Genomic DNA, 115,929 nt, shown 5'->3' with positions numbered 1-115,929 from the left:
TCATCACAATGTAGTAGTAGTACGTTTATTGTGCGGCGTAATGTGTAATTGTCATCACAGTGTGCGGCGTAATGTGTAATTGGCATCACGGATAAAAAGTGTATATAGATTTAAGTAGCCTGTCATTGTTTGGCCTTGATCTGTGAGGCGTACTAGGTAACTGTGTGGGCCTTTATATTTTTATGTCACTGTGTGGCCTTCAGCCCGCCAACTTAAGTGCGGGAGGACAATGACAATTCCTGCGGTAACCAATGTCTGGACATGCAGGTTGCAAAAGTGAGTTGTAAGGTAATTGTTTTCCTGCTAGACCACGCCCCTTATATTAAGCCACCCCCCTTTTAAAATAAACCACACACCCTATTTCGCCGCGCGCACAATTTCTTCTGTTTCATGTTGTGTACTTTTTCTTTGGGGGGGGGGCGCATTTTTATTTATTTGCCCTGGGAGCTAAATTGTCTAGAAACGGCCCTGGGGACACGGATTACTTTACATGTATTCCACGTCCCCTCGAGGGGCTCGCTGCGCTCGCCAAGCTTTGGGCTCGTATTACACATACCCTTGCGGGGCTCGCTGAGCTCGCCACACTTCAGGCTCGGTGGCTCGCTGCGCTCGCCACACTATCTAAAGTCATCTCCACGCCGACGTGGATAGTGGGGGTATGAAAAGGTCGTAGGACACGTACCGCTCGCCACGCTTCGGGTTGCCATTGATAGTGGGGGTGGCATTGAGAATGGGGGTGCATTTAACATTGTAAGCACCCATCAGGGTGCCATTTGCTGCCATGCAATGCTATGCGATATTTCATTGTACAAGCACTCCTGTTAATTTAACGGGAATATCGCATCGCATCGCATCGCATCGCACACCACTAAGTAGGTATGCGATGGGCGCCTTGCTAGGAAACAATTACCGTAATATGTTTCAGCGGCTGCCCGGACCTGCGCAACCGCACCCCATCTCTGTCCCCGGCACCGGGGACTTCAATAGAAAACCCAGAGGGGAAGGAGGAGGAGGAGGGAGGACGGGGGAGGAGCGGCGGAAGGGAGGGAGCCGGGCAGCGCCAAAGCTGCCTGAGTTCATTGATTGAACTCAGCAGCGCTGCCCGGCTCTAAACCAGGTTGAACTAGATGGACGCAAGTCTTTTTTCAGCCTTACCTACTATGTAACTATGTAACTATGTAAACAGTGGTAATCCAGAGAATTTTCCGGGCTTGCCAGTCTGGACACTGAGGCACTGAGCGCGTCTCTCTCCTTCCCCCGGGATTGCACTGAAGGGGTTAAATTAATGAAAATTAACAGTAAATCATTTTGATTTGGATATTTTTTTTTTTTCAATTTAAATGTTTTAATTTTAATTTTAACAAATAAAATGATATCTTAGCAAAATCAGCATGGACATTGGGAATTAACATCAAATGTTCAATGTTACAAATATGAAGCAATAAAGAAGTGCAATGGAAAAATAAAAGATGTATCCGTTTTGTTTCTTATTATTCAGTATACAATCAACCAGTCAATCAATATGGCCCAGGGCTGCCACAGTATCCAGCTTGCCAGTGTGGATTTATGTATTGCCAGGTGGTTAATTTAGCCCACCGCAGATGAAATATCTGGTAATTAAGCACTTTTAAACATTTTTATGTAAAATAAAAACATCAAAGATACTGCACCATTGGGCGCCCTTTTCTTCTGTTGTTGTAGAGAAGTGTTGGTGATCTCCCCTTGGGAATTGGGAGCGAGGAAGAGGAGCGACGGTCCAGAATTTGAGGACACGTGCCTATAGACTGTGAACTGTGTAAAACAGCTCTGTTTGAGCAAAGGTGCCAGCGCACCTATTCCTGCTTTTTTCTGTGTGCAATATATATATATATATATATATATAAATATATAAATATGATGTATGGTGCACGTACAGCGCTATCACTCATTTAGTGTTAACCAGTAATTAATAGTGCACAATGTGTAATTGTGGTTACAATTATTTTTTTTTTTTTAAGTTTGAAAAAAACACTCCAGAAATTAGAACTGTGTCGTCAAAGGTCATCAAGTTGGCCTAATTTCCGTAGGACCGAAAAGTACATATAGAAAAGTGGTATGACCTCTGTGCCTTCAGTGTTTTAAACACTGATGTGACAATCCTTCTTAGATACTTTTATATGCGTACCAGCAAGTAAGTGAATGCTCTCATGTAGTGATGTCTTTCAATCAGACGATCTCCTTCCTTCACTTTCTCTCCTGTCGGCACGTCTTAATGGAGCATTCCAGACATGGGGAAAGTGGCAGGAGGAGTGTGTTATTACAGGTGATTATTCTTGTGACTTAATTACAAATTTTATAGGCACTTGTGCATAAGATATATAAGTTGGTGAACTACGCCACCTTGTGGTACATTAAAATTAATGCACGTGGTTATCACCTTGGGCCTTATTTTGGTTCATTCTTTCTGACAAAATCCTTCTTAGATGGACAAAACCATGGCCCTAATTCTGATCGGTGCGGCCGGAGCCGATTATGCGGCCAGGACCGTGCGTGCGAAACCCCGCCTTCCATACGGATCGCCAACTCCGTCCGTATGCGGTAAGAAGCTGTCCGAACGGACCGCACGTGTATTTTTCACGGAATACGCCTCCTCCATCTAAGGGAACCTCCCCCATCATTCGATGGTCGCAGACCATCGAATGCAGGACCGAGTGCTCCACCAGCACCCGCAACCTCAGACCACACGGACATTTTTCCGTGCAAAAGCAGAGATCTGGGCGGGCAGCTGACATCCGGCGATGTCATATGTCCGCCCCCTACACGTGCGTCACGGCCACATTACCATACGTACGCCCAGCGTTTTCATGGGAACTCCCATGAAACGCGGGGCGTATGCATATGGTAATGAGCCCAAATAGCCCTTCACGCCCCTCTCCACCCCCTGTTTGGAGTGTTCACATATCATGCGGAATTTGGCCGTACGCCCCGCTCGCACATGCGCAGAGACGCCTCTGCACATGCGCAGACACAAAACATCGGCGGGCCGAACGCACGCGGATATATCCGCACCGATCAGAATAAGGGCCCATGTGCACTGCAGGGGGGGCAAATGTAACATGTGCAGAGAGAATTAGATTTGGGTGAGTAATTTTGTTTCTGTGCAGGGAAAATACTGACTGCTTTATTTTTACACTGCAATATAGATCTCACTTTGAAGTAAAACCCCACCAAATCTAATTCTCTCTGCACAAGTAACACCTGCCCCACCTGCAGTGCACATGGTTTTGCCCATCTAAGAAGGATTTTGTCAGAAAGAATGAACCAAAATAAGGCCCCTTGTGAGAAAAGGGAGTTTTTAAAGGTAGAGGGCCGCATTTATCAAGCAATATTTGCGGTTAAATCTCCAAAAATGGATAACCACAAATATTTAGTATCCCCAAATGTATTAAAGGGGGACCGCAGCAGAAATCTCCGATCCCGGCTGCGATCCCCCCCTTCACCACTGCCGGCCGCATCCCCCATAGGTTTCTATGGGGGATGCGAAGCAGCCCGATGTATCAACATCGGGCAGCCCGGCATCGCACCCCTGGGCTATCGCCATTCTGATATGGTGATAGCCCATTGTAGCCTATGGCTACATATCGCACTGCCCGAGCAGGGCAGTGCGGTAAGAGGGGTCGGCGGGGGTCAGCGCATAACCGCGCATGCACTGACCCCCCGGCTTCCGGGGCCCTGTCCCTGCGCCCTGGTAATGATACATGCCAGCGGTATTTCACAATACCGCAATGCGATGATAAATGCGCCCCAAAATCCTTTAATAGACTCACACTTGGAACATATGTATCCCGGTGTTAATTCCAACGGATATCATCCAGGATCCTTAAAACCAAAAAAAGTCTCCCAAATAGGGAAGAACTCATAGCGTGATATTGTTTTATTTAAAAAAAAAACAATTATATACAGGAATTCATATTCTGGCTGGGCACACGATGCAGTGCATGTCTCCATATTGAAGTTTCAATGACCATAGGACCTTTCCCCTTGTGGGCCTGATTCAGGGGTATATTCAAAGTCGATGTTTGCACATTTGAGAGATCAAATAATACTGTATAAAAAATCCTAAAAACCCCTATGGTGCATGCGATCACATGAATATACACAGTGACATGCTATTGGGTATGAGGAAAAAGTAATCAAAAGGGTGCGCAATGGGAATGTTTTAGTCATGTCAGTGAACATGGAGGCTTTAAGATGCAGGGCTGCAGCCACAGAGGCCATGTTCTAAAGGAGACAATGCACCTGCCATAGGCTGGCAAGGTGCAATGGCACGCTAATGGTAGAGTGTACATAACCACCGGCAGGGTTGCACTGTCTACAGGCATTGAAAATTTTCCCCCAGAGCCAGATTGCACATAGGCAGCCACGGCTTAGGAACCGGCAGCTCTCTGGGTGCCTACTACAGAGCTGTGGGTGGTCTAATTTGGTGGTCCAGACAAATCCCAAACTTGCCCAGAGGCATGTTTTGGGTGTCCCCCTTCTTTTAAAAACGAGTAAACAAATGTTGTGAGTGTGACTGTGTGTATGCTTGTGTGTGTGTGTGTATATAAAACACACACATGACTTGTTCCCTATTGCATGCTTTATCAGTGCTCCTGGGGCAGAGGCGGATAACTCTGTAGCAGCCATGGGTGTGCCACAAAGCTCCACTGGAAAAGCAGCAGCCACACTTGGATCCCACTGTGAACCACACAGGTGCTGCAAAGGCATGTGGCCCTTCAGGGCTCGGATCCCAGAGACAGGCGACTCCATTCCCTCTGGGAGTTATGCCCCTAGCTTGACCTGAAGGACCTTTCTTATGGATACATGTCTTCTGTCACAAAATACCTTTTTGAGCATAAGTCACTGTATTTCAAAACTGGACCACAATTTACAAGTGCACACATAGAAAGGTACATATCAATGATGAAGCAGTCCATGGTCAGACAGACCTGGGTCTGGTCAGTGGCATAGCAAGGGCTGAGCCAGTGGAGCACAAGCTCCGGGCGCCAGAAAATCAGAGGGCGCCGGAGCTATACCTAAACCGCCAGTTCGCCCGCCAGCCCTGCACCGCCAGCCCTGCCCGCTCCCGTCTCCCCGCTCCCCCGCCCGCTCCCGGCTCCCCGCTCATGCTGTGCTTGGTGATGTGCAGGGGGGGGGAGTTCAGTTCACTGCGAGCTGGCAGCAGGGAGGGGTGGGGTGAGGAGGCGCAGCACTACTATTGCTGCTGGTACCCTCACCTCCACTGATTGAAGGCGTTTCAGCTGGCCTGGTTCTCCTCCCGTGCTGCTTCTGCTGGATCACCGGCTCCTCTGCTGCTGTCACCCACCCTCCTCATGGCCCACTGGCAGTATCCCCAGGGCACAGGGTAAGCAGCAGGGGGGGGGGGGCACAGAGAAAGGAGCAGCAGGGGGGGAGGCACAGAGAAAGGAGCAGGCATGCAGGGGAGGGGGGGGGCATGGGGAAAGGAGTAGGCACAGTGGGCACAGAGTAGACATCAGACACAGGGGGCACATGGTAAGGAGCAGGCACAGGGGACATGGGGTATGGAGCAGGCACAGGGGGAATGGGGTAAGCAGCAGGCACACACAGGGTAGGCATCAGGCACAGGGGTAAGGAGCAGTCACGGGGGGGGGGGGGGGGCGCGAAACATACCCTTACTCTGGGCACAGTGGCACCTAGCTACACCATTGGGTCTGGTAGCGATTTCCACTCTGCTCTCCCGGTACAGTAGGTAAATATGCTGGGTGCCCTCCCAGGTAAATGTAGCAAGGAGTAGACAGGCAGCACTCATGGTCTTATAATAATGAAGGAGTAACACTGGACTTCAATTTATCGGTTTTATTAGAAAACCTTCTAATATATAAGAAAAATATATCTGGGAAAGGAAGCAGATGGAAGCATAGTGCAATACCGTTTTCAATTAAAAGTTTAAAAAACAATTGCTCTTGTCTCGTAGCCCACTATTCATCAAGTGTGGTATGGCGGTCCGACAATCGGGATACCGACGGTCAGTATCCCGACATCGGAATCCCAACTGCCGGTGCTCCAACAGGGGGGCAAGCGAAAAGAAGCCCCTTGCGGGATCGCTGCGCTTGCCGTGCTGCAGCCTCAGTGGCTCGCTTCGCTCACCACAGGTTCTATTCTCCCTCTATGGGGGTCATGGTCCCCTAGAAGGGAGAGTAGCCCGTGTCAGTTGGGATCCCGACTGTCGGGCATTTAAACAGTCTGGATTCCGATGTCGGAGTACTGACCTTCGGAATCCCGATTGTCGGGCAATCATCCGGCACCCCTATTCATCAGTGTGTGCTTGAGTACCACATGATATAAAAGTGCGTGAAGACACTGATGGTGACTGGGTGATTCATGCTTTTATATCATGTGGTACTGAAGCCCACCCTGATGAATAGTGGAGTACGAGACGAGAGCAATTGTTTTTTATATTTTTATCAGAAAAAAAATTGTTTAAAAACAAAAACAGTATTGCACTATGAAGCGCTTCCCTCTGCTTCCTTTCCCAGATTTGCTTTAATCCTGCTAGGATCCCGGGATTTTATATATTTTGCAAAGATGGAGGGCTATTCCGCGATGTGAATATATTGCTATTCAAAGCTAATTGAATCAACCGTTTCTAGTATCGTCCCTGCATTGAAAATTTACTAAGACAGGAGTTTTATTTTAGATGGTATGTTGCTATGGGTAACCTATCAGATACTATTATCTTCTAGAAGGTGCTAAATGAATAAAAAGTACATTCTGATTGGTTGCCCATAACAACATCCCATGTGAAATGGAACTCCCATCTTAGTAGAGATAGTCTCCCATAAAGGGAGAATAGAATAGATGGCGAGTGGGACTTCATTGCAGGCCGTTTGCTCCGATCGCTTGCCCCGATATCGAACTACGGACTGTCGGAATCCTGTCGGTGCGCTATATCAAACCCCTAAAGACTGTATAGAAATGTGACATAAACAACTTTAATGCGGACAAATAGTACCCAGTATGACCACAACTTTGTGTAATGAACAACCTCCTTCTTTATTTGAGCTGTGCTATCAAGAGAAGAATTGCCCACTACAGTAGATTAGGTGTGAAAGAAATGTATTTTATTTTAAATGACACAGTATATAAAATACAAATATGTCTTGGAACTTATGTGTGAGATATAGACAAAGACATAGATTTTGAGGTACTTGTGTATTATCATGGCGCCCATCGCATCGCATACCATTAATTAAGGTATGCGATGGCATGCAATGGGACCGATTTGAGGCTTTTCCCGGGCAGAGTGTACAATTTTAATATCCCGTCGCATTGCATGCCATTATAATGGCACGCGATGCGACGCAACGCGATTTCAATGTTAAATGTCTAGCCAGACAGATTTTTAATTGTATCCCCACCCTGATGGGTAATAAGTATGTTAAATGCCCCCCCATTGTTAACGCCACCCCACTATCAACGCCAACCCGAAGCGTGGCGAACGCAGCGAGCTCGCGAGGGGCGGCGGTACGTGTCCTCCGACCTTTTCATACCCCCACTATCCACGTCAGCGTGGAGTTGATTTTATATAGTGTGGCGAGCGCAGCGAGCCACCGTTCCCAAAGCGTGGCGAGCGCAGCGAGCCCCACGAGGAGACGCGCATAACTTCACAAGTATTAAGCGTCCCCTCGCGTGGCTTGCTGCGCTCGCCACGATTCGGGCTCGGTGGCTCGCTGCGCTCGCCACACTATATAAAATCAACTCCACACCGACGTTGATAGTGGGGGTATTAAAAAGGTCAGAGGACGCGTAACGCCGTAGCTCGCCACGCCTTGGTTTGGCGTTATTAGTGGGGTGGCGTTAACAATGGGGTGGCATTTAACATAGTCATTACCCATGAGGGTGGGTGTACAATCTAAAATCGGGGGGCATTTAACATTGGAATTAGGCATCTGGGTGCATGTGCGACTTAAAATCGGTCGCATCGCATCGCATGCGATCATATCGCATGCGATGCAACGCCATTTTTGGTTGTACAATGACCTGCGATGGAAATCGGGGGCGCCGTGATAATACACAAGTACAGATTTTGATCATAGATAAGAACCGTTTTGGCCCACCTTGTCTGCCCATGTACATATACACACTTAAGTGCCATACACACACAGGGCGACTTTGAACTGAAAGCAGCTCAGTTTTGTCTTTTGAGCTGCTTTTAGTCCAAAAGCCACCCAGTGTGTACGCACTCCCACATTATCACTGGCCCGACTGCTCTGATGAGGGACAATGTGGGTGGCTTTCCATAGTGTCCTGCTATGGAGAGGTGTCCATCCCAGGGGAAAAATCGCTAAAATGAGCGAAAATCGCAGTATGTGTATGCAGTGATCGATTTTCATCCTGGCGACTTTCCCCATCATCGCTCACCATACACGCTGGGCAAAATTGGCCAGTGTGTATGGACCTTAACACACTAAAGTTCATTTATATTGGGAGACAATTTTTTACCAGTACATATTTGGATGATGGGAGCAATGACATTGGGCAGTATTCAATGAAAAAAATTTGCGGTGCATGGCGAGAGATTTTTTTTTCTCGCCATGCACTCGCCGTGTTCCGGAGGGCTCGCTGCCTCTCCTGCTCGCTCTATTCAATGTGGTTAAGACTTGCAGCGAGTTGCGACGATTCTTAACCCCTGCAGCGGACTCGCGTCCACGGCAGGGAGCTGACAGGGAGCCGTGGGACGGTGGCATCCAGGGAGATTAAAGTCTCCCTGGATGCCCCAGAACATATGTGGAGGGGAGGGGGCTCCCCGGGACCCAGGCAGCACAAGCTGCCCCCCCCTATAGCCAGCGGGGGACCCAGTATTCACTGCACCCGATCGTGCATATGTAATGATCAGATGCAGTGAATATATGAATATCTAATGAGCGGCTCGAGCGCTTCGGCCCCCTGCTGGCTGCTCGGAGTAAAAAAAAAAAATAAATTTTTAAATATGTATTCATGTGCTATAAGCACATGAATAAAAATAACATGCCCCTTCATAGAAAAAAAAAACCTGATTTTTTTACACCAAAATAAAAAAAAAACCTTTTAGTTTAAAAGTTAGCTTTCCAGCTCTCCATGAAAAGATGGAGAATTGCTACACGGCGAGAGACGGCGAAAATTACTTAAAAAGAACGGCAAATATTTCACATTGAATAGGCTTGCTCGCTTTTGGAGAGCAAAATTCTCCGTCCAAGGCGAAAAAAGCACAAATTCGCCATAAAACAGGGCGAATTTTTCTCATTGAATACTGCCCATTGTCATTGTCATGCCAGCAATGACAATGTATAAATTCCACACTGTTAGGGCCATAATGGGAATTATCCCCATGACTTCAGGACTAATTTAATAAAACAAAATAAACTACATTTAACTATTCTGTTGACACTAAAAAGTCAGGTAAAAATAAGCACTTAAAATGCATATCAATGAAAAGACAAATTAAAACAAAATAAGAACAGACTGCGCTTCACTATTAGAATCATTCCTCTCCATATACAAAGCACATGAAAAGGTGTCCGGTATGACACTATAGTATTATGGCATTATGAGTGAGCAACAAAGAAACAAATTGTTAATTAAGGTAAATAAAACAGCCAATAGTTGTGCATATTGGGGTTATTGTCTTATATTTGCAGCGAGATTTGATTTGTTAACTTTGTTTTGTAAAACCATGCATTGATTGTTTTGTAAACAAACAGCTTCTAGACTGTTAATGAGAACTAAAATAAGGGATGTATACAACAATATTTACTCACCACCTTGTCATTTGTTTCACTTTTGTCCACTCTCTCTGGCATCACAAAGCACAGTATGTACAGGATTGCATAGAATTGCTTTGACTTGCTCTCACTCAGCCATGCAGGTGAATCAAGTTATTCCGGCTGCTCTGCATAGATGGACCAAACTAAATTTCATCTGTTAAAATGCAGAATAATTAGCATTATAGCAGTACAATTCAAGGCTAGCATGAAGGAGGCTTTGCATGTTAAAACACATTCAATAGTGTGTTGAATCTGTTGATAAAAATAAGAAAAGAGACCTACAGTACTGGAAAATTCAATTCAGTCAATAGAGCAGGCCAATGGTTCTGAAACAAACTTCTGACATAGGGTGCTGTGAAAAAAATACTGATACTCAAATATCACTACATTTCCTGCATAAGAGCCTTTCATATTGCAATAAGAAATAAAGGTTCATTCAAATGTATGCAGTGGCGTAAGTTAGTTCATGTAGCCCGGAGGCAAGATAAAAGTTGCCCCCCCCCCCCCCCTCCCAGAGAGAGGGACAATATGAGAGAGAGAGAGTGAAAGAACGAAAGAAAGAGAAAGAGAGAGAGAGAAAGAAAGAAAAAGAGAATGAATTCAGAGTGTCAGAGAGAAAGAAAGAATGTCAGAGGGGGAGAGGCTTTCATAGACTTACCGTCTGCCGCTGCAGCATCTCCCACCCAGGTCCCGGCTCTTAGTTGCCAGCTGCCACCTGCCTGCTTCAGTGACAGTCACACTCGCACACTGGCTGTGTGGAGTGGACTGTCACCCGCCCGACTTCTGGCTCTTCGTCACTATTTGACAGTGACACTGTTGGCCGGCTGGCTGGCTTGCTCAGCCTCAGGCCTCCGACTTCCGCCCCAGTGGCCGGGTGACAGGGAGAAGCGTCCGCTACTCAGAAGACAACGGGGGGAGGGGAGCTGCCCGCAGAAAACCACGGGGGAGGGGGGCTGCCCGGCACCACGACGTTCCACATACGGCCGCCCGCACCAATGCACATAAGGCTACGGGGAGAGGGTCCGCACCATTTCATGCCGCACAAGACTATGGGGGTGGGGACCGCCCGCCGCACAAGGCTACGGAGGCAGCACCTGCCGGCACCACTGCGCCCAAGGCTACGCCCGTGCTGTGATTTATAACATAGCCGCTTGCCGCTGAATAAGTGAGGCAGGCGGCAGCGGCATTAATGAGAGGAACTTTGGAGGCAATGGAGACAGTGCCCCCCTTAAGCCTGGCGCCTGGCGGCAGGTGACTCCATTGCCTCCGGGAGTTCCGCCACTGAATGTATGTAAAAAAACATCTCGACTGCCGGTGCTCCGACAGAGGGGATCCAGACTGACAGGGGCTATTCTTCCTTGTGGGGGTCCACAACCCTCATAGTGGGAGAATAGAACCTGTGGCGAGCCACCGAGCCTGCAGCGTAGCGAGCTCGCAAGGAGCTTCTTCTTTGCACACGCCCCCCCTGTCAGAGCATACTGTTGGGATACTGACCGTCGGGATCCCCCATGTCGGACCGCCATACTACACCCCCGCTAATAATGCCAATGTTGATCACATTTGCTATGCAAATTAAAAAAAAATGTTGTGTAAAAAAAGATTATATTTCCTATGTAAGGTAAACATTACAGTTTATTATGATGAATGCAAATGTTTGCTTGGCAATTTTCACACCTATTTTGACAAATACACTTGGCACTCAAAGGGCCCCCATACATTAGTACATTAGGTCAACTTGTCCGAAGGAGAAGTCAGACCTAATCATACTGGCAGCTCCCCGGGGGGGCTGCAAGTAGAGAGCCGGGCAGGGGAGGCCGTGGGCACACTGGGCCAAGCAGTGAACTCCGCAAGGGGAACAGAGAATGGGGAACGTAGGGGAAGCCGAGAAGCAGCGGACACACATAGAAAAAAACACATAGAAATGAATGGACAGTCAGTGATTGGCTGCAAGCTCTCTGACTGAGAGAGCTCGCAGCCAATCACTGACTGTCCATTCACTGTCCATTCATTTCTATGTGTTTTTTTTCTATGTGCGCCCACTGATGCCCGGCCGGCTCCCCATTCTCTGCTCTCCTGGCGGCGTTCACTACCCGGCCCAGAGTGCCCACTGCCTCCCCTGCCCAGATCTCTACTTGCAGCCCCCCCCCCCCCCCCCCGCTCCACTCCAATCGGTGCCTGGCTTCCCATCGCCGCCTCCCCTGCCCAGCTCTCTGCTTGCAGCCCCTCCCCCCCACCCATTGGTCCTGACAGAGTTTTATGGGATCTCTGGTAGCTGTACGTTCCTCTTGATATAATTTTTCTGTGTGTGTTTTTCATACGCCAGTGTCCCATCTGTCTCTAATACAATGTCCCCCTGTCTCTCTTTTTTACTTTCAAATTTTCTGTTTGTTATTCTTTTTGTCTTGTGCATAATTTAACTTTACTTGTAAATATTGCTGCTCAACAGGTACTGGTGTAGGGCTGATTCAGACCTTATCGCTAGGCTACATATACTCCCAGCCTAGTGAACAGGTCAGCACCTTCAGCTTCCCCACCAAATGCTCTCCCCACCACCCACCGCCTGTATTCCCTCGCTAGCATGCGAGGGGATGTGTACAAGAACACTTGCATGCGGCAGAAGGGGAGAGAAAGCATTTGATAGTCGCCGTCACACAGTGGCATAGCTTGGTTTGGGGCGCCCCCCGCCGTTAATGGGGGGCGCCTCCCCCCCTCCCCGGCGGCCTGTCTAATATCTTCTAGCGGGTGTTAAATAAATAAGAAGTAGCTTCTGATTGGTTGCCCATAGCAACATCACCAGTGGCGCACGCAGGGGGGTGTAGTCTGAAAGCTGAGGGTACCCTTTTTCCATGGGTACAAGAATTCTAAAAATCAGCCCTTGGGAACCGGAGATATCTGACTTCAAATCAGTGGTCCCCATCCAAGCCTGTTAATTGCTCATCCCAGTCAGATATTTCAGGTTCTGTCTAACTTAGAGTTTTTCTGAGGGTATATTCCAAAAGCTGAGACTTTCCCCCTTTGAGGGACACTAGTAGCTTGTCTCTACGGCCTTCCAGCAGCTGGTTACTGCTCCAGCTCCACACACCTGGTATGTAGTTTTATATACTCATTGGCAGATTGCTCTGCCTCCTGAATTCTGATCCCCTAGTCCCCAATACCATTTGGTAAGTGGGATCCTCTAGTTTTTAAATCTATTAAAATCTAAGAAATATATTTCTGGGAACTGGAGATATCTGTAGCCAAGCAAGCTGTCCTCACACCAGAAAATTATGAATAATAAGCCGACTCCACTATACACCCCTCCTCTGCGTATTAAACATCCTCTACCACCCTGGAAGTTATGTATCAGGACCCCTTCATTCAGCCCAATGCCCCCTTCTCCCACCCCATCTCCCACCATCTGTGCAGTAAAGGGGAAATTAGTGGAAATTGCTGATCCAGGCCCTACATGCTGAGCGGTTGATATAATACCCCCTACCACCCACGGGACATCAAAGCTTCCCCCACCCCTACCACTGGAGGATCGGTAGGGGCCCCAATACATTGCTATGCACAGGGGTCTACACTCCCTGTATGTACATATATGTATGTATAGGTATGTGTGTATATATATATATATATATAATAATTCATATACATTTGGTCTATCTATAATACTTTAACTGACCCGGCATAAACTGGGTCACCTAAGTGTCCATCTCCGTGCTTTGCTCCGCCCCTCTGGAAACCCCCTTCTGAAAATCCTGCGTTTGCCCCTGATCACATGTGAAGTAGAATACACATCTTAGTAAATTTCCCCCCATGTGAGGTCAGTGGGCCGTCCCCGACCAGACATCGACCCTCCCCTGTAGCTCCCCTACCCATGCGAACACCTCGGTGAAAATTGGCAGCCCCGTTGCACGTTCACGAAAAAAGGGTGTAGAACCGAGAAAATGTAGCAAGGCTTCATGGGATTCCCATGCCACCATTTCCTTGCTGGGGGCATGGCCAGTGCTCTGTGAGCTGATGGCCACGACCCTGTCCCACTGTCTATGGGAATAGATGCTGCACACATGCGGAAACTGTAGGCCTAGGGTGGGACGCAGGACAGTCCCAAAATAATGGGAGGTATGCTATTCACTATCCAAAAGCATTTCTCGAACTATCAAATGATTTTCCCATTCTGTGCAAATGTGAGTAAGTCTGACCGGCCCTACTGGTCATTTGAAACAGAGACAGGCTGATCCAGGCTGGCAATGATGTCACAGACCCTCCCTCTATACAAACACTTTCCATATGTGTCTGTGATCACCATCAAATGGGGGGGGGGGATGACATTTGTCAAAAATAGCATTGCCAATGTGATTTGAGTGAAATGTTAGCACCCAAGATTGTATTGCTGGATGCAATTTAACCAGCACTGTGTATGATTTTACACCTGCAGGGGAAGGGGCTGCTGATGGGGGTAGCTACATGTGACATCTCAGGAGTGCTTTGCATTTTGGAGGTTGGCAAACCCCGCAACTAACAGAGAGTGAAACTACAGATCTTTCTTTTTCACAACACAACAGAAACATAGACACAATCACAAGGTATCAGACCAGCTTTTGAAGCTTTTGCTTTGAGCAGGCTTAGTGCCTTATTCAGATCTGATCGTAGTACAAATTTGTTCTCAAAACGGGCAAAACCATGTGCACTGCAGGTGGGGCAGATGTAACATGTGCAGAGAGAGTTACATTTGGGTGGGGTGTGTTGAAACTGAAGTCTAAATTGCAGTGTAAAAATAATGCAGCCACTATTTACCCTGCACAGAAACAAATTAACTCACACAAATCTAACTCTCTCTGTAAATGTTTCATCTGCCCCACCTGCAGTGCACATGGTTTTGTCCATTTTGAGAACAAATTTGTACTGCGATCAGATCTGAATAAGAGCCTTAGCTAGTTTATTGTACGGTTTGGAAGGGGTTACAGCCAGGGTTGCTAATCTCGTCTCCGGGAGAAGCCCGGGGGCGGGGCTTAAGCGTGCCGTCATTAAGGCCCATTCCCATGATGGAAACTGACCAGATTTGCCGATTTCCTCGGAGGATGCGGGGCTAAAATGACGCGATTATGCCACTTTAGCCCAGCCAGCTCCGTGGAGATCTGGTTATGTAAACGGCGAGGTGAGGGGGAGGAAGCCGCGATCGGGGGGGGGGGAGCGGGGTTCCCCCCGAAACCGGGAGGGTTGCCCACCTTTCCGGGGGGGCCGGGTGGGTGATGCAACCCTGGTTACAGCTCTCACCTCCTAAGTGCTCTTTTTGACTACCAGCTGCTGGTCTCCCAAGAGGGGGGCCACCCTCTAGAAATTTAGGATGCAGGAGAAGGTGGGGACCTGCGCTAAAAGTAGTCTATATGTAGTGGTATAAAGAACATGAGATTTACTTAATGCTTGGTTTACCCCGTTATCTCTATTCACATATGATCAATACAATAAGATTTGGCATTTATATCTGATCTGGGAAACCATCATTGTAATAATGCAGGAAGGCCAGGTTATAATAATGGTATGTGAAAATGGGGGAATGGAGAAAGGGCTGACACTGAGGGGAAGGGAGACAGAGCTGACACTGGGGGGAAGGGAGACACTACTGTGGGCATTGTGTGCACAAGCTGTGTTATACCTCTTTCACACCAGCCTAAATTTCCAGGTTGGGCACGGGAACAACCTGCGACTAGTGCTAGTTTGCAAAACTTGCCAGGATTTCAACCCTGCAAGAGCAGGGTTGTTCCTGGGTTCAAAAAGGGGTCCTGGCCTGTGTGTAAGGGGTAGGGGTACTCACCCGGTCCTCCGTGCATGCGGTCAGGCCAGCGATCCACACAGGCAGCATGCGCAGATGACCGGATAGGTGGCGGATGCAGCTCTCAGGTGCACTCACTGCAGCCGGAGAGCTGCGTCATCTGTGCTGGCCACCTGTGTGGACCCCTGTATTAGTTATGTTGGCATTATGTACACAAGCATGTTCGTCCTGTGGGCATGATGTGTGTAAGAGGTGCTACTCCTGTGGGCATTATTGGTACTATTATGTGATCACACCCATTCCCCGTGAAGCCATGCCCCTACATTTTTGTCATGCACCTGAGTTGCGCACTTTAACTATGGGTTGGGGGTCACCAATTCTCTTTTTGGCACACAGTGCCAAAATGTCTAGTTACAGCATTGCATGTCAGCATAAAGTGAGATTATAATAGTGCACCAAGCCCTAAGTGAAGAGACCCATGCAAGGGACCTGCTGCACTAAATGGAGGTCCATATCAACATATGTCGACATAGAAAAATCCGGTACCAACCATTTCCATGTCGACCTTTTGCTTGTGTTGACCTTTTGTTAATGTCGACCATTTTCTCTGTCAACCAAAAGTTGACTTATTGACTGCTGACCTAAACCATCTGGATGTACCTTGCATTTCTGTAAGAACGATTTACATGCATCGAAGCAATGGTTTATGAAAATGCGACACAAATGAAAAAAATAATATGTAGTGTGTGCATATCACCTGTGACCAGCGTTACCAGTGCCAGCAGCAACTATAAGCACCATCACAGTGTGATGCCAAATCAAATTGCAATTTATTTATTTTTTAAATATAGTAAACTTTCTAATTATTTCAATAATACACAATGTAATCTCTCCCAGTCCCTACACGTGGTGGGCCGGGGCAGCACCTACAACACGTGTATCGCATCCATTCACGTGTGATTACTGATTACAAACAGCAAGGCATAGCCCAATATCCAATCACATTTCAGTGTGTTCCGTCGCGCCTCTGTGGTTGGTCAGGTTCTCTTCCCGCCTTTCCTGAGCCCTTTAAATCTCCGCTGCGGGAATGCTGCTTCTACCTCTCCTCTCGCTCAGGATCGCTTATTGGAGTTCGCTCAGCTGCAGTCGCCGCCATGGGAAAGGAAAAGATTCACATTAACATCGTAGTCATCGGCCATGTAGACTCCGGGAAATCCACAACCACCGGGCACCTGATCTACAAGTGCGGGGGCATAGACAAGAGGACTATTGAGAAGTTCGAGAAAGAAGCAGCGGAGGTAAGTGTCGGGGACTCGGTCACGGAGCTAAGCCTTTCATTGTACGGGCGGCCGATGTATCGTGTAATGGTGCGCTTTCCCCAGTAAGCAGAACATGTATTGTGTTTTTTAGATGGGTAAAGGCTCCTTCAAGTATGCCTGGGTGCTGGACAAGCTGAAGGCAGAGAGGGAGCGCGGCATCACCATAGACATCTCCTTGTGGAAGTTCGAGACTGGCAAATACTACATTACTATTATCGATGCTCCCGGGCATCGTGACTTCATCAAGAACATGATCACTGGCACCTCCCAGGTAACTATTGCTTCTCCAGTACACACACGAGCGATTGTAGCAGACATTCTCGATAATAAGGGGGGACCTATAGATGCAGTCGCATTCTGGATAGTAACTGTCTATGAAAAGATGATCTACATGAGATCTCAGTATTATGTTATACTGGAGATATTCCGATCATGGCTCTGAGTCCGTTTATACTTTAGCTGTGTGGATTATTTGTATTGAGCCAAGCTGTATGCTTCTGTATTTAGGAGGCCAGTTCACAGGGAATACACCACAAATAGTAAACATGCGTTTTTGGGTGTTGGCTAAAAATAATCAATCTAGGATGGATTGCAGCATGTATCTGTAATACCTGCTGCAATGTTGCCTGATGTACAAATATTGTACAGCATTGGCTCCCACCATTCTGAGCAGTAGCCTATGGGATGCTTGCCTTACTGCTTGTGGGGCAATGCAGTCAGCCGGGGTTCAGTGCTAACTACCCATGTGTGTGCACACACACCTGGCTGAGCAGTTGATAGGGATGGGCTCCTTTTAGGGGCCCTTTATTTAAATTGACTTGATATTAGATGGTGATACTGGGCTAGTAGTTGGTGGCCAAATTGCATTGTGAATGGGATCAAAGCTTTCAGACTTGATGCATATTTTACACTGTTAAACATATGTGCTGTAACAGTGCAAAATGTGTTTGGATAATATTGATGCAACATCTCTAAAGATTCATACACACTGGGTGACTATGCAGAGCGATAGCGCTCATTGCTGTGGGGGAAAGCAGTGCATACACTGAGTGGCTTCCCCCTGCCCGGCACCATCAGTGGGGAGAGGACTCCTATGCAAAGCAGCTCATATGGCTTTCCTGGCGATTTTATGTGGGAGCGTGAATCAGTGCTCATCGTGGGGCATACACAATAGGTGGCTTTGAGCGACTTTCAGCACAGTCACTCAGTGTGTATGGGCTTTAATGGTCCTCCAAACTCTGCTTGGCACTAGCAATTGCTTTAACTGCTATCATTCAAGGCAATACTGCCATTGATGGCATTCACCCCCCCCCCACACACACACATAGGTGTATCAGTCTCCCAAGTGGCATTTAACAGATGAAAATATATGTGGGTTGGGTATTATATGCAATTGGCGTCAAAGGGGTATCTAGTGTACATCTTAAGACCAATACACACTGAACTTATGGTAGTTTGAGCTGCTTAAGTTTAAAACTGCCCATTGGCTGAGTGGGTTGCTTTCCATACATCCTGCTATGGAAAGCAGTCCCCTCCCCTGGAAAATCTTTTTTTGCACTGAACTTTTTTGTCACCACTACATCACTGGCCATACATAATGGGCAAAAATGTCCAGTGTGTATGGACCTTCCCCATTTGTGCTATTACTGATTACTGAATTGGGGTTGGTGGGTGGTTGAGCCATGGACTGACAGTTCTCTGAAATATATCATGTCCTTAAATGCTAGCATAAAAAGTGCTGTGGATTTCTAAGACCATGATGGTAACAGAAAAATGACATCTCATCACAATAATAAATAGCAGGTTAAATTATTCAGAACCACTTTCAGTGTAATTAACAAATATAAGCTTGCTAAACTGAGCCTATAGTGTAGACCTGTGTGTATAAAGGTTTTTCACTTCTAGCTGAGGTGAAAGGGGAGAATAACATGACTTTGGTGCAATTCATATGAACATTCTGCTATTTTGGAACAGGCTATGCTCTGGCTCTGCCTTAAGCATTAACTTAAAGTTATGGGTCTTGTGCCTTGCATGCTCTGAAGCCTTATCAAATAAGATAATATAAAATGTTTTTTTTTTTATCAAATAGGCGGATTGTGCTGTACTTATTGTAGCTGCTGGTGTTGGAGAGTTTGAGGCTGGAATCTCAAAAAATGGACAGACACGTGAACATGCTCTGCTGGCATTCACACTGGGAGTGAAACAGCTGATCATTGGTGTCAACAAGATGGACTCAACCGAGCCACCTTACAGCCAGAAGAGGTTTGAAGAAATTACAAAAGAAGTCAGCACTTACATCAAGAAAATAGGGTATAACCCAGCAACGGTGGGATTTGTGCCAATATCTGGCTGGCATGGGGACAACATGCTGGAGCCCAGCTCTAATGTAAGTGTCTTTGCTCAATTAAACATGTTTGGGTATTACAACCTTATTTCTGTCCTTTTAAGTTTAGAAATGTAATGTATTGAGACTTGGTTAAACCTATATAGTGGTGCTATCACCTGGGGCATGAATCGGAAGAAGAAACTAGTGTCACATGTAAACTAAGGCTAGTGTTTGCTTAACAGAAATCTGTGCTAAACTCAGCCTTTATCTGTTTAGATGCCCTGGTTCAAAGGATGGAAGATTGAAAGGAAGGAGGGAAATGCAAGTGGAGTGACTCTGCTTGAAGCTCTAGATTCCATCGTTCCACCTGCCCGCCCTACAAACAAACCACTACGTCTTCCTCTGCAAGATGTATACAAAATTGGTGGTAAGTTCTGAAAAGTGTAATCTGGTTAGACAATCTTTTGTTGCTTGGTATCTTAATGGTTTTTTTTTTTTCACTTTAGGTATTGGTACAGTCCCAGTAGGAAGAGTTGAGACTGGTATCTTGAAACCTGGAATGGTGGTGACCTTTGCTCCTGGATGCATATCCACAGAAGTGAAATCTGTAGAAATGCATCATGAGGCTTTACAGGAGGCATCACCCGGAGACAATGTTGGCTTCAATGTCAAGAACATTTCTGTGAAAGATATCAAGAGGGGCAATGTGGCTGGAGACAGCAAGAATGACCCACCAATGGAGGCTGGCAGCTTCACCGCACAGGTAAAAACCCTCTGCAGCTGGAAACTCTTTAAATGTGATACTGAACACATGTATATAACTTTGAAGATATACATTCTCAACATTAACTCTTAATTTAACCCTGCAGGTAATAATCCTAAACCATCCAGGACAGATAAATGCTGGCTATGCCCCAGTGCTGGACTGTCACACTGCTCACATTGCCTGTAAGTTTGCGGAATTGAAAGAGAAAATTGACCGTAGATCTGGCAAGAAGCTGGAAGACCATCCCAAGCACCTTAAATCTGGTGATGCTGCTATTGTGGAGATGATTCCTGGGAAACCAATGTGTGTGGAGACCTTCTCTAATTACCCACCCCTAGGTAAGTGAATGGATGAGGATCTAGTGTAACTGCAGGGCCCATAGAACACAAGAACAGTGGCACAGAGCCTGTAAACATGTTCCGATGCTTATCGGAATGCAAGCTTCCAATTATCTGACATGCATGAAGGATGACGTGCTATACTGGGTCTTAGTATAACTTTCAACAGTGATCACTTATGTAAGACCCTCCCTGACATGGTAAATATTGCTTATGTTTAGTTGGTAAACTGATGTAGGTCTAGTTACAGGAGTTCAGCATTGGCTTGCAAAGTTTATTTTTATACATTGAACACTGCATATTGGTCATGTAGACCACCTCCTTCCTGGTTAAAAGGCTATAAATATTTCCACATGTTAATGCTCCAGGCATGAGTCTCTGCATTAATTAACAGTGTAAAGGCTTCCTACTGACTGGTATATCCCATCTGCAGGTCGATTTGCTGTCCGTGACATGAGGCAAACGGTGGCTGTTGGAGTCATTAAAGCTGTAGACAAGAAGGCTGCATCTACTGGCAAAGTTACTAAATCTGCAGTTAAAGCAAGCAAGAAGTGATTTCAGTCATTCCATGAGATACATTGTATAACTTATTCTATGCTGTAAACTGACTATTTAATAAACGTGCAAAAGCTATATACAGTCTCCATGTGTACAGGTTAGTCTGCATCTATACATGTGACAACTACACCTCAAATTACATAGTAAGTAGTGGCTTTCCTGTATGGCAAAATAAAACCTACATGGCTGGTCAGATCTGACACCAGCATAACCCTGTAGTATCTATGCAAACTAGCTGTATGAGGTCAATCGGTGTAGTTCTAGAACACTACTCAAGAAGGTAGAACTTTGTTAAATGCTTCTACATATTAACTGGACATCTATGCACTTTAGCCTTAGCTTTACTACTTCTACAAATTGAACTACATAACATTGTTTCAATACACGAATTGTCGTTCTAGTCTCAGTGCTGACAGAGCATGGGTGATCCTCTTCCTAAATACAGGGTTTGTTTGGTGTCTTTGGCTTGGCACTTTAACTGGCAGAAGTGTTTGCTATCATCAATTACATTTAGCAAGATTTGTAAACACTTGGCTTGCTAAAACTAGTAATGGGTTAAAATGTTAAACCACCAGCCAATTGCAGGTAGGAGCTGATTGGCTGCATGCTTATCACTCTCCACTTTAGCACTTTGAAGCTTGATTCCTCTAGCCCTAGAACTGTATGAAACATCAGCAGTGGTTTGCAAAATCACTGCATATTGGGTGTTGAAGGTAAGGGCAGTGGTTCCCAACATTTTTGGGTCATGGCACCCTAGAGTATCAATTGTTTCATAGCATGTCTTTGTATGAACTGTTTCATTTAGGATACTTAAACTATGTTCTGTTAATCTGTATACAAAGCTACATATTTAGCGGTCCAATTTATCTGCTGGGAAATATATGGGAGCAAGGGACAATTCAAATAATTTCTGGTAAATGGACAATGGTCGGACAGACATGGCTTAAATCTGATGCAACAAATTCCCTAGCAATTGTTTTCGGTTTCAGAATTTGGGAGAAAATGTTTGGTTTGCATCTACAGTTCCAAATTTTGGTTCCCACCAGACAGATTTGACCTGTGTATATGCACCCAGCTTTAGTCCAGTTTATGATGGCAACAAGCAGACTGGCTATTACATTGAGGCACCTACTTAATTTCCCAAATGCTTCAAAGGTGCCATGGCCCAGTCTGGGAACCATTGGCTTCCACTTTCGGCATTTTGACCCTGGATAGGGAGTGCTGGGATTTTGTTAAGACCCATGGGAACATGCTGTGCATTCATATATTCCTACCACAGTATTCCAATTTTAGGACTTTAAAAGTATGAGTTAAAGCAGTGGTTCTCAACCTTGGTCCTAAAGTACCCCCAACAGTGCAGGTTTTCCATGTCTCCACATTAATCACGATAAATAATTAGTTCCACCTGTGGATCTGTCAGTGATTGCACCTGCCTTGGACTGTTGGGTGCTTGAGAACCACTGAGCTAAAGCACCATAAAGATCTAAATCTGTTAGGTTCCCTGTATACTGTTCAAATGTCAGAATTTGGTGGAAACCTCACATCCTGGTATGTTTCATGCTACTAGTAGTGGCTAAATGGGGTGTTGCTCTAATGTGAGTATAATGAATGTTGTTGCTGATGTGTAGACTTGGTCGTAAGAGTGCATGTGTAATGGTTACAGCAGCATGAGATCAGTGTAATTTTACTTTCAATAACCAAAACCTGAATCCAATAGTTCTAACCTGTGGGATGAGATGGAATTATGATACCAAGAAATACAGTAGATTTAAATTTCCAGTCCACCGGTATGGGATGCAATGAAAAGCTGTTCTGGCTATGAAATGGCTTACACTTTATAACATTCCCAATAAGTTCAGGTGAGAAGGGGCTTACCCAATGCTAGAAAATGTACCTCTTTAAGCTTTCTCCAGCTCACCAGGATGGCTGGGGGTATAATGCCATCTGTTTTGTTGACCTGTTCATTTTACAAACTTTATTTTATACTAGCACTAAGTTTATAATGTTCTGTCCAAACTTAGGTAACGACTTGTAATAACATCTGACAACCTCTCACCTGGATGATCTGTAAGCACTGTTTATAAAACAAAACACGGCATTCTTGTATTTTTCCTGGAGGGATAAGCAACCATAATGCTCTTGAAATGACCAAATGTATTCTTCCTGTCCTAGTTCTGCAGCCAATTGAGCAAAAGTGTGTTGGGTCATTAGATGTCTTGCTACAAGTGAATGTTTTTAAGGTACTTGTTTCCTAGCACGGCGCCCATCAGGTACCATCGCATACCTTTAACTTAAGGTATGCGTCGGGACCAGACCGACCTGATTTTGGGCTTGTTTTGAGGTTTACCGACAAATGTAAAATCAGGTCCATTGTATGCCATTATAATGGCATACGATGCGATGTTCCTGATTTTACATAGGAACCAATGGCAAATGCCCCCCCCCCCCATTGTTAACACCAACCCAAAGCGTGGCAAGCCGCGGTACGCGTCCTCTGACTTTTTCATACCCACCACTATCCACATCAACGGAGTTTATTTTATATAGTGTGGCGAGGGGACGTGTAATGCGTGTCCCCTTGCGGGGCTCAACATGCTTCGGGCTCACTGCGCTCGCCACACTATATAAAATCAACTCCACGCTGACGTGGATAGTGGGGGTATGAAAGGAGGATGCGTACCACCGCCCCTCACGGGCTCTCTGCGCTCGCCACGCTTCGGGTTCACGTTGATCGTGGCCTTAACAATGGGGGGGCATACAATGAAAAATGGGGTCTGGGGGGCATTAAACATTGGTTCCAATGTAAAAAAATCAGGTCGGTTGGGTCAATCGCATTGCATGTGATGGACCCGCTTTTTGCAACCCAATTTCATACAATTAAAATCGGTGGCGTCGTGCTAGGAAAAAAGAGTACTTGTTTCCTAGCACGGCGCCCATCGCATTCCTTAACTTAAGGTATGCGATGGGACCCGACGGACACGGTTTTGGGCTTTTTTTAGGTTTCCCGACAAATGTAAAATTGGGTCCATCGCATGCCATTATAATGGCAATGCGATGGACCCATTTTACATAGAAACGAATGTTAAATGGCACCCCATACCCAATTTTTGATTGTATACCCACCCTTATGGTAATTTCTATAAAAAACTGGGAATGGGGGCCATTTAACATTGGTTTATAATGGCATGCGATGGACCCAATTTTACATTTGTCGGGGAACCTCAAAAAAAAAAAGCCCATAGTCTGGTCCCATCGCATACCTTAAATTAAGGAGTGTGATGGATGCCGTGCTAGGAAACAAGTACTCTTGTTTCCTAGCACTGCACCACTGATTTTAATTGTATGCAATTGCGAAAAATCGGGTCAGTCGCAAATTGCATGCGATGCGATTGACCCGCCCGTGTGGTTTTTTTTTTTTTTTTACACATTGGAACCAATGTTAAATGCCCCCCAGACCCCATTTTTCATTGTATGCCCCCCTATTGTTAACGCCACGATAAACGCGAACCTGAAGCGTGGTGAGCCCGTGAGGGGCGGCGGTACGCATCCTCTGACCTTTTCATACCCCCACTATCCACGTCGGCGTGGAGTTGATTTTATATAGTGTGGCGAGAGCACCGAGCCCCGCGCATTACTTCAGATGTATTACGCGTTCGCTCGCCACGCTTCGGGCTCGGTGGCTCGCCACACTATATAAAATCAACTCCACGTCGACCGTAGGGGTATGAAAAGGTCGCAGGATGCGTAACACCGCTGTGCTGGCCACGCTTCGGGTTGGCGTTCATTGTGGGGTGGCGTTAACAATGGGGGGGGGGGGGCATTTGACACTGTATACCCACCCTGATGGGATGGGTAATTTCTATGTCAAATGCCCCGAAGTGTGGTCGGCTGTGTTGAAGGAATCTGATTTAACTGAGGCCATAAATGAGTTTCAGTGCAGTGAATAGTCAAACATGAAGCTGGTTAAGAGAAGCTGAAGTTGGTTTCTTCCCTCATGCTAAAACTGTTGCAGGGCATGCTGGGATGTATAGTTCAACAAGAGCGGGAGGGGTAAAGGTTCCCTATCTCTGCTCTAAGACAGTGGTTCCCAACCCTGGTCCTCAAGTACCCCCCAACAGTGCATGTTTTCCAGATCACCCAGCAGGTGCACTCATTATTCAGACACATTTTAAAAGATCCACAGGTGGAGCTAATTATGTCACTTGTGATCCTGTGTGGAGACCTGGAAAACATGTGGACTTGAGGACCAGGTCTCTGGCGCAATACTTGAATGAAGTGAGTCTGAAGGTCTGTTATCTTCAGGTATCTTCACACTTTTTCAAGGGTATTCTCAGTTATACATAAAACAAAAGAAGTAATCAATGATTACATTAACTGTATCCCAATTATGAGAGGAGGTAAGTAGATATAAATGTATGGGCGTACCCCCACTCACGGTAAGTAGCGAGGTGTACAGGCACGTAGCGATTTTCTTTTTTTTTTTTTTTTTCTTTCTCTTTCTGTTTTCTTTTCTCTATCAACTTTTTCTTTTTGGTGTTTCTCCGTAAAAATGGAAGTAAAGCTTGAAGGTTAATGAATCAATCTATAAAAATCTTTGAAGACACCCCGTGTACATCGGATATAAGGAACAGTGGTGATCGTACCTTACTCACCCAAGAATAGAGCAAGATACATATATAAAGCTATCTTTTTAGATATAGTTGTGTAGACCAAGGTAGGACAAAATTATGTGCGTACCGCACTTACGTGGGTGGATGATGGGTATATACCTGTAGCGTGTTCTTTTCTTGCGTGTAATTCTGTCTCACCGTGAGACCAGATTTTCCTCAAGTGCAAGTGTTAAATGGATAAAGATAATAAAGAAATTTCGGTACTTATGTATTATCTGGACTCCCATGTTAAATGCACCCCATTTTTTCCATACCCCTACTATCCAACTACGCATGGAGTTGATTTTATATAGTGTGGCGAGCGCAGCGAGCCACCGTGCCCGAAGCGTGGTGAGCGGACGCGGTCTCATAAGAAAAACGGGAGTCCAGATATTACATAAGTACCGAAATTTCTATATTAGTGGATGCGTATTCATTGAGTGTCTATACTCTTATACATGGAAGGTGAGTATAAGATGCAGGTGCCTTTAAATAGTTAAAGGTGAAGATAGAGGTACTATTGGCGTACCGTGACTCACACTCTGGTGTGTAGAGAAACACCCAAAAAGGTTTCTTTTATAGAGAATGACTGACTCCACCACGTGTTGTGCTCATAAATCTTGAATTATATATACCCAGATTTTAATCCAAAAGATATGCGTACCAAAACTTACAGTAATGTATGTTTTTTCACCACCTAGAACGGTTTCTTTAGCTTTAAGCGGTGGTCCGTTTGTAGGGTTATTTTTCCTCCCAGTTGTATTTGAGCCAGGAAATTTTTTTTTGCTTTAAAAATGTCTTTTATTATACCATAGAAAGAATCAGTAAAATGTCCTCCATCCCAACAATGGAAGGATCATAACAATTTCCAATTTGTCCACAAAATATCCACAGTAAAACCAATAATTCAAAAAATAAAAATTAAAAAATCCAAGAAAAATAAAGTTTTAAAATACATACAATTTTAAAACTTTTTATTTTTCTTGGATTTTTTATTTTTTGAATTTTTGGTTTTACTGTGGATATTTTGTGGACAAATTGGAAATTGTTATGATCCTTCCATTGTTGGGATGGAGGACATTTTACTTGGAAATCCCCACTGTTTGTATGTTTTGTATCTGGAGGGTTATTCGGGTGATAACCAGGGTCGAGTACAGCTCTCAGGCAGCAGTGCGCCATCTCAGGTCATATGATACCTTGTCTTTACTTGAGGACCAGGGTTGGGAACCAATGCTCTAAGAGCTTGAAAGCACCTCCCCCCAGTGTGCTCTCCTTATAGCCAGCACCACCCCCTCCCCCAGGTGTGCTCTCCTTATAGCCAGCACCACCCCCTCCCCCAGGTGTGCTCTCCTTATAGCCAGCCCCTCCCCCAGGTGTGCTCCCCTTATAGCCAGCCCCACCCCCTCCCCACAGTGTGCTCCCCTTATAGCCAGTCCCACCCCCTTCACCCACAGTGTTCTCCTCTTATAGCCATACTTCAGAGGTTCCCAAATGCGTTTTTCAAGGCACCCCGACGATCCAGGTATTAAGTATTTCTATTTCTGGCCAAAGGTGACTTAATTAGTAACTCAGTCAGTCTGATTTACCATTTGTGCTGAGCCATGGATATACCTAAAACCTGGACCGTTGGGGTGCCTTGAGGACCGTGTTTGGGAACCTCTGCCATAATTTCCTACCTGACCCTCTCCATGAGGGAGAAAATGCTCTGTTCATGGCCTTCCCTGGTAATGTATGATTGCCATCACCTGTGGGGAGCTAGGTAATTGATAAGAAAGGGGTTTCCCCACAGGTGATTGCAATCATATATTACCAGGGAAGTCCAGGAACATGGAGAGGGTCAGGTAGGCAAGTATGCTTATAGCCAGCCCCTTCTCCCAACAGTGTGCTCCACTTATAGCCAGTCCCATACACCCACCCCATAGTGTGCTCCCCTACAATCAGCCCCATACTCCCTCCCCATAGTGTGCTCCCCTAAAGCTAGCCCCATACCTCCCCCCATAGTGTGCTCCCCTATGGCCCATGAAAATATTTATAATTGAGATATTTATTATACCACAATATAAAATCACAATATACACATATACATAACAATTACTAAAGCATGTATGCATAAAAGATTCTTAAATGGATACAGCTAAAGGATTCAATACCTATGCTATGTATCTAATAATGTCACACTTACAAAAAATATCTCCATTTGGATACAATCACAATTTATATCAGTGGCTTTATTCAGCTGTATCTCTACAATTACATATGTGTACTCAAACCAAAGAAGCTGTGTAGTGGATTATAGGAATACTACACAGCACCTTTGGTTTGCGTACACGAATATATAATTGTGGGAACCCAATTGAATAAAGCAGCTGATATAAGTTGTGATTGTATCTAAACGGAGATACTTTTTGTGATTATGACATCGGGATCTCCATCAATGTCGGGGGGGGGGGGGGGGGGCGGCAAGATTCTGCTATGGGGCCCACAAAGTTCTAGTTACTCCCCTGGTTAAAGATAAATAAATTTTATATATATATATATATATATATATCACAATTACAAAATAATGTGCAGCAGCAGAGATTCCTATGTGTCTGTGTGGACACAGTATAAGATATTGGGAGTGTTTTTCGGTACACACACAAGTACGTTAGACTACAAGAAAAGACTGTTGAATATGGAGTCTGACTAATCAACTGAATTAATGTCACAACCACAAAGAAAATATATAATGTATTACTTAATAAAAAACAGAGAATTATACTCACCGATAATTCAAATTCTTCTTACAGAACCCATGCCAGTTAAGACCTAGGGATTTCATCCCTTTCCTAGTAGTTAGACAGGTTACTTATACCCCTTTTACACCGCCAAAAAATCCGGGTCAGCGGCGGGTCAGACACGGATCTTTGGCGGTGTAAAAGGGGTATATCCGTGTTACTTTACACGGGTCCTCTACCCAGGTCAGGACCTGGGTAGAACCCGCTGCGGGTTGGGACATCGGCACCCGTTAATCCAGGAAGTCGGCGGCAGCGGGGAGCGATTTTAGCCGCACACCCAGGAAGTCTGCAGCGGAAGTCAGCAGCAGCGGGGACAGAAAAGCGTGCCGGACAGAGCACTCCTCCATGCTTTCTGGGGCGGCAGCGCACACATCACTGGCGTGCTACAAGCGTCCCCGCCGCCCGACTCAACAGGAGGAGGCACACATCACTGGCGTGCTACAAGCGCGCACACTGCTGCTCAGTCTCATAATGGATGTGACGCTGGATGTTATCAGCGCCCTTCTTCTGCGCAAATATTGGTGTAGAGATCTGTTCCTCTCAGCCAAGAACTGGGATCTCCTCCTTGCACTACTGAGAAGGTGACACAGCATGAGGTGCTGTGTCAAGCTCTCCATAGCTGTATAAAACAGCAAAAAGTTTAAAACAAAAATGAAATCAGGATCACACACATGTGCTCTCTCTGCCATCATTGCTGCAATGCTGAGAGCTGTCCCCACCCCTCCCTTTTGTTAACTTTTGTGACCTCATCTTTATCAGACCTTAAATGGCCTTTTTTAATGACATCCACAAGGAAAGGCAGGGTTGACCCAGGTCCAGTGTAAATGGTGCAGACCCAGGTCCATTTGCTGTATAAATGGGGTATAAAGCAGGGTAACATCCTGGAAACTCCAGGATTCAAAGATCAGTGTCCGACCAGGGTTTTTGGTGTAAAAGGGGTATTATTTTCCCCAGGGACTTCCCCCTTCTAGCATAAATGGCTGCTCCTCCCTGGTTGTCTTTCGAGTGTCTCCTAGATTCCTGGGAAACAAGAAAACACAACAAGGGAGGGAATATTGTGGCTGCCATGGGATCTCTATGAAGAAATGGAATTATCGGTGAGTATAATTAGCTGTTTTCTACTACGATCCCCATGGCAGCTAAGACCTAGGGAAATACCATAGCATTAAAGAGGGAGGGACAACAATAGCCATAAAAAAAAGATATTATTATTTTAATCATTAAGGACACTTTGCAAGAGTTGACCTCCAAACTGAGGTTCAGATACATTCAATTCATAATGTTTTGTACAGGTGTGAACTGAAGACCACGTGGCAGCGTCACATATGTCCTTGATTGAAGCCTTTGCATTCCAAGCCCAGGATGTCACCACTGCCCTGGTAGAGAGTGCCTTCATAATAGAAGGAACATCTTTACCTTCCTTCTCATAAATGAACGTGATCAGTTCTCTTATCCATCTTGAAATTGTTTGCTTAGTAGGGGCTAAATCCTTTCTTGCTCCTTCGGGCACAACAAACATATTTTTAGACCTCCTGACCTCTTTTATTCACTCAAGATAAGTAGTAATAACTCTTACTACATCCAACTTGTGCCATAATGCTTCCTCTTCATTTCTCTTTCGTCCAGTCCGGTGACACAGCTTCACGCTGGGATGTAGGAGGGTCCGCAGGAGCCAGGCACCTATGCTTCTAATTCTTTGGGAGCAGGCTCCTCCCTACTGCATCCCATAATGCTTCAGTTAGTTTTAGGTGCCCACAGGAGTGGGTGCTGCGCTGCAGCTGCGTTTTTTCTTTGGATTTTTTTCAGATTAGTTAGGTTTTTTTATTATTTTATTAATGCACTAGCTAGAGCAGGTTTGCCAGTGTGTCGCTTCTCACAGAAGTGTATACACACTGAGAGCGCAGCAGAGGCTGACAGAAGCGCGTCCTGTCAGCTCTCTGTGTGCAGAGGGACACCTTTTTATTCCCTCTGCACAGCGCTTAGTCTCTTTAGGATAGAGACTTTCCTGGGCCCCCGGGGTGTCCTAACCGGCTCCTAGCAGAAGGGGACCGTGGGGGACGGACCCCCCGCGATGGCGCCCGCCATCTTGAAGGGTTTAGGGACGGAAATCCCGCCAGGGAAGTGAAGTCCCTTACAGGAGTCCGGCACTGCTGGACAACTCCATTGTGGTCCCACTGAGGGAGGTACAAGGAGGTGAGAGAGACAACTGCGGGAGCGGCCGAGGGGGGGAGAAATGCACCAGATGGGCTGGTCTCCCTGCTGAGGCAGAGACTTGGTCTCTTCCTGCTCTGTGTTTGGCGCCTTTTTCACCGTGCTGCGGAGCTGACAGGGTGATTTTACACAGACTCCAGTCTCTTCACAGAAGCGCTTCCCTCGCTGATCGCTGACAGGATTACCAGCTCAGATAAGTACTCTGATACATTTCTCTGTGCGGTGCCTGTTCATTTTGCATTGTGTTATATACATGGCTGAGGGTTTTACTTCTGCTGCTGTGGAGGAGGGAGCACTGGACATGTTTAGTTACTGTAAAAAGTGTGATGCTAAATTTACATGTAAACATGAGGATCAGGGGGATTTATGCCCGGCCTGTGAAGCTGTTCCTTGTGGGTCACGCACCCCCAGACCAGAGATAGCTGAACCTGCGTGGGCTTTGGCTCTGGGCAGATCTAAGAATGCTCTTACTGAGGCAGAAGGATTCTTTGATAGGGTCTCCTGGCCATTTTACATCGTCTCAGGTGTCTGGGGGATCACTTACCCCGGCTCAGGGGGACCCCATTTTGCTGCAAGCTATGCAGGATACTGCTCAGGGAGTTCATAAAATGACTGCCCTGATGGAGCAGTTTACAAAATCCTCTGATGAGAGTGTGCTTAGGCACCCTGTGTCTACACCACCTATTATTCAGGATTTGGATGATGATGGTGGGTGTGATGAGAACTGGAGTTGGGACATGAGTGATGAAGCTGAGGCTTTAACTTCAGGCATTGAGGATTTTATTGTGGCTGTTAAGCAGGAAAAGACTCCTGTCTCTTGTGTGTTTAAAAAGAGTCACAGAGACCCTGTGTGTTTCCCCTCTGATGAGGGAATGTCATCTCTTTTAAATGAAGCAGGAAAGACTCCTGATAAGAGATTGTTGATGGCAAAGAGGTATGCAAATATGTACCCTATGCCAGAGGAGCATACCAAATTATGGGAAAAAACCCCATTAGTGGATGCATCAGTTGCTAGACTGTCTAAAGCCACTGCCTTGCCGGTCCAGGGGGGTGCTGCCTTTAAGGACCCGGTGGATAAAAAAGTTGAAGGCTGTTTGAAGGCTATTTTTGAAGGTGTAGGTTATACCTTGAGACCCATTATTGCGTCTGCTTGGGTCACAAAAGCCATGATTAAGTGGGCGGAGGAGCTGTCTAGGCTACTCCACCAAAATTCAGAGGCTTTTATTCTGGCAGAAAAATTGAGATCTGGCGGAGAGTATGTGTGTGAGGCTGGGGAGGAAGGAGCTAAGATGGCGTCCAGAGTGTCTGTGACTTCAGTGTCTGCGAGAAGGGCTCAAGGCTTGGGAAGCTAATACTGAGTCTAAAAAGTCCCTTGACAACTTGCCTTTCAAGAGGGAGTTATTGTTTGGCTCGGAGCTGGAAGCCATTATCAAGCAGGCTACTGGGGGCAAGAATACATTTCTTCCCACCACTTCAAAAAGTTCAGGCTCCAAGTTTGGAGTTTTCAAGCCGTCCTTTCGGCCTCCATTTCGGGGCGGGGCGTCCAACAGAGGACAGGCCGGCAGAGGAAAGGTTTCCAGAGGCCGCTTTGGTGCCTTTACAAAAAAGCATGCAGCCAAAGGGGATGACAAGTTCTCTGCATGATGGGGCGGGGACTCCCCTTTCTGGGCTCAGAGAGGGGGGTCGCCTCCTACATTTCCGGGAGAGGTGGAGAGAATCCATAGTGGATCCTTGGGTCCTTTCCATCATTTCCGAAGGTTACTGGATAAATCTCAGGGGCACGCCACCCAAGAGATTTCTCCCTACACCCTTGCCGCGGTCAGCGTCACTGAGGTCCGCTCTGTTGGGAGCAGCTGTGGCTCTCAAAGAAAAGGGAGTGGTAATTCCGGTTCCCCAGGAAGAGGGAAAACAAGGGTTTTATTCAATTCTGTTCCTTGTCCCCAAGCCAGACGGGTCTTTCAGGCCCATACTAAATTTGAAATCTTTAAATCTTCACTTGTGGGTAGATCACTTCCAAATGGAGTCCCTTCGCTCTGTGCTCCTGAGCATAGAACCGGGAGAGTTCCTGGCATCGGTCGATATTCAGGATGCATATCTCCATGTGCCCATCTTCAAGGGTCACCAAGCTCTCCTAAGGTTTGCAATTGGAGAAGACCATTGGCAGTTTCAGGCACTGCCGTTTGGTTTGGCAACGGCTCCGAGAGTTTTCACGAAGGTGATGGCGATCATGGCTGCAGCTCTCCGTCTAAGGGGAATAGTAATTATTCCTTATTTGGACGACCTTTTATTCAAGGCGGAGTCGTCGGGAAAACTTCAGGAACACCTGAGTGTTGCGACACAGTTCTTGCAGGAACAGGGTTGGGTGCTAAACCTTCCCAAGTCACATCTAATACCCACACAGAGTCTGCAGTTCCTAGGGGTTATCTTGGACACACACCTTCACAGGGTGTTCTTGCCTCACCCCAAAGCGGTGGAGATTCGGCAGATGGTACTGACAATTCTCCGGGCCCCTGCACTGACGGTGTGGCAGGAAGTAAGGCTGCTGGGCAAAATGGTAGCGACTTTCGAGATGCTGCAGTTTGCCAGATTCCATTCAAGGTCCTTCCAATGGAACATACTAGCATGCTGGTCCGGCAATGCCAAGACAATGAAACAGGAGAGGCTGATCTTGTTTCAGGAAGCAAGAATATACCTGGAATGGTGGACGGATATAGAGACCCTGCAGATGGGGCGGTCCCTTTGCTCATGGGATTGGTTGGTCATCACGACGACGGGCTGGGGGGCAGTAGTGCTTCACCTGAGATTGCAGGGCCTTTGGTCACTGGAGGAATCCAGTCTTCCCATAAATATACTGGAACTGAGAGCAGTATGGAATGCCTTGTGCCAAGCAGAGGAATTTCTGAAGGGTTTACCAGTACGAGTACAATCAGACAATGCCACTACAGTGGCATACTTAAATCACCAGGGTGGTACTCGGAGCAAGATGGCGATGGCAGAGATTGTGAAGATCTTCACCTGGGCGGAGGTTCAGGTTCCAGCACTGTCAGCTGTTTTCATTCGGGGGTTCCGGAATGTGGAGGCGGACTACCTCAGCAGGGCGGACCTGCTGGAGGGGGAGTGGTCACTCCATCGGGACGAGTTTCAGAAGATGGTAGACAGATGGGGACTGCCAGACATAGATCTTATGGCGTCCAGGACCAATTGTCAAGTACCGAGATTTTGTTCTCGGTCGAGGGATCCGTTGGCTTGGGCAGTGGATGCCATGACAGTTCCTTGGTCTTTCTGTCTGGTCTACATTTTCCCCCCGTTCCCAATGATCTTGAGGGTGTTGAAGAGGATAAAGAACCAGAGGGTACCGGCCATTCTGGTTGCACCAGATTCGCCCAGGAGGTCATGGTACTCAGACATACTGAGATTATCGACGGAATCGTGGCGACTTCCTCTTCAGCCGGACTTGTTAAGCCAAGGGCCGTTTCTGCACCAGGACCTAGCTCGTCTAAATTTGACGGCGTGGCGTATGAATCCTCCTTATTAAGAAAGAAGGGGTGGTACTTGTGTATTTTGGCGGCGCCCATCGCATCGCATACCATAAGGCATACGATGGTATGCGATGCGACGCGATATCGCGCGATGCTGTACAATGTCATACAATTTTAAAATTGTATGACATTGTACATGGCATACAAGGTCATACAATGCGATGCGACGTGATTCAACATTGTATAAGCACCCTAATAGGTGCTTACAATGTGAAATGCACCCCCACGCCACCCCCCCACCCCCCACTATAAACGTGAACCCGAAGCGTGGCGAGCGCAGCGAGCCCGCGAGGGGCGGCGTTACGCGTCCTCCGACCTTTTCATACCCCCCCACTATCCACGTCGGCGTTAAGTTGAGAATAGAAAGTGTGGCGAGCCACCGAGCCCGAAGCGTGGCGAGCGGACCCGGATACCTGTGAAGCCCGCGAGGGGACTCCGATACCTGTGAAGGTATCCACTTCCCCTCGCGGGGCTCGCTGCGCTCGCCACACTTTCTATTCTCAACTCCACGCCGACGTGGATAAGTGGGGCTATGAAAAGGTCGGAGGACGCGTACCGCCGCCCCTCACGGGCTCGCTGCGCTCGCCACGCTTCGGGTTCACGTTTATAGTGGGGGGGGTTGGCGTGGGGGTGCATTTCACATTGTAAGCACCCAAAAGGGTGCTTAAAAACACCCTTTATGGTGCTTATACGATCTTTCATCGCATAGGGGGCAAAAATCGCATTGCATGCCTTGCGATGCGACGCGATGAAAACATTGCGCGATGCACATCGTGGGCGCCGCTATAATACACAAGTACCGGAGGGGTTTTCAGAAGAGGTCATACAGACCATGCTAAGGGCCAGAAAACCAGTGTCTGCGGCCAATTACCACAGGGTGTTGAGGATCTACATCAGGTGGTGCGAAAGGCAGAGTTCATACCTCCAGGTTTAAGGTAGCAAGGCTACTGGAGTTTTTACAGGATGGATTGTCGTCTGGGTTAAGTTTGCAGTCTCTGAAAGTGCAAATTTCGGCACTTTTCATTTTCTTTCAAAAGAGAGTGGCTCTGTTGCCGGAGGTACAAACCTTTTTACAGGGGGTGGCCAGGATTAAGCCTCCTTACAAGCAGCCAGTTGCACCATGGGACTTCTCTCTTGTTTTGTCCATGCTGCAGAAACCCCCTTTTGAGCCACTGAGATCGGCTAATCTCAAGTACCTTACCTGGAAGCTTACCTTTTTATTGGCCATTGCTTCGGCTAGACGTGTGTCAGAATTGGTCTTGCAAATCACCATTTCTGATTTTTCATGATGACAGGGCTGTACTTAGGACAGTACCAAAATTTTTACCTAAAGTGGGTTCCTCCTTTCATTTGAATCAGGACATTGTGCTCCCGGTTTTTTCCATGCCTGAGGGAACGAGGAATAGGGACAATTTGAAAAAGTTGGATGTGGTTTGCGCATTGCGAATTTATATCAGTAGAGCAAAGGATGTTCGCAAATCAGATTTGCTGTTGGTTTTGTACGATGTACATAAGATTGGGTGGCCTGCTTCAAAGCAGACTATAGCCCGCTGGTTGAGATCAACTATTGCATTTGCCTACTGTAAGGCAGGTAGACCTGTGCCATCTCGCATAAACGCCCATACTACGAGGTCAGTTGCTTCGTCGTGGGCGGTGAGGCATGGGGCCACAGCAGAGCAGTTGTGCAGGGAAGCCACCTGGTCCTCTGTTCACACCTTTACAAAATTCTACAGGTTTCATGAGTTCGCGTCGGAGGACGCTTCATTTGGACGGGCAGTGATGAGAACTGGCAGTCTGAGCGTACCCTTCCAAAGGACCAGCTCGTGAACGTCCCAGCGTGAAGCTGTGTCACCGGCCTGGACGAAAGAGAAAAGGGGATTTTTGTAAGAACTTACCGTTCGAACCCCTTTCTCTGAGTCCAGTCCGGTGACACAGCGATCCCTCCCTAACGCTCAGTAGGTTGTACCGTTCATGGTTGCCATGTTATGTGTTATAAGTTGCATATATGATGTTCAGGCATTGTACTGAGTTATGTATCCTAGTGTGCTGTTGAAGTTTAACTGAAGCATTATGGGATGCAGTAGGGAGGAGCCTGCTCCCAAAGAATTAGAAGCATAGGTGTCTGGCTCCTGCGGACCCTCCTACATCCCAGCGTGAAGCTGTGTCACCGGACTGGACTCAGAGAAAGGGGTTCGAACGGTAAGTTCTTACAAAAATCCCCTTTTTTAGGATCAGGATAAAAGGCAGGCAGGGAGATTTCTTGGTTCTGAACACAATTTTAAGTACAGCTCTTCTACCCAAAGGGCCTGTATTTTGCTCACTCTTCTAGCAGAGGTTATAGGTACAAGGAAAACTATCTTCTAAGTTTAAAGTTTCAGGGATATGTCTGATAACAGCTCAAACGGTTCTTTCATCAAGGCTTTCAATATCAAGTTCAAGTCCCAAATGGCTTTACTGAAGGTCTCAACCTTTTAATGGCATTACAGAATGTTATGATAAGACCCTCTTTCTCTAATCTTCTGTCCAAAAGGACACTCAAATCCGAAATTTGTACTTTCAAAGTCAAAGTTGCTAACCCATCGAAATATTTTTACATAAGAATTTTAACACGTCAGCAGTAGAGACTTAATCAATCTTATCCTCTGAGCCTCTTCATTTAATAAACGCTCGCCAAACTCTATACTATGCTAGAGATTAAACCTTCTTTCTCGCTTGGAGTAGCACAGAAATAACTTGGTCTGACAGTCCCTTTTATTTCCTTGCCGTTAAACATAATGCTGCTGGATCTGGATGTACCGCATGCCCTTAAAACAGTAAAGATGCTCATACACCTACAGATTTATCTTCAGATCGGGCTGGTTGGAACAAAAACATGGTTATGGATGAAAGCAAATGACAGTTGACCATTTGCTTGGAAATGCTAGAAAACTGACGAACTGTCATTCAGATATTACCAGATTTTTGTTCCAACCAGTCAGATCTGAAGATAAATCTGTACGTGTATTGCCACCTTTAGCCTGGAACTAGAGGGAGAGTCCAGGGTCTTTGTACCGCTAACTTCAGAATGGATGCAAACCAAGCCCTTCTGGGCCAAAATGGAAGGATAAGCATCACATCCACCTAATCCTCTATGATCTTCTTGAGGACTCTATAGATCAGTGGGAATGGTGGAAACACATACCCCAACCAGCATTTCCACTGGATGGAAAAGGTGTCCACCACTGAAGTCTGGGGAAGTTAATAACAAGAGAAGAATTTTCAACCTTTTTGTTCATGTGTGTTGCCATCAAATCTATTTCTAGTTCCCCAAACTCCTTCACTATTTATTTAAAGATCTTGCCATTCAGCTCCCACTCCCCAGGGAGAATCTTGTTTCGACTGAGAAAATCGGACAAAACATTTTCCTTCCCTGGAACGAAAACTGCCGTCAATGATATTACGTTCTCTTCTGACTAAGGCCCTTATTTTGATCTGAGCGGTACGGACCGCGTGCGGCCGTACCGCCGATGTTTACACTCTGCACATGCGCAGAGGTCACTCTGCGCATGTGCAGGGGAATTCGCCGAGTAAAAAATTTAGACGCCGCAAAGGGGGCGTATAGGGGTGTGAGGGGCTTAATAGCCTCATTACCCTATGTATACGCCCAGCGTTTCATGGGCGTTCCCATGCAAACGCGGGGCGTATGCATGGTAATGAGGCTATGACGCCAGTGATGGGGGCGGAAAGCTGACATCGCCGGATGTCAGCTGCCCGCCCCAATACAAGCTTTCACACGGACGATTGTCCGTGTGCTCTAAGCTTGCGTGAGCGGGGGGAGCGTGCGGCCCTGCCTTCGATGGTCATCGACCATCGAATGCAGGGGGCAGCTCCCAACATGGTGGAGGCGTACGCCCCGCCATTTTCATGCGGATCGGCAGCCGTCCGTGTACGGACGGCCGTGCCGATCCGTCTTGTAGGCGGGGATTCGTCTGGTGCGGTCGGAGCCGCATATGCGGCTCGACCGCACCAACCAGAATAAGGGCCTAAGAGAGGACCTTGGAGATTACCAACATTAGTGATTTGCTTCTGGTCACCCCTTGGTGGTTTATGCTCTCCAGACTGCTTCAGCTTCTCTACAGTTTGACATTTTTAAGCCCTCTGTCCTTGACCAAAGCCCTTGGACCGCATGTCCCTCGGAGTGGGCTCCCCAACCTGACTGGCTCGCGTTGGTCGTTATAACAAGGAATCAAGGCAGATAAAGAGATGTCGGTCTTTGCTCTAGACCGGGCTTTGTCCACCAGGCCAATGACTTTGTTACTGTGACACTGAGATTGACTAGCAGTCTCTTGCCCCCATCCTTCTTTATTTTAGGTAGAGTGGCCCATTGAAATGTTCTCATCCTCCATTGGGCCTATGGTATGACCCCTATAGTGGAGGACATCATACCTAGGAGCTGTAGACAATCTTTTAATGGCGCTTGAGCCTTCTTCATTAAAAAAATTTGGGAGTGCTCTGACTTTTGCACATCTTTCTTTTGACAAAAGAAGTCTGAAGTTCACATAGTCTATTATCACACCTAGGAACTTGATATTTAGTGTCGGGATTAACTGACTTTTTTGGAAGATTCACCAACCAGCCATGTGACTGAAGGAAGGTCATTACTGCATTAGATCTCTTATGACCTCATCTCTGGAGGCTGCTGCTACGAGAATATTGTCCAAATAAGGCCAGAGTTGAATGCCCCTCTATCTTAGTACCACAATTGGTAAAAAACTGATTAAAACTTTTGAAAACACTCTTGGAGAGGTAGTGAGGCCGAAAGGCAGACAGGTGAACTAGTAATGTTTGGTTTTGACAGAAAACCTGAAGAACCTTCAATCTTGATAATCGGTATATGGTAGTATGCATCTTTTAGGTCCAAGGACACCATGAAGTCCCCCTTTCTGATGCCTGTCGTAATTGTCTTCAAAGTTTCCCATACAAAATTTCTTCACTTTGATGCACTGGTTTAGCCATCTCAAGTCTATGATGGTTCTGAAGCTCCCTGTACTTTTCTCTTTTTAGGTACCTGCGTAAACTCTATCTTGTAGCCCTCTAGCATATTTTGTACCCATCTGTCTTGGACTTAGAGATCCCATTCTGTTGAAAAATGCAAAAGACTAGCCCCAGCAGAAGAGAGACGGTGATGGTCATTGCCTTGACCCTTTTTTGAAGTTGTGATGAAAGGACTGTTTGTTAGTGGCAAAAGATTCTCTGTGGCTATATGGCCTTCCTGGCCTATATGTCTTTGCCTCTCTATACATCTACTTTGATGACACAGGAAATGGAAATTTGTTCTTTTTATCTTGCGGTAACCTAAGGGACCTTCCCCCTGTGAGTCTGTGAATAAGTGCATCTAATTTGGACCCGAAAAGGAATGAACCCTTAAAAGGCAGGAATACTTATCTACTTTTACAATGAGCATCAGCCGACCATGACCTCAACCATAGCACCCTCCTGGTAGAAACATCCTCTGCCATAGACCTTGCTGCAAACAACGTAATATCTAAAGATGCCTCGCAAAGGAATTCCACAGCCTTCTGGATCATATCCAAATTCATTAGTATACACTGTCTAGAAATGTTCTCTGCAATGTCTGTATGCAACTTCCTACTCCAAAGTCTTAAGGCCCTGGCCACTGAAGCCATAGAGACACAGCAGCAGAAAGTGTAGTTTCCTAAGAGAGCTCTCCATCCTCCTATCCATCGGGTCATTAAAAGAAGCATCCTCTAGGGGTATTGTGGTGCAAGAACTTATCTCTGCGACCGCCACATCCACCTTCGGCAAATTACACCATTTAAGAAATAGTTCATCCTTGACAGGATACATACGGTCAACCCCAAACAACTTCCCAGTTTCTTCTTGAAGTTTGACCATTCTTTAGCAATTACGTCCTTCATGACCTGATCTACAGGAAAGTGTCTAGTCTTCCTGGACCTATCCTCAAATAGTATGTCGTCACCCTCCACCGGCGTCACAGAATCCTTATAGTTCATGGTTTTATATATTTTTTTTTTATTTACTTTCCACGGTATCAAAATTAAATACTCTAGCCTGATCCCTAGACTTTTTAAGGACTTGTAACTCCATAAATTCATCCTGAGATACAAACGACTGCTTCATCCAGTCCATAAGATCCTGTAATACTTTACACTGATTTGATACAGCTGCTGGCTGACTTTCACAATTATCACATAAAGTATTTTCTTGTGATCCTACATACACTCTGATACATGCCATACAATTCAAATCAACTTGCTTTTCTTTGCTGATTTCTTCTTAGGTCCCACAGGATTAACTGGCACACTAAGAAGAAGAAGAGAGAGAAGAGCCGATCACTAATACTGAAAACAAAAATTTCAAATCCTACCAAAAACAGAGCAGAGGTCACCTTAGTCTTATGGGGGGGAGGCAGATCCATCTTTACAGCACAACAGAATACCTGCATGGGCATAAAAACCTCTTTAGGAAAATGCCCCAGTCATAGTATCACAAAGAAAGATATGCAGGACTCCTACCTTATAGAGAGTAACACCTGTACACACACTGCCAGACTGCTTCACACTGCAGTGACCCAGGCAGATGTAATATAGGCATAATAATTGTCTGCAGAGCTCACCCACAGAAGCGTGCAGTAGTGCTAAGCCCACTGGGATACATAGAATACCCTCCAACATGACCCATTCCATTAGGTACAAAATGCTCTGTCCCTGGACTTCCCTGCCCGTGGCAGTTACAGAGGTTGGACTCCAGCACAGTCCAAAATTCAAAGTGGGGGGTCACATCAACTGCCAGTGAGTCCAGGGCAGTGATGTTTGGAGTGGCTCCCCTTATGAATATTGAACTGTGCTGCAGCCCCAACTCTGCCACTGGCAGGGAAGTCCAGGAACAGAGCATTTTGTACCTAATGGAATGGGTCATGTTGGAGGGTATGATATAGTCCCTGGCACATAGCGCAATTCCTGATTTGCGACCACTACCCAGGCGGCGTAAGTAACGCACCACACTTCTGCATCTGGCATCATAGGAACTGTAGTCCTGTCCGGCTGCTGCGCGGGAGGCGGAAGTGACGTGCACGCACTCCCGCGCACAGCTCTATGGGAGATGTAGTCCGAGAACTACACCAGCCGCGGGAGGTGGAAATGACGCATATGTACTCCTGTCTCATGGGAAATGTAGTCCAGACACCCTTGCAGCGGAAAACAGACACAGACCCTCAGGCCACCGAATATCATACAGAGATGGCCATAAACATGGAGACTTACATATATCACAGGCTCCTATCCTGGTCAGTGACCCCCCAGATGACATGGACAGGAACCCCACCTGGGTCATGCTCCCATGCTGCTTCCCCTCCAGAGTGAACCCTGCATTATAAGGAGAGCTCCTAAAATAAAAGTAACACTACCTGCCCATCTAGCTAAACAAGGATACAGGAGAAAAAGACAACCAGGAAAGGGAGGAGCAGGCATGCTAGAAGTGGGAGGTCCCTTGTACAAAGAAGTAACCTGCCTAACTACTAGGAAAGGGATGAAATCCCTAGAGCTTGGCTGCCATGGGGATTTTAGAAGAAACATAAATTCCACTATAATAATAGGTGGCCAAAAGCAGAATAAACTACAAACAAATGGGGGAATGTATTAAGCCTCGGAGAGAGATAAAGTGGATAAGTTCTCCATCAGTAACTAAAGCTGTGTACATATTAGATGACATGCAAATAATGCAAAGATTTCCCTTGAACTGCTGGGTAAATTATATAGGGCATAATGCAGACTTGATTGCTGATCAGCGAATGTGCAGTGACCAAAGGAAGATGCTGCCCCGTTATAGTGAAATCCAAAGCAATGTATACAAGAGATGTGTACGGCTAGCAAAGAAATCGCAGCCAAGTGAAAATGACCTATATCCTTCATTAGAGGCTCACCATCGTATGATTTTTCACTGGGCACCACTAATCGCAAGCTATATTCGGCCTGGAGACGACATGACACAACCTCCCCTAAAATGCTTTGGGCCGCCTGCATTTTCCTAGGCATGTCTGAGTTTTTCTAACACCCGATATTGGCAAGGCTATGCATTATATGCACCCTCTGGGGCTTACAATGCAGGGTAACCCATAGGGAGAAATTTACTAAGAAAAAAGTATTAAATAGGCGTAGTTGAATACAAAAATACGACTATTTTATACTTATTTTTGGGATTTACTATCCTGAAAATACGTATATACGTATTCATGGCACATATACATGTATTTTCAAATACGAATGTATACGTCATTGGAAAATACGAATAGGAATCACCATTCAAAAGAATGGTGATTCCTAATTTACTAATCGGCCTTATTGAAAATATTATTGGCAATTAGCAGGATACGGCCACTAATTGCCGGTAAAATACACTTTATTTTTCACCCTTATTTGGCTGTAGCCTGCACGGATCAGTCAGATCCGTGCAGGCTGCAGTGTAAAAAAAAAGAAAAATAAATCATTTTAAAAATAGCGTGGGGTTCTTCCCCATGGCTGTAACCAGCCCTAGACTCAAGGAGCCAGTCCTGGTTTAAAAAAAACAGGGAAAAATAAACGTGTAGGGGCTCACTGTATTTTTTAAAACTGGCACCAGGCCCAAGGGCCGGTCCTGGTTCCCAAAACACGGGGGGCAAAACGAGTAGGGGTCCCCCATATTTCAAGAACCAGCACCATGCCCAACCCGCCAGCAGGTTAATACCATAGCTGCGGCGGAGATTTTTTATAAAAGTCCCCCCCAGCCAAAGCATTAACCCCCTGACCGTTAATGCTGGGGTCCTGGGGACCCTCCAATGAAGGCCCCCCCCCCCCCCTCCAGAATTTACCTACCCATGCTGAAGACTGGGGCTGTCGCTGGTACCCCTGTGCAGTGGGTACCGGGCTGATAAATGTGTAAAAATTAGCAGAAACTATTGTATATTGCTGTGGAACAATGAGTCCCAGCAAGCCTCCCCCGCATGCAGGGACTTGGAGAACCACAAATCCCAGCATGCAGGGTATTAAAGGGTCCACTGGAACTTGTAGTTCCACAGCAATACAAATAGTAAAATAAACACACTGACACATCAGAAAAATAAAACTTTATTCCATACAGAGCCCTTTCAATATGATACTTCGTTTATTCTAATTTTTACACATTTATCAGCCCGGTACCCACCGCACAGGAGTACCGGGGACAGACCCAGGCTTCATCCTGGTTAGGTAAATTCTGGAGGGGGGGACCTCTTCATTGAGGGTCCCCACTCCCCCCAGGACCCCTGCCCAGGCTGCCCGGTCAGGGGAATGTTTGGGCTGCGGGACCTTATATAATAAGTGTTGTGACATTACCCTGCTGGGACACCTATTCCTTTTGTCCCCTGTATTTTGGGAACCAGGACCAGCCCTTGGGCCTGGTGCTGGTTTTAAAAAATCCACTGAACCCCAACTTGTAACCCCACACTTGTCTGAAGAAGGACCAGTTGGGTCCGAAATGCATTAAGTGCTCGATGTTTTCTTCAATCCCTGTGTTGGCTGACTGGCACCCTCTATTCCCAGGACTCTGTGGGGGCCCGATTTCCGGAGTTGGACTCTGCATTTCTTGGGACAAGGAACTTGAGGAACGTGTAACAGTACTTGCCTGGGATTCCATGTGTCTATGCTTTATTTATCGTCAACTCTTGTGAGTTTTTTATACACATTAAAAACCAAATTGTTTTTACTAAACTACACCATGATGTGTTTTTGTCGTGTACCCTTAATGTGAGTGCGAACAATTGGGGGACAAAAGGGTACCTTTGTATCGTTTCAGAGTGAATCTCTATTTGACAAATTGGACATTCGACCTGTCTACAATAAGTTATGTATTAAGATTGACTTATCACTTAATGGTGTCATGTATGGGAATGTCTCAAGGTAGCGCTGCTACCTTGTTTTACTCTGTTTTACTTTCGGTGTTCACTGCTGCATGCCTTGTGAGTGTGCTATATTTTAAACTATTCACCTTCCAAGTTTACTCACTACCCTGATGGCTTTACTGCCATCATTTTAATATGTTAAAATAAAATAGTTAAGTCTATATGCATGCACTTATCTTTTGGAATTCAACCACTCACACCAGATGATTTGTGCTTAGAGTTTTAAGACCATCACTAGTCATAACAGAGTCCATAATTTAATGACCATAGAATTGTTGTTGGAAGCATCCCAGAGTTTTCTTACTGTGTTATTGGAGACCAGACTTCTTCTTTTATAATAATTATTCTGTGGTTTTATTATATTTGTTTTGCTAAATAAAATTAAATAATTACAAATTACACATTATCGAATGGTAAATCTAGGAGATGTTTCTGTATTTCTTCTTCAGTCATATTCTGTTTTTGCAGCAACAGACACTGACACTTTTGTGATGAATTTATGCTCATTTCCAAGTTTCTACATAAACACACAAACTAATAACGCATTCTCAGGGGACTAAATGCCCTTCTCACCCTCAAACTCTTCATCTGCAGGAGTTAAGCACCCACATAGTTACTGTATCAGACATCAGGTACCATACGATATTTAATCTGTGTGCGTACACTCCGGAGGCGTGTGAGTTTGAGCACAGTAAGTGTGTGTTTATGCTGCCCTGTGTCTTTTTGTTACCATTTTCATAGCTAACAAGTTGTGTTCTGTATCGATTTCAGCTCATGCTTCATGTGGTGTTTACCCATCGTCTGGATGAATGGTTGTTCTCAGTGACTGAACAGTGTGACCTGCTGAACCAAGTGCTTCTAAATGAAAGCATACAGAAACAGGTAAAAAAAAACAAGGCATTTGAATTTCCACTTGGCAGAGCATTAAGGACAGGCCTTGTTTTTCTAGCCCATTTAAACTGCAAACCCTTATGGACTCAAATCACAACCTGGCAGAAACACTGGCTAAGGTCTTTAGGATATGAGAACGGGCTGATGGCTGAGGAGAAATGATCTGATGAATCGTGGAAAGGAAAACATAAAGCCTTAAACAAAAAAAAAAATCTTTCAAATGTAAATATATTTACTCAATGGTAAATAGAACTGGATGCGTTGTTTAGTTTTAGCAATTATTGCTTCAAAGTAGTTGTATGTTATTTGTCCCTAATGTGCAAGACATACACAGCACACCACATACCTAGGACTCACTTACGGTAACACCCGACTTGCAGGTATTGGCTTGCAGCCTCAAAAAATCAGCAAGATCGGATGCAAGGCGGTGAGTTGGTGAGTTTAGCTACCGGCATTTGCCGCCCTTGTGGTTAATTGAACTTAGGGATTCATTAATTTTGTGTCCATCGTGGCTAATTGAATTGAACCCTAAAGCCCCATACACTCTAGGCTATATTGTAAACAATATCCCTCAGAAAAGTCCTCTTTTACGTCATTAACCACCATTAACATCTTCTCAACATGGGTTTTTCACTTTTTTTCGACCCAGCATGTGCCGATAGGCAACATTTCATGCCCTACCATCCACTAGAGCATGGAGGGAGAATTGGCAAGACATGCGAGGGGATGCAGTGCACCGATATGATGCACCCAAGTCCACCTTAAGCCTGTTGACCTATTTGAGGTGTGGAGCTAAAACATGTCGACCTTCTGTGGTCAACCTAATGCATGTTGACCTATGGTGGGTCGACCCAATGACCCATACCTGTCTAAAACAGGGAAGGACAGGGGGAGAAAAGTAAGGAGTAGCCACTCCCCTCCCCCCTCTCGGTGTAACTGACACGACACCGAAATGTGCAATCAGCATCGCTTATTTAAACCTGTTGGGCGGAGTACCCAGATTTTTCCTTCCAGAGTATGCGTGGCTTCAGGTGCTGAATTCCCCCTAGGTCCTAAAGGCTCTTCCCATAGATGCAGAAGGTAGGGGGGAGCAAATAGGGTTGGGTAAAACCTGCTGCTCTTGTGGAGGCACTATGATGTTCTAATAGTATTATTGGGAATGTAGTAGAGGGCAGTGGTAAAGTGCAGCTGTGTGGGGGGTGTAGTGTAAATGTGCAGTTTATGGATCATGCTGTAGTGCCATTTGGATCATCCTCCAAATGGCACTACAGGAACCAGCATACTTACCTGCTGTCATGGAAAGGCCAGGAGACAAGTCCCCTGGAGCGAGTTGTCAATTACCTTTAGCTGCCCGCATACGGCCACTTAATGAGAAGCAGTGTGTTGTCCAGGCGGCCGATGATGTCATTTGCTCTGAATTGTGTCATCATTGCCCCCAAATCCCACTTCACAATGCCAGTATTAGCATCCTTATATAGTGGCGGAAGGGCCATAATGATGCAATTGCATCATGGCGCCTACTGGCCCACCCGCTTTTCCCACAGCACGCCCCCCCCCCCCTGATAAGTTGGCCAGTGAGATCTTCAGTATGGCCCTTATTCTGATTGAGTCGGACGGCTGCGTGTTCGGTCGGACGGCCGATGTATTGTGTTTGCGCATGTGCAGAGGCGTTTTTGCGCATGTGCGAATGCCTCGCATGTCCCAACATGGCGTGAATTCCCTGCAGAAAAGGATCGTACGGATCCATCCGAGCAGGGGGTGGAGAGGGGCGTGAAGGGCTGTTTGGGCTCATTACCATATGCGTACATCCTGCGTTTCATGGGCGTTCCCTTTAAAACTCTGGGCATACGTATTGTAATGCAGCCATGATGCACGTGTGGGGGGAGGACAGCTGACATAGCCAAATGTCAGCTGCCCGCCCATATCCCTGCTTTCACATGGAAAAATGTCTGAGTGGTCTGGAGCACTCAGGACTACCTGACCGCTCTGTCCCTTATTCGATGGTCGGTGACCATCGGAGAATGGGGGAGGTTCCCACAGATGGGGGAGGTGTTTGCATGAAACATCCACTCGCGGTTCATTCGCTCGGCGTCTTACCGCATTCGGACGGTGTGAGTGATCCATACGGTAGTCGGACTAAGAACACTCGGTGGCCATCCAAAATACGCATCCGTCCGAGTCAACTAGAATAAGGGCCATAGTGTGTATGTGATACAAAAAAAATCTGTTTTAATGTCACAGTTTTGTACATCCCTTTTATTATTTGTGTGTCCTGTGATATCATATTTCTGATATGCAAATATACATTTCTATATCACAGCTAAACACAATTTTTACCATATACACTTGAATAACAAATAATTTTCAGTTTTGTTTCTTATGGCATGCAAATGAATTCCTATGTTCATAATAAATCATTTTTCTTTTGTTACAAATAAACTATATGATTCTGATATTTATGTGGTAATACACTTTTATTATTGAATTGTCATTTCTTTTCTATATTTTGTTGTGGAGTTAGAACATAATGGGGAAAATTTACTAAGATGGAAATTAGACTTCACATGTGCTGTTTATATGGGCAACCAATCAAAACCTACTAATTATTTATTTAGCACCCTGTAGAAGATAGTAGGCAGGATCTGATTGGTTGCTCATGGCAACATAACATGTGAAGTCTAATCCCCATCTTAGTAAATTTCCCCCATTATGTGTATTTTCAAATGGCATGTGCCCAAGAAGTGAATCGGTATAAGGCCCTTATTCAGATCTGATGGCAGTACACATTTGTTCTCAAAATGGGCAAAACCATGTGCACTGCAGGTGGGGCAGATGTAACATGTGCAGAGAGAGTTAAATTTGGGTGGGCTGTGTTGAATCTTAAATCTAAATTGCAGTGTCAAAATAATTTACCCTGTAAAGAAACAAAATAACTCACACAAATCTAACTCTCCCTATACATGTTACATCTGCCCCACCTGCAGTGCACATGGTTTTGCAGATTTTGAGAACAAATTTGTACTTCGATCAAATCTGAATAAGGCCTAATTGTGTAGCTGCAGACTGAGATGCATTATGGGTACAAAAAGGGACCAAAAAGGCGGAAGAGGGGTGTGAAGTGGCTTTCTTACATTTCAGTAAGGGCCTGCTGAATCAAATGCATCTTATTCAGATCAGTAATTATCAGTAATTATGCACGTATTCCCCTGCTGGACATTGGCAATTCAAATAGAGGAGACATATAATCTACCACCATAAATGTTGCCAAACATCGCCATCTGGGACTCAGTGACGCAACTCTGGAGCTGCCACTGGTTGCAACTATAAAGTACATGGATTATGAAGATTTAGGAGTTTATTCAGACTTGGTTGCACAGCTGCGAATTTGCAGGCTGGGTGATTATTGATAGACTGTGCATGCATACAGTCCATAGTACAGATGCGCGAGGTCTTCCTGCAATAAAATCCTGCAACTTTTTTGATCTCTGGCCCTACGCAAGTTGTTGGACATGAAGCTGGTGTTTGGGAAAACTCAGGCATGCCCAAACATTTGAGGGGAAGTCATGTGATGTCATCTCCAATGCTGTTCAGCCTGTTTCTATAACACAGACTGCACACACTGGAAAAATATTAGATGGTGAGCGGCTTGCATATGGATTTGCAGCTATTCGCCAATCCAGCTAATTTTCCCAATGGCTCTGCAAATTAGCAGCACAGCAATCAGGTCTGAATAACCCCCTTAGAGCAAACTACTCATGCAGAGCTGAACGTGAACAGCTCTGATCGATCCCGGATTGTTGACTGGGTCGGCATGCAGTGAGAAAGGGCCGTGTCAAATATCCTGGGTCCAGCAACCTGGTAATCCAACCTGAGATAAAAGCATTGTTATTCCCTGGTCAGGCCTGGGTTGCCGGGCAGTGGGAACGGGTAAACCAGGTCTCGTTCACTTCTATTGAGGAGGCAGCAGCATTATCTCAGTGCCTCCTCCGCCTGCCGCGCTGCCGCACCGTACCCCTGGATGACACCGTGAGCAGCAAACAGCGCAAATGCTGGGTCACTCCCGGGATGGACCCGTGCCCAAATCCTGGGTGTGACCCGGCATTTGCAATGTGAGAGGGGTATGATATAGATCAACATTACATTTTCAAAGCTGTTTCTAAATATACATTTCTGCTCAAAGGTTATTGTTTTCAGAGATTTTGTGGTATATGCCATCCATATGGAAAACCAGAAGTTTTGCAGGTCCATCTCCACACGATTCCCACGGTTCTCTGTTCCATGGCAAATGCTTTCAACCCTTATGGCTGCTATCATGAAACCACAGAAAGTTTTCTTGCCATCAGTGTCAATGACTTCTGTTTACTTAGGTCAGAGCTCACATTACATATTAAACCCATATGCTCTATTTCCCCTTTCTTAAAGGGTCTTTTTGTTTTCCTTTTCCCTTTTATTACAGGGCATGTACGCTGTATATACCACAATTCATAATACCGGTCTTAGATATTCTTTGTAGGTTTCTTTGCCACACAACAGATGACTGTATTAATTTGTCTTTTAAGTTCTTTGTTCTCCAACTTAAAGCAACATTGTTTTACTAAATGCCTGCTAAATTAGGTTTATCTATAAAGTTTATACATTCATTCTTTTCCTTGTCCCTAATTATTAGAATGTCATTAATATGCCTTAGCAACATGCTTGTTATATAGGGGCCCATTTATTAAGGATTGCATTTACAATGCAATCTGGGTAGAATATTACCACCAGGATCGCATTGAAATTTGCAATCCCATAGCAAGGATGTATTATCCTGCACACGCAGGGACAGAGCTCCGATATAAGTCTGTCCTTGGGATGCACTCAGCCGGGTGCCAGGGGGCCTCCGCAGGCACAGTCAGTGCTGCCCCCCTTACCTGTACCACGCTGACTGCACTATCCCAGCAATAGTGTGGTATGTAGTAGCCCATAGGTTACAATGAGAATGGCAGTAGCCCAGGGACCGGAAGCGATGCGACCTGATGTTGATACATGGGGAAGCTTTGCTAACTACCACATATACTGCACACACACACTTGGGTTCATTTTTTACACAATATTGGGGGCTACTATATCAGTAAATGTAGAAGGTGAAGGAATAACTATTTAAAACCACGTTACTTGTGTAGTTTCACGGCGCCAGCATGGCGCCGTGCTACTTCCGGGTTCTACGCTCGCCACAAACTATGTTAAAAAAGTAACTTAACTCCATGCCAACATGGATAGTTCATACCCCCACTATACATGTTGGCATGGAGTTGATTTTAAATAGCGTAGCGAGCCACCGAGCCTGCAGCGTGGGCGAGCAAAGCGAGCCCCGCAAGGGGACTCAGGCGCACGGCGCCATGCTGGCACCGTGAAACTACACAAGTACCAAAACCACCTTATCAATAAAAATATACTGTACTGAAATATCATAAAAAATCTACAAACTATGTATATAAAAAATATAGCAATATGATGTTACCCCAATTTTATACCTGGTTAACATAATATTAACTATTTGTGGTGAAGGAAGGCAGGGATAGTGAACTTAAAGATGTCTGTGATCCTGGTGGCACCCCTATTTTAAAAGTTCCATTCCAAACATACCATCCCCCATTCAAACATTTTTGTATACTTGCAAATCCTCCAGCATGGGCCTGATTTAGAGATGTATGTAACCAACGGTTTACATATATAGGTCCGATGTTTGTGGCACAGTGCACGTTAGATGGTCAAGCCGTTATACTCTATATTGGATTGCTCCTTCTGATAATGCCTAGTTGGGAGCGGGCTGCGGCTCACAAGCCTATAGATGTTCTCCTCTGTAGCTGGGAGGTTAGTGTGTGGAGTTTGTATTATTCCCTTACTTGGACGTGTTTCCTCCAGTTACTCCAGTTTCCTACACAATCCCAAACTATATTGGTAGGTTAATTGGCTCTAGTGTGTAAGTGTGCATGTACATGTGTTTAGGGCAGGCTATATGGACCAAGTGGTTCTTATCTGAGTGAGTTGACAAGTATGGCTCCTTTGCTGATCATTTTTTCACAATGACATAGGGGCATAAAGATAAATTGGAGATAAAGCGGAGAAAAGGTAAAAGGAGATAAAGCACCAGCCAATCAACTCCCAACTGTCTTTTTCAAACACAGCTGATTGGCTGGAGCTTTATCTCCTTTTACCTTTTCTCCACTTTATCTCCAGTTTCTCTCTTCTCCAAGCTTAATAAATCTGCCCCTTAATCCCTTAGTAAACTGCATCTCTCTACAATGAAGTCAATATAATATTTCTATACATTACCACTTAAGAGATTTTAAGCTTTAGTATCCCCTGACGTTAAAAAATATATATTTCCAGTAAAACATTATAAACTAAAGTTTCCAGGGCCAGAGCGTGCATATTTTTCTGTTTATTCATAAATATTACACAATTCTGTACCAAATGTGTTTAAAATATTAATTCTTGCTTAGTAATATACATCGTATGTTCATTTTCTGCCACTCACTATAGTTGCATTATGTTTTCAAGACAGGTTAAGAATTTAGGTGGTGTGATGTTGTGTAAAAGGAAAGTAGGAGATATAAGCAGCACAGAATGGGAAAATCCTAGGGCACAGGTTCTCAAACTCGGTCCTCAGGATGACCTTAGGAATGGATTACCTCATGCTGTAATTTTCCACGCACAGCCTGCTTACCCTGGTGGCAGGGAACGCTTTAGATGGGTGACTCCATGCTCATTGTCAATCTGTTTTAGTAGGAACTGGTGCAGGTCATCGAACCTGGTACAAGTTAGGGATATAATAGCTTGGTCCAGGGAAAATAACCATTCACAAATCATCTTAGTAACGTCATTCATCTTGATTGTTTAAAAAATTTGGTGTTTATTGATTTATACAATATATTTAATGTCAAAAAACGTACATAAATATGTTTAGAAATCTTTGTTTCAGTGCAAATAAAGATAATATCTTCTTCTTCAATGGCATCCACAGGACTTAACTACCATGTTCCGATGCTTTTTCAGTATTACATTGTTATTGTTGTCATAGTAAAGGACTGACGTTGCTGAGAGTTTTGTCGGAGCGCAGCATGCTTTGGGAACACTTTCTGGCTTCATGAGATGAACCTGTAAGGTATAAATACCAGTTACTGCCAAATACTGTATATCACTATCTACAATACAAAACAAAGCATAAATAAAAAGGACAACTTGTAAAACAAACACCAAAATAAAATATATAGGAAAGAACTCATAAAAGAGCAAGTCTATCCAAAGAGAAGGGCAGGCTTCACAGATTTTCTTTCTCGACTGTTTTCTTTGGCAGAATAACGTTTGGTTCCCCGTTCCTGCTTATTTCATAGCCTGCCTTGAGCTGCATCGGTAACATGCCTCATAGATGGCAGCCCGTTTGTCATGCATACATACATACTGTAATGTTGGTTTGTCTCTTATGTTGTCGTTATGTATTGAGTTTGTAGTTTAGTTCATATTTCTTGTTGTGAAGCAATAAAATCCCCATGTCATATAAAAAGAGATCTTTTAGAATATGAAAAATACTCACGCTTTGGCTGTTTTCTCCAGTTCATGCTCTCTTTCCGTTCTAAATAAAAACTAACAAAAATAAAGCCTGCACACTGCTGTCACTGTGTTACTCAGCTCCTCTCACGTTTCCTTTTACCCAGTATGTTTAGAAGCAGAATAAATGGTAACTCTACCCTTAAATGAGGCAAATCCTGAATGTAACCCTGCATTTGTAAGCGCATTGATGTGAGGAGAAAAACAGCACGTTTCAGACCTGTAAATGAACAGGAAACTCTGACCATGAGGATATGTCCGTAAATTACCAAGGGGAGGTGGTGGCAGCGGTGGGCCTTGTGCTGGCAGCAGGCCTGCACTTTTTATCAGAAGCTAAGATAAGTGGGTATGATAAATGGGCCTCTTGATTTACCTGTTAGAATTTAGTGGTGAATTTAATTAAGCAAATGACTGCAAACTATAGATTGTATATTCGTTGTAATTACAATATAGGGGTGAATTTATTGAGGCATGAGGGGGCGAGTTATTGTTGCAACAGGATGGCAATGCCAGCAACAGCAACTTATCGTCTACCCTCGTGGCCTTATCTCACTCCAGACTCTATGGGGTTGCAGACAAAGGTACTTGTTTCCTAGCACGGCGCCCATCGCATACCGTACTTAGTGGTGTGCGATGCGATGCGATATTCCCGTTACATTAACAGGAGTGCTTGTACAATGAAATATCGCATAGCATTGCATGTCAGCAAAAGAGGCGGTGGTACGCATCCTCCCACCTTTTCATACCCCCACTATCCACGTCGGGAGGTAGTTGAAATTAGATAGTGTGGCAAGCGCAGCGAGCCACCGAGCCCGAAGCGTGGTGAGCCCTGCGAGGGGACGCGGAATACAAGCCCGAAGCGTGGCGAGCGGACGTAATATACATGTAAAGTAATTTGTGACCCCTCGCGGGGCACGCTGTGCTCGCCACACTTCAGGCTCAGTGGCTTGCTGCGCTCGCCACACTATCTAAAATCAACTCCACACCGACGTGGATAGTGGGGGTATGAAAAGGTCGGAAGACGCGTACCGCCGCCCCTCGCGGGCTCACTGCGCTCGCCACGCTTCGGGTTGCCGTTGATAGCGGGGGTGGCGTTGACAATGGGGGTGCATTTAACACCCCCATACCCCTCAGGGTATAAGATGCACTTCGATCAAAATCGTGGGCGCCGTGATAGGAAACAAGTACCCAGACGAATATCAGCTAATCATAAATATTGCATATGCACGTCATTATTTGTACAGACTAGTAAGGAGAGCCTAATTGATTCAGACCCATAGTGACTGGTCTATAGGGAGAGAGATTGGCCACCATATAGTGTTTTGATATAGTATTTTAATGCATCAATATTTAAGATCAGAGCCCAAGCCAGTTAAGAGGTAAGCTTTGCAGCTCAGTCTATTGGGAAGAATGCTATTCAGCCCCAGCTAATGATGAAGTAGCTGCACCTGCCAGATTGACACACTGGCGAAGCCCCGCCATTTGAAGCGCCGCTGCCCCAGCGGCTTGTACAAACAGCACACACTAAGCCCCTTATTCTGGTTCATTCGCAAAGGAAAAATTGCTTCTCAAATTGACAAAACCATGTGCACTGCAGCTGGGGCAGATGTAACTTGTGCAGAGATTTGAGTGTGTTATTTTGTTTCTGTGCAGGGAAAATACTGGCTGCTTTATTTTTACACTGCACTATAGAACACTCTTTTAAGAAAAACCCCACCTAAATCTAATTCTCTCTGCAAATGTTACATCTGCCCCCCCCCCCCCCACACACACACAGTGCACATGGTTTTGTCCATTTAAGAAGATATTTGCCTTTGCGAGTGAACCAGAATAAGGGCCTTAATCTACCAGCAGATACTTACAAGACTCACCAGTGGTCAGGTACCTCTATTTCTTACTATCTATACTTTCCTGGGAGCTGGCATACCAAACTATAGGTGACATATCCGAATTATGCTGCCCACAGGCTTCGGGCAGCCCCATCCCATATACACGCCACTGTGTATATAGCTTTATGGGGGCATTATATGTGAGGCAATACGGGGCAATATGTGTGTGGCACTACAGGGGGAATTATGCATGTTGCACTACAGGGACCATATTTGTGTGGCACTATGCGGACAGTATGTATGTGGCACTATGTGTGGCATTATGCGTGTGGTACTACGGGGGGCATTATGTATGCAGAACTAAGAGGGGTATTATATGTGGGGAACGAGAATGTAATCCCCCAGACAATGAACATGTAATCCCCCCTGGCGGCAAGCATGTAATCCTTCCTGGCAATGAGCATGTAACTACCACTGGCAACGAGCATGTAGTCCCTGTGGCAATGAGCATGCAACCCCCCCCCCCCCCCGTATCAAGGAGCATGTAAACCCTGGCATCAAAAATTTTACTCCTGACAACGAGCATGTAGGTAGGCACAATTATATGGTATAATATGTAATGGGCATTATGGTGTGTGGTATAATGTGTAATGAGCAATATGGTGTGTGGTATAATATGTAATGTATACATGTATACACCATATACGTGTGGTATAATGTGTATTGGGTATTTTGGTGTGTGGCATAAGGTGTAATGGCCATTGCTGTGTGTGGAATAATGTGTAATGGGCATTACAGAGAGTGGCATAATGTGTAATAGGCAATTTGGTGTGGGACGTAATATGTAATGGGCATTATGGTGTGTGACGTAATAGGTAATTGGCGTTACAGTGTGGGGCATAATAGGTAATTGGCATTACGGTATGTGGCCTATTATGTAATTGGCATTACGGTGTGAGATGTAATGGGCATCTCAGTGTAAGGCACAACTTGTAATGGGCATTAAGGTGTGTGGTATAAGGTGTAATGGGCATTAGGGCATGTGGTATACCATTTAATGGCTGTGTGCTATCCGCGCGCACTGTCCCTATTTTACAAACATTTGTCAAGCCCTGGCACAAAGTGTAATGGGCATTATGTTGTGTGGCATTATGCAGAATGGGCATTACTGTGTGTAGCATTATGTGTGATGGGCATTATGATGTGTGGTATTATGTGTGATGGCCATTACTGTGCATGGCATGTGTAATGGGCATTACAGTGTGTGGCATTATGTGGAATGGGCATTACAGTTTACATTTTTGCATGTACATAAATAAGTCACCTTCTGTTTAGTTTGTATTTATGCCCAATTGGTGGTGATGGACACACCCAGTAGGCGGTGATGGACACGCCCCTCCAATGGTGCACCCCATACTTGCCTACATGACCCTCTCCATGCGGGAGAAAATGCTCTGTTCCTGGACTTCCCTGGTAATGTGTGATTGCCATCACCTGTGGGAAGCTAGGTAAAGGTGTTTCACCACAGGTGATGGCAATCATACATTACCAGGGAAGTCCAGAAGCAGAGCATTTTCTCCCGCATGGAGAGGGTCAGGTAGGCAAGTATGGTGCACCCCCTAAGAAAATAGGCTGCGCACGCCTATGCTCATCCCATATCAATACCAATAACACATGGGGGAAAGTAGCTTATGGTATTGCAGTGGCAGATCTGCTTGCTTCACTTTCTGACAAGCTATTCCTAGAGTACTCTCATCACTACCGACTGGAGCACACACCCTGCTCTGGCTTTAACCCAGTAGAATAGTGATAGCAAATACCATCTATTCTTTCCATACCTTATTAAGGAGCCAGGTAGAGCTTGCTCACCTACAATAAATAGGGCATAGACTAACTTCTGGGGGGGGGTTACTGTTTAAACTTGACCCTCCCCCTCCAGTCCTGACTCCTCCCCTTCCCTTTAATAAAAAACAATAATAAATGTAAAATAAAGAACCCTGCATGGGGGGGGGGGGGGGTGTCTGCATTGCACACATATACATAGCACACCACACACAGCTCACCCAAAATACATACATAGTATATCACACATACAAACCCACTGTATATGCAGCCGGACAGTGCACACACAAGGGAGCTCCAGGCTGTGGCTGCTCCAGCTTATCGGACGACTTCATCCTGAAACCGGGCACACTCCCACCGTGTGCCTGCTAGGCAGTGCTGCAGACACAGCCCACCCCACACTGTCTGTGACCAATCAGGGTGGCAGACCACTTAATTTACAGCCCACCAGCCTATAGGACGGCAGGATGGGGAGAGAAAGCCCTGCTATATCAGCACATGGGTGAGAGGTGGCATCATCACTTCCCCATCATCACTACAATCATTACTTAGTAGGAGCGGGTGCAGATGCGGCCTGCAACAGTGAGAAGTATACCCCCTGCCCCCCACAGTGATTCCAATGGCCTAGGGGGGACCACCCCATTTGCCCCCCCTTAAATCCGCCCCTGCATTAACCCCCAGCAGGCAGCAGCAGCCAATAATAGGATCTGTACTTTTTCTTTTTCCTAAGTTTTAGCTCTCCAGACTGCTGGTTTGGGTATACGGTCATTAGATCTACAACAACTAGGTTGACAAGCATTGGGTTGACACCACTAGATCGACATGGGTTAATGTCAACATGGATGTGGGTCGACATGGGTCTAGGTCAACATGACATTAGGTCGACACAAGCATTAGGTCAACAGTCAAAAGGTCAACATGGGGGTTTTCACTGTTTTTTTGAGCCGACTTGTGCTTACAGGTGGTATTTCATGCCCTACCATCCACTAGGGCAGGGCTGGGCAATTGCGGCCCTCCAGATGTTGATGAACACACATCCCAGCATGCCTTGCATCAGTTTCAGCATGGCCACATAGCAAAACTAATGTAAAGCATCCTGGGATGTGTAGTTCACTAACATCTGGAGGGCCGCAATTGCCCAGCCCTGCACTAGGGCGTGGTGGGAGAATAAAATAGTGTTCCAAGTGTAGCGATGCGAGGGGATGCGGTGCACTTCAAACTGTGTCCATGTCAACTGTGTTGACATTCGGGTAAAAAAACGGTGAAAACTCCCATGTCGACCTTTTGACTGTTGATTTTGCCCATGTTGACCTAATGCTTGTGTCGACCTAATGTCATGTCGACCTAGACCCATGTCGACCTTGTGGTGTTGACCCAATGCTTGTCGACCTAATTGTTGTAGACCAAACGATCCACCCCCCTGGTTTGAAAACATATCATTGAGCATTTAAAGGTACCAAACTAATAGACCCCGGTGTTGTTATGAAGCTGGTTCATATAAGTGCTACAAAGTGATGCTAATTACATGGTAGTGATGCTAATTACAACTAGTCCATCACATTTTGACATACCTGGAACCACATACTGTATTTCGCAGGCTTGTTAACACAGAAAGGTAATATTACTGCAAATACTGTCACACATTACACCTTTCTGCAGGTTCTTTGAAGCATTTTTGGTCAAATTATTTGTTGTTTGTGATTTATATATGTGTGGCTATTGAAGGATTTTTTATCTGATGTCTAGGAATCCCGATACTGAGGTGACGGTGACGTGGGTACATGGGGGGACCTGACTATGGCCACATATGTACAGCATCAGAACAGGTAGTAAAGTAATAATGATATCTATTTCATTTTCTGCCAGTCTCTTCATTTATTGCATAAATTAGCACTGAAAATAATATGTTGTTATTACAGCAATAAACAGCAATAAGAAATTATGATTTTGCTGCCATAAGTTTTTTATTCCTGAACCATGAACAGCAACCTTTTCACCCTGTCAGTGCTACTGCAGAAGTACTTGTTTTTCAATACATTCTGTCTGCATGTTGTCCAGTTTTACATGTTAGTTTCCCACCGTTTTGACCGTATGCCTGTCTCCTCACCTGTACTTACTTTGCCTGTTCCTAGCTAAGGGAAATACCCTACTCCTGGAGGTATTCCTACAGTATATCCAGTGGTTCCCATCTTTCAGCAAAAATGAATAAATATAAAGCTACAGATGGAGCCCCTCTCATTATTGGTCGGCTCTCGCCAGACCGCCCCCACTGGCGAGTGCCGGCAAAGAGGGACTCCATTAAACTTGGACGCGCATGTGTCTCATGTGCACACGTGTCCCAGTCTCACAGCGGCTGGGTGACGGGACCCTGCCCATCTCCACTTCAGGGAGACGGACAGGGTTAGGGGGGGATCGGGGCGGCGAGGGGAACCGGCAGTGGCGGGGACCCGGGGGGAGCTCCATTGCCACGGGGTGCGCAAGCGTCTCGTGCACGTGTGCCCCCTGGTGGGAGCTGGCGGGTAGCGGGGGCTTCCGATAGAATCGCCAGCCCCTGCAAAGGCTAGACAGACTACATCTGTATTACCCATATTACACCAACTTATATCTCTTTACGGTGCTTGTGTAGCTTCGCTCGCCCGCGCTACGGGCTCGGTGGCTCGCTACGCTCGCCACGCTACCTAAAATCAACTCCATGCCAACGTGGATAGTGGGGGTATGAACTATCCACGTTGGCATGGAGTTAAGTTACTTTATTTTAGATAGTTTGGCGAGCGTACCCAACCCTGGCGCCGTGAAACTACACAAGAACCCTCTTTACTTATCTCAAGATATCTCCCAACTCTACCATTACTATCTGCACAAGATCTGCATCTGTCTTCTGCACTGATTACTAGCTCCCATTAACTATCACATCGGCTGCTCCCACCATTTAGAATGCACTCCCACGGCACAATAACACTCTCCACTAGCCTCCAAACTTTGAAGCGTTCCCTGAAAACTCACCTCTTCAGGCAAGTCTATCCTATTTAAGTACCACACACATTACCCTCAGAGGCACTTATGTATTATATAGCTTCCCTTCTGGACTTGCAACTTGGCGGGACTGCTATGCTAATACTGGTGCCTGTCCTTGTGTTTCCCTCCTATATCCCTATAGATTGTAAGCTACCTACCTCCATGTCTGTATGTTACCCAGTTTGTTCTGTCACTATCAATTATAAAATGCAACGGAATCTGCTGCGCTATATAAGAAACTGTAAATAAATTAATTAAATTAAGTAAACTGTGTGTAGCTGTTATCCTTAGGCTCAGTTATATGGTGGCGGACATTACTGTATTTCTATTTGTCGCCATAGTTTAAGTTTGCCAGCCACCAGCACTGGTTTTGCCTTTTGCATTGTCATTGACCAATTTAGTATTAAACAGCAACCTGTGTTACCCCCACAAGTGTTCTGTGGAACCCAGTTTGTGAGGCACTGCCTACTTACATTCCCAGGCTAGCACTTCCATGGTCCTGCTCAGGGGCGAATTTAGGGGTCAGGCCGCCCCTAGGCACAACATTTTTGTGTCCCCTCCCCCTATTTTAATGTAATCATATATGTATATACATTGTTATTTATATATTTCATAAAAATGTAACTGTAGCCCACCTTAATATTTTTTTAAGCACTCTGGACTGCTCACTGTACGGAGGACCCGGAGGGAGGCACTTATTAGTACAGTGATTAGCACACTTTATCCGTCAGTCTCTCTCCGGCTCACACACTGTGACTGACTGAGCGCACGGAGGATCTGCGCGCCGCTCAGCTCAGCTGCTGGATACACAGCAGCCAATAGACTGTGTGTCTGTAGAGTAGCCAATGGGCGGGAGCCGGCAGCAGTTAGCCTGAGCCATTTCCGGACGCGCAGGGGGACCGTCGGACCCAGCCACTAAGCGGTGATGTAATGTGCATGGCAGAGTGGGTGGGCAGTGGCGGGTGACAAGCGGCGCTGCTGCCGACATACTAATTCATGTCTGCGGTGGTGGCGATTGTCACTCGCCGCTGCCCACCCACTGTGCCATTTAACAGAATGTCAGCCTGCCTGCCGCCCTTAATTGGTGCCGCCCTGAGGCCGGTGCCTCACGGGCCTAGGCACAAATCCGGCCCTGGTCCTGCTAGAATTTTGCATCTCCCTCATTCACTGGTCTGGGACAACCAAGCCTACTAGGTTATATTCAATCTCTCTATAATGTGATTAGGCTTTATATCCCTAAGTGTGGGGGTTAATAACAATGACGTTACAGTTCTTAGGACCTTCATTTTAAGCTCAACTACACTCCAAAAATACATTAGCACATTTTTGTGTAGCAATAACGCAACCAATAAAACTTTGGGTGTAGTTATCTTGATCCCAAGCCTCCTAGCCTTTGTGGATGTGTCACATAACATCTCAAGTGAAGGTAGGGGACAGGTAGCCAAGTGTATGGTCCTCCACCAATCATGTAGTTTACTAACATTTATTCTGATCACATGTGACAGCACTGAGTTCCTTACCAGTGACTGTAGGATGGCATGGTTGGTGGCATTCATACAAGAATCCAGTGGAAACGAGCATTCTCCCTCGCAGTAAAACGCAGAGTACCCCTGAGGAGCAATTACCCAATCCTACAAAAGTAAAAATATTTCAAAACTGTTCTATTGTAAAATTATAATATTGTTATAAAGGGTCTGATTCAGAGCTGCATGCTTAGTGGCCGCATCTGTATTTCCCCCCTGCATATGCCCCTGAGGTGGCCATATGCATTGATGTGGATAACATACCCTCCAACCTGACCCATTGCATTCGGTACACAATGCTCTGCTCCTGGACTTCCCTGGTAATGTATGATTGCCATCACCTGTGGTGAAACACCTTTCTTATCAATTACCTAGCTCCCCACAGGTGATGGCCATCATACATTACCAGGGAAGTCCAGGAGCAGAGCATTTTGTACCTAATGGAATGGGTTACCTTGGAAGGTATGAGATACAATATATATTAATTTTAGCTGCATCTCCACTTGCTGCGCAATACAATTAGCTGGGTGGCAACAGGGATTTAGCATATAGGATATATTTACAAACATATGTGGAGATGGAATTATGGGCTATAAAGTGAGGGAATGCTGAGAACTGGACGACTTCAAACTGATCTTTTGCAGCATGAAGGGGACTGGTGCAATGCATGCTGTTAGTGATGATCGATGTACTCTCAAGCACATTCATGGAGGCTGTACGATTGCACAGATGCAGATGACTCTGCCTACATGCAGGGATGTTCATCTATTTACAGTCATGCATTGCGTAAGACTCTGAATCAGCCCAACACATTGTTATTTCTATAATGGAGTAGAAGTGACAGACACAAGGGATGACACAGTTATAGAAGTATGTGCCCTATCTACAAACCTATCCTGTATTACCTTCCTATCACACACTTATATAACGTTCATAGTGACCAATCGGAGACACACACGTCTCCGATTGGTCACTATGAACGTGTGTGTGTGCATCGCATACTGTAAAAATTCCCTTCTGTCCTCAGCAGATCCTGGAGTTTATTGCTGCCTGAGTACATCAGCATGCCCCCAGTTAGGAAAGGTCCTTATTGTTATGGATTCATTATCTTTCAGGAGCATGACGGCTATCATGGAATGAAATTAATTCCATTATATAAATCCTATTGCAGTAACTTGCACTTGCTCTGGGCCCGTGGCTCTGCGCTTTGCCTCTGCCTATCACTTCCCAATGCCACAATGTAGACATAAGCTATGTAGGTGCTAGACATGCAGATGTTGGCATGTAGGTAGCAATGTGCTGGTATACGTGTTCATGTGTTCTGGTTCTCATCAGTTCAAAAATTTGTGGATCCACAAAATTCAGGCAGATGTGGAGTACTGGACGTCACATCTATACAAAAGAGACACTTGTCTAACAAAACTGTGGTTATTGAGAGCATTAAGGTAAAGGGCTTCAGTTGTATTGGTATACACCAGTGATGGCTAACCTTGACACTCCAGCTGTTGTTGAACTACACATCCCAGCATGCCCTGCATCAGTTTTAGCATTGCCAAATAGTAAACATGTAGCAGGGCATGCTGGGATGTGTAATTCAACAACAGCTGGAGTGTCAAGGTTAGCCATCACTGGTGTATACCAATAAACCGCATTATATTAAGTGTACATGATTTGAAAATTTTATTTCTAATTTAAACTACAAGTTAATTTAATCTATCTTTAAAACCAGATAATGTTCAGCTTTTACCACCAATATCATCATTCTACTACAAGTTATACCTCATCTCTGTGTGATCTGCATGTCACATAGAATTATGGTACCCCAGCATCACACCCCTATGTGTTTTGAGGGGAAATCTGCACTGTTATGTATGCGCTGTTATGTTTTAATACATTTTTTTTTTTTAATTAAATACATGTCCAGAATTATCCATAAATCAATATATGTATATGTTTTAAATGTATTAGAAATGTATCATACTGTATATGTGAATCTAGCTACAAGTGCATCAACGAAATGGAATAAATGTAACACATTTACGTACAGTATATTGTGTCTTTGGTCTGAGTGCAGCGCTTCACTTCCCAAAATATTGTTGTTTTCTTCTTTTTGTAAGGGTTAGCACATCCTTTTAGGTGAAGCTGCAGCCCAGACCCAATAGAGAGTATATTTTATATATATAATAATTTTTTAATATACACATATTTCAACCAGTGCTATCACACATTTTTCTTTGTTGCCAATAAGAGGCAGAGCCACTTGGTAAACCCCTGTCTCTATGTGCGACATGGCTTTTATGCTAGCCCAGGCCATCAACCCATCTGGCAAAAGTGGTAGATGGTCAGCCTAAACCTAACCATTCCCCCTACAGCAGGCATTCCCAACCACGGTCCTCAAGGCACACCAACAGTGCAAGTTTTAGTGATATCCAGACTTCAGCACAGATGGTTTAATCAGAATCCCTCAGATACTAATAAAGTCACCTGTGCTCAAGCCTGGATATCTATATCTACCTATATCTTCCTATCCATTTGTAGAATCCACAAATCTGTATGTATTCAAATCAATTTAGAACACTCATATGATTGTATATTCTTTAATATTTATTGTTCCCTCCGAACATGATATCAATATAAGCATACACCTAGAACAAGAATATTCCTTTAAGAATACATGGATATCTATATAATTCCGCTTCTTTTCCCTCTATTTCCCTTTCTTTTTTAAAAACATGTTCATTAAAATATGTTTATCAAAATAGGTGTATACCACTTTAAGGTCAATAAAAGACCATGATGTATGTACCCTTCAGAATAAAAAACACCATGTTGTTTATAGAATCTGTATTGAATAATAGGTTGTATTTCTCATATTCTTAATGTACTGTATCTTCCAGAAATTCATACATTTTTTATGTATCCCCTACAATCTTTGCATATGCATAAATTCATGTCATTTGTATGTCAATTTACCTTATAAGCTCTTCATACAACTAGATCGGTGACATGCAGCAGAAAATATAAATATATTAGTATGTATAAATCAATACAAAGCACGGGATTTCATATTTGCCAACCATAGGTAATATTCCCATTCAGTTCCGCCATCCAAGCAGGTCACTTCCGGGATGGTGTTACTATATACACAGTGCTGTTTTATTATCTCCATCCTGTGCTCATAACGGTATGCAACTTCCACCCTCTTGAAACAGATTTACAATCACAGACAGCGGACTATGACCACTTCCGCCAGGTCAGATCCCAGGCGCAATGTCACTTCCGCCCAAACTAAACTTCCAGACTACAGCTCCGTTCTAGCGGAAGGAGCTGTCTCAAAAAACAAAAACCAACCTGATCATCAGGAAAGTCTCTAACATACGCGCATTAGCACCTGTCTGCCCCTCTCACTAGATAGATCCTTGGATCCCGTGCTTTGTATACTCATTATGAATTTGGGCAGTTCCGGATCACGTGACCTACGGAGGTCATGTGACCTTACAACTGCACAACTTTATTCATCCCTGTTCCAACATTAATGTGTTTTTTAATATCCACACTGCTAATAACTAATAAAATTTAAGTCCTTCTGTGCATTCGTATAATACTAATCAAGTCTTTTTAAATGTTTTCTAAATATGTGTTTTATTGTGGGATCTCCAATGAACGCCCACCACACCTGGGACTTGTCCCACAATTAATCACAGGGTATATAAAGGAGAACCCTGGCAGCACTAAACATTCCAGCTCCTGATGAAGGCGTGTGAACACGCCGAAACGCGTTGAGCCACCATATCCTGCTCTAGCGCTTTATTGGAGAACCATCCATCTCACACCCACTTCTATCCAAAAAGACCTTGGAATTCCAGAGGACCCTATACTCGGACCAGTCTCTTCTTGGATCCCCCGAAATTTGCAGCCAAACACATCTGGTATCAGCCGTACCTTAAGGACTGCCTCTTTTCCATCTATTGGACTCGGGAATCCTCCACTGGGAAATCCCCGGGACTCTCAAAACTCATTCCCATAAGGTCATCCACAATACATGGTAACTATACACCGTGGTGTTGATTTGGATCAAAAATATTATTTTCTCCTCAACATTGACTGCTAGCTGGAAATATCCATTTTTTTACCTAATCTCATCATTTTTTATTGTGAGAATTCTCATATACAATGTATTATTTGTCATTTGTATTATATTTCTTTTAATCTTGTATTAAATTTATTCAAAAAAACCAGAGCGCTGTATCACTATTTTTACATTTCTTGTTCCTGTACTTTTGGGAGCTTTACACCCTCCCGATACAGCAGCTATAGTTACACTGGTGGTTTCCTTCCTTTTTTACTGGATATCTAGAAAACCTGCACTGTTGGTGTGCCTTGAGGACCGTGGTTGGGAATGCCTGCCCTACAGCCTAACCCTCCCCATAGTGCCTAACCTTAACATCAATACTTACCATATAGATCTGACCATTATGGATGCCGCTGTCAGCGTTCTGACAGTTGGGATCCTTACCACATCACAATTAGAACATTGGCAGCAGTAATAACAAAACATTTGCATTATTTGTTTAACCAACAAATGTCTGCTAGTGTAGTGCATACCCTTTCCTGCAGGACACAAGACCCCCCCAAGGTCCCGAACAATGACTGGGAGTTGCAGCAGCCTTTGAGAAGGAAAGCACTTTCAGTTTTCCTTTGGATAAGCCAATCAAAATAATTTTTGAATTACATACAAATAAGGGATTTTCTTCTTATAAAATATTTGCTGAAAAGCGTATCTAGTTAAGTTCTGTCAATAAGCCAAAAGATAACGTAGAAAGATATGAAATGATAGGGTACTGTAAATGGCCTGTGATGAATGGAAAACGATGAACAAGGAGAGTATAGTGAAAGGGAAGCTCAATTTATGAAGGATGTTTACCAGCCAACCTAAGTCCCGAAAGCTGACATACAGCTCATGTCTTCTGCAAACTTGTCTGCCATCTGGAACATGCACGTGATCTGAAATGACATTACATTATTTCAATTATAATGTATTTATGTTAAAAATGCATTTGAAGACATACATGAATAAAAAATAACTTTATACTCAAAAGTGTTGGGTGTGAATATCTAACATGCTTCACCAGAAGAAGCATACAAATACAAATACACAGCAAATAAACACTTATACAGACAAATTGTTAGTAAGCTAAAGCAGTATTCTAAAACAAAAGGAAAACCCTAGACTGACACACATAAACATATTCATACATACCCTCTACATCCAGAAGAGAAAATAAATATTTCTGTAATTCTGTTTATGCTCAAAGTATATTTGTATATTCCTGCTGCATATGCTGAGATTTTGGATACACAATTATTTATACTGCTTTAGTTCTTAAAACAAACAACAATGTTGTTCAAAACCAGGATTTATCAACTCTCATATTACAATAAACATTATGCTTATAGAAAATAGCAGTATAATACATCATTTCTTGTCAGTATATACATTCTGTTTCATATACATTAGTATACTTACCTGACCCCTAGCAGGATTCCTTCCTTCTGGATGCCAGTGTCATTATTAAAAATGCTGGCATCCCAAACGCTGGTCATCCATATGTATCCTGTGCTCCAGCTGTCTGAGACACGTGCAGGGTACGGCAACCCTGCACGTGTCCGCTTCAGGGAGACGGGGTTAGGTAGCACGTGCGTCTCGTGCACAAAGGGGGTATGCGGGTGCATGTGCGTCTTATGCACAATAAAAGAGGCATTTGCCAGTGCTCCATGTTACATACTGGCAAATGCCTCCTTTTCAAACCCCCACTATCCACGCCAGCCCGAAGCGTGGCGAGAGGCCGCGTTACGTGTTCCCCCGAATTGTTCATACCCCCACTATCCACGTCAGCACGGAGTTGATTTTATAAAGTGTGGCGAGCGCAGTGAGCCACCGAGCCCGAAGCGTGGCGAGCGTAGCGAGCCCCGCAAGGGAATGCGGAATACATGTAAAGTAATCTGCGTCCCCTCGCTCTCTCGCCACGCTTTGGGCTCGGTGGCTCGCTGCGCTCGCCACACTTTATAAAATCGGCTCCACGCTGACGTGGATAGTGGGGATATGAACAGGTTGGGGTGCATGGGGCAGCGGGGCACGCTGCGCTCGCCACGCTTTGGGCTGGCGTGGATAGTGGGGGTGTTTCAGGAACACATTCACACCTGCCATATCATACATCTGAGACAGTAATGACGACATGTGTTAACAGGTAACTGGATTTTAGTGAATAATAAAAAAACAAAGTACAATAATATAAAATAACAAGACCAAAGAAAATAATAAAACAGTTATTCTTCAGCTTCTGCATTCAGAGAAACTGCAGCTGAAGTTGACGCAGTTGTGTCTGCATCTGTGTTGTCTGCTTTGTCAGCTTTTGGGAGCAGAGTTAGGGCATGCAGAATCCGCTGGAAAGCGTTTTCTTCACCGTCAGTTTTGCGCCAAATGAATTCCTGGAGATAGGAGTCCAGATTTTGGCGTGCAGTGCCCCTTTGCCTTTTGTTACGGCACTTACAAGATCCTCAAAGGCGTTCAATGTTTTGCGTATGAACACCAGTCTCTGGATCAACAAAATCATAGCGGTGGTTTACCCGTGCATGGTGGTACCCTGCCTGCTCCAGCTGTTGAGTGTTATATGCACACCAGCAATCAGAGTATATAGTCGGTTCTATATATTTGTTGATGACGGACATCGGGGTGTTGGCGTCACGTCTGTCTACTGGCGTTATAAAACACTCACCGGTGTCTCTGGATATGCCTCCAAACAACCACTGTTGAGGCAGCATCCGTCCAACATGACATTTTTTCTGTACAAACAGACTCTTGTCCACCTCAACTATTTTTCCCGGACTGCCAATCCGGCGTTGGGACTGCGACATTAAGTCAACGGTGCAGGCCTGATGCATAAGGTTATTGTATAGCATGGTGGTTTTGTTCGACAACTAGTTGTCGCTCACAAAAGGATTTGCTTGTGAGCTCCTCTGCCCATGAATAAATAAAACGGATGAGGGTTAGAAATGGGATACGACACCCCGGAAACCAATGTGCCGCACGGAGACATCTTATTTCGGCAAGTTTTAATGTGGCAGCACCACATGCACTCCTTCGTACTCCATTGGGTGTCTATTAACACAGGTTTGTGTCAGTGGCAGCAAATGGTGCTGCTGAAAAAAAGCTGCCGACTCCTCCTCTGTCAGGCAGGTTAAACATCGTGACAGGTTCTGCAGCCATTTTGCAGTCACTTCACCTTCACCTCTGACTGACTACGGTAACTGCGTAACGCAACGCTGACTGACTATGTTACTTCTGATAGGGACACTGAGTACACTGGCCGCGGGAACACTACACTACTTCTGACTGACTATGCTAACTACGCAGGTATTGGGAAAATAATGACATATATGGCCCCTGTAATCATGGACATCTTTAATGGATTTTTGTTTTGTCTTACGCAGTAGTACATTATAACCCTTTTCACATTACCAGCAATACCCTGGGTTATTGCACATGAACACACAGCAACCCTGGATATTGTGCAGTGTAAAACCACCCAATTGATAAACACTAGATTGAGAGACCTAGCACTTCAACAAGGTAGCTAGCAAGGTTGAACATGGGTTCAATTCGGCTCACGGTGCAGTGGATAAGCTGGGTCAATCACACCATAGGAAGTTTAGGTGCTTGAAGATGATCTCCAAACACAGACTTGAGACCCATGGCAGGGACGTCATCAACACAGCAATAAGGCGGGTCAGGCCGCCAGTCTGATCAAGGTCTGAACAGACTATTACAAAATCCCAGGGGCGACCCGGCATAGCGATGTGAAATGTGTATAAGAACAGCTATTTCTTTGGCATAGACTTACCAAACACACCAGGAAGTTTATTGGGATGTGCCAAGTCATTATGTTTCTTCTGTTGCCTTTTCTTCAGCTGCTTAATTGCCCTTGTAGATCTCATCTGATTTTTGCTTGCCCGGAAAAATGTGACCATAAAGGGTTGTTTGGAACGTGGGGCACGTCGTCCTAAGATGCCTGCCAAGCTTGGATCAATGCTCTGCCCTGTTACATTAAAACACATCATTAGAAAAATGCCATATGGTATGTTTTTTTCATTTATATATACAATTTTGTGGTTTCCTATATTCACTCATTCAATGTATGTGTGTATTGTAAGAGATATCTGTGTATTTAGCAATTTAAGGAACCGAATAACCCTTTTGCAAGTTATGTGTTAATAAAGTTGGAAGAAGCGCTCCAAGAATATATAGCATAACAGAAAACTTAGAGTTCTGCTCCAAACACATCATAAGGTTTATTTACATTACAAAGCCTTGTTGCATTGGTGTTTCTATAACGGGTGCTCACTGTACCCATGTTTTATTACTTACCTTTCTGGAGTCCCGCTTCAGAGCTGCAGCTGTGGTAAACAAAAATATTTACAGACAAAATGGTTGCCGACAGGCACTATTTCATGCTCTACCATCCACTAGGGCATAGGTTCCCAAACACGGTCCTCAAGGCACCCCAACGGTCCAGGTATTAAGTATATCCATGCTTGGCCACAGGTGACTTAATTAGTAACTCAGTCAGTCTGATTTAACCACCTGTGCTGAGCCATGGATATACCTAAAACCTGGACCGTTGCAGTGCCTTGAGGACCGTGTTTGGGAACCTCTGCACTAGGGCCTTGATGGCTAAACTTGACATGCCAGCTGTTGTTGAACTACACATCCCAGCATGCTCTGCATCAGCAAAAAACAAATGTTGGCAAGCGACAAAACCGGGCACTAGTTAGGGGTGCGTTTGTGAAGCAGCTACTAAAAGGGTTGAGTATTCCCTTAGGAAGGAAGATATAAAAGAAAAAGTAGCGATAGTACACCGATGACAATTCACAATATTTAATAACATATAAAATCATGTAAAACACTTGAAGTAAGGACAGCAGGGTCCGTTCCTATAAATGCCACCAATGCTACCACATAAACTCCAATAGTATCCAGAAGGAGAATCAAACCCACATGGTCGGTACCAATTGATGGTGTGGTAAGAGTGGGTAGATAAAGATAGTTACCACAATTGGATCACCAGGAGGAATTGTTCCATTTGGAATGCATAACAGCAATGTCTCTCCAAGATGGGTGAAGGTACCAAAGTCCAATGGTGATGGATAAATGGAGTGCGTGGTATATAGTCGCTGGGGGTGGCTGGTCCGGATCCAAAGGGAAATAAAATGCTGGGGGCAATGTCCAGGGCTTTCTGACGCGTTTCCCTGCAACGAGGTGCAGCTTTGACATATTGTGAATGTTCATTGGTGTACTAGTGCTACTTTTTCTTTTATATGCTCTGCATCAGATTTAGCATGGCCAAATAGCAAAACTGAAGCAGAGCATGCTGGTATGTGTAGTTCAACAACAGCTGGAATGTCAAGGTTAGCCATCAAGGCACTAGGGCATGGTGGATATCAATATGCCTATCCCAAGCATGTTTAAATTGTACTACTGTATTTGCGTCTACCACCTCTGATGGTAGGCTACTCCACTTATCTACTAATCTTTCTGTGAAGTAATTATTCCTCAAATTTCCCCTGAATCTTCCTCCCTCTAGTTTCAGTGCATGTCCTCGTGTTCTGTTGCTCCTCTTCCTGTGAAGAATGTCTCCCACCTGTACCTTGTTAAAGCCCTTGATATATTTGAAAGTTTCTATCAAGTTCCCCCTTTCCCTTCTCTGCTCTAAAGTATACAAAGACTAAAAGATCTTAATATGTATACTTTAGAGCAGAGAAGGGAAAGGGGGGACATGATAGAAACTTTCAAATATATCAAGGGTTTTAACAAGGTACAGGTGGGAGACATTCTTCACAGGAAGAGGAGCAACAGAACATGAGGACATGCACTGAAACTAGAGGGAGGAAGATTCAGGTGCAATTTGAGGAAGATTTACTTCACAGAAAGAGTAGTAGATAAGTGGAATAGCCCACCATCAGAGGTGGTAGACGCAAATACAGTAGTACAATTTAAACATGCTTGGGATAGGCATATTGATATCCTTACAAAAAAATAAGGATCAAATATGGTTTGAGGTAACATGTTTAAAAAAGGGGCAGACTAGATGGGCCAAGTGGTTGTAATCTGCCGTCAAATTCTATGTTTCTAGGGTGGGAGAATAAAATAGTGGCAGAAGCATGGCAAGCACAGTGAGCCATGCCAGGGGAAGCTGTGCACTTAACACCCCCCCCCCCCCCCTGTGCAGCCGGTACTTCCTGCCGCCGGCGCTTCTGTCAGGTCCCGGCTCCTGCAGCATATAAAAAGTGACACTCAGAAAATGGCTGCCCCCATAATGCAGACAGTTTTTGAGGATTCTAGAGTAGGCGGCGGCCTCCTCTAGCAACTTTAAAAACGGTCTGCTGTATGGGGGCAGCCATTTTCTGATTGTCACTTTTTATTAGCTGCAGGAGCCGGGACCCGACTGAAGCGCCGGCAGCAGGAGGTATCGGCCGGCGGCAGGGGCAGACGGCAGCGGGCAACTATAGCCCCGCAGACTCCCACCCCCCCGGCACCCACACCTTATCAGCGCTTCCCCGCCACCGTGGGGGCTGCAGGGCTATAGTTACGCCACTGGATCCATACCCCATTCGAAGTCTGCACATGGTTTCACTCCTGTGTTAAACGCCCCTGGCCGATTGATCATGTTTATTCCTGATATTTAAAAGGTCGGTGCTTTTACTATGCTAGTAACAGCATTGCCTTTTTAAATGTCGGTCATAGGGACGATCAGAAGGATCCCCGACCATTTGTAAATAAGGGCCAGGCCCACAGTCACGACTGCCAGCCATTTATGGAATCAACATTTACATAATCACATACACAAACAGAAAACAAAATAACATTTGAGGAGTAATTCATAGTGCAATTTAATTGTTACACGCAAGTAAAAACTTTTTTTCTTTAAGTTATTACATTTATTTAGAGTACACAGCTATAGTTTGAACTCATGCGCTCAATTAGATCAAGTGCCACAGGGTTGGTACTGTATGAACTGATAGACACATATATTTTATTTTAGTTTAAAACATGATTTTAAAGAATGTCACCTAATTAATTTTGGGGCATTCAACAGATTCAACCAAGATGGCGTATTTGTGACATTGACATACTGTCTCAGTCAGAAATTAGGTATATTCACCATATGGGCACCCTTGTCCCAAAGGAAATAAATAGTGAATTTGAATTGAAGCCCTTTCTGATTTGAGTTTACCTAGTTTATTTCCATGGTGACAATCGCTTTGCATTAATTTCCATTTTAACTGATATATATCTACATATATTTTCTCTTGAACACTTTTGTTGATTATATTTGAATCAAATTTTGTTTTTTATTTAGATTTCCACTGCCCGTGCGCATGCAGGTTATACCTGGAAACTATTTCCCTCTTCTTTATTTATGGTGAAATGCACGGCCATTTTGGTTTGGGACTGACTGCGCACGCGCAGTGTAAACCCACGCGGAATAATGTTTCTGTATGTTTTTTATGCATTTACTCTTAGTGGACTTGATTGTTTTTATTATTCCTTACACCTGTTTACATCTGGACTTTAATTTACACAGCCTTTGTGCAGACGTATGACAAGTGGAACTCCTAAACGGGAACTTCCAGTTATTGTGACACGCACCGCCATCTTGCTTCTGAGGGATTGCACAAGCGCAGTGGGAAACCAACGCCAATTAATTAGTGTTTACTTCATGTTTAAAATACTGGACATGACCCACTTGTAGTGACGCTTCTGACGAAGGAACATAGTTCCGAAACGCATTAAGTCTAGCTTCCAATTGACGTGGACCTACACCCTTTGGCCATTTGACATCACCTTCCCACAGTTTTGACTACCGATCTAGAGAGGAATCTACCCCATCGCCTTCCTGCTTATTCATCTGCAGCTGCATTTGCCTGGGGTTTATTGGTTCATGCGATTATATTTGTCTTCATATAGAAAGTGCAATTGTATATTAAAACCACCTGATTTTAAGAAGTTTTTTGCACTATTTGTCCTCTTTCCCTTATGTCCCATGCTGTGACACCACTATGGGAGAATATTTCTATAGGTTGGACATCAATGTTGCCATATAGAATTTGGAACTCAACAACTTTATCCTAAGGATTCCATTAGGACTTATTATTTGGTGATATTCATTTCATTGTATCACTTGTGTTCACTTCCACTATATCTTTATTATTCGGAATATTTGCTGTGTGCACAAAATTAGCAGCACTTGAATTTTATTGCACACGACCATCAGATTATTTTCTATTTAGACACACACATACACATACGGTATATATAATAAAATGTAAACTACCTTAATTAAAAAAACAGTTAAATAGTTTAATATAAAATAAATATAAGAACTCTTAATAATATTAAGATATAATGATACATTTGTTAATATATGAAAATATTCAGACAGTTAGAGTCTCCTTCAATTTACTGTTTGCGAACAGATATCACCATGAATGGGTACTGCAAATGTGAAAGTCCCAGAAAATACATATTTACAAGTTCTCCACTGCGGGAGACACAATTCAATGTGGCCGGCCTGTTCAAATATTCTCTGTAAAGCGCTGCGGAATATGTGTGCGCTATATAAGAAACTGTTTATAAATAAATAATTAATAAATATTGTGATGGGGGGAGGGGATTTACTTAGATAAAATGGGTAAGAATGCATCCATTCGTACCCATTTGATCCTATTTGCGGCCGGGACCCGCCGGTCACCAAATTAACAAAGGTGCCGTTTTTACGAACAGCAAGCTCGGATGAATTTGGCATTACGAATGAATAGACCCAGGGCCAGATTTCCCACTAGGCCGTGAGGCACGGTCCTATGGGCGGCACCTGCTGGGGGCGGCAAGCAGTGGCGTGATTTTCTTTTGTAATTTTTTTTTTTTTTTATTACTTTTTTGCCGCCCCCTCCCCTAGCTCTGCCTGCAGCATCTGGGAAGTTGTGTACTGGCGCCGGGGATCAAGTGCTGACCAGCGATGGAAAGAGGCAGCCCTGTCATGTCAGTGACAGGAGCGTAGCACTTTCGGCGCTGGAGAACGAGTGGTGCTGCTGGGGAAAAGCAGCCAGTATAGTGCTTCCGGCGCTGGGGATCAAGTTTCCCTGCGATGGCCCCCTTCCCCACCCGTTTGCAGCCTGGACTCCTCCCTGCCTGACCTTTGCTGAGGCAGGAGTGGGTACCCGTCGGCGGCCAGATAGGGACTCGGGAGCAGGCGTCCCAGTGCGGTGGTGACTGTGGCTGCGGCAGCTAGATGGGGATCAGGCCCCGCCCGGGCTTTGTGCTGCCAGGGATTGACCCGGGAACTGCAGCCATGCGCTGCTGAAGGTATGTCCCTCTCTCGTTTTTTTTTTTGGGGGGGGGGGGGGCAGCAAAATATGTGCTGCCTAGGGGCGCTATGGCACTGAAATACAGCCCTGAATAGACCATCAGTTGAACTCAGCCGCATATGGACAGAGTTCTATTCCATTGGCAAATTTACATTTCGTATGAGCGAATTCATCTCAAAATACTAAAAGGAAAATATACCATCTTTTCCATTAGTATTTGATGAAGCAATCATGGATCAATGAGATCTGTGCATCATGCTTCTCTGTAAAATAATAAGAAAAAAAATCAATAATTTAATAATAATAATATCCTTTTAATAAAGTCAAATCTGCATGGGCGAGAATGCTAAAAATGGTCGCATTGACTACCTATGGTATTATTACCTACATCACCTGAACAATCCAATCAAAGCAAATGCAATCCCAATATCAACAGCCAAACAGCGTGTCCCTACTGGGCGACCTGACCACCATAGTCGTAGCTAGAAATGGAATGCATATAATGTCTTTATGTAATATATGTAATGTCACCCCCCCCCCTTTTTCATCCCTGCTTGATGCTGCACTGTACAGTGGTGTAGGGTGCAGCTAAGGCACCCGAAGCTCATGTCACGGCTCCATCTCTCCCCAAAACCCCCCCTCCCGTGCAATTGTGTGGGGGGTGCCATTAGGAGCTTCCTGTGCACCACTGGCACCCACCGTGCGCACACCTATGGGCGGGATGTACTAACTACTGCCACCGCAGAAAGTGTGCTCCTTCTCCGGCTTTTTCTTTGCATACCTTACCGCCTCCCCACTGCCCACGCTGACCGTCTGCAGGTCCTCTATAGTCACGGCAGTGTCTCTGCTACCGCCTCCTTTCTGCAGCTGGCCAGTCTGCTGCTGCTGTGCGTGATGTGACATGTCTGGCGCACGAGAGGGGTCTAGTCCATGTCGAGCGCCGGGCCAGAGTGCGCATGTCTGGAGTTTGGAGACGTCAGCGCATGCAGCCCACTCACTACATGGCATCAGCAGACTGGCCCCGCTGCGGAGAGGAGGCGGTAGTAGAGATGCTGCTGTGACTATAAAGGACCTGCAGACGGTCAGCACGGGTGGGGAGGAGGCGGTAAGGTATGCAAAGAAAAAGCCATGATCGCGGAGAAGGACACTTTATGCGGCGGCAGTAGTTAGTACATCTCGCCTTAGGCTGGCCACAGCAGGGGGGCGCCCTGCAAACAGTTGGCGCCTGGAGCACAAGCTCCGCTGGTGCCACCCTAGCTACGCCTCTGGCACTGTAATCCACAAAAAATTCCTAGTGTGCGCAAGCATACATGGCCAATAAAGTTGATTCTATTCTATAAGATATATCCATTCATCCCTATCCCTAACTATTTTACTGGGGACTTTACAGTCTTTAAGTCATTGGATACTCAGGTATTCAAGGCAGAGCTGGTGGGCAGCATCTGAAATGCAACTTCCACAATAATGCATTACTATACTGTGTCAATATGTTGCACAAATAATACATATCCATGTGCAATTGTAATGAAAGACAACCAGCAGACTACACACAACATAACCATTAATTAATGTACTTAAACCTCACCATTGTCGTTCTCCACATAGAGACGCAGTCCTGAGTTAAATTTTGAGTTAAGCAACCAATGGTTACTGGCAGCCGTCACATCAAAGACTAGCCATCCTTCATCGCCAGCTTGTATGCTTTCATGGTCCAGGAGAGTTAGCTCAGGCTGCCTGAAGAGGAGAGAATAACATTATAATTATACATTGGTAGGACTGAAATGCTTCATATACCAAAAACAAGTGTATACAGCCAGTTTGTTAAAATTCAAAATGTCAATATGTACAGAATGTTGACTTTCACACTATCTACACAAATATGTCTACATTGTTGAACTAGGGACAGGACAAAATGACGTGTAAGCACAGCCCTGCCTTCAGTAGTGTAGCCTTCTCTGGACTTATGATTTAGGTGTAACATAGGAAATACTCTTGGGTGTGTTAAGTTTAATGTGTAGGTGGAAAGGTGCTTTGCCGCTCAAAAGAAAAAAGTGAAAGTAAAATCAATGTTTACAGCCCTTTTATGGTGGGTGGGGTTGCTGGTCCGTGCTGCGGTGGTGATAGGTGGCACTATTTGCGGAGACCTGGTAGCCCTATCTGTCCCTAAGCTTACCTAGGTCTTCTGGCCTTCTATCTTCCTCCACGCCGTGTTCCGGACCTCCGCGAGTGTGCCGCGCTTGGCCGGAAGTTCCGGTTTGGTGACTTCTGGTATCGGCGGCGGTGTGCGGACTTGCTTCTCCCCAGGCTGCCAACGCGTTTCGAGAGACAGGCTCTCTTTGTCAAGGATGCCTGGTTCTGTTTCCTTGCAGAATTTATTCATTTTTTTCTTCTTTCTTTATTTGAAAAACTTTATTTAAAAACGGAAACCGCCCCCCTTTTTTCTACATTAAACACTCCATAATAACATTTAACCCCTTCCTGACAGAGCCAGTTTTTGCGTTCCTGACAGAGCCCTTTTTTTCAAATCTGACATGTATCACTTAAGTGGGTATAACTTTTTTTTGCTTTTACTTATCCCAGTGATTTTGAGATTGTTTTCTCGTGACACATTGTACTTCAAGTTAGTGGTAAATTTTGGTCGATACAGTCTGTGTTTTTTTGTGAAAAATACCAAAATGTCGTAAAAAAATGGAAAATTTTGCGATTTAAAAAATGTTAAATTTTCTGCTTGTGAGACAAATAATCTTACCACTCAAAATAGTTAATAACTAACATAGACCATATGTATACTTTATGTTGCCATCATTATTTCAACCTCATTTTCATTTTTTTGGACACTAGGAGGCTTAAAATATGAATAGCAAATTCTCAAATTTTCAAGAAAATTTCAAACACTGATTTTTTTAGGGACCAGTTCAGTTCTGATGTGACTTTGAGGGACTTGTATGTGAGACACCCCCATAAATGATGCCATTTCAAAAACTGCACCCCTCACAGTATTCAAAACAGCATTTTGGAAGTTTGTTAACCCTTTAGGTGTTTCACAGGAATTAAAACAAAGTGTAGGTGAAATTTCAAAATTTCATTTTTTTTGCAGATTTGCAATTTTAATACATTTTTCTAAGGAACACAGCAGATTTTACTAGAGAAATGTGACTAAAAATTGATTCCCCCAATTCTTTGGTTTTCATAAATATCCTATATGTGGCCCTAGTGTGCACGGTGACCAAACCACAGGCTTCATAATAGAAGGAGCACCTACTTGATTTTGGAGCCTCCTTTTTATGAGATTATTTTTTAGGCACCATGTAGGTTTCTAGGCACCATAAGATGCTAAAAGTTAGGAACCCCCCCACAAGTGACCCCATTTTGCAAACTACACCCTTCAGGGAATTCATCTAGGGGTATAGTGTACATTTCAAACCCCCAGGGGTTTCACCAATTGTGGTACAACTGGGCAGTGAAAATGAAAAAAATTAATTTTTCATTTTCACAGCTCAGTTGTATCAAAATTGGTGAAACCCCTGGGGGTTTGAAATGTACACTATACCCCTTGATGAATTCCCTGAAGGGTGTAGTTTGCAAAATGGGGTCACTTGTGGGGGGGTTCCACTGTATGGGTGTTTCGGGGGTCATTCAACCAGAATCTGTGCTGCAAAATCCAAATATCACTCCTTCCCTTCTGAGTCCTGCCATGCACCCAACTGGTATTTTTTGGTCACATGTGAGGCATTGCCATACTCGGGAGAAATTGGGGCACAGATTTTGGGGTGCTTTGTCTCCTTCATTCCTTGTGAAAATGAAAAATTTTGAGCCAGATCTGCATTTTTGTGTAAAAAAATGTAATTTTTTACAGAAAAATGCAGTTCTGGCTCAAAATTTTTCATTTTCACAAGGAATGAAGGAGACAAAGCACCCCAAAATCTGTGCCCCAATTTCTCCCGAGTACGGCAATGCCTCACATGTGACCAAAAAATACCAGTTGGGTGCATGGCAGGACTCAGAAGGGAAGGAGTGATATTTGGTGGTGGAATGAATGGTGGGTGCTATGTCGCATTAGCAAGACCCCCGAAGCACCAATACAGTGGAACCCCCCCACAAGTGACCCCATTTTGGTCACCAGCTTTGGGAGGGGGGCTGGCGCTGCGGCTGGCGGGGGGGTGGGAGGGGTGCTGGCGCTGCGGCAGCCGGGTGGGTGGGAGGGAGGGGGGCTGCCGGGTGGGAGGGGGGGGGGGGGCTGGCGATCGGTGGTGATCGGTGCTGTACTTAACAGCACCGATCACCACCGATCACTGTGTTACCGAGCGGCTTAGCCGCCGGTAACACAGAAAACGCTGCAATTGGCTGTTCACATTTGAACAGCCAATCGCAGCGATCGCCGCGAGGGGGGATGTCTGCTGTCAGGGACAGCAGACATCTCCAAACTGTCACCGCGTCTATAGACGCGGTGACAGTTTAAAACCATGACGTATATATACGTCTTCGGTCGGGAAGTACCTCCCGACCATGACGTATATATACGTCATATGTCGGGAATATCTTTATATATATATATATATATATATATATATATATATATATATATATATATATGTGTGTGTGTGTGTGTGTGTGTGTGTATATATATATATATATATATACACATATATATACACATATATATGTGTATATATATATATATATATACATATATACACATACATATATGTGTGTATATATATATACACATACACACACATATATATACAGCAGACATCTCCACAGCAGACATCTCCAAACTGTCACCGCGTCTATAGACGCGGTGACAGTTTAAAACCATGACGTATATATACGTCTTCGGTCGGGAAGTACCTCCCGACCATGACGTATATATACGTCATATGTCAGGAATATCTTTATATATATATATATATATATATATATATATATATATATATATATATATATATATATGTGTGTGTGTGTGTGTGTGTATATATATATATATATATATACACATATATATACACATATATATGTGTATATATATATATATATATATACATATATACACATACATATATGTGTGTATATATATATACACATACACACACATATATATATATATATATATATATATATTTATATATATATTTCAGTTCCTTTTTTTTTTTTTTAACCCATTGCTGCTGCGGCTTGCGGGGGGGGGGGTGGGAGGGGGGAAGCGCTGCGTGCGCTGAGGCTCCCTACTGCTGCTGCTGCCGGGGGAGCTGGGGGAGCTGCCGGGTGAGTGCCGGGTGGGTGGGAGGGGGGTGCTGCTCATCGGTGGTGATCGGTGCTGTACTTAACAGCACCGATCACCACCGATCCCTGTGTTACCGAGCGGCTTAGCCGCCGGTAACACAGGAAACGCTGTGAATGGCTGTTCAGATTTGAACAGCCAATCACAGCGATCGCCGACCGGGGGGGGCACCCCTGCCCCCCCTGGGCGGCGAGGGGGGATGTCTGCTGTCAGGGACAGCAGACATCTCCTAACTGTCACCGCGTCTATAGACGCAGTGACAGTTAGAAGCCATGACGTACATGTACGTCAAATGTCGGGAAGTACTTCCCGACCATGACGTACATGTACGTCAAATGTCGGGAAGGGGTTAACAGTAAAACATATTTTTTGCTAACACTTTCCCTTTAAGACATGTGCTTGCCGCCAAAAGTAAGGAACATTTCCGTTTTTAAATAAAGTTTTCAAATAAAGAAAGAAGAAAAAAATGAATAAATTCTGCAAGGAAACAGAACCAGGCATCCTTGACAAAGAGAGCCTGTCTCTCGAAACGCGTTGACAGCCTGGGGAGAAGCAAGTCCGCACACCGCCGCCGATACCAGAAGTCACCAAACCCAAACTTCCGACCAAGCGCGGCACACTCGCGGAGGTCCGAAACACGGCGTGGTGGAAGATAGAAGGCCAGAAGACCTAGGTAAGCTTAGGGACAGATAGGGCTACCAGGTCTCCGCAAATAGTGCCACCTATCACCACCGCAGCACGGACCAGCAACCCCACCCACCATAAAAGGGCTGTAAACATTGTTTTTACTTTTTTCTTTTGAGCGACAAAGCACCTTTCCACCTACACATTAAAGTTAACACACCCAAGCGCTTTTATTTTATCCTTTAAAACTGTACTTATCCAGCAAAAGCAGCTTCCTTGAGCGCAACCTATACTTATTATATCCTACCTAAAAATAGGAAATACTCTATAACAGGCATTCCCAAACTCAGTTCTCAACGCACGCTAGCAGTCCAGATTTTCATGATATCCATGCTTTAGCATAAAATTAAATCAACATAACTGAGGTACTGAAAAAGTCACCAGTGCTTAAGTATGGATATCGCTAAAACCTGTGCTGTAATGCTGCCCATACACTAGGGCAATATTGCATACAATTGCATCTGTGCAATAAATCGAAGGATTGTATGTACATTGAATGCACAGTGCTATATCATTAATGTAAGAACACCTACCGATTTGTATGTTCCTGGTGAATCTCATAGATACTGATGTGAAGTGTCCTATTAGAGTGGCGAGAAAAACTGCGAGTCTTATATAGTCGAAACTCAGCGGCTGTCACTGATTCACCAGTTGGAATCTGGGTCATGTCAAACTTAAACTCTTTCCAATATGGCTTCTGATGGAAGATATCTCTGTCGTGTTCAACTGTAAAAAGAGAAAGTGTCAATGTTCGGGTTTTAATAAATACAGTAGCATGACATGATTATATGTATCATTATTATTATTATTATAACTGGTTCTACATAGAGGCATAAGAGTTAGTGGCTTTTCACCACATTCTATACCCATTATCTAAGGTGCCGAGGGTCCCAAGTTTAAAGTGACACCCGGCAGGTGGTGCTTTCTGGCAACAGGCAACTAGGCAAACAGGACCAGCAGCAGCTCTGCATATGAGACAGAGCCCCAGAATATGCGAGAGAAGACTGGATCAGCTCCTACAGTACAGGCTTGGGATACTAATGCTTCAAGGCCCTGGGGTGCGGGGGAAGAGACTGCGATATCTGGCCAGCTGCAGCATGGACTTAAGATGTGCTGGTTGTCTTTGTCTGCCTGCACCAATGCTGCACATCTGGGCTACTAACTGCTCCAGGAGCACAATGCTGCTGCACGCAGTCTGTGGGATGGGGAGGAGGGGGGTTTGGGAAGCAGATCCATCACCATTGATTCCTGTGTGAAGAATCCATAAGCACTACAGGAACTCTGAGTCCTGTCTTGTCCTTATCTGCCTCCTTTATGGTACCATGTCTTCACTGTTATTAGGTTGCCCAACACTGCCTATCGCCTGCTGCGCTTCCAGGATTTGCATCCAGAACACAACCTGGAAGTGCCTGGCTCACTGCATCTGTATGTGGGCCAAATGCACTAGTGCAAAGTGATAAAAGAGAGAGATAAAGTACCAATCAAACAGCCTTTAACTTAGCCGTTACTTGCTGATTGGTTTGTAATTTCTCCACCCTATCTCTTTCAAAGGCTTAGGAACACCAGGACCTACAGTATGTGTGTAGTAGTAGTAGTAGTAGTACGTTTATTTATAAGGCGCCGCAAAGTGTCCGCAGCGCCGTACATAGCAAACAAAAAAACAAATTACAAGGTAACATACAGGGTGTGTTGAAAAATACAGTATAAATAGGGGTATAGCTGGTAGAACTAAAATCAGCATCAGTTCAGAAGTAGGTGTCAAAATTGTCGAGGAGACTGAAGATGAAGTAGAGGAAGGGAAGAACAGGACAGGAGCACAGGTGAGGTAAAGAGGTAGGGTGAGTACGTGAGGAAGGAGGACCCTACTCATAAGAGTTAACATACTAAAAATAGGTGGGTGGACAAACGAAATACAATAGGATAAGTAGGAACGGAGGGGAATGGAGGCAGGATAGGAGGATCAAAAGAGGTTAGGAGGAGGGATAGGCTAGTCGAAAAAAGTGGGTTTGAGGGAGCGCTTGAAGGAGGTAAGGAAATCAGATAGCCTGATGGGTGGTGGGAGGTTGTTCCAGTGCAGGGGGGTAGCGCGAGAGAAGTCTTGGACACGGGAGTGGGAGGAGGTGATTAGGTGAGAGGTCAGTCGGCGGTCATGTGTGATGTTCCCTCTCTCTCTCTGTATCTGCTGCCATTGCACCCACGTAGCTCTGTGGATGGGGTTAGGCCGGAGGTTTCCAACTTTGTTTATTTACGCCACCCTATAGTATCAGAATATTATCCAAGGCACCCCTAGGGCAAAAGTTTCTTATTGACACATTAAGAAAAAAATCTAAATGAAATAAATTGTGTTTAAATGTCATACTTAGGTTTAATTATGTAGTGAGGGACAAGATTAGCTTCCACATATTTTTATGACTGACAGCCACAAGTACTGGTTTTGCCTATTACAGTGACCATAATTAATTTTAAATGATCCTGGATCACCAACCGGAGGCACCCCTGCAAAGGTTCCAAGGCACCCCAGGGTGCCACGGCACACAGTTTGGGAACCACTGGGTTAGGCCATGTCCTTGTCCCCTCTTATGTCCCTGGGCGACATACTATTGGATCCCCTCTCATTCAGCCTGCCAGCTCGCCATGGAGCTGTTTCTGGTGGATGGTGGATGGCGGGGATTCGTGAGCGGCTCACTCACTCGCGCATCCCTATGTACTGTACATCGGTGCAGGCTTTGGGGGTCAGGGGGCGATGGGTGCAGGTGTGCAGCAGAGCTGAACTGACAGTGCTGAACCGTGCTGCTTCGTGTGCTGAATGGATGCGCACGCGCCCCATTCTGACGGACAGTGTGACCTGACGGATGGCGATAGAATCGCCAGGTGCTGCTCTAATGAGAGCGGCTCCATCTAGGATATAGGAGAAACTCACCTCTTCTTGAGTGAAAGTCATGCTTAGCGCCACTCTGCTCTTCCATGCATTTTTACACAACATTTCTTATTTGAATTTATATAACAAATGTGAGCGGCAATAGCATTTTTAGCTCACAGAGATGGTGGCACTCAAAGGGTTAAAAGGGCAAGCAGGAAAATCTGGACTTAATTTAGATGCTAAGAACAAGCTCATCAGTATGCAAAACCCTATGTAAATAGATTCTACCAGTGGGGTACAGACCTTCTATCAGTTCTATTTCATGTCCTAAATTAATTTCAATTGGCTGCTTGTGTTCTGGATTAGCAGAAAATGGAGCTCTGTTTACCAGTAATACTGCTGGTTAATAGCAGCCCCATCATGTTAGAAATACCTCTCTTTTCCACCATTATTCCATGTTCTACTATAGTCACAGTTATATTTTTCCTTTGACATGTGTGTGACTCTTTGTTTCCACCCTCTTTTTTTACTTACTGTCCCTTGATATAAATATTGCTCCTCTTTACCCTGTCTTCCCAGCGCCTTTCCTCTGGCATGTCAAATCACGATATACGAGCATGTATCCATCATATTATACCAGCCAATGTTCATGCCATACTTGCCTACCTGACCCTCTCCTTGAGGGAGAAAATGCTCTGTTCCTGGATTTCCCTGGTAATGTATGATTGCCATCACCTTCTGGTGAAACACCTTTCTAAACAACTAACTCCTCACAGGTAATGCCAATCATACATGACCAGGGAAATCCAGGAACAGAGCATTTTCTCCCTCATAAAGAGGGTCAGGTAGGCAGCTATGGTTCATGTTATATTAGACCATGGCATTGTTCCTTCCCTGGTCATGTATGATTACCATCACCTGTGGGCAGCTAGGTATTGATAAGAAAGGTGGTTCACCACAGGTGATGGCAATCATCAGGACCAGACTGGGACCAAAAATCGACCCTGCCATTTTGAGCACACAGTCCCACCTGCTTGCGACCTCCATTTATGATACTGTGGCACACTGATGGGGCATTGTGAGTACAGTGTAACTTGAAGCATTGGCCCATGCTCTCCTGTTCACCTTCATAGTTTTGCTTGTTATGCAGAGCACTCAAAAATGAAAAGTACATAAAAACAGTTAACAAAACAAATACCGTATATACTCGAGTATAAGTCGACCCGAATATAAGCCGAGGCACCTAATTTTACAACAAAAATCTGGGAAAACTTATTGACTCAAGTGGGACCCTCACTCAAGTATAAGCTGAGGGGGGCTTTTTCAGCATAAAAAATGTTCTGAAAAAGTAGGCTTATACTCGAGCATATATGGTACTTTATGTTGTTAAAACACAGTATGTAGTGTCCATGCTAGGTCCCACTGAATGAAATACAGTACAATTTGAGATTTAATTTACCATAATAATTTATTGAAACATAAATCATTGTATGTAACTTATGTAAACCAAAATGTATATACTGTAATATAAAATACTTAAGTTAACATTATACATTATGACACACACTCCGTAATGCCCATTACATATAAGGCTACACATCATAATCCCCATTACACATTATGGAATACACCGTAATGCTTATTACAGAATAAGACATCATTCGTTTTGAAGAGTGGTCTGTTTTGAAGAGTGGTCTGTGAATCGAACACTGTAGATATTATTGTAAAATCCACATGAGATCGATACCCAGGTTAGTTATGTTTTCTCTTGATTGTTTGACTTATTATTCATTGAGGGTTTTCATGATCTTCTGTACCGGCTGCAGCAGCTCCTGCCCTGCTGTGGTTGGGTAGGGTAGGTGGATAGTTGGAGACTTGCTCTGGGTACTGCAGCAGCTTCTGCCCTGCTGTGGTTGGGTAGGTGGATAGTTGGAGGTTTGCTTTGGCTGCTGCAGCAGCTTCTGCCCTGCTGTGGTTGGGAAGGGTAGGTGGATAGTTAGAGACTTGCTCTGGCTGCTGCAGCAGATTCTGCCCTACTGTGGTTAGGAAGGGTATGTGGATAATTGAAGACTTGCTCTGGCTGCTGCAGCAGCTTCTGTCCTGCTGTGGTTGGGTAGGTGGATAGTTGGAGATTTGCTCCGGCTGCTGCAGCAACTTCTGCCCTGCTGTGGTTGGGAAGGGTAGGTGGATAGTTAGAGACTTGCTCTGGCTGCTGCAGCAGATCCTGCCCTGCTGTGGTTGGGAAGGGAAGGTGAATAGTTGGAGACTTGCTCTGGCTGCTGCAGCAGCTTTTGCCCTGCTGTGGTTGGCAAGGGTAGGTGGACAGTGGAGACTTGCTCTGGCTGCTGCAGCAGCTTCTGCCCTGCTGTGGTTGGCACAGGTAGGTGAATAAGTTGGAGACTTGCTCTGGCTGCTGCAGCAACTTCTGCCCTGCTGTGGTTGGGAAGGGTAGGTGTATAGTTGGAGACCTTCTCTGGCTGCTGCAGCAGCTTCTGCCCTGCTGTGGTTGGCAAGGGTAGGTGAAAAAAGAATTGCATAAGCATAAACTTTTGCCTGTCCATCAGACAGGCCTTCAGAATCTCTTATATATTTAGCCAGATCTGTCACTCAACCCTGTGGAGAACGTTCCTGTGTAGGAACAGTTTCACTTTCATGTGTCTGACGTTCCACCCCCTTGACATCACCTCCCCCCGCCCAGCCAGGGCTACAGTACACGCCCACATCCACCATTACTCCACAGCCACCATCCACCATACTCCTGCACATCCCTACCCTCTGCCAGGACCCCCGCGACCCCCTCCCGCGATTCGCGGGACCCCCGCGACCCCCCCCTTTCCGCGATTTGCGGGACCCCCCCGCGACCCCCCCTCCCGCGAATCGCGGGACCCCTGCCCCCCCCGCGAATTGCGGGACCCCCGCAACCCCCCCTCCCGCGATTTGCGGGACCCCCCCGCGACCCCCCCCTCCCGCGATTCGCGGGACCCCCCGCGACCCCCCCTCCCGCGAATCGCGGGACCCCCCCCCCCGCGAATTGCGGGACCCCCCTCCCGCGATTCGCGGGTCCCCCGCGACCCCCCCTCCCGCGATTTGCGGAACCCCCGTGACCCCCCTCCCACCATTCGCGGGACCCCGCACCCCCCCTCCCGCGATTTGCGGGACACCCGCATTCCACTCTCCCGCAAGTCTCGGGACCCCCGCGACCCCCCCTCCCGTGATTCGCGGGACCCCCGTGAACCCCCCCTTCCGCGATTCACGGGACCCCCGCGACCCCCCTCCCGCGATTCGCGGGACCCCCGCGACCACCCCGGTATCCGGACTATTGTTAGACAGCACTTACATCGACAGCCATTACATCGACAGCCATTACATCGACACCATTAGTTCGACAGCTCAATAGGTCGACAGTGTCTATGTCGACAGTCAAAAGGTCGACATGGGTTTTTTCACTGTTTATTGAGCCGACATGTGCCGACAGGCGGTATTTCATGCCCTACTATCCACTAGGGCGTGGTGGGAGAATAAAATAGTGTGCCGAGCGCAGCGAGGCACCGTGCCCGAAGCATAGCGAGCGGCTGCGGTACACTTCAAACTGTGTCCATGTCGACTGTGTCGACATTTCGGCCAAAAAAACAGTGAAAAAACCCATGTCGCCCTTTTGAATGTCGACATAGACTCTGTCGACCTAATGGCAGTGTCGACCTAAAAACATGTCGACCTAATGATCTGTCGACCTAATGAGCTGTCGACCTAATGAGCTGTCGACATAATGACATGTCGACCTAATGGTATGTCGACCTAAAACCATGTCGACCTGTCGAACTAATGGTGTCGATGTAATGGCTGTCGATGTAAGTGCTGTCTAATATCCGTCCCAGACCCGACCACCCCCTTCCCCGCGATTCGCTGGACCTCCGCGACCACCCCCTCCCGCGAAACGCAGGACCCCCGCGACCCTCCCGCAAATCGCGGGACCCCAGCGACCCCTCACTCCCGCGAGCCCCTCCCGCGATTCGCAGGACCCCTGCATCCTCCCCTCCCGCGATTCGCCGGACCCCTGCGACCCCCCCCTCCCGGCATAAAAGGGCCCCCCGCGACCCCCCTCCCGCGATTCACGGCACCCCCCCCCCTACTGTGATTTGCGACCCCCCTCCCGCAATTCGCGCCGCCCCCTCCCGCGATTCACGGAACTCCCCGTAGCGCCCCCCTCCCGCGATTTGCGGTCCCCCTCGGCACTTCTCGCGATTTGCGACCGCCCCCTAATTCACACATTCGGGGACCCCACCTCCCGCGATTCATGCCCCCTCACGCAATTCACGGCACCCCCACACCCCCCTTCCTGCGATTCGCAACCCCCCACGACCCCCCCTCCCGCGATCCACGAAACCCCCCGTAGCGCCCCCCTCCCGCGATTTGCGGGCCCCCTCGGCACCTCTCGCGATTTGCGACCGCCCCGTAATTCACACATTCGGGGACCCCCCCTCCCGCGATTCATGCCCCCCTCACGCAATTCACGGCACACCCCATACCCCCCTTCCTGCGATTCGGGACCCCCCACGACCCCCCCTCCCGCGATTCATGCCCCCTCCCGCGATTCACGGACCCCCGCACCACCCCCCTGCGCCCACCCTCCCTTGATTCACGCCCCCCTCATGCAATTCACGGCAACCCCCCACACCCCCCCTCCTGCGATTCGCAGCCCCCCCACGACCCCCCCCTCCTGCGATTCATGACCCTCCCGTGATTCACGGACCCCCGCACCACCCCCCCCTTGACTCACAGCACCCCACGCGCCCCCCCGCAATTCACGGACCTCCGCAACCCCCCTCCCGCAATTCACTAACCCCGACAACCCCCCTCCCGCAATTTGCGGACCCCCCTTCCCACGATTCAAGCCCCCGCGCCCCTGCCCACGATTTGCGGACCCCCGCCCCCTCCACGCTAACCGCGGATCACCACACACCACCCCCCTCCCGCAATTTGCAGACCCCCCAGACCCCCTTCCCGGCAATTCCACCCCCCAGCGGACCACCGCGGCCCCCGCTCCCGCATTTCACGTACCCCGTGACAATGGGGGATCCTGTACCACCACAAGCAGGTAGGTGGGAAATCCGGCCCTGGCTGCCGCACTGCAGGTTTCCCCACTGCCCTCTGCACCAGCGCCACAACTTTTATCAATGTCTTGCCCACATACCACTATTATACAGCCTCCTGCTTTCATGCACGCTCACTCCCTCCCAGTGGGAGGAGACGCTCACCCACTGCCGGGAGCTGCATACTGTCCCCCACCCTCCTCCAGTTCTAGGGATGCCCATCGACCATCAATGATTTTCAAATAATCGATGGTTTATGGCCGATGTTGAATACTTTTGCCATCAATGTGGGAGGACACTGCCCTGCCTCCTGTTCTCCTGCCCCCGTAACTTCCGCCAGTGGAGACCCGCTCACCCTGTGTTGCCCACATTCCCCTATCATGCTTTACGGCCCAGCCTCCTGCTCTCATGCACCCTAACTCCCACCCAGTCGGAGGAGACACTGACTCCTGTATTTCTGTGCTGCCACGCTGGACCCTCACCCACTGGCAGAAGCTGCACAGTGTCCACCACCCTCTTTAGTCCCCCATATGCCCACACACCCCTATCACTACCCAGCTTCCTGCTCTCCTGAACCGTAACTTCCACCACTGGGTAATCGCTGACGCTGTGTTGCCCACATACCCCTATCATGCCTCATATCCCAGCCTCCTGCTCTCATGCACCCTAACTCCCACCCAGTAGGAGGAGACACTGACTCAGGGCCACCGTCCGGTACTCCTGTGCTGCCACGCTGGACCCTCACCCACTGCCAGAAGCTGCAATACAGGGCATCTTTCATACAATTCTAACCATATTTCTCACAATACAAATGTTCACAAATTAAGGGGCGTAGCCCCTTACGCCGGTGTGAAGAGCGCCCGTAGGGCGCGATGAATCACCTAGTAGTTATATATACTACTACCTTGTGAGCTCTCTGAAGTATTAGATAAACCATACTTTCCTACAGTACTTTTGATAAAGCATGTCAGGGAGGTTGTGAAGGCGACACCTAGAATCACGGACATGCACTATTACATCAGGTGTGTCATAAAATTACTTCATCCAAATGTAGATGAGCCCCAAAGCAGTTAGTAAGATGTACTGTCCTTGTTGGAAAAAAAAGACACTAAATAGTGCTTGTTCATGTATTGTGTTTTACACGTGTCTCCATATAAGTGGCCACGAGAAACCTTATTATACATGTAGTCATGGGCTTATTGTGCTTTATTACAATACAGGGAAATGCCACTGATTATTCCATTTGAATGTATAGGTCTTTTTTTTTCTTTCCCAAAATGTAACAGTTGCATAATGTGGGTTAGGTGAAATCAGGGAGATTGCTAGCCTCTCCAGGGAGACAGGCAGATTTCTATTATTTCAGGGAGTCTCCCGCAGAAAGCAGGAGGGCAGACATCTATGGATTTGGTGTATTGCCGTGTTGTGTATACAACTCTGGCTTTCCCACAGACTGTGCTTACTGGATTTTTCTTGTGTGCTGTTCTGCCGAGTGTATCCTACAGTGTACCCCAGGCATTCCCAACCACGGTCCTCAAGGCACACCAACAGTGCAGGTTTTAGTGATATCCAGGTTTCAGCACAGATGCATACCTTCCAACATGACCCACTCCAGGAGGGACACATTGCTCTGCTCCTGCACTTCCCTCTTTAATGTATGATTGTCATCACCTGTGTTGAAGCACCTTTCTTATCAATTAACCTGTTTAACACAGATGTGGATAATCATACAGTAAGAGGAATGTCCAGTAGCAGAGCATTGTGTCCCTCCTGGAGAGGGTCATGTTGGGAGGTATGCAGATGGTTTAATCAGAATCCCTCAGATACTAATTAAGTCACCTGTGCTCAAGCCTGGATATCTACAAAACCTGTACTGTTGGTGTGCCTTGAGGACCGTGGTTGGGAATGCCTGCTGTACCCACTCCTAGCATCCCTGATCATGATCATTCCTTGTCTGCAACACACCTGTGCCATTACTCTTATTTGTGATGATAAACAGGTCTCATATCTTGAAACATCATTGGATCCAGGATATCATTATAAACACTAGCAGATGTTCAGTTAACACCTAGCCACCCTGACTACAATTTCCTCTCTTTAATTTGATAACAAAAGCCGAATTCACTGTTGGGTTTGATGAAAGAAACCTTGTACAACACAGCAGGTATCATCTTCTCCTTGTGTACAAATAAAAGTAACATTAATTCTTATTTCGCCCACAGATGACATAATATATGTGAGACCACTGAAGAAAGCACCTTTCGGCTTTAGAGGTGAATCCACAAACAGCCAATCAGAACGGATTAGTTAGTGGTGAAGATATCATCAGTGTGTGGCTCAGGATTTGCTCAACACCAGTCCACACTGCTGTGGTTCTCTAGTTCAGTGGTTCCCAACCCTTGTCCTCAAGTACCCCCAACAGTGCATGTTTTGCAGGTCTCCGCACAGAAATCACAAGTGCTATAATTAGCTCCACCTGTGGATCTTTTCAAATGTGTCTGAATAATGAATGCACCTGCCGTGTGACCTGGAAAACGTGCACTGTTGGGGGTACTTGAGGACCAGGGTTGGGAACCACTGCTCTAGTTGACTTTTTCCTACTGCTCATAGATATTTTTTATTTTATTTTACAGCTTCAAGAGCCTGCAGTGGGATGTAGGCTTCACTCTTTGACAATTATTCTGAGAGCCTAATGAGAGACAACACTTACTGAGACAACCACAGTTTTTGTGTGTGTAATATATTGATTAGAATGTGGTATGTTAGGTTGAAATGAGAGTAAACAGGAGAGACCGTCCCTGTGTAATGGACAAGTAGCCGTTTGCAAGGTAATTGACAGGAAACTGTCCGTTTAGTGGGAGTGCCAAGAATAATGCAGGGGTGCCGGAAAAAACGCTGGGAGTGAAAAGAAAAGTGCTAGATATGCCCAAGCATTTTAAGGTAGGGTAAGTGATGTCAGCAACAGGTCAGATATGCCTGTTATCACTGGTGCACAGTGGAAAAATCACTAGCTGGTGAGCAGGTTACAAATGGTTATTTGTATGGCTGGGAATAGATAGCTGTACACATCCATTCACACAGCGAGCACAATAATTCGCATGGTGGCATTTCACTCTAATGTCTGTCTGTTATTACCCAGATTTGTATTATCAATTTTTTGAATAGTAAAGTGCAACAGAATTTGCGGCACTATATAAATGCTGGTATCCAGCGGCGGCTCTTACCTCTGTGGAGGAGGGGGCTGCCACTGGCTGCGATGCTGGGCCCCCTTCTTTGCTGCCGCCACTGCTGGTCCCTGCCACCGGTGCCTGCTGGTCCTCACTGCCAGTCCGGACCCCTGTTGCAGTCGCAGGATCGGTGTATGCACAATAGCTTTTTTGCTCAGTTCCCCCTCCCACCCCCATGGGGGTGGGAGGGGGAACTGATTTTCAGAAACCTCCCGGCCATTCCGGGAGGGTAGGCAAGTATGATACATACATATGTTATTAATGACAGCAAAAGGATCTGGCCTTAGTTATCTCTATTGGGAAACCATTGACAGTAAACCAATGACGGTTTGAACCATTGGTGTGCAGAACAAGTGCAGACATGGGACCACAGCGGGCCAACCAAAGAAAGGCGGCGTGGCCCAAGTCCGTGCAGTGTGCTCTGTGCTCCAGCCAGCTGAGTTGTGTGGCCCAAGTCCGTACAGTGTGCTCTGTGCTCCAGCCAGCTGAGTTCCGGGAGCAGGATCAGTAAGTGGGTGGGGCTTTGAGCTGCACATACAGGGTCTTACCCCCACCCCCCAATCCGACACTGGCCTCATTTAGTTTCACTAAATTCCATTTGCTTGTAAATGTACACTGAACTCAGATAAACAAGATATTTCCTATATATTAAAATGTATGTTTTGTCTATTAGTGCAAGTGCAATTTTTAAATAATATATTAAAAAAGAGTAACGAATTGGGCATGGCATCGTGTACCTCCATATAATTCCCACAAAGCAGAACCTACAGAGGATGTGGAGAACATTTGTGGCGCGGTGCTGGCATTAGGACGTGAGCAGCTGGCCAGTAACAGGATGGAAATGATTATGTCTTACATTCTTTATAATCTTGTGTGACAAACCATTGCATTGCACATTTTACCAGCACATATATAAATAGCATTAATGTTTTTTTAACATGTAACATACATACTTTACATTTCTACTGTTGCACAAATATATACACATTTAATGTTACAGGCCACATATAGCAGTGGTTGTGGCTTTGTGATGTATGCTACGAGATGTCAATAGGACCAATCCAAAGCAAATGATGCTAATTTGTTGCACATAAACAGACGGGTCCAATGTTCAGAAGCCCAGAGGATATTTCCTCCCCATGTAATGAGTTTACTTTTCAAGTTCTCCTAATGTGGTTTCTAATACATAAATTTCTACCAAATGTTGACATAAGGAGGGGCCGACTGTAAATAAAAACATGAAAAAGCACATGCTTACTGTAATTGGGATAACAATACAAACCTTGATGAATCTCTTCCTAGCACTGTAAATGCTAAATCTGTTGCATAGTAGCTCATACACCAGTAAAGCTAGGCTCCTGCCTATTTGCCAGGGGACCCAGATTGCTTGTTTTCATTACATATAATGGTAGGTGGAGTTACACCAGAATGTTACCTAAGGCCGAATGAAGAGACGTATTACTTATAAAGTCCTGGATGTATTCATAGTGTGACACAGTGACGTGCGGTGCAGTCAGTGGCTGGTGAGGCAGCTGAAGACCTGATGTCGCCTCCAGGGAAACACGGGAGAGGTCCTGGAAAGTGAGTGCAGCCTGACAAGGGGAAAGGCCTGAAATGGAATGCCACTTCCACTTGCTTTATTTTTCCTCACCCAGTACCATTATTACAGCATCCTCACCCACTCTTCTGTTAGGCTAAGGAGGGGTGGTAAGAGTCAGGCTGCAGGGAAAGGGGGTAGGTTTAGGCGGCAGTGTATAAGGGTTTAGGGTTAGGCACTAGTGGGAAGGGTCAGGATGCGGGAGTTAGGACGGGTAGGTAACTATACTTACCAGACCCTGGCGGGATTCCCTCCGTCGGGATGCTGGCACCTGTATTCTGACCACCAGCATCCCTGCCGCCATGATCCATATGTATTGCATATTTTATAGTGTTAAAAAAACAACAACTTTATTTCATTCAAAAATATGTACCTTAAATTTCATCAAACTTAAGATAAAAAGGGCATAGCTCATCAATTGTGTCCACAAATGTAGTCTGATGTGAATATATTGTAAATGCTAACGTAATAAACAACTAAACATTTCATAGAATAAAAACAATAAATTGCAAATGACAATTTACATCAGGTGTCCACAGTAGCAGTTATATGTCCCTAAACAACATTGTGGCATATAACGGCGGGGGGAGCATTTACAGGGGCATGGAGTGACTCGAATACTGCTATTGGGGGGGATTATCAGTGGGTAGGGGTATAGGGATACTTGGGCATGCGGTCAAGGGGAGACAGTTTCCCTAACCTGCACTGCTGTGCTGCTGACTGACGGATTCTGTCCTTCAATATAGGGATGGCCATCGACCCTCAATGATTCAAAATCATTGATGGTTTAAGGCCAATGTCAAATACTTTCGCCATCGATGGGGAGAACCAGATGGTTTCCTTCCATCGATGGCACAGCAAAATGATGGTTTGCTTGTTTTTTTTCTTCAAAGTGCCGGGGCATGGAGCATAGCTCCGCCTCCAACACCCACAAAGCCCTGCCCCGGTGTTTTACTTGGCCTCCAGGTTAATCAGTCAAACATAATGGATAAAAACACACAACTGGAAACAGTGCTTTAGCAAAGTATCAATCATATTTAATATATAAAAAAAATATACACACAAAACATTTAATAATATGCAGCCTAAAAAAATGATTCTAAAAGCCTTTTGTATTGAATTTAATCCCCTCCAACTTCCCCAAACAGAGTTAGTGCATGCATGCAATTTAGCTTTTTTTTCAACTTGGGCTTTTTATTTCAAGGTTAGTAAGATTAGTGTGGTGGATTAGTCCCCCCTATGTGCACATGGATTAGTCCCCCCTATGTGCACATGGTGTTAGTATATATACTCAAGTGTTTCCAGAGGTGGGCAAAGATGTTTCCAGCTTCCAGACTCTGGTGGGTACCTCTGGCCACTGGCGCAGTCCAAAGTATGCAGCCTTATCAAAGGATCCCCGCCAGCTCCAGTTGTTAGGCTGCTGATAAAAGTGTCCCCGCTATCCTCCAGATCTACGCGTTTCTTCGCCTCCCAACAGGGTACTCAGCGGCTTCCTCAGGATGTGGATGTGAGCCTGCGCTCAGAAATTGCTTTACCAAAACACAATGAATGGCTGTGCGCGGCTTCTACAATTGAGAGCTGCAGGGACAGAGAGCTGCTGCAGGGAGTCCATAGCCATAGGTCACTGCAGCTCACCTCTCACTAAGCAGTGAGCACTTTTGAATTTCCAGGTGCCGGTATCTCACTTCGACCACTAGTATAGATCCCCCATCCAATCACATCAGCTTCAGTGACAGGGGCATGCTTTCTTATCTATCACTGAGGCACTTGTAAAGTTGCCGCTTCCAATAGGTTTTTTAATGGGCTATTACACCCCTCTGCTTGTATCTGCCCCCTGCCCACCCTTTGCATCTAGCTTTATGTAATGAACAGCTGAAGGCACCACTTTCAGTGCAATACTTATGACTAGAGACAGGATTATATGCATTTGCATATTTGCATATGCATTTGCATATTTTGCCTATTCTCACTGGTTATTGCATATTTTACCTAAAATCTAGTGATGGTGCATATTTTAGGCCCTGCCTCCTTTCCACTAGCGAGTCACAGCACTGCTTTGCCCTGCTGCTGCTGGCCAGGTAGTGGTAGAGTTTGCAGACTGGGGCAATATGTGCGCAGTGTGGGGAACCTTGGATGTACATATCCAAGGTTCTAACACTGCTCTAGGCTGCCAATCCATGTCGATAAAAGTCAACGTATGGAAGATAAGTGTCAGACACTAAAGAGTGTCTGTCACTTTAAGAAGCGCGTTCCTGCTCAGTAATTGAATGTCCATAAGTTTTAGTATAGAATATAAAGCATTTTATATTATTATCGCTTCTCGGCCTTTTGGCTAAGATCAAGTGTAGTATCTGTTCTTATCAGTTGGTATGGACTGGCCTCTGGCAGAGAATAGAGAAAGGTGGGACTGAGTAGCTGCTCTGATGGGCGGAGGGTGTGGGACCCCTCTGTTTTTTCCCGGGAGTAGTGAAAAGTCTCACTAAGTATCTTCACCTCTGCCAGTGGTAGGAGGCTCCGTAAACCCACTGGTAGGAGGGGGGGGAGAAACACTGGGCTTAGTAGTTTGACTCTCTTGACGGGGTTCGTAGCCCCCGAAGGATGAGACAGCGAAAGGCTCAGTCTAGTATCCATTCCCAGGGAGCGGAGAAAAGCTGAGACCGAGTAGATTGGTCCAGGTTGGGAAGGATCCAACCTGGGCACAGCGAAAAGCTCAGCCTAGTATCTTAACCCTGGGAGCGGAGAAACACTGGGACTGAGTAGATTGCTCTTCCGAGGGGGGTGCAGCCCCTAAGGGAGTCTTTCGAAAAGCCCAGTGGAGTACCCATTCCCATGCCAGGGGCTGGAAAGTACCTGCTGCTGAGACGGAGAAACACTTGGTCGGACGCTGACTGGCTGGCTGCCTGGAGTCCGAGGCTGCACTGTGCCCCCGGGGAAACTCGGGGGTGCCGGACATGCACGGGTGATCCCAAGTCACCTTGCACGAATGGCACTTGCACTGCGCACTTCCCTTTAGGTTAGCGCTTCACGTCCTTACCCTGTCCTTTTGGATGGGGTAGGACAATTTTTCACACCCCCCCCGGCCTTCTGGCTAGGGCCTTATTCTTTTCTTTTTATGATTTGCACGTTTTGCACTTCACGTTTTTTGTTAGTTTGTCACGTTTTTTTCATTTGGGTAGTGCGGCTGTCCCTAACGGGCCTTCCGTTCCCCAAACGTGACTGGGACTCTTCACCTTTTGGGGAGAGTCCCGGTTCCCTCGAGGGCAACCCCGAGCCGCAAGGCGGAGGGAAGCCTAAGCGGGTCCCTCCAAACCTTCGGGTGCGGAGGACCCACCGTCCGAAACCCTTCCGGGGGTGGAGGAAACGCGGGTCTCTCTAAGCTTCGGCGAAGAGGACCCACCGATCCCTTTTTTCCTTCCTAGGCCTTATGGCTGAGGGAGGTCAGGGGAACCATGGGGCCTTTCTCCTTTGGGAGAGGGCCACAAGTTCTGTACGGCTGCCCCCTGTGCACGCGTTTAGTCACGTCACTGGTGGTGGTGGGAGCACACCTCGGGCTCCCTGAGTTTCTTCAAACTCAAACTCATATAAAGCATTTTATTAAAACAACATATCAAAATGAATAAAGCTTCCCCCCAATAACAATTCATGAATTGTGTACACAATATAACATACAGACAAGACAGACAACTTCTTCTGCTGGACCAGCCAGCTGGGTGATTAATTGTAATCCACGTATGTTTGCGCTGGACAGGAACAAGTGCAGGACCAGCGGTGAATAGGGCTCAAAAACGCGTTTCTCCGCCTGTCACTGGAATCGGCGACTGAGGAAGCCGCCGATTCCAGTGACAGGTGGAGAAACGCGTTTTTGATCGGAACCCGCTCACAGTGCACATCGTGAGCGGGTTGTGCGCTCCTCGTGATTGTGAGCGGGTTGCCCTGGTGTGTACCGGGCATAAGTTTTCAAAGTTATCGATACACCAAGGCATCAATTAATATACCAAATTTCATTACAGTCTGAAACAGTTTGATTTGGTGTGAAATACTATATATATGCCTGCACTCCTCCCTTTTTTCTGCTTTCTGAATCCGCAGGTTTATAATCATTTAATTAAAAAACATTGTTGTAAAATGCAGTCAAATATTAAATTTTTCAGTATAGCTTGTATTTTATGTTTTATTGACTAAAAAAAAAAACAGAGTTACTGAAGATAAAAACTTTACATTTTGATTATTATTTATTATACTTCTTCTATCAGACGGTAACAACTAAAAAATGTGACAGTTTCAAGTTATAAGAATTCAAACAAAATCCATAATTAGGAATGATTATTCAAAGACATTGGGACATTGGGACATTTGCGATGGCACATTTTAAATTGTTGTGCCAAACCCCCTTTCTTCATAGGAATTGATGAAAACATTACACATAGATGAGTAACCAGTGAGCAGGCAGCAAGTGCTAGAAGGGAAATGATTCATGAATCTGAACCATATTGTAACAATGTCACTTTAGGAAAACATCTGTTCTTTACACACAGACTAAAAATACAGTAAATCTTGTATGGGTAATGTATTATAGCCCGCTTCGATACAGACAACAGTACTTTAAACTAAACCCAAGATTATATGTTAGTTCTGCAAATACGGTATGTTTTCTTCAGGGCCCAGCGGGCAACATGCAACCTGGTGGAAAAATATGTGGTAAACTCTGGGTCAGGCTGTAGTAGCAGGTTCCCCTATGTTTAAAGGCTTTAAGGTGATCAAGTGTAAAGCAGTAATGCCACATAGAACGGTTATTTATTTTACGTTTTAAATAGCAAGTTAAGTACCTTTTAAGTATTGCCAGCCCATCCCTGGTTTCATATGAAGTTATGAGACGTATTATACAGGTTGAGAGCATTTTGGATAAGGGATTTTTTACAGTTTTTGGATATATTTTTTTAACATACTTACCTGGTCCCACGGCGTCCCCCGTGTCCACTGTGGCCTTCAGGATTTTCTTCAGTGGTCCCTGGGGTGCAAAGTGCGCGTTTGCAGGCGTGCCGGTGACTTCTCCGGCACACCCATACCCCCGCATAATGCACTCCTGGGACCGCTGAAGAAGATCCTGAAGGCCGCCGTGCACATCGGGGAGACTTGGTAAGTATGAAAAAATGGGCGGGGGGGGGGGGGAGGTGTCACAAAAAAAACCAACATGGTTTTTGGAATATTTCGGATAAGAGATCTCCGGATACGGGAGACTCGACCTGTACTACAATTGAGGAGTGGCAGAAGGAATGTGATGTGATAAATACAGAATGCAACAAAATTGTATAAATATATATATATATATATATATATATATATATATATATAATGTCAATATGGTCATAATGTTGACATTGACCATGGCCCTGATTCACAGGTGGATGGAAATGCAAAGCTGGGCGTAAGCAATTTTGGCTTTCCGTGCAATCAGAAGGAGGAGAACATGCAGGAGATGTCTCAGCAGAAGACTCTCTGCTGCCACTTTAATATCTCTGCTGCCACTTTAATATGCCTGTCCTGTAATGAGCCTGGAATTCCTGAGTACATGCTCTGTTAGCAGCTCAGCAATCCTAATCCTCAGTAAATGGTCAGGAAATATACATATTGCTTCATGCTGGGTACACACTGGTTGAATGACCAATATATTGTGCACACGTTGGCGAGTGTGCACCAGCGATGTATCTGTAAATGAAGTCGTTCACAAACATATTGCAACGGACCCTGCAGCACAGCCAATCACTGATATATCAGTACATTGGGGGTTATTCTGGTTCACTCCTTCTGCCAAATTCTTTCTCAAATGGACAAAACCATGTGCACTGCAGGTGGGGTAGATGTTGTGCAGAGAGAATTAGATTTGGGTGGAGTTTTACTTCAAAGTGAGATCTATATTGCAGTGTAAAAAAAGGGATTTTTGTAAGAACTTACCGTTCGAATCCCTTTCTCTGATATGGTCCTGGTGACACAGCTCAACACTGGGATGTAGGAGGGTCCGAAGGAGCCAGGCACCTATCCTAAAGCTTTAGAGGGTAGGCTCCTCCCCTACTGCATCCCTGGACTCTTCAGTTCAATCTTTCAAAGCCACTGGAATACATTAACTCAGTACAAACGCCTGCACATATTATATGCACATTTTATAACAGAAAAACTGTTAACTTTTAACCATTTTAACATGAACATCATGAAACTTCTGGCATACTTACTGAGCGTAAGGGAGGGATCGCTGTGTCACCAGGACCATATCAGAGAAAGGGATTCGAACGGTAAGTTCTTACAAAAATCCCTTTTTCTCTTTCAATGGTCCTGGTGACACAGCTCAACACTGGGACGTTCCAGAGCCGGTCCTTTGGGAGGGTACGCTCAGGTCTGCAGCTCTCAGCACTGCTCGCCCGAATGATGCGTCCTCCGACGCGAACTCATGGAATCTATAGAATTTGGCAAATGTGTGAACAGATGACCAAGTGGCAGCTCTGCAAACCTGCTCAGCTGTGGCCCCATGTCGGACCGCCCAAGAGGTGGCAACTGACCTGGTGGTATGCGCATTTATTCTGGCCGGTACAGGCCTACCCACTTTGGTGTATGCAAAGGCTATCACAGAACGCAACCACCTAGCAATGGTCTGCTTAGATGCAGGCCAACCAATTTTATGTACGTCATACAGTACCAATAAAGTGTCAGTTTTCCTAACACTCTTCACTCTGTCCACATATATGCGTAAGGCACGCACAACATCCAAAGTCTTCAACTTGTCCCTTTTCTTGGAACCCTCTGGGGGTTGAAACACAGGTAGAACTATCTCCTGATTTAAATGGAAGGCAGAGACTACCTTCGGTAAAAATTGCGGCACTGTTCTCAGAACAGCCCTGTCATCGTGAAAAATTAAGAAGGGAGATTTGCATGACAAGGCTCCCAGCTCTGACACCCTCTTAGCAGATGCTACTGCTAACAAAAACACTAGCTTCCACGTGAGGAACTTAAAGTCAGCCGACCTTAAAGGCTCAAAAGGTGCCTTCTGAAGGCAATCCAAAACCAGTGACAGATCCCAAGGTGCTACTGGTTGCTTGTAAGGGGGTTTTAGTCTGGATACCCCTTGTAAAAAGGTTTGAATCTCCGGTAAAATGGCAATTCTTTTTTGAAAATAGATGGACAAGGCCGAAATCTGCACCTTCAACGACTGAAGGCTTAGGCCCGAAGAAAATCCATCTTGTAGAAAATCCAACATTTTTGATAATTTGAAGTGAGATGTGTGAGCTTTTTGCCTCTCACACCATCTAATATAAGTCTTCCAGACTCTATAATAATTTGCCGAAGAAACAGCCTTTCTGGCTTTTATCATAGTCTGCACTACTGCGTCAGAAAATCCTTTCTTTTTTAAAATGGCGGTTTCAATAACCAAGCCGTCAAAATCAATCGATCGGAATCCAGGTGATTGAATGGGCCTTGTCTTAACAGGTCTGGTCTCAGAGGTAGACGCCATGAATCCACTGATAACCTCTGAAGCCTCGAGTACCAAGACCTCCTTGGCCAATCTGGGGCCACAAGGATCACCGGAACCTTCTGGTCCTGTATCCTCTTCAACAGTCTCGCTAACATTGGAATTGGAGGGAATGCATAAAGAAGGTCTCCCTGCCAATGAGTAGTCATGGCATCCACTGCCTCTGCTAGCGGATCTCTCGTTCTGGCATAGAACCTGGGCACCTGATGGTTGAACCTGGATGCCATTAGGTCCAAATCCGGAGTTCCCCACATTGCTGTGATCTGGTGAAACACCTGAGGATGTAGGCTCCATTCTCCTTCCTTGAGCTCCTCCCTGCTCAGGAAGTCTGCTTCTATATTCTCCACTCCTGGAATGAATATAGCCGATATGGCAGGAACATTCTGTTCCGCCCATAGGAAGATTCTGGACACCTCCCACATGGCCAATCTGCTGCGTGTACCTCCCTGGTGATTCAGATACGCCACAGCTGTGGCATTGTCGGTTTGAATCCTCAAGGGGAGGTTCCTTAACCTGTCTTCCGCTAGGGAGATCACTTTCCAGACAGCTCTCAGCTCCAAGATGTTGATTGGTAACACTGATTCGTCTGCCGTCCACAGGCCCTGCAGCCTGAGATCCAGGGCTACTGCCCCCCAGCCCCTGAGACTGGCATCGGTAGTTACTACCAACCAGTCCCAGGTCTGTAATGACCGACCCCATTGAAGGGAATCTACCTCTGTCCACCATTTCAAGGAGTCCCGAGTGTCCGCAGACAGCACTATCAACTCCGTCTTCATGGACAAAGTGTTTCCTGACCAGGCTGACAAAATGTTCCATTGGAATACTCGTGAGTGGAACCTGGCAAATTGAAGCGTTTCGAATGACGCCACCATTTTCCCCAGGAGTTTGAGGCACCTCCATACTGACAAGCTCGGAGCTCTGAGAATCTCCTGAACTAGGGTGACCAAGTCCCTGGCCTTTATCTCCGGGAGAAATACCCGATGGAGATGGGTATCCAGTATGACTCCCAAGAACTGGATCCTCTGTGATGGTACCAACTGAGATTTTTGTAAGTTTAAAATCCAGCCGTGAGCCTGCAAAAAACTGATGGCCTCTCTCAAGTGACTTTGCAGCAGGATTGCTGACTCCGCCTTGAACAGGAGATCGTCCAAATAGGGTATTACTGTGATTCCCCTGAGCCTCAGCACTGCCGCCATCACAGACATTATTTTTGTAAATACCCTTGGTGCGGTTGCTAGCCCAAAGGGTAACGCCCGGAACTGTAAATGCAGTTCTCCTATGGCAAATCTCAATAGCGTCTGATGTTCCGGGTGAATGGGAACGTGCAGATATGCGTCCTGGACATCCATGGACGCCAAAAATTCTCCCTGGTCCAGACTCAGGAGTACTGACCGTAGGGACTCCATTTTGAAATGGTCTACCCATAGGTGAACATTTAAGGACTTCAAATTTAGTATTGGTCTGAAAGACCCGTCTGGTTTGGGCACCAGGAACAGCGTGGAGTAAAATCCTTTCTTCCACTCTGCCCTGGGAACCGGAATTACCACCCCTTTTTCCAAAAGGGAATGAGCCGCTCTCATAAGAGCTGTGCGCAGGAGCGCCTGCTTTGGTATGGGTGTGGGGATGAACCTCTTCGGAGGGCGCCCTCTGAAAGGGATTTTGTAACCCTGGGTAATAATCTCTAAGACCCAGGTATCCTGGTCTAGAGAAGCCCAAGCGTCCCTGAAGTGTGTGAGACGCCCCCCCACCTTTATCCCTGCCGGGCTTATCCCCAGGCAGTCATGCGGAGGGTTTATCCTCTCCTTTAGAGGCAGGCTTCTTATGGAAAGAGCCAAACTTGGACCTTTGAGATTTGCCCCTGGAGGTCTGAAACCTTCCCCTGAACGACTGTCCCCGAAAGGACGCACCACCTCTAGGGGAGGGCCGAAAGGACGGCCTAAAAGCAGCGAATCTGGATGACTGCTTTGTTGAGGAGGCCGGCAGAAACGTACTCTTGCCGCCTGTGGCTTGTTTTATAATCTCCTCAAGTTCAGAACCAAAAAGTAACTTTCCCTTGAAAGCTAACAATTCTAGGGCCTTTTTGGACTCATTGTCCGCTTCCCAAGCCTTAAGCCAGAGTACTCTCCTGGCATTAATAGAGACTGTGGACACTCTGGTAGCCATTTTAAGAGCTTCCTCCTCTGCTTCCACCGCATATTCTGCCGCGGCCTTAATCTTTTCTGCTACCAGCAAAGCACCAGGGTCAGCCTGCAGCATGGTGCATAACTCACCAGCCCACTCTATAATGGCCTTAGAGACCCAGGCTGAAGCAATAAGGGGGCGCAGGGTAAACCCCACCCCTTCAAAAATAGCTTTGAGGTTTCCCTCGAGCTTTTTATCCACAGAATCTTTAAACGCTGCACCACCCTGTACAGGCAATACTGTAGCTTTTGATAAACGTGCCACAGAAGCATCCACAACAGGCACTTTTTCCCAGAGTTCAGAATGAGACTCCGGCATGGGGTACAGACTAAGGAATCTTTTAGGCATCTGTAGCCTCTTATCTGGGGTTTTCCAAGCCCCTTCCAATAGTTCCTGTAACCCCTCATCTGAGGGAAAAGTAACAGCCTCCTTCCGCTGTCGCTTAAAAACACCCTTAACAGGGGTCTTATCCTCAACAGACAGTTTTAACGCCTGCTTAACAGCTACAATGAGATCCTCTATACCTGCAGCAGAGGTCTCTTCAAAATCATCACCCTGGTCCCAGGGTGTGTCAGCATACTCTCCTTCCTCCTCCTCTAACACATTAGGCATAGCATAAGACCTTTTAGGGGTCCCTGCAACATCATCCATTTTGTCCAGTATTTCACTGAATCTGTTGATCCCTTTAGCAGTATCCTGTATCACTTGAATAAGCGCAGGATCTGCCTGGGTAAGAGGCAAGGAGCCAGACGACTGCTGAGATGATGGCATAGGTCTCTGTGATTCTACCAGCACATCACTCTGCCTGTCCAGAAGCTGCACCAAAGCGTTTACAGACCTGCCTAGGGCACTGGCCCACGCAGGTTCACTCTGCTCTGCCCTATGGTGTTCACTGCCCATGGGTCTCACATCAGCGCAAGTAATGCATAAGCCCCCCTTGGCCATCTGCTCAGGGACAAACTTTTGTGTGCAAACATTGCACGCGCTCAGTGCACTAAGGGCTCCCTCCCCCAAAACCACAGCCTGATGCTCAGACATGATGCCAGTGAAAAATATATATATATCTCAATATACACAGTGCAAACAATTGTACAAGCGCTTATACAAAGTCAATGCACCCAGTCACTTAGCTGTCTGTAGGTTTCAACTGCGGGGAAGCGATGCCCAGGAAATCCAAGTCACTCTGCCAGGATCAATTAGCCAGCTCAGCTCCGCTGCAAGCGTTCTGAAAGGCGCCAAAGTCAGAGTGAAGGAAGAGACCAAAAGTCCCTGCTGCTGCGGGGTCCGTGACCTCTTGGCGCCAACCACCCCCAGCTAGCCGCTCCTTAGGTAGGATTTCCTTGTTCCAGTGTCTCCCCCTCAAATGGGGACCACTTGGAACATGCCTGTCACAGCGCTGCTGTCCTCTCAGTCAGGAGCTCAGCGTGTAAGCTCCGCATAAAATGGCCGCCGCCATCACGGAGCGCCTGTCCCCCATGATCCCCACCTAAACGTGGAGCCGGTTTCAGGCTACTCCGGAGCCCAGGCAGCCTCTTAATAGAGGCTATGAGCGCAGCACAGGGAGACCAGACAGTGTCTACCCTGTGCACAGATAGCTGACAGGACGCGCTTCTGTCAGCTCCTGCTGCGCTAGCAGTGTGAGGATTCACTATGAAAATCCTCACACTGTGCCTACCTAGCTAGGGTAACAGTTAATAAAATAATAAAAATCCCCTAACTACTCTATTTCTTCGGCTGCTCCGCAGCCCTTTAGAATAGCACCCACTCCAGTGGGCACCTAACACGAACTGAAGAGTCCAGGGATGCAGTAGGGGAGGAGCCTACCCTCTAAAGCTTTAGGATAGGTGCCTGGCTCCTTCGGACCCTCCTACACCCCAGTGTTGAGCTGTGTCACCAGGACCATTGAAAGAGAAATAATGTATTTTTCCTGCACAGAAACAATATAACTCACCCAAATCTAATTCTCTCTGCACATTTTACATCTGCCACCCTGCAGTGCACGTGGTTTTGTCCATTTAAGAAGGAATTTGACAGAAGGAGTGAACCAAAATAACCCCCATTATGCTGTGTGTACCGGCGGTTGTATTCTTTATTCAGAGCCAACTGGACGGGCGCATGTAAACGCTGACCCAGTCATGATGTCAGCCACGACTCGCCGGGCCGACAATTGTTAAGATGATTGATGATTGGTAAATGTGTATGCGCTTACCAATCATTAGATAAGATGGTGGATCAGCCAAATGGCCGATCCATCGTCCTAGTGTGTACCCAGCTTAAGAAGCTTGAGCAGTTCAGGGTGCTGGAGAAGGAGCCTGACTGTGGCCACAATTATCCTCCTACAACTATAATAACCACATTGACAAATTGACATTAAGTAGCTGCTTGCCCAAGTAGCGCCAAAAGGAGCAGTCAGTGACAATTAGTTGACGTAGAGCAATGAAATCCCAAAACTGTAAGTGGAGCTGGGTGGTATAGTGAGCTTATATCATCACAAAAGGCATGTGCAGCTTAGTTATGTTATTTATCTTAACTAACTCCACCCAAAACAACATTTTTGGTTTTGCGTTATCCTTTAATTATATATATCCTCTCCGAAGACAAATGGGTCTATAATTAGTTGTGTTACAGCTGCAAAGCTCATGGCTGTATTTACCAGAGCCGGCCTTAGGCATAGACAAACTAGGCAGTTGCCTAGGGCATTTGGAATGCCTAGGGGCATCAGCAGCTTCTGCTGATTAAAATGATATGCAGCATGCCTATATTCTGTGTGTGAGTGAGGCTGTATCTGCATATGAAATAGTGTATTCTTTGAAATCACTGTAACATAGCATTCCGTATGCAGGTACAGCCACAGTCGAACACAGAATATAGGTATGCCGCATATAATTTTAATCATTGGAAGCTCCTTGTGTGTTCTGGTCACATAACAATGCAAATAAGATGAATTTTCAGCAAAAAAGGCACCCAACGTTAGCAGAACTGGCCAGGAGCTGCATGGCCTATTGAGGCAAGATGTATGAGGAAACATCTGTATCCAAGCAGAGGCAGAGGTCACAGTGTTAGCAGCTGTGCGAGTGCTGTCTGCGGGTGGGTTGGTTGTGCAATAGTGTTCAGCATATGTGTAAGGGGCATTATGTGTGTCATGTATAAATGCATTAAAAATGTGCGACATATGTGTAACAGGCATTACGTGTGTCATGTGTATAAGGGCATTAATAATGTGCAACATATGTGTAATGGGCATTATGTGTGTCATGTGTATAAGGGCATTAATAATGTGCAACATATGTGTAAGGGGCATTATGTGTGTCATGTGTATAAGGGCATTAATAATGTGCAACATAGGTGTAAGGGGCATTATGTGTGTCATTATGTGTATGAAGGGCATTATGGTTATAAGGACATTAATAATGTGTAAGGGGCATTACTGTGTGGTATTATCAGGGGTGCCAAGAGAAAGGGGTAGGGGGTACAAATTACCCAGGCCAAAGTCTGATGGAAGGGCCCAGTGGGGGCGCCGGGCCCCCTCCCCTTAAGTGACAGCAGAAGCTGCAGCTCTTCTCCTCTGCCCAGCACACACTGCTTTGTGCTGGGTTGCAGTGTGGCCATGGAGGTGCTTGAAAAACAATATTTTCTCAGGATTGTTTTCTAAGGGTATAATGTGAATAATGTGAGGAGTAATGTATCTAAGGTAAAGTGGTACTACTGTGTGATGTAACGTGAATAAGGGACACCATCACATGATATAATGTGAATAAAGTTGCACTACTGTGTGGCATAATTTGAATTGGGGGTACTATTGTGTGGCCATGCCCTTTCCCAGCAAGAACACACCCCTGTTTGGGCTGCGCACCGAATGTGTGCGCTGTTTCTATTTAAAATATTGCGGGTAGGAGCACCACAATGATGACTGCTATGATGAGGGTTGATGGTGCTGGGAAAGGGGAGCAGGGTCAGAGGCGGAACTAGTGGAGGTGCTAGGGGGCACCAGACAAAATCTTGCCTAGGGCATCATTTAGGCTAGGGCCGGCTCTGGTATTTACCCTCTATTGCGCCTACAGTAATGGGACGTATGCAGATTTGAAAAAGGTAAATATGTGCTGTATTTACAAGGTCATTAAAAATGTATATCTCTTATATATGTTAATAAAACATATAAAAACATTAGAGGTCAATTTATAAGCTGGAATCCTGCTTAAGTTCTATATAGCTGTGCCAAACAATAAAATTAAAGTCCTAAAGAATCAACAAACAAAAAAAAAGCTTCTTTCTCACATTTGCTTTCTACTTTAATATCGGACGTTTAATGATCATAAATGATACTGTAGTGAATGTCCAACCCACACATTGTCAGCAGAATGTATTTCCAGTTTTGTAGGTTTTCCCTACTAAAAATGACACATCTGTAATTACTGGTCCAAGCTTTCTTTTTCTCAGACACTAGATTAAAAGGAACTCTAGAGTGATGAGCCACATCACATATTCGGAGTCCAAAAATAAGTGCAAGAAATGGATTGAGCATTGTGCCAGGAAATGCAGGCCATAAATATCACTGATTTATATAGATTAACAAGTGCTGTTTGTGCCATTCCGGATTTCCATAAATCTACGAATAACTGAGGGGCTGGAAGCCAAAGTTTGACCAGGTTACAAAATGTCAATGGAATTTACATACATATATTGTTTGGGTTTTTTTCACTTCTTGGATTATGACAAAAGTTTAATTCAGTGTATCTTTAAGTTTAAACTAGTGTCCTATCCTCTAGTAACCTATTTTGAATTTCTGGCATTTAATTTTTTTTAAATATTTGTACAGGTTGAGTATCCCATATCCCAATTGCTGGGGAACAGAAGCATTTTTGGATAATAGATTATTATGTCTTTTGGAGTATTTTTATAATTCAATGAGGTTTCTTGAGAACTAACCCTCCCCATTAGTTTCTAACCCTAACCCTGGCACCCATCTTTCTAAACCTAACTGCTCCGCAGCCTAACCCCAAACCTCCTCCCTGCGCAGCCTAACCCTAAATCACCCCACTAATGTCTAAACCTAACCCCCCCCCCCTTCCCCGGTCAAATAAAGGTGATGCTCCTTTACTATCTGTTCAGCATCGCAGCAGTTTGGATTCTGGTGCCAGCAGCCTAGTTGATGTCAGTATACTGTATTGAAGGCCAGCATGATGGCCGCATCCCCATCCAAGTACTCATTATAACAAAAAAGTGGCTTGCCCGTTCATTACTTTGACCAGAATACAATACAATTCTCTTCTAGCTAAATTAGAACTAAATCAATTTTTTGGATTAAAGAAAGTGCACATTACAGAGCCTTTGCCTCAGTTTCTTCATTCCTGGAAAGTTGTTTTGCACCGAGAGATGCATGATGGGTTCGGTGCTCAAACTTTGCCATAACCAAGCTTGCTGTAGAGTGTGTTCTGCACAGATGCCTTGCTTATCGAGAGTACAGCAGCAATTTCACGTATGGTGATAAGACCAATGAGATCTTCCACAGCCAAAATCGTGGCAGGGTTGGTGAGAATGTGCACCTGCCAGGGCCGTGACAAGTCCTTGATGTTTTCGCATTCCACCTCATAATGTTAACACCACCGGAATATGGTGCACCATGCAACTCTGCTCTCCGTACACCTCCTAAATTTCTGAAGCATGCTCACCTTTGGCGCAAAGAAATTGGATGACAGCTCTTTGCACTGATTTGGAAGAATCCCAAAATAACAAAACAACTTTCCAGGAATGAAGAAACTGAGGCGAAGTCATTTACTACACATGCGCAACTGGAAAAAACGCCACGCCATTTATCAGCAAACACATTAACCCACTGGGATTACATACAATGCTGCTACAGCAAAAGTGTACCTTTCATTTGGACACACCTGACACATATATAATAATGACGGCACTCACAAGGCTTTACAAGCAGAAGTATTCTTTATTCCAACATGTTTCAGAAAAAACTCCCATCATTCCCTGACGACAGGAATAATAGGAAACATGTTGGAATAAAGAATACTTCTGCTCGTGAAGCCTTTTGATTGCCGGAATTACATTCCTAGCTGTTATGGGATGATTTACAAGACTCAGCCGTCTGTAGAATCTGCATTGAACAGTTGGGTCTCATCTCACAGGCCAGCAGCAGCTGCAGGTGCACCCTCATTTGCTGCAATGCAGGCTGACAGGTTCTAATGGTGAGCCATCCTGTTATCTATTGCAGGTGTTATCAGGGCTTCTGAGATGTAGCACGATAATTATGCAGCAGCAGCAGCAAGTGCACCGCAGAGCTCCATTGGAAGAGCAGCTTGGATCCTGGTGGCTGTACATGCAGGTGCCCCTTTAGAGCTTAGAACCCGGAGGCAGGCATCTCTGTTACCTCTTGGAGTTATGCCCCTGAGGGTATAGCTAAGGGGTGGACATGGGGGAACTTCCTCAATCAGTGATCAGCAGAGTTAGGCACAGGACTGCCATCAGAAATTGTGGGGCCTGTGACTGAAAAAATAGCTAAGCCCCCTGATGTGGGGTAGGCGAGGTGGGGGTGGGGGGGGGGGAGCTTTTATTAGATTAAACAGCATACCAACATTGTTTGAGTTAATACAATTCATGTAAGTATGTGATTAAAAAGAAGCAATTATAGAGTTGTACTTTCAGCAGTTCTTCCCAGTTTTGCAACACACACTAGCCCAGGAAGAATGTGGGTGGGAGGATTGTGGTAACCTGTTCTTTAGAGTAACCAGAGTCACCACAAGAAAATTATAGGCTAATCATGCCAAGATATGTTGCTTGGTTCTCTGTTTGCATAATGAGTGCAGGTAAATATATAACATTTGGTCATTATAATCCTGCTATTTATGGCAGAAAACTTATTTGAAACATACTGTATATAGCAATTTACTATAGTAAGAATATTATATTATCTAAACACTGAATCACTGAAGCAATGTTCTATTGTGACATATTGATTGCCCATACTTATGCATATAGTCCTCATTATTATTTAGGCCACTTCCTATCAACTTCTCATTTTATCATGCCTAGTTCCACAAGTGCCCCCCCCCCCCCCGCGCGCTATATAGCAAGTAAGAGACACCCCCGCTATATAGCAAATAGGAAGAACCTTTCATTCTCCCAGACATACTCAATCACATAGACCCATAAATCACCATTAACCATGGTTTAAAGTGAGGGGGGACAGGGTGGAACTGAGTTCACTACCTCTAATAGTGAGGTGGAACATTTTTACCTCCACATTGGCCCTGCATGATATTTCTCACAGAAAAGCATTCTAGTTTTCAGGGGGATGACAAAAATCCTACTACTGGCCCTGTCAGAGAGAAATGAGTTCTCCCAACTCTGCATAACCACTTTATGCCCTGCCATAAACCATAGTACAAAGCTGGAGGACATCTCCAGTTCTTAATAGCGCCCTCCATACTGAAACCGATGAATGCTGGTGCTTTACTAGCATTTTGCCATTCATGTATTTTATATTGAGGAGAGTTGTTTTAAATTCTCCATCATCAATGGATTAAGGAAGGTACAAATACAACGAGACTGTCTTTATTTTATATTTACGGAGTTTTTAATGTTAAAGATAAGTTCTCTTTTTTTCCTTTTGTTTTCTTGTTAGATGAGCAAAGGGTCTATTCTAAATATATGACCTCTATCTTATTTCCAGTCATCTCTTGCAGAGTGCATGTAGCATTCATCTAGCTTGATACCTTTGGTTGGCCAGAAAAATGTGCCTCACAACTTGATACCAGTAACGGAACAGATTAGGAAATTCACTTTCCTGCTTATCTATTCAAACCTCTTTCTTGTGACAATGGGGACAAGGCAATGGCAAGATGTGGCAATTGGGACAAGGACTGCATATTCCCAGGCAACTGAAGATGAAATAGCAGGAAAGGGAATTTCTTGATACTCTCTTCTGTCTAGGGCACATCCACTACAATGTTAGCACCCTGACGGAATGTTTAAATATATACTAGTTAAAAGCCCATAAAAATGACGGGTTCTGCAATGTACTTTCACTTTGAGCTGTGACTGTTTTACTTTCACTTTGAGCTGTGACAGTTTTTAGATCAAAAACTCTCCACCCCACCCCCAGTCCCTATCTGCTCCTACCTCCAATCTCCGTAATCACAGCTCCCTCTCTCTATATCCAGCAAGTTTGAAACAGATCAGTGTTAATGCAAAAATTGCTTTCACTTTCAGTTATGACATAATTTAACACAAAAAAGAGGAATTAAGTCCACTGAGTGGCCTCTAGTGATCAATGGAGTACTTAGGAGTAGCTAGCCTGATACACAGACAGACAGACAGATAGATAGATAGATAGATAGATAGATAGATAGATAGATAGATAGATAGATAGATAGATAGATAGATAGATAGATATTGCATGTACAATAACATGAATGATCTATTTTATGAAGACCACAACCTGTAAATAAGGACCATGAATTGGGTTACAGGAAGAGCCTGTAGAAAATAAATATGTTTTGCATTCATTGCTATCCGACTGCTGCAACTGAAGATACAACAGTGGATCACCATTGTAACCAAGGTTGTAATGATTGCAACCAGTGGCGGCTCCAGAGGTGCGGCTGCAGCGCATTTAAAAATTCAAATAGAGGCGCTCACTAACTGCCAGTGAGTCCTGGCAATCTGACTAGATTTACCGCATGCAGTCAAAATCTAGACAGGCGATGGCGATGCACAGCCATCGCTATGAGGTGATGTGTTTCTTTTTAAAGCAATGTCGACAGATCGCTTAGAAATAAGGGAAAAATTGTCCCATGTGTATGGAGATGAGACTCTATAGGCTTAAAGAAGCTTTCATCATCTATAAACTAATGTGGCCAAAATCTGAAAAAGCTTCAGAGTTTGGTCACTGTGACCTGTAGTTCTAATTATGTAAAATATCTAGCATTAGGCTTTTAGTATACAACCACAAGCCATAAGATTATAAAGGAACTTTAGTTTCTACATACCGTAATTGTACAACAAAAAATCTTGATAAATAGGCCCCCTAGTGTTTGGTGTGGCTAGCAAGCTGGCCCTTCTATAGATGTTACTCTCTGTACCTAAGAGGGAAGAGCTTTTGGGTGGGATGCTGTAACATCTGCGCCCCCGGTCCGCCGCACATCGCCGGCTACCGTGGAGATAATTATCGCATATGCTGTAAAATATGTGATAATTATGGCAAAGGACAGCTCTTGCGTTAAGAGTTGTCCTTTGCGATCTGGCCGGCAATGTGCAGCGGGTCCCGGCGGCTACCCCCTCCCTCACCCAGCCTGGATGCTGCTGCTGCAGGGCGGCCTCTCCTGCTCCTCCCTGCACCCTGAAGAGGATTACAGTGCAGGGAGGAGGAGGTCACAGGTCCGGGCAGCACAGCACTGTGCTGCCCGGACACAGTTGAGAGGGGCGGTCGTTGCGGGGCAGCGGTGGGTCGTGGTAGAAGCCCATGGGCTTCTATGGGCTGTTGCTGGCGATGCCCCCCTGTCGCGGTAACCCAGCGGGGGGGGGGGGGGGTAGAGAATCCAGGGCCAGTGCAAGGCTTCTCAACAGCCTAGGCAAAAGTTCAACCTACTGCCCCCCCCCCCCCATACTGCCACCAATACCCACTTTCCAACACCTTAAGGCAATACTTGCCTAACATTCTGGAATGGGAGTGAGTCTCCCAAAATTAGGTGGTCCTCCCAACCCCCTGGGAAGGTGGACATGTCCCCTGCTTTCCCTGTAGGCCCCCCTTTGCCACCCACAACAGAGTACAAGGAGGAGGGGGCAGCAAGGTAGGGAAAAATGCTCCAAGGGAAAGTATGGAAGTGAAGTCTTTGAGGTTCCACAGCCGCCACCTGCATTAAGTACAACAAGGATCCTCATAGACATCATTGATTTTTTGATAGGCAGACTTGGTGGCGCCCTAGGCAGCTGCCTAATGGTACAGCCAGCCCTGGTATATATACAGGGGCAGAACTCTAGGAGGCAATGGAGTTATCTACCGCCGGGCTCCTGCTCCCAAGGGGGCACCTCTCCTTCCCTTTGAGTTTGAATCAGTTAATTGAAAGCAGTTGATATTGCTAATGTGGCTTACTTTCCCTTCTAACATCATTTTTGTAAGTGTCACACTCTGTACTAGGCCCATGACCTTACTGGAGACAGACACCTTACTGAATGAGCTATCTGGGGGGTTACCAGTACTTACCTTGCCTCCGGGCAACTGGGATGAAGTTAACACCACTATATATATGTATGTTAATGTATGAACTAGCAGAGAATTACAGGCTCATGATAACATAATAACATACAGCAAGCTTAAATGCTTTGATCAACGTATAAATACACACAGATTTTCAGTATAATATTGTTAGCGTCGATAAAGGGGTCGAACCTATTGCGTGCAGATGACTCGCGAGTGTGAATCATCACGGCACTGGGCGCACTTTATGGCGGGCTGAATTTGCTTAAAAGCCCGAAAGGCACTTCGCACCTTTCGGACCTAATAGGATCGACCCCATAGTCTTTATCTCTAAAAATATAAAATACACTATTTAGGAAACAAACTGGCAGCTAGTTGATAAAACTGTAAAACAATTAAATACATTGTATAAACATATATTTATTGTATTATATTAGCATGTTCTTATTGTCATGCCATTCATGTACAGTAACTCTCATTTTATATATATATATATATATATAATATATATATATATATATATATATATATATATATATACTTGCCGCAGTCAGTGAGACTGTGGGACAAGGTCGACCAAACATCTTAAATTTAGAATAACAAAACTTAGAGAGAGTTTAAAAAGCCCAAAATAATTACTAGTCAAGACTAAATAAGTTTGGTTTCTTTCTACTTGAAGTTATATGCAACATGTGTGTCATAGTTTACTACTTCTATGAGTTTACTACTTCAATGCTGCCACTGTATTCACCTCAAATATATACATACTGTATATAACCAAACCATGACAATGGCACTGCTCACCCATGTTGACGAAGCTCATGACCGTGTCAGCCTCGCTGATGACCGCACCCAGCGGGGGGCTCTGTGTGCTCAGGGTGGTGAATACGGCCCGGGAGACCCCCTGTGGCCCGTCCTCCTCTTCCTCGCTGCACATGGCGTGGTACAGGTCTAGCATGAACAATGGTGCTGAGGATGGGAACTGGCCGCCGCTGGCAGGTCGCGGTCTCCCTGGCAACCCCAGGATGGACAGGATCTCCCTCTGCATCTCTCGCTTCTCCCGGCCGCTCAGCTTCCGCTGGATAAAGCTGGAGCGGAGGTGATTTCTCACGAAGCTGCCGTCGGTCAGGTGCCACAGGCAGCCGGCCACGCACACCAGAAGCCACATACGGCCACAGGACTGTGACATTTCTTCTGCCCAAAAATGTGACAGTTCCAAAAATGATATTGCAGTCTGAATATGAGCTAAGCAAATGACACTGCAGCAATGTAGACACAAAATGCAACAGGAAAATAAATTAACAATAATGAAAGTTGTATATCATCTTGTTCCAGGCACAGGCAGTGCCATTCCTACTAGTTACTCTGCAATGGGCATAGATGTGAAGGTCGAAGCGCCCCTAAAGGAACTTATAGAAGAGTTCAATGAGGTTCCCCCGCCGGGCGCCACTGCCCTGCTGCTGCTGCCTCTCACATGCAGAACAGAGCAGCCTGGCACGAAAAGCACGCGGCTAGAAAATTAGCCCCTTCAGTCCCACAGAATCGCAGCAGGTAAATCTCGCTGAGCACGGAAGCAAAAAGAGAATTCTTGGCAGAGACGGCTTCCAATTTCCCAAAGCGATTGGCAGCTTCCTAGGCTAGGTCTCTGGCTGCGCTTCTGTCTTTCTGTCTCTCCGGCAGAGCTTGCTGCTCCTGTACTGACCGCTAGGGGACCCCCGTCCTCCCCCATCGCGCTGCTACTTGGCAGGTTACAGTGTAGGTGTAATTATCCTGTAACCTATCTGTGTCTGCTGCTGCTGCTGCTATTCGGGCAAAACTCTTCTTCACCCGTGCTGAAAGCTGCTGAAATCAAGAAGAATCATTGATTACTGGACAGCAGACTCGACTAAAATGTTCCTTTTATCAGATAATTTTATGTTTAAACAATTCAGTCATTGAAAGTGGTCTATAAATGATTATTCTTATTCTCAGTGCGTTGTAAGGCTTCTTAGCACCCTAGGCAAAACATCAACCTACTGTACCCCCCCTCCTTCTATACTGCCAATACCCACTTTTCATCCCTTTAAGGTAGGGCTGGGCAATTGCGGCCCTCCAGATATTGAGGAACTACACATCCCAGGATGCTTTGCATTCGTTTTGCTATGTGGCCATGCTGAAACTGATGCAAGGCATGCTGGGATGTGTAGTTCCTCAACATCTGGAGGGCCGAAATTGCCCAGCCCTGCTTTAAGGCATACTTGCTTAACGATCTGGAATAGATGCTCCCAAAAATCGGGTGGTCCCCCTAGCCCCCTGGGAAGGTGGGCACGTTCCCTGGAGGCCCCCTCGAGAAGGCAGCAAAATAGCAAAGTATGCCCCAAGAGAAAGAATCGAGGCTAGGCGTTAGAAGTTCCACAGCCATCACTTGAATTAAGTACAACAAGTATCCTCATAGACAACCTTGATTTTTCTGGGTGGCGCCCCCCCCCCCCCCCCCCCCCAGATCCCAGCGTCCCAGGCAGCTGCCTAATGGTAGAGCCGGCCCTGATTATTCTTGATCTACATAGCGCCACAAGGGATCTGCAGCGTCCAATTCGAGAGTAAGTAAACAAGTAAAGCAGAACAGAAAAAACAGTGACTACAGGATACATAAACAGCTGCATCAGAAGACAACACAGAAAAAAATAGAGGTGCAGGGTTTGGTGACATTGAGGGTACTTTAGTTAAGGAGCCCACACAACTGGTGTGTGTCAGGGCTATCTCCCAGTCTTCTGACCGTTGCGTCAGGGAATTGAGATATTTGTCATGTCTAAAATTTAAATCCTAGATTCCCAGCAGGGATCTTTCTTACAAGCTCAATGTCACCTATCCACCGATGGATGACCGATCATTGTAGCTTCCAGCAGATCAGAAGATCTGGTACTTGTGTAGTTTTACGGCGCAGGCTACACTACATTTTCAGCTTAGGCTAAGCTACATTGTCAGCATAGCCCAATGGCTTCCTAGCGTAGTCAGCGTAGTGTCCCAGTCAGGCAGCTAGTCACCATACTGTCCCCACGAGATGCAGCTCTGTCCCTGGCAAACCTAGTGAGCGCCTCTCACACAGTACCGGTAACTGCCAGATCCCCTGTGCTGGGGGACACTGGCGCAGAGGGGATCATGCGGGCGCCAGCAGAGAGGCGCTCCAGACGCTTGTGCATCTCAGACGCTTGAGTTT

At 45.6% G+C, this 115,929-nt stretch overlaps 2 protein-coding genes and 1 pseudogene across 5 annotated transcripts; 2 read left to right on the top strand and 1 right to left on the bottom strand.

Annotated features, from left to right (window-relative positions):
* Positions 1-16,645: 16,645 nt before the first annotated feature.
* On the top strand, positions 16,646-20,940 carry LOC146060511 (elongation factor 1-alpha, oocyte form). The gene is made up of 7 exons (XM_083173780.1): positions 16,646-16,856; positions 16,969-17,148; positions 18,967-19,263; positions 19,480-19,630; positions 19,710-19,966; positions 20,073-20,307; positions 20,741-20,940. Exons 1-7 carry the CDS (start codon positions 16,713-16,715, stop codon positions 20,860-20,862), a joined length of 1,386 nt encoding a protein of 461 aa, XP_083029906.1. The 5' UTR covers positions 16,646-16,712; the 3' UTR covers positions 20,863-20,940.
* Positions 20,941-51,746: 30,806 nt separating this feature from the next.
* LOC146060510 (bone morphogenetic protein 8B-like) lies at positions 51,747-114,569 on the bottom strand. 4 transcript variants are annotated; one of them, XM_083173777.1, is made up of 8 exons: positions 113,538-114,569; positions 80,586-80,778; positions 75,673-75,821; positions 68,567-68,761; positions 65,598-65,669; positions 60,663-60,773; positions 52,443-52,481; positions 51,790-52,006 (listed from the first exon to the last, which is right to left on the bottom strand). In XM_083173777.1, exons 1-8 carry the CDS (start codon positions 113,920-113,922, stop codon positions 51,924-51,926), a joined length of 1,227 nt encoding a protein of 408 aa, XP_083029903.1. In that variant the 5' UTR covers positions 113,923-114,569; the 3' UTR covers positions 51,790-51,923. The 4 variants fall into 4 exon arrangements, with proteins under 4 accessions (XP_083029902.1, XP_083029903.1, XP_083029904.1 ...); XM_083173779.1 differs by having other exon boundaries at positions 51,966-52,006; positions 65,590-65,669; XM_083173776.1 differs by lacking the exon at positions 52,443-52,481 and having other exon boundaries at positions 51,747-52,006; positions 65,590-65,669.
* Positions 95,136-95,271, top strand: LOC146060856 (U2 spliceosomal RNA; annotated as a pseudogene).
* Positions 114,570-115,929: the final 1,360 nt, after the last annotated feature.

The sequence above is a fragment of the Crinia signifera genome, chromosome 2 (genome assembly GCF_055691185.1).
Source record: "Crinia signifera chromosome 2, ASM5569118v1, whole genome shotgun sequence".
NCBI lineage: Eukaryota > Metazoa > Chordata > Amphibia > Anura > Myobatrachidae > Crinia > Crinia signifera.
The sequence above is the reverse complement of the archived record's forward strand: the minus strand, read 5'-3'. Positions and strand labels throughout refer to the sequence as shown.

Coding starts and splice junctions, on each gene's coding strand:
- LOC146060511 (XM_083173780.1), top strand. CDS start 16,713: ATGGGAAAGGAAAAGATTCACATTAACATCGTAGTCATCGGCCATGTA. Junction 19,631..19,709: donor AGATGTATACAAAATTGGTG/GTAAGTTCTGAA, acceptor TTTTCACTTTAG/GTATTGGTACAGTCCCAGTA. Junction 19,967..20,072: donor CTGGCAGCTTCACCGCACAG/GTAAAAACCCTC, acceptor TTAACCCTGCAG/GTAATAATCCTAAACCATCC.
- LOC146060510 (XM_083173776.1), bottom strand. CDS start 113,922: ATGTCACAGTCCTGTGGCCGTATGTGGCTTCTGGTGTGCGTGGCCGGC. Junction 68,762..75,672: donor CTATGTGGAGAACGACAATG/GTGAGGTTTAAG, acceptor TTAATGTAACAG/GGCAGAGCATTGATCCAAGC. Junction 65,670..68,566: donor TAAACTTCCTGGTGTGTTTG/GTAAGTCTATGC, acceptor ATGTCATTTCAG/ATCACGTGCATGTTCCAGAT.